The sequence below is a fragment of the Anas platyrhynchos genome, chromosome 34 (genome assembly GCF_047663525.1).
Source record: "Anas platyrhynchos isolate ZD024472 breed Pekin duck chromosome 34, IASCAAS_PekinDuck_T2T, whole genome shotgun sequence".
In the NCBI taxonomy this organism is placed as follows: Eukaryota; Metazoa; Chordata; class Aves; order Anseriformes; family Anatidae; genus Anas; species Anas platyrhynchos.
The window spans coordinates 1,206,737-1,328,529 of NC_092622.1; the positions used below are offsets into that span (position 1 = coordinate 1,206,737).

At 43.7% G+C, this 121,793-nt stretch overlaps 6 protein-coding genes across 14 annotated transcripts; 3 read left to right on the forward strand and 3 right to left on the reverse strand.

The window, feature by feature from the left end:
* The first annotated feature begins 2,003 nt into the window (after positions 1-2,003).
* LOC110353396 (thiol S-methyltransferase TMT1A) lies at positions 2,004-6,070 on the forward strand. 2 transcript variants are annotated; one of them, XM_021274961.4, is made up of 2 exons: positions 2,004-2,726; positions 2,857-3,177. In XM_021274961.4, the coding sequence occupies exons 1-2, from the start codon at positions 2,232-2,234 to the stop codon at positions 2,950-2,952; spliced, it is 591 nt and encodes a 196-aa protein (XP_021130636.3). In that variant the 5' UTR covers positions 2,004-2,231; the 3' UTR covers positions 2,953-3,177. The 2 variants fall into 2 exon arrangements, with proteins under 2 accessions (XP_021130636.3, XP_021130635.1); XM_021274960.4 differs by lacking the exon at positions 2,857-3,177 and adding an exon at positions 4,636-6,070 and having other exon boundaries at positions 2,037-2,726.
* On the forward strand, positions 3,798-8,928 carry TMT1A (thiol methyltransferase 1A). The gene is made up of 2 exons (XM_013103167.5): positions 3,798-7,633; positions 8,542-8,928. Exons 1-2 carry the CDS (start codon positions 7,130-7,132, stop codon positions 8,776-8,778), a joined length of 741 nt encoding a protein of 246 aa, XP_012958621.2. The 5' UTR covers positions 3,798-7,129; the 3' UTR covers positions 8,779-8,928.
* A 715-nt stretch (positions 8,929-9,643) lies between these two features.
* TMPRSS12 (transmembrane serine protease 12) lies at positions 9,644-14,001 on the forward strand. 4 transcript variants are annotated; one of them, XM_021274956.4, is made up of 5 exons: positions 9,644-9,782; positions 10,206-10,404; positions 11,030-11,301; positions 12,091-12,233; positions 13,252-14,001. In XM_021274956.4, the coding sequence occupies exons 1-5, from the start codon at positions 9,686-9,688 to the stop codon at positions 13,486-13,488; spliced, it is 948 nt and encodes a 315-aa protein (XP_021130631.4). In that variant the 5' UTR covers positions 9,644-9,685; the 3' UTR covers positions 13,489-14,001. The 4 variants fall into 4 exon arrangements, with proteins under 4 accessions (XP_021130631.4, XP_027301520.3, XP_071887954.1 ...); XM_027445719.3 differs by having other exon boundaries at positions 10,206-10,290; XM_072031853.1 differs by having other exon boundaries at positions 9,644-9,773.
* Positions 14,002-14,531: 530 nt separating this feature from the next.
* Positions 14,532-28,628, reverse strand: ATF1 (activating transcription factor 1). 2 transcript variants are annotated; one of them, XM_027445718.3, is made up of 8 exons: positions 28,455-28,628; positions 24,101-24,217; positions 22,169-22,297; positions 20,321-20,421; positions 19,156-19,286; positions 18,191-18,370; positions 17,929-18,088; positions 14,532-17,522 (listed from the first exon to the last, which is right to left on the reverse strand). In XM_027445718.3, exons 2-8 carry the CDS (start codon positions 24,209-24,211, stop codon positions 17,378-17,380), a joined length of 957 nt encoding a protein of 318 aa, XP_027301519.1. In that variant the 5' UTR covers positions 24,212-24,217; positions 28,455-28,628; the 3' UTR covers positions 14,532-17,377. The 2 variants fall into 2 exon arrangements, with proteins under 2 accessions (XP_027301519.1, XP_071887953.1); XM_072031852.1 differs by having other exon boundaries at positions 24,145-24,217; positions 28,455-28,627.
* A 2,062-nt stretch (positions 28,629-30,690) lies between these two features.
* DIP2B (disco interacting protein 2 homolog B) lies at positions 30,691-98,754 on the reverse strand. 4 transcript variants are annotated; one of them, XM_038172612.2, is made up of 39 exons: positions 98,449-98,754; positions 76,953-77,030; positions 69,729-69,800; positions 62,472-62,612; positions 60,934-61,059; positions 59,091-59,303; positions 57,012-57,155; positions 56,121-56,240; positions 55,313-55,510; positions 54,983-55,074; positions 54,393-54,485; positions 52,773-52,896; positions 52,147-52,256; positions 51,311-51,413; positions 50,723-50,787; positions 50,362-50,455; positions 49,716-49,835; positions 48,793-48,907; positions 48,021-48,160; positions 47,662-47,798; positions 47,362-47,442; positions 46,735-46,862; positions 45,832-45,946; positions 44,681-44,882; positions 43,944-44,053; positions 43,723-43,803; positions 43,042-43,165; positions 41,868-41,989; positions 41,156-41,267; positions 40,394-40,503; positions 39,621-39,751; positions 38,869-39,037; positions 37,651-37,821; positions 37,092-37,153; positions 36,906-36,963; positions 36,277-36,351; positions 35,494-35,671; positions 35,186-35,309; positions 30,691-34,666 (listed from the first exon to the last, which is right to left on the reverse strand). In XM_038172612.2, the coding sequence occupies exons 1-39, from the start codon at positions 98,534-98,536 to the stop codon at positions 34,414-34,416; spliced, it is 4,779 nt and encodes a 1,592-aa protein (XP_038028540.1). In that variant the 5' UTR covers positions 98,537-98,754; the 3' UTR covers positions 30,691-34,413. The 4 variants fall into 4 exon arrangements, with proteins under 4 accessions (XP_038028540.1, XP_038028539.1, XP_038028542.1 ...); XM_038172611.2 differs by having other exon boundaries at positions 54,375-54,485; XM_038172614.2 differs by lacking the exon at positions 59,091-59,303 and having other exon boundaries at positions 54,375-54,485.
* Positions 98,755-102,080: 3,326 nt separating this feature from the next.
* Positions 102,081-120,926, reverse strand: LARP4 (La ribonucleoprotein 4). The gene is given in 18 exon segments (XM_027445744.3): positions 102,081-103,962; positions 103,964-104,073; positions 104,076-104,304; positions 104,506-104,674; positions 104,982-105,103; positions 105,494-105,652; positions 105,847-105,895; positions 106,651-106,884; positions 109,715-109,818; positions 110,299-110,508; positions 111,154-111,207; positions 111,595-111,705; positions 112,737-112,840; positions 113,233-113,369; positions 113,849-113,924; positions 114,249-114,407; positions 115,108-115,252; positions 120,754-120,926. Coding segments are annotated over 18 exon segments (2,337 nt in total). The 5' UTR covers positions 120,772-120,926; the 3' UTR covers positions 102,081-103,815.
* Positions 120,927-121,793: the final 867 nt, after the last annotated feature.

The following is a 121,793-nucleotide window of genomic DNA, read 5'->3' on the forward strand; positions in this document are numbered from 1 at the left end:
AGGAGAACAGTGAATAAGAGAGTACTAATAATTAACACAAGTTACCCCTTATATGTAGATTTGATGCCTATAATTTAATGTTATAATTTATGGCTGGATTTTTAGGATCAATTTTTATTACGTTGCTCTTGTTCTCAGTAGGACTATGCCTGTGTTGCAAAAAGAACAACCTGAAACGCTGTATTAGGTTGCTGCTTTAGGAAAAAAAAAAAAAAAATCCACCTTGCAGAAATGTCCTCTTCGCAGAATTTTAAATCTTTGTCCTCTGAGCAGAGCTTTAGGAGTTGTGTGCCGTGTGCTGAGCAGACAAGCTAACAGGACACAGCACTGTGCTGGAGAACTCATTTATCTTGCTTTAGAAATGACACAGGAACTAAATTTGCCCTCACTTTACAACGCTGATTTTTATGGGACTACCCTAGTGTAACACAAGGGCAGACACAACCTAAAAACCGTAGATCTCCCAAGCCATAACTAATCAAAAGCAGTTATATATACATTAAATAAGCTGTTACAGAAAGCTACAGATCCTGCGAAAGTTTCAGTTCAAACCGGACCTTCTGTAGCGTGTTTCTCACTAAGACTTCAGTTTCCAAACAGAAGCAAAATAAGTGGAAATAAAACCACTGAAATTCAGGGGAAAAGTCTGCGTAGGTTACAGTGCCAGCAGCTTGAAGCGTGCAGCGCTGAGCCCAGGCAAAAGTGCTGGGACAGAAGCGAGCAGGCAGCGATGCAGCTCACCCACATCCAGTCGGAAAGGTGGGAGCTCACCTGGCATCCAAGTAGGGCACCCACGGAGCCGAGGGATGCCGGTGGGCACACGGGTCCCAGCGGGGCGGGCAGCGCACCAGAAATACTTCAAGGACATGCTGGGGCCCCAGGGGTGTTATTACGGTTTGTAAAGACATCTTCGAGCAAGTCGCTTAAAGAAATATATAGGTCAGCACCCTCAGAGGGTGTAGAGTGATCACACAACAAAACAAAAAGGTCTTAGCTGATACCAGCAGAGCCTACTAGAGTCTATCCCGGAGCTGAGTCCATTGGCCTGAACCAGATTAAAAGGGAATCCTCAGAAAATGAGCATCCTCAGAGTTTATTTCCAAAATCATGCAGCCTGGAAATGTGGATAAATATTGCAGCTCCAGCTAATGGTTGTGCTTGCCTGTAATCAGAAGAGTAAAACAAACAAAAAGCGTAAAACCTTCCCTTGGGTTGGAAGAGAAATGAAACCACGCGGACCTCAGGCAACAACACAGCTAGGATAATTCTGTAATTCTGGACAGTAACTGCCTGGATCTGCGTTGTCTCTTTAAGGTGCACAGTACAAAAATAAATAAATAAAAAATACACTGGATAAGGATACTGCCCTTTCCTTATTTCATCATTACATCCTTCACTTCTCCCTTCCCCTTTTGTGCAGTGATCTCAGAATTGCCCAGTCAGTTCCTAAGGTTTGTGGACAGGGATGTGTCCCATGCATGCCTCTGCAAAGCACCCGGTGTCTGTGCCTCTGTGACAATAACCAGGTGACTGCCTGTCTGTGCTCATAGCAAAAACAGGCAAGCAGAAGCTAAACAAAGTTTAGTCGCCAGAGTGACTATGTAATTTAAACAGGTTGTTATATTTGGATAGCCAAAATATTGCAATAGTCTGGAAGATTTCTACTGTATCATGACTGCAATTCTTTTGTTGCAAAAGCTCTGTCTCACCTACAAGACAAGCCAGGATCTAAAGCCTGCAAGTGTGGGAAGAGGTGGGAGTCACTATTAGAGTGCCCTGCACACCACATCACAGCCGGGAGATGGTCAGACGTACAATGAGACAGCAGTCCACAAACCTAAGAGGCAAAACACACATGAGGTTTCGGATCAGCCGCTTCTGCCAGACAGCAGGCTCGAAGCAGGCAGGATCTGAGCTTTCAGACTGAACACAGTTAAATGTTTAAGTAGGTCCTTAGCACACAAGCAATGCCTTCAGAGCTACTTGTCCAGTTACACGTACAGCCTCTCGCGTTTGCTAGGCGAAGCAGAAATGCTCAGACACCCCCCTCCCTTCTCAGATGTTTCCAGCAGTTTTGTAAGACAGCAGTGCTGCCGCTTTAAGCCAGATTTTGGAGTGTGGCCAGCCAGGCAGATATATCCGGTTCAGAGGTAGCTGTGACAGCAGGAAAAGCTTCAGGCAGAGCGTGCTGAGCTCCCTGCACGCCCGCTTGCACGCGCAGCTCCGCACAGATGGTGCTCGCCTCCCTTCTGCAGAGCTGCGTCTGGCTCCTCGTCCTGCCTGCGCACGTATTCACCTACCTGGGCTTGTGGGACTCCTTCTATAAGAAAGTTTTTCCGTATATCATGGCTAAGATGGCACCAGCCTACAACCATAAAGTCTGCAAGCAGAAGCAAGCCCTGTTCAGCAACCTGCGAACATTTGCAGGCCCTTCGGGCCAGCTCACCTTGCTGGAAATCGGCACGGGCACCGGCACCAATTTCCAGTTCTACCCACCAGGCTGCCGGCTCACCTGCACCGACCCCAATCCCAATTTCAGCAAGTTCCTCCTCAAGAGCCTCTCGGAGAACCAGCACCTCAAGCTCGAGCGGTCGGTGGTTGCCTCTGGTGAGGACCTGCATCAGATTCCAGACGGCAGCATGGACGTGGTGGTGAGCACCCTGGTGCTGTGCTCCGTCGGCAGCGTCCAGAAGGTCCTGGCCGAGGTTCTGCGGGTGCTCAGGCGGGTAAGCGAGGGAGAAAAGGGTGATTTGTGTCCTACACGTGGGCCCCCTGTGCTAGTCCACGTGTGGGATAAATGGAACGGCCTGCACGAGGGCCAGGATGAGTTTAAAAGCAGCCTTCACTTTTTTTCAGCCCCCGGGGAGATGGGCTTGGCCGCTCCTTCCCCCTCAGCAGGCAGTTTTGGTTAAATACACATGCAGTGACAACGCTGCAACCTCTGCTGACTGATGAAAGTTTACAGCCTAAAAAAACAAGTGCTCCCTCCAAAAATTCAAGCACTAATAAAACAACAAGCAATAATAAAAATAACAAAAGCCCTAAACACTGTAGTCATATTTAAATATTTATTTTAAATCCAAATTCACATTAATTTTGTATAAGCCACTTCATGATTCGTTAGAAAACTTCCAAACCTAAATGGAAGGAATGGCAATCTCATCCTTATCAAAAGGACCTTTGTTCCTAAATCTTTTCAAGTTATCGGGACTGAGAACCCAAATAAAGTCAGAAACTGAATGTTGGCACCTAGATCATTTTAATATTTTGGAAAATGTGTCGTTGGTTCATGTTGACTGTTTGTAAGACAAGCAATAAGCATTTCTTCTTTAGTCCAAAGATTTCAGACCACCCTGCATGCATAGGGCAAAAGATTGTCCTGGAACTGGCATTGCTCTGATCTGGTGTGCGAGCACCATTTCCCCAAAAATGAACAATCCCATTCCTATTCTGCAGGTTGCAGAGGAACCATGGTTAGAGTCCAACAGGTTGAACCCTTACCATCCCTCCCAATTCTAGGTCAATGAAAATTAAAAATAGGCCATCGCTTACAACCCATCATTGAGCAGATGCCACACAGAGCAGACTGGGCAGAAATGCAGCGTGCCCGGTTTCTGCATCCACCTGCCCTTTTGTCGTACGTGGCCCATTTAAAAGGGCACCAGCTCCAGGGCCCTCCCTAACTGCTGCTGTTGAAATGTCTGACAACAGTGCAGCTGAAATGGGAACAAAACCTGCCTCAACAACTGCTGGGAAGTGTCTAACTGGGGGGATCCTCGTGCATCTCAGCAGCATCGGAAGAGTCGTCTGCAGAAACATCCACCATGCACAGAGGGAGAAGCAGGCACAGCTCACAGGGAATGGATCTGTGGGCTGAGGAGGAAGTGCTCTCGTGTCTGATTTCCCTTCTGCCAAATCCTCTTTCTTTTTCTAGCCTGCAACTTGACACATGACAATGCCTACAAGTTTCTTTACATTACTGTGCTGGAAAGATCTCCAGACCTTTCTGGGATCACAAGAGAAGCTGCCCATCCCCTGTCCTGTAACATTCAGACACAACACAAGCAAAGTTGTGCTTCTGGCGTGCACAGCTCCTACTCCTAAATACTTTCTGGTAGTGTTGCTTCACCTGCAGATGAAAGAACTCGCTCAGCCTGCTTTACCTCTCCCTCCTCAGCATGGCTGATGTGCTGCCAGGCAGGCAGAAGGCTGGGAACACCTGCAGGCAGTGCTGATCGCCCCGGCAATTTTACAGATGAGAGAAACTGAAGCACAAGGATGTTAAAGTGGTTACTCCGAGATCATCCAAGGCAGTTGTGACAGAGATAATAACCCCGTGGCAGCAGTTCCTAGCCACCAGACCATACAGCTTCCTGCACAGCTCTAAGCTGCACCCATCAGTAAACTTGTAGTCAGTCCATCATAGCCACCACTTTCAATAAAAGCTGAATGGGAGGCAGTCTTACAGACCACACAGCCCAAAACGAATCCAAATCTTGCATGCATAACATCTAGGAAAGGGCTTGGTGTTCAGAGAGGTGATAAAAAGCAGTGTACTTATCAACATGGAAAAAAATAAATTCTACTTATGAAGGTGAAAAGCCCTAAGTCCTTTCTGATGGCACTGTTTTGCAGGGTGGAGCTTTCTACTTCTTGGAGCATGTGGCTGCAGATCATTCCAGCTGGACCTACTTTTGGCAAAAGGTCTTTGACCCACTCTGGAAGTGTTTTGGCGATGGGTGTTCCTTGAGCAGAGAGACACAGAAGGAGCTGGAGAAAACTAATTTCTCAGAACTGAATTTAAAGCGCATTTCTGTCACACCTCACTGGATCCCTTCTAGTCCTCATATCATTGGGTATGCAGTAAAATAAGGACTGTGAGCACTGCAGGGCACGGGACCTCTCTTCAGCACTCCTTCCTTGCTTTAAACGAGGTTTTTCACCAGATAGCACCCTTACAGCCAACCAGCAGCTAGAAAGAAGAAAAACACGGAAAACAGTGAGCATCCACAGCTCCTTCAAACCGGGAGTCGCTCTCCTTTTGTTAGGCAGGCTTTCTGGGTAAAGTTCTTAAATAGAGCTGTCACAGAAGGACTTGGCAAACTGGAAAGAAGAATAGACAACAAAATTCAGACCAATACAAAATAAAGAGTCAGCATCTTAGAGAGCTGAGAAAGGAGAGAGCGAAGAAAGGGAACAGAAAATACATGCAAGCAAGAACAGGCAGCTAACGCTTCCTAATGGTGGAGAATAATGCCCAACCGTTCACATTTCCGATACAGGACACATACATAATAGATACAGCATCAGTACAAGCGTTTTCATTTCAAGCTTCCTATTATGAACTACCTTTAGGAGCTTCATTCACCCATGCCGGTACAAGTCCTCCCTGACAGGAGTTGTGTTTATTCAGGGAAGTGCTCATTAGAGCACCACTTCGCCATACAGAGTTCTCACTGGCCATTAGATGCTAATGTTATCAGCGCGGATTTAACTCGAAACAGCAACCCAGGAAGCCAAAAACTGTTCTTACAGGATATCTTTTATCTTATGGGATAAAACAGGTTTTTTTTTTGTTAAATCTGGTGGCAGAAACCTCATCTCCACTGTAAAATGCTCTCTGTTACTAGGGCAGCTGTGTCCTCAGAGCCCGTTGGTCACACTCTGCTAATGTGTTTCACCTGTGCTTAAACTCCTCACTTTTTACTCTCCCCAGGAGCTAGATCACACCTGTAAGATGTCTTTTTAAAAGCCATGAGTTTTATTAGAAATGTTTTCCAGTTAAACTCCTCTAGGACACCAGGATAAGGTGCTGCCTTCTTGGCCACTGTTGAGTCTTTTCTACGATTTCCTACAGTATAGCAGCAAAGAATTAAAGCCCAGCACAGATTATATTTATAATGCACTTCTTGACTCTATTTTGTGCTTCACACGCTTCCAGGTGCTCTATGCAGAAAGCACATCTGAAGTAATCCCATTGTTCAGATTCATTTCTCTGATGTAATTACCACAAGGTAGAGGAATGAAGGTATGACAACAGAGTTCGTTAATAAAGCAGTCTAATAATGATGCCATTGTATACTGGACTTTATATTTGCTTTATTACCACTAGAGGGAGGAGGTAACTCGTCGAACAGGGCTACCTATCACTTCACAGAAAAACAACATTCTCCAGCACAGTTCACACCCGAACTGCCTGACTGAAGGACCTGAAGTTGAGAGGTACAAACAGTCCTCCTTTTCCATCGCTGGGCTCACCTGAAGCAGAGCAATTAAAAGCTAGGGGCTAATTACCCTGCTACTAAGTCCTGTGGAAAAAGTACTGGTGATTGCACAGTTGAAAAAGTTTTACAGAATGCATTTAGCATAAAACAGAACATGTGTTGTTGACTCAGGCTTACAAAGTTAATAAAACCAAGCTACATACTGCATGTAGTGATTACTGAATTAATTGCTTTCTATCAGAGCTCTGAAAGGTAACTAAGAAAAGCAAGATAATTTCCTGCAAAGGAGCCAAATTCACATGCTGAAGTATTTTGGTGCCCACGAAGTTGGAAGACTGAAAGAGCTCAGATCAGGTAGCCGACTAGTTGATCCAGCTTCTTTAGCTACCTACACTGGGGTGGTAAATAATTCAGAAATAAATGTATCTCTACTGAAATGTTAATCAAACACCCGACCAGACGCCTGTCTACAGCATATCCAGCATTCAAATTAACTTACTTCTTTTCCCCGAAGACAACATACGTTTGCTTTAAGAGATATGAACTGTAATCTGAAACTGAACACCACATTAGGGCATTTTATGACATTTTGCCAAGGGTTAGATACAAGGTTGTACTGCCCAATTTATCGAGGTTACTTAACAAACTGGCAGCTCTTTTTCTTGCCAGAGCTGGGACACTACCCTAACTGTTTGGTATGCAGTCCTGTTTTTCCCTCCCCTGCCTGTGAGCAGACTTTAAAATCAGCTCGAGAAACAAGTCTACCAGGTCAATCCAAGGAGCTGAATACGCTTCAAGAGGAACACAGCAAGTACATGAACGCAGCTCTGTCCGAGTTTCAAGGGCTCTAGCACACGGAAGAAACTAGCTTTGCTCCGTACGGATCCTCTGCCCTCACGACAGCAATGACAGAAGCCAGCATCCTCTTCTTCCGCACCTGCCTTGCGCTGCTTGCTATGCCCATCTACATCCTATCATTCCTGGGCATATGGGAGCCCTTCTGTAAGAAGATATTTTTTCCTTTCTTCTTAGAGAAGCTCACTACAATTCACAACAGGAAAACAAAGAAGCAGAAGCAGGAGCTATTTCGAAATCTCCCTGACTTTGCCGGCCCCTCAGGAGAGCTGAAGCTGCTGGAGATTGGAACTGGTTGTGGTGCTAACTTCCAGTTCTACCCACCAGGCTGCAGAGTCACATGCACCGACATAAACCCCAACTTCCAGCAAGGCCTTTCGAGAAGCATGAGCCAGAACCAGCACATCCACTATGAGCGCTTCCTCGTAGCAGCTGGAGAAGACCTGCACCAGGTGCCCAGCGGTTCCGTGGATGCCGTCGTCTGCACCTTAGTCCTCTGCTCAGTGCAGAGCGTGAACGGCACCTTGAAGGAAGTAATGCGAGTGCTCAAACCAGTGAGTATTTGAAGAAAAACTTTCATGTTATTACCTTTATGATCTATTCCAGAGGTGCTTCACCAAATGTATATATATATGTATTATTTTTTTTTAAGCTTGCAGACCAGACCCAGTTTATAAGTTAAATGAGATTTAAATGGAGCAAAGCAGTAGCAACAGACTAGTCAGTCTGTTCTATTCTCAAAAGTAAAACCCTAAAAGTTACAATCTACATACCTAAATCTGCTACAAAATTAATAATTGCAGCTGATATGCATTTAAAGCAGAACCTGCTGTTTTTGTTGTCCCTCCCCCAAACACTTGGTTTTCTTTTGGTGAAGAGCTTTCTGATCAAGACTGAAAGTCTGTTTTAAATAAATTGCCTTTGCCTCTTAGAAGAAGGGCTGATCTACCTGTATGACTAAACCAATCTGATTAAATGTCCTCATTCCTTGTAGGGTATCAGTCAAATTGAAAAACAAAAGAAAGAGAGCTGGGTTGTTCAGTTTTTTTGCAATAACATTTCAGTCTCTAAAATGGTATTTTCAAGCCCAATCCTCTGGGTTGTCAAAACCCAGTGAGTTCTAGTAGGATTTATACATTTCTCTCAGTCTTCTTTGGAAAAAAACAACAAAAAACATGCTAGCAACTGTAATTTGAACAAAATGGTAACTATTGCTGCAATAATAGAGGGACCAAATAAATGCATCCTGCATGCTTCTGGAATATGCATTTTGAATCTGTGCAAGTTTCCCACTTATATTAATTCCAACTGGCATCAGAAAAGCAAAAGGAGGGGAGGGGGAATACTGTGGGGCGAGCAAATGAAGCTTCACACGCACTGGTGGGTACTGAGCGATGGCAGGCCGCCTGGCTCTGCTGTGTGCACTCTTTCTACAGCGCTAAGACGACTTTGTTTTCCCCAGGGAGGCGTTTTCTATTTCTTAGAGCACGTGGCCGATGATCATTCCAGCTGGAGGTATTTTTGGCAGCAAGTCTGCTATCCAACTTGGAAACTCGTGTTTGATGGTTGCTGCCTAACAAGAGAGATATGGAAAAATCTCGAACAGGCCAACTTCTCAGAACTGAAATTACAACACATCAGTGTACCGCTGCCCGGGACGCCTATTAAGCCTCACATCATCGGATACGCTGTGAAGTAACACAGATCGCACCATAAAGCTTCTTCCCCTGGCCCCACAGAAACGCCTCAGCATAATCAAAGCGCACAAAACAGCATATGCTAATCCTGACATATGAATGTAGGTAACGTGGCTAAGGACTTTAATTAAACTTCTGATTCAGACATCAAATGAGAGAAGAGAGTCAGTTTTCTAAACATCTTTAAACTAAAACCACTGTGCTGGGTATACACGAAAGCTTCGCACGGTGCCTTACTGGCTGTGGGGCAGCCCTGGCAGCACACTGGGCACCTCCACATTGCTTCCAGACCTGCCTGGGGCCACTTCGAAACAAAGGTGGCAAAGGCAACAGAACACAAGAGTTTGGCAGACAAAATAAATATATTAACTCCTTACTTGAGGGAACTTCTGCCCGTACCTCTCTGGCAAGCATTTCCTTCAGGTATTCGCAAGCATATTTTGCCACGAGGACGGGGCAGGCGTAGAGCACCCCAAACCAGTGCAGGCCTCCATGCTGAGGGCACTCCTGGCACCCGCTCTCCTTTCCCTGGGCTGTTCACAGCTGTTTGTTCTCCAGCCTTACGAAACCAGCAGGCAGAGGCAACCTCTAACACATAAACTTTGCTCAGCTGCAAGTTATTTATTCACCAGGGGCAGAGTGCTAGGAGGGAGGAGGAGGCTGTCTCCCCATGTAACACACAAAGCCTCTCACTCACTTGGCTGCCCACCTGCCCCCGCACTTGGTTCTAACAACATTCACCAGCATTAAAAGAGTCATAATTAACGTTTTGTGCTTGGGAAGTTTCTTTACGGTGTCCCCGGTGCACCACAGCCCGGGTGGGAGGTGTTGCTGCCTCAGAGCCGGTGGTGGCCGTTGGCACTCTAACGCGCACGGGGCCCCGCCGCCATTTTGTGCCCTTGACTGAGAATGAGGCAGAAGTTGGCCACCGCCTCGCTGCTCCTGCTGCTGGTGGGCACTGTGCCCGCTGTGGTGGCCCCGCAGACCCTCTGGGACGGTACTGGTGGTATGCCTGGGTGCTGGGTCAGTGCGGTGGGTGTTGAGATGGCTGCGGTGAGTGGTTTAAGTACCTGAAAGGGCATGGAGGGGGGGGAGGCGGTAGTGCCCCATTACTGCGTGGCTTCTTCCCACAGCTTCCCACAGAAAAACTTTATAAAGGTGATGAATTCACAAAGCTGCAGCGACTGGAACCCACTTACATTGACGTGCACAAACACAAATGCAAGAAATATGCCTGTAACCAAATAAAATACCTTTCACAGGGCCTAAGGAAATATCCACATTTTCTCTCAAGAATCAGAGCTCTAGCAGGAAACATTAAAAGTCACAGCTAGTAACACTGTAGATACAAAAAACCACCCGTGGCTAGCTCACCAAAAGCTCTGTTTTTCTGTGTGAGCCTTATAACTAACTCTGTTCTGTTTTGTAGCGTGTGGGGAGCGGCCGCTCATAGATAAGACCTCAGGATCCCGGATTGTAGGTGGACACGACGCCGAGGTTGGAGCATGGCCGTGGTCAGTCAGCCTCCAGATTCACCACGTTGGTGCAAAATTTGCACATATATGCGGTGGAACTTTAGTTAGTGAGAATTCAGTGGTTACTGCTGGCCACTGCACTACAGGACGGAAGTAGGTATTCATGCCAATAGATGGTTTTATTAAGTATGAGGAAAGCATAGCATCACCTTTGGTATCTTCAAACAGAATGTAAATCAGTGGGACACAGGAATGCTGAGCTCCCCCAGTACAAAACCAGTACAGAGACTCTGAAATGCACTTCTGGCTTGGTCCAGAACAGCCTTTGTTTTTGCTAAAGGGCCAGTTGGTTTTGATCTAGGTGACATTTTCATTAGGGAACTTATTTTTTCTTTCCCCCCCCAGGAGTTTCCAATCTTTCTGCTTAATAGAGCATTTTAAACAAGTAAAGCTCACTGCAAAACAAACAAACAAACAAACAAACAAAAAAAAAAAACACAAAAAAAACCCTGCAATACTTAAATTAGAAACATTACAATTCATTAGTTTTGATACTGCTTCCATTTTTTTTTTGTTTAACAGAACCAACAAAATTGGCACTTTACGTTTCTTTGACAATGGGGTAATAAAACTCTTCAAAAGAGGCTTTTTAATTGTACTTACAGCAGTTCTGTATTGCAACTATTTGATCACTGTTTGCTTTTCTGTAGTCTTTAAAATAGTTGCAAAATCTGCACACTAGTTCCTGCAAGTTCATATTGATTGCGTTCTTTCTTAGGGACCCATATTTTTGGAGAGCTGTGTTGGGCACACATAACCTTTGGAAACATGGCAAACATGCAGCAAGAAGAAGTATTAGAAGCATAATTGTGCACCCAGAATTCGACAGAGAAACATTTGAAAATGATATTGCATTATTTCACCTTAATTCTGCTGTACGCTACAGTTACTACATTCAGCCTATCTGCTTACCTTCTGCACACCTTTACCTGTATATTGGCCAGGAAACAGAGTGCTTTATAAGTGGTTGGGGACGTATAGCAGAAAAAGGTAAAAGTTTGCTTGTTTTGTTGAACCAGTTATTAGCTGCATGACTCCCATTAGGTTTCAGTCCCTCCGATTCACTGAGAGAGAACTGAATCCATTCAGGTTGTAGTCTCATCACACAAAGTCATTAAATACTTCTGTAATTGACTATCTGCTTTCAGTGTTTTTTACGTTGAAAGCAGATTAGAACTACAGAGATGTCATCAAAGGCATAAATATTTAGCCTTTCTTTCATGGATAATATGAAAAAAGGAAAACAAACTATCCCAACTTTCAGACTCACAGTAGTTACTCAATGTTGTCTGCACGAATAACTATTTTTTATTGAAAATATTTATAGTGCATTATCAGCTTAGGAGTCCCAACACATTTTAGGTGTGGCTGCTCTCCCTCAAATTATCTTTAATCTCTATAAGCACAGACTTCATACAGTGTCAGTTGGCGGCGTGCATCTTGAATGGAAATTTCAAGGACAGCCGAGGATGATACAAGCTTATTTAGTAAGTCACCTCTGGCATTTTGAGCAAGGCTAATGAGCAGTACTGTTATCATCTATGCTTCTTCAGAATAAGAACTGCAAAAATTACATCAAATCCAAGTCAGCAAATGCTTAGCCCACTTAAGTTTAAATCCATTAGAAACAGGCACAATCTCTAGATTAGCACGTGTTGGAGCATGTACAGGAGCACGTTTAAGGTAAAAAAAAAAAAACAGGAAAAAGATGTCACAGTAAGAATGACTATGCACAACAGCATAAATGTTTGACTTTCTATATGCTGTCTTCCATTAAAGGTAAAACTCCATCTGTATTACAAGAAGCACAAGTGGAAATCATTCCTCATAGTGCATGTAACAATTCTGATGCATATGGAGGCATGATTAACAACAACATGATTTGTGCTGGCTCTCCATTGGGAGGCATTGATAGCTGTCAGGTAAGAATCAACACCATGCCCAATGTGCCACCACTAAGCCAGAGTCTCAGGGGTATCGCGATGCATTTGTAGCATAATTCATTAAAATGGCACAAATACTAAAGGAAAAATACATCAAATGGGAAAAGAAGCATCATAAATAGACAGAGAGGTGATTCAAAAAGGAACACCCATTGCTGAAAAATACACAGACTTCAGTGTTACTCAGCAAAAGAAAAGAACAAGTTAACAGAACTGAAAGGACAAAGAACACAAATGCAGTACGTATGTTATCGCTGTACACATGCAGTGTGTGTGAAGTACACATCTTGCTTGGTTTTCTGCTGTTGAAAGACAGCACTGATACTGAAAAGTGACATGGTTCAGTGGCAAGATTTTTATTTAAATGCTGAGCAATCAGCATCTCTTTCTCAGAAAAGACAATTCTCAGGTCAAAAGCCCCAGGATGCTAAAGTTGGGGCATCAGCTGTGATATGGAGACATTTATAATTAAATAAGTATATTCATAAGTGTATCATTAGTCTGATACACTTCCTGCTTTCCTCAGCACTTTTCCTCTAAGCAAGTAATTTGGCAAAAATTCAACGTTGTGTATTCATTACTATGTTTCTTGGTAATTGCAATACTACACTGTACAGAAAATACATTCTGGTAACAACGGACATGTAAGAAAGTTTATGGAGATAAGCCTTAGAATGAAAAAGGTACCAAAAAAAAAAAAGAATTAAGAAACAAATAACAACAAAGAACAAAAAAAAAAAATCCACAGAACTTTACTTAGACAGTGAAACTAATATAGACATGTTTTTTTAGTCAAGGTAGTGTCCCTCAGTATCACAGATCTTTATTTTAATTGGCCTGTGTACTACTATCCATATATTACTGTCTTTATTACTGTCTAGGTAACTTGGCAGATTTTTAAAATGTAATTTTAAAAAGTGGATACATCACTAACATTTCTACATTGGTTTCTGGAAGGGAATGTATGTCACTAGTCTTTTATATTATTTATTTATAGGGAGACAGCGGTGGACCTTTAGTATGCTATCACCCTGGTGACAACAAATTCTATCTACTAGGGGTTACTAGCTTTGGATATGGCTGTGGCCGACAAAATTACCCTGGGGTCTACGTCTGTGTACCTCACTACAGAAGGTGGATAAGCTCTCAACTTCTCCTGAATGGCAAGGCTGGGAATCCTGTGAGCATTACGCTTATGATTTTTCTGACTGTCAGATGTATAGTGTTCATGTAGACTTTCTAAAGTCTACAAACCACCGCATCATCATAGTACAGATTTGGTCTGCCTGTTAAAACTTGGCAAAGAGGAGCTAACTCATGTTTCGGAATAAATCTCTGAGCAAAAATACATATATATATTTTTTTTTTAAAGAAGGCATGTTTTTATCCAATCTGCATGGGTACAAAACCTTAAAAGCACACTTTGCAGGTGTATTATTTCTTGTAAATGTAGGAACTAAAGCAAAGCACATGCAATAGTTAACATATACGTTCATTAGGATTTTCTAGGAATGTAAGGTTTCAAACTGTGATATCCCCCATCGTTTTTGAGGTATGAAGCGTATTACATGTGTATTGTTGCTCTGAATTGCAAGATCTTAGCATTCTTACAATATGTGATCTCATCAAGTTTTTTTTTCTTGTTAAAAACTACTTTGATAGACATGTATGAAGACAAAGTAACATAATAGTTTTAGGCTATAAGCATGAAATCTAGCTAATTAAAAATGTTTACCAGTACTTCCAAGTATGTGTCCTAAAAGTTTGTAATTTTATCATCATCTTTTCTGTCTTCTGTCTTTAATACCCATGCTGACAAGTAGAGGGAATGATAGCAGCCTTGACCCTAATAATGGAAATGAATATTGAAATGTTACTTACTGAAAATATTTGTTCTTACCCTATTTCTAGCTTTCAGAAGCTCGTGTGTTACTTAATACTACTGCTACAATTTTGTAGATGGCAGAGATACTCCCTCTGCTGGGTGAATATTAGTAGAACACAATGCTCTTAACAGAGCCTTAACTTTAACAAGAAAAAAAAAAAAAGCAGAAACATAAAAGATATTCTCCATTACTTGTTTTTAGTGATGTAGTAGTTTGGCTGCTGGAAGGATACATCAGGGAGAAAAATCTCTCGATGCCGTTCCATAGACCAAATACTTTATTTTTGGTCACGGTAAAGAGCTGGTACTACACAACATAGGGATTTGGTCAGAACTACTGCAGTTGTATGTTAATTAAAAATAAATTGATCAATAAATAAGGAACATCAGCATTAGATTTTGGCGACTTTATTTACCAAGGTCAAAATCTGCAACCATCTAATTGTTTTGACAAATATTTACAATTCATATAAAGCATGTACTTTCGTTTGGAAATAATCAGCAGAACAGTACTTGGTACTACACCTCTTACTCTCAGGATATAGATTTTATTCTCTTACCATCTAGATTTTGAATTAAGTCCAAAATAAGCACTTCATGATAAGTGATGACTTAAAGAGCAAACCCATGTTACTGTTTAATATTTCCATGATGAAAAATAAGCTGCTCTTCCCAAACACTATTTTAAGAGGATAAAAATTTACTAACGTTATGTCTGGCAGCACTACATAGTTGTTTCACTTGCTGAATACAGAAAGAATTGGCCACCATATTTTATACAGTCTTAACACTTGATAGCTTTTTTTATTATTATTCTGTATTACAAAAGAAGGTAAAGGAACAACAGCACACAGTGAGGATCAAAATACCATACAGAGGAGTTATCAAATTAGTTTCAGTACTGTAGGTCAAACCCTCTTAAACATATGCCAAATAGCGTACACACACCTGATGGCAGACAGCAAAAAAGTCCAATTTTCTGAGGTGCTAAGCACATCCCATGGTGTTCATTTTTCCTGAAATTCCACTGACAGAGAGGAGGAGGCACCGAGCACCTCTTTCAGAGCAGTTTACTAATGGAAGGACTTTCTCAACCTTGCTCGTTATTTTTGATGTGAAACAAAAGCATTTTTTTGTTTTTTGACGTGATTGAGAACACAAATATATTCTCCAGTTTGGCCTAAAGGAAACGTATTGTGGATGATGTCCGTAACAATGTTATATTTATAAACTTTAGGAAAAAAAAATATAGCCTACTAACAACGTGATTGTGGAATGCAGTCTTTCTCATACCATTTGCAAAGAGCTCTGCTTGCTAAGAAGCCCATTAATTCAAAAATGAGTAAAATAAAAAATACTGACTGACCATATGATAAGCAGTACACATCTAGGGAGTGAGTACATCTTTTAATTTCATTCAGATCTGAGCTAGCACAACACACACACATAGCTCTAACACCTTTTTAATAGCATAGTCCATAGTGCAATTCCCGCTGACATAACTGGAAGCAGGATTCAATCCTAACTATGGAAATAGTGTATTTATTATTCATGCAATAAGCACTGCATACACATTTTTCTATTTCACAGAATCACAGGATCACAGAATGGCTGAGGTTGGAAGGGACCTCTGGAGGTCATCTGGTCCAACCCCCCCTGCTCAAGCAGGGTCACCTAGAGCCGGATGCCCAGGACCATGTCCCAGAGGGCTTTTGAACACCCCCACAAATGGAGGTTCCACACCCAAAAGAGTCCCGATCATGTCAAACATTTAACTTTCACCTGAAACAAATCAAAATGATAAAAACTAGAATCTCTGAGCAATCAGATCTAATATGCAGATATCATCAACCGGGGTGGGGGGAAGCCCTGATCTCTTTTTTTCCCAATACTTGTTAAGATTCATTTTTTGTAAGTTGCCTACAGACATACAAAATTAATTCAAATATCTCCTACACCAAAGAGGATCTCATTTGACTTTGTACTATCCATAAAAATATATGCTTGAAAATCTGGTTCACAAAATATTTCATTTGTTTACTAAAATGAAATATATAAACTGTCAAAATACGTATATAAACTCAATTTCAGAATTTGTAAAGATCACAATTTAGCTACAAAATATACCAACCATCTACCTGTTTTCAATAGAGTATTTTCTTACAAAGATACCATTACTTTGCAAAATATCGCTTACCTTACAAAATTAGTCTGGAAATTTTGCACTACTTTCAGCATACAAACCACATATTAGAACCCCATTAAACCCTTTGGTATATATCTTCAATTTTTTTCTTTTATCGTTCTTCTATTTGGTTTAAATGTTCCAAAGCACAGTAGAATCTCCAGACAGAATAAGCAGTGCATGTTTCATTGTATATATAATCAGCACACAATTTATTTTTCAATTATAGATGTTTATCATGCCCAGCAACTAAGAACGAACTACTGTAAAATCATTCTCCAGAAACTTTCGTTCACCATTACTCATTCTACAAAACTGTACTTTAAAATAATTGGATGTGTTGAATTCTCTTAAGTCAGCACCTTACTTAATGTGCCTCAGACATTTTCAGGACTAGGCCTCTCACTGCTTTCTGCAGATCCTTTCCAAATTTGATAAACACAGCAAACATTGGAAAAACAAAACAAAACAAAAAACTTTTAAACTGTCAGCTGAAAAAGAGTAAACATAATTTATACCTCTAGCAAAGTATTAGCTTTTTTATCATCTGCACCTGTAAATAACAACTTACAGGTTAAAATAAAAATATTTACATACAAGTAACTGAAAGGAAAAGTAAGGATTGAAAAAGAGTAAGAAATCAAAACATATACTGGTTATAAATGTTACTAATAATGTTAACTATGGCAAGGATTCCATTTCATCCACATTTTAATTGTTACCAAATATTGCCCCCATTACAAGAGGTATTTGCAGAAGTTTTCAAAGAAATTCTAATCACCTGCCTGGTAAAACATGAATGTCCTTTATTGTAGATGCAATCTCGACTTTATAAAGTTTCCAGTTGTGCCAGCAGGAATTTTGGTGAGGTTTTCTTGTTTCCTTTTTGTACTTTGTCACCAACTTGTTGTAAATAAAATCTATATAGTCTTTAAGTTGTGAAATCTAGGTAGAAAAGTTTCATTTTTGACCTTTCATCTAGTTTAAAAAATTCAGTATAAAAAAAAATTCTCCTCTGAAATTTACAGTCCACAAAAGTTTTACCTTCTTTTCTTACACACTTTTATGACAGTAAAGATCTTTCAAAGTTTTTAGCTCTTCAATTAGAGTCTTGTTCTGGTTTTCCAGGACCGCAACTCGATTTTCCAGACATTTAACATACTCTTTCTTCTTTCTACGGCATTCTCGAGCAGCTTCTCTGGAACAAACCAACAGAAAAAATTGTTTATTTTATATCAGAGATTTCTCTGTTTTACAATGTTACGGTACTGACCAATACAAGAGGAGAGAATTGGCACTGCAAGCAGGAACAAAAAGTGAAGTCTACACAAATTTAGGCGGAGAGCAGGAAATTTAGTAGTATTTGGTAGCAGGCATGGTAACCATTCTGCAGTGGAGAAAATAGCGTTCTCCAAATTGTGTAGGACAGAACATGCAGCATGTTTTGAACAAAAATTTCCGATGTTTTTAGTCACTGGATGCAGCATACCATACCAATGGCACAATCAGCAACACCAGCTTGCAAGACTGATAGTTTGTCCTTTGAAGATGTATTTCAGCACATGAAGCCAACAAGTCAAAGCAGCCCAAGTGCACTTACATACCTGTTCTTCATCAGCCTTATTTCTCGTTTCAACTGCGGATCGTCCGTCTTACTTGTCTGTGACGTGAGAGTGACAGGAGATGTCATAACCACAGTCTGAGGAAGGGACGTGGTTGTTGGTGTGGTGCGGATCTGGTACGTCTGCATGTCTCCTGATGCAGCTGTTGTGGTAACATTGTGAGACGTCAAAATGTAGCAGCATTAGAAAAATGCATTTGCGTTACAGATCAGTATTTCTAACCATTTCCAGAAGGCATACTCACTCTGCACTACCACCTGGTTGCTGGGTACAAGTATCTGTTGGCCATCTGATGTTTGTGCATACTGCAGTATTGTTGTCCCAGGCTGACTACCACCAGCATTTGTCATTGTTAACGTCTGCAGACCTTGCACACCATCTGTACCGGGGCTGGCCAGCTGTAATCCATTTGCAGCAATGGCAACTTAAAGAAAAAGGAACATGCATGAAAATATTTGTAGTTGTAAATCAAAAAATACAGATAAAGGTAAATCTGTAGGGTGTACATCTCTTTCAATTGGCAAATCTGTATCTCAACCTGCTGCTGAAAAATATTCCCAATTTTGAAAGGCTTTTTTCTTTGTTGCTGTCCTTACTAAACGTACGGGGTGTAAGTGGCAAGGTGTTGGTAGAGGGGGAGCTACAGGGACTGCCCCATGCCATCTCCATGATGGACAAACTGCTGGCCACAGCTGAGTCCAACAGCAGAGCTGGTGGCTCCTCTGGGGAATCTTATTTAAGAAAAGGCAAAAATGCCTTTGCAAAGGCAGAAGGGGAAAAGGAAAAAAGAAGTGAGGAACAGCAGTACAAACACCAAGGTCAGAGAACAAGGAGGAAGAGCAGGTGCTCCAGGTGCTGGAGCAGGCATTCACCTGCAGCCTGTGAAGAGTCTTTGGGTATATAAAACGGTATTTTTACTGACCTCACATTCGGACTAAATCTAACACTAGAAGACTGCTATGTGTTTCGTTACAACATCCTTTCTATGTCTTGTCTCAATATGCAAAAATTAAAACAATGAAGCACAAAGTTAATCTGGAGTCTTTAGACACCAGTCTGGTTACATGCAGTAAGAGTAATAACTTTAGAAGATAAATAACCAAACTTTTTGAGTTTCACCTTACTCTCAAATATATAACAAACAAACAAAAAGTCTGTATTTTGAGGCAAGTTTAGTAACAATATGACCCCATATTTTGTACAACTTACTGTACTGTCCAGTGCTCGTCTGGTAGATAGGTGTGGGAACAGACATAGACGTAACAGTAGAGACACCGGGACTTTCCTCATCTCCTTTTCTATCCCGTGTATCTTCAGAAGAAAGATCTTTCAAAATTTTTCTATTAAAATAATAAAAAAAAAAGAGTTTATCAGCTGCAGTAGTAAGCAAAAATTATGAATTACAGCAGTAACAATTTAAAACTACTATCCCTATTTTGTACTACACAAATGAACACCAGCATTTTGATATAAAACAGTTTTAGGAATTAACAAAATTCTGTATGAGGTTGCTGTCTAACTCTTTCTGTAATTACACTTCTGTAGTTTATAAACTCTAGGTTTTTATTTAACTATTTGAATCATTTTATCAGCTAAGAGCAGTTCAAGTCAGCTACTGTTTCATAATAACTTATATTTGTATGTGCAAGTTAGTGCAAATTCCAGATTTCCAATCATTATCCTCTAAAAAGTCTTAGATGTTTGGACTGGTAAACCTGTAATGAAAATCTGAACCAATTACAGTGGATTTCATCAATCTCCAGAAAAAATGTGTGCTAAAAACACTTCATACTGAAGTTTCTCTAGTACTGCCACTGCATCATTTCATTTCAGTAAAACCTGCATCAGAGTTTCCATCATAAACATTTTCCAGGGATTATAACTGGCCTATTAAGAGATTTTACTGATTCTCTCAGGAACAGGCTTTGTATATCCAATTAAATCCCATTTGCTCTGTCTAGAGCCAGAATAAACCAGAAAGGAGTAGCTTACTTCGGAAAAGTTTAAAAGTTAGACCTTTTGTTCTGTCACTGGTAATAGCATCAGGTAAATTCATGGACTGTCTAACACGTGTTACTTCAAATGCTAGAGTGTAGTATTTGACTGTACTCCTCATTTCAGCAAAATGACATAACTGAATAAAGCTGCTGCTGACAAATAATTTTCCCTATACCACATCATCTTGAAGTTGATCTCCAGTTGGTTACGTAGAAGCTTCCCTGGGGCAAATGATAGCTAACATGGCTAACAGATCCAATGCATGTTTCAAGAGAAGGAGAACAACTTAGAGCTTGATGGACTATGTGAAGCTGTCAAAAAAAGGTGCTATTTTGGTTTCAAATAACAGTACAAAATATATACATACTGCACTTACCGGTAAGATGGACGACGTGCTAAGATACCCCGAGCTTTCTGTGAAGAGCCTATGCTATCTGATGAGTCCTGAGAATCTTCACTCTCAGACAAAGAAGATACCTAAAAAACACTTTCCATGTGGTTATCCTGTACACTACAGGAAAATACCCAGAACAGATTACATGTTCTAATTTCATGCGAGCTAAAGCAGCATGAAAACAACATAAATGCAGCTAATTGCATACAGGAAAAAATAAAAGCACTGAATCTAGAATTCCATTTATCTAATATTTCTAGCAATTCCCAAATACAGCAGTAAGGTCATAATGAAACAGAACATACTCACTTCAGAAGCCAAAAGATGCAAACCTATTAACTCCCTATAAAAAGAAAACTCCAGAGATTCTCCTAAAATATATACTATAGCAAAAATTGAATCCTTTAGTATTTTCATAAAAATCTTATGAGCTGATGTGGTCTGAAAAGGTGAGCCACTCCCCCGTTTAAATTTGTCTAAGGAGGCTGTGGTAATGGCAGCAGGAACACCATTTATGTATGAAGACAGACATATAAAATGCTTCAAATGCTTTATGTAGACAGACAAGCAATGTATTTTATTGGTCAGAATAGGAGTCAAATGAAAATAATATTTAAGGCAGCAGCATATCAGGGAGTAGATACACAAAGTATTATCTACAATTTTCTCCTTATTCCACTGTGTTCTCATCCAGTTGGCAGGTGTTCATTTTTTCCCTGAAACTCCTCATTAAATACAAACTAACGAAACATTTATTTGTACTTATCTGTGCGCCAGCAACAGAAACTCAACAAGAATGCACACAGCTCTGGGAAAAGCATTTCTTATTTAACTGCTGCTACAGAGACAAAAAGAACAACCTATCATCAACGTTTTAAAAAGTTGCTCGTGGATTACTTTTTCCTCCCTCTGAGCAACAAGGCCACAACGTTCACAAATTGCTAAGAAAAATGCGAGAATATATTCTGTGGGGACCCTGCAACCAGAGCATGATAGGAAAGAGACTCGAGACAACCTAGTAAAGTAGATGCTGAACTGTTTTCAGCAAAGCAAAGTGTGTTTTCTTTTCCCTGATCTGATGTGATAGGAACAATGACAGCTGAAAATGCAGTCATTATAGGTTTGCTTTTTTATTATTAATTTAATGTCATATGAATAGATAAGCACAATACAAAGGATCGGTGACAAATTGATGTGTTTTAGCACAGTTCTTCCAGTCACTTGACAGTTATTTCACAATCTAACTTCAGTGTCATGCTGCCCAGAGTGCTCTCTGCAGCCAAGAACTGAATGAAGTAGCAGCAGCCTCGCCTGTAAACTCCCTGAGGCACCCCTCTGAAGTGGCTTGTGAAAAAATCATATGGCAAGTGAGTAAGAGACACAAGCAGAATGCTTAGGTACCACAGAAATGGAGCCACAGCATACATGAGGTGAACAACCAACAGCCCATCCACAACCACTCAGGCAAACCCTTTCCTTCACAGAGTTACTCTGTGCTCTCCTGTTTGGTTGTTAAAACTCACCGGGTGCAAGCCTGTTAGGAGCACCAGCTCAGGGGGAGTTGTTTTGTTTTTTATCACGGGAGGCAGCGTCATAAAGTTTCATTTCAACTCCAGTGGCAACTTTAGTGCTACAAATAATTTCTAGCCTAAATATTCATTAAGAATGACGTGTCCCCACAACACCTTCACTGAAGTGCTTACTGCCTCTTGCAGGAGGGCCAGAAAGGCTGCGCTGTGGCAGACCTGGCTGAGTCAGACAAGCCTTTACAAGTCTTTTCATGCACATAGAACAGGATTCTTGGTCGTTTAACAGGCATTCTGTAGTTACCTGCACTGTTTGCACCTGGGGTGAGTGGATTACAGAAGAGGACTGGGCTGTCTGAATGACTCCCTGGACCTGGACTTGCTCTCCAGGAAGCTGAACGACTGTCAGAGGAGCAGGACCTCTCAGAGACATCTACAAGAGATCAAAGGATCATGAACAAAAGCACACGTTCTACAGCGTTCAGAACATGTATCTACATGTAGGAAAACTAGTGGAGAACATGCATTAGCAGAAGCTGCTTTTAAGTCCAATTAAGTCACAGAAGTTATCCTTTAAAGATGCACATTTTTCAGATACGTATCTGCATATGAAAAGGCTGAAACAGTTACTTACTTGCCTGAGGTTAGGGAGAAAATCAAGCATATAGCATTATGTGCAAATGATTACAGTGCCGCAGCTTAAATACACGCAGCTCAAAATGAACCACAACGGAGCAGACTTCTTCAGAACCGCAACCCCGAGCCTAACTGAGCGTGACTGCTTCCATATAACTCCATCAACGCTTACTGATAAAGGCACACACTTGTGGCAGTTTATCTTTTTTAAGTTTAGATTCCATTTTAAGAGCGTCTTGGACTCAGAGGGTAGCAGCACGATTAACGTACGTAGTTGGTGTTCCTGGATTTTTTTTTAAGTAACCATTATGAAGCTATTGTTCAGCGACTTCAAAGAGAAGAAATCACAAGAGCTAAGGACAGCAAAAGCTGACCCATCTACTTAGCAAGTTCGAGGCATACGGGCTGTAGGAAAGATATCAGAGCAGAAAGAAAATAAAGGAGGCAAGGTATAGAAGCTCTGGCCAAGGAAGAAGAACAAAGAGCAGATTTTTCCACGCAAAAGTGATGACATCTCTTTAACATTTTACTCTCTCACGTTTTGCAACTATCAATTTAAATTAATGTTGTAGTGGAAATTTAGGCTTAATAGTTAGTACTGCAGCCCCTGTATAAAATTATGTAAAATAGAATTATATTCTAGCAGATTTGTGTTTTTATGTGGATTTTGCACAAGCCTTTGCACTTAAAATCAATTAAAGTTACACATGGAGATGCATAAGCAAATAACCAGTTTCCTCAACAAATTTCTTCACTAGCTTTATTACTCTGGAATACATGAAAAGACGAAGGGATCATTAAAACTCACACGGATAATTTTTTATTTAGTTCTATTTTTCTCGCATAATACTAAGTTCCAGTGGCAACCTTATGTAAAACCAGATCAGATAAACAGCCTGTAAACAGACAACAGGATGCCTGTCTTTACCTCATGTCGTTATCTACATTTTGCAGCAAAATCTAAAGCACCTCCATAGGGTAAGCAGTGGACAAGCTGCAAAATGTTTTGTAGGACTCCTGCGTGGCTACAGGAGCACATTTACCTAGAAAAAGATGCTCTTTCAGATACAGAAATTTGAATCATGAGGAATTCAGGTTAAAAGCTCTGAAAGTGATGTTACCTCCTGGAAACTATGTCAAATTTCCAACTTCATAGGCTTTATCACATTAAATATATTCAGGTTGGGCTAAAATCCAAGTGTTTCCATGGTGCTGAGCACCCAGAATTGCCATTGCTACAAAAAGAGCTGTAAATGCTTCTTCTGGAAAAAAAAAAAAAAGAACACCAGGCCCTCGATTCATTACTGAGCAGCTCCTCTAGGTCAGGCTGATGATGGTGTCAGGGGACACACAACCCAAGAGAAATGGGGGGGCTGCATTTTTGCATTTTACTAGCATTAATTCTGCAATTTTGAATACACGCCATTTTATTAACTGTGCCATCCATCAACACACTGCTTTTTTTCCTCAACCTCTGTTTGTTTTTTTTTTTTTCTTCTCCGCGTGTTTCTAAAATTCAGGGATGAGCATAGCTCGGAGTGCACAAAACCGTGGCTCTTAACTACCTCAAATGTTTGCTGAGATTTGGCCCAGGCTTTACCTGTTGAGCAATATGAGAGAGCTGAGCTGCCTGTAGTGTTGTACCTTGTACGGCTGCTGTTTGTGAAGGCGTCACGGAGCTGTTACTGCTGCTCTTGTGCACCTCTTCCATAATCAGCTGCGAGAAAAGCAACCAGTTAAATTCACTTCAGGACAAACGCGATCTGGAGACAGGTGCCCGGCTCCCACGGATGTTTCGTCGAGTCTCTGGGCCTCCTGCTTTGAGCCTTATTGGCACAGTTTTAATTAGCTTCGTTAGCATGCCACCTCCCCAGCCCTCTGGGTTCAGAGTGGTGCGACCCGTGGGGACACGAGTCCTCTGAGCCCGGCAGCGCCCGCGGCTTTGCCGACTGCTGGCCCTGGCCCAGAGCTACGCCGCACCGGAGTTTACTGTCGATAAATCTCCTGCATCTCCTGGGTTTCAGCAGAAACAAGCCACATCGCGAGATAGAGAACAAAAAACCCAAACGAAGCATTTTTATTAACGAATTCCCTGCCATAAGGGGAAATTATTTTATGTATTTCACCTGAGCTGCCACCGAACCTGTACTGAAACATCTGAGGGGACACAAAAAGAAATCGGGGATCCAAAACCAAAGCGTAAAGAACACGGATCTGAATTATAAACCCTGCAGAAGTAACTTCACCTCTTCACAATAAAGCTGCTAACACCTCTCTCCTCTCTAGGATTTTATATTTAACTGCTCAAGGCGACTTGACAGCAATCCCCCCCCCAATATTGGGGGATTTGGTGATGTAAAAATGCATGCTTTTAGGTGGGGTGAGTGGGTGGACCAGCCTAGAGCATTAGAAGATGATCGGTGAGTGTTAAACATTTTGTCACAGAAGGTTTAAAACTGTTGAAAGGACAGTTGCTATGAGACTGGAAATTACATTTCTTTCTGTGGAAATGTGACTCATTGATTTTTCCCTACTGAGATAAACCACAGCTCTTGCAGCTTGACGTATACTTAGAGGGTAAAAAGTCAGCGCGCACCAAGCCCAGGATCCTCTTCCTGCAACCCTTACTCATCTGAGGAGTCCCCGTGCAGAACTCCTCCAATTCGGTACTAAAACCGGGCTTTGTGGGGAGAAAAAAAAGCGAGGAGCCCCCGGTGCCACGCGACCTGCACGGCACAGCCACCCGCCACCGAGCCAGCTTCCCAGGGGGCTTCTTTCTGCCAACGTGAAGCCACTCGGCCGCCGTCTGAGCTGAGGCAGCAAAAGGACGGCTGCGTTTTGGGAACCCACGGGAGCTCCCAGCCCCCGGAAAGCTCCAGCTCCTCCGAATTATCCCAGCTGCCTCCGCAGGAGCAGGATGCGGGGCGTGGAGGAAGCCGGGCGGCCCCGACGCGCGCTTTTCAGCCGCCTGCAGCGCCCGCTGGAAGGCCTTGGAGGCTGTTTGGGCTTTTTTTTTTTTTTTTTTTTTTTTTTTTTTTTTAACAGAGAGAAAATGGAGATCCGGAGCAATTCAAACATCTCGAAGCGATAAGGAACAAACAGAATTGAACACATGGATGTGTTCAGAGGCACCTTTATAAACCCCCAAACCTGCTACTGCGGGTTTGGGGGTTTATAAAGGAAAACCTCTGCCTTATACCTATGCAAATGGGGCATGTATCAAATGTTACAAGTAAACAGGGCACTGTCAAACTGAAATCCAGTCAACAGCAAAAATTAAAATAAATTTCCAGTGCTACAGCAATACCCAATTCATTTCGGTAGTGCTAAACCACATTCTCTGCTTTCCCCTCCCTTTTACTGTTTTTCTCTGCCTTCTTGCCCCACGTCAGACTCACAACAGCAGCAAAATTGCCTGCAAGAAACAATGAAACTGATAGATCTAAAACCGCTCAAAACAAACAAAACGGGGTGAAAGCACAACGCTCTTTGCTGATCTGTCTCTCTCCGAGGTGTGAAGTCCTACTTACAGGAAAAAAGATCAAATATTTCCCATGATAAAGGCGTTTTTTCAACTTTACTTCCCCTCTGCTTGCTCTCTGCAGAATTTCACTCAACATCCATCCAGCAGTTGTCTTATACATCCAGCTCGCTTATTTGAGCAAAATAAGGACCATAAAAGGGGAATGTTATTATTGTGCCTTGCACCCAGAAGGAGCAAAACGCTATTTGGCCTGGCATGGCTGTCACCCAGCAAGTCGTACACACCCCTAGCCCATGAAAACAACCTCTCCTGCTGGAGAAAACGTGACATTTCTTTTGGAACAGCCACCTGTAAGCACCTAAAACAGAGATTACCATCTACCAGCCTTCAGAAAGGTCCCGTGACAAACCTCAGCCTGCAAGTCCTCAGCTTAGAGGTGAAGGACCCAAGGTGGTAGACAGATGAGGGTTTCACCTTTTTCCACCACAGCCAAAACTACTTCCAACAACAGCACGCACTGAAAGTAGCTGCATGGTTTTGGGCTGAAGGAAGAGTTCTGCCACGAGGAGCACCACTGTGAGGGAACTCAAAGAAACACCTGATGAGTTATCAGTCAGAAAACACCACTCTGATCTGAAGGACAGCCATTTTTTACAACAGGACAGGTAAAGCAGATGTTTTTCAGAACAAACACACCACCTCTGCACAGCTGCATCTCTGAAGTGTTTTAATTTAAATGGAAAATCATTCTGCAACAGCTGCACTATGAAGAGCGCGTTCGTTTCAAGACTTTTAAACTTCAGAGAATTGACTCGTGCAGCCAAACAAACTCACTGCACCTTAAATGTGAGTTTCACCCCAAACACATCTTCCCTTCAAACAGGAACGGGAACGTCACGTTTCATAGTGGCCACCTTTAAGTTCTCATGCACCCGCTTAGCAGCACGCTCCGCAGGTTGAGCCACCACTCAGGAACCGCTACAAATGCCAAACGTGGCTGCAAGGAGCATCCACCAAAAAAGAACAAATACGTAAACAAAAAAAAATCTATAACCTTCACTAATTCTGATGAAAAATACTCAAAAATGTTAGGGAAGGTCCACTTACAGACACGCCGCAGCCTGTGCAGTAACTATCCTCAGAAGATTTTAAGTCACTCCCTGTTTCAGTGTCCCGGTTGTAAGCACACTGACTTCTTACCCTTATTATTTGGGTTTTGTCTGTTTACAATACAATTATTGGAGAGGCGATTGTCTCTAGTTAAATGCTCATTACATGGCTACAATCAGATTGGGCTTCAAAGCACAGTCTAGGGGCAAAGAAGAAAATAATGGAAGACACAAGCTGTACGTTCAGGCAGAGACACGAGCTCTCGTGCGAGATCTCTGAAGAAAGAAACCAAATTCTGGTTTGCCCCTTTTAAATCCAACAGATGAGGGGCCCATTTTATATTTCAGTATTTAAATATTTTAAAAGGTGAGTATTTTTAAAGACTTTATAAATTCAGAGATCAAAGAAGAGTGGACACAGAAATTTGTTCTCAAATACTAAGTATCGAGAGTCAAATACTGATGTATCTCAATGTATCTCACAACAATTACAATGTTTTTTTTTTTTTTTTACTTTATTCTGCAACTGGGACACTCTGGGAAAGTTTTTTTCATCCAGAAGCCTGACAGAACTCCATTTTTTCCAGGACAGAAGCAAATGACAGCGCATCCCATGCCAGAAAGCCAGCGAGGAGACCTGAGTCAACGTCCCCACTTGGAGCTTTGGATCCCAGACTACCCACATGCAGAAAAATACTCCGTGAAACTTGCGGAGTACTTTCCATATGTGTTTTCTTCCACTCACCCTCCCTGCTCCTGCCTTCTACAGCGACACGAAGCTGAGCGAGCACTGACAGGGAGCTGAAGGAATAAAACCCCGCGGACTGAAACCGCAGAGGTGATGTTGGCGTGCGGGATCCTCGCGTTTCTGAGAGGCAAACAGCAGCGACACGCGGTTACGAAACGATTTTCACCCAGGACCAACGCGACACCACTGCCTGGAGGAGCGGGCTCAGCAAGGTGCAAACGAAAGGGGAAGAAATAATAAAAAAAATAAAAATATAAAAATAATTGGAAAAAAAATATATCTTGAGGTGACCAGAGAACGACCAAAATTTCTCTCAGCGAGCCCCGAGGAACCGCGACCACCGCCGCTCTTAGGGCGAAACGGAGCCGAACGGGGGCGAGCGGGGAGCAGGGCGAGAAGGGGCCGAGCAGGGACCGAGAAGGCGCCGAGCAGGGCGAGAAGGGGCCGAGGAAGAGCCGAGGAGGGCCCGAGCCCCCCCGGACGCCCCCTCAGGGGCCGAGCTCCCCCCGGCCGAGCCCTCCCGGGCGCCCCCTCAGCGCCCGCCGGGCCCGCTGAGGGGAGCGGCGCGGCCTGGCCTAGGCCCGGGGGCGGCCTCCCGCGGGCCCGTTCTTACCTCAGAGGCCCGCCAGGCCCCGCCGGTGGTGGCCGAGCGTGGGGAGAACCGGAGCGGCCGCCGCCGCCGCCGCCGCGCCCGTCTCCGCCTCAGGGAAGCGGCGCCGGCGGCATCGCAACCGCGGCGGGGCCGCGCGGGACGGGGCGGGTGGGCGGGCTGCGACCATAGAGTCCCCGCGGAGGCCTCCGCCTAGAAATCCCCACCATAGAGTTCTCCCAGCGGAGAGCCCCGGAGGCGGGGGCTAGAGCGGCCGCTCTAGGGCCCGCCTCCCCTTCCCGAGCACGGGGAACCATAGAGAGGAGGAGGTAGAGCGGCGCTGCCGGCCCAAGAGCGGGAAGGCGGTGGAGGTCCGAGCAGGCCGCGGCTCGGCGCTTCCTGGTCAGGGCCCGCCTCAGGAAAAGGCTCCTTCCCCCCCTCGTTTATTCGCCACAGAAATTCGTGTACAAATCCAAAATAAAGCGTGCACAAGCATAATAAGCACAGCATACAAAGACAGTGCATGGAAACTGAAACACAAATCCTATAATTCCTATTTTATTTTATTTTTTTTTTTTTTTGTAAAAACAAACTATTCCTGCAAAGGAATTCAGGAATTTCAGGCATGGCACGTTAATTGCTTTACACTAAACAAAGGTCAAGCAGAAAGGGTGCAGGGAGTGTTTTGGCTATACCCTTCCTGTACCCCCTCAGGGTGGGTTACGGTGACTTTTTCCTCAAGAATTGTAAAAGCAGCACTGAAGCCCATTGGGGAACAGACTCTTCTCACAAAGATCACTTTTTGCAGCACAGTAGGGAAATACAGCGATTTTTGTAAAGGAAATGTAAACTCGGTCATCACCACCAGTAGTCTTTCCCGTGATTTTAACATTTCATAACAGTTGTTCTAGCACAAGCTGTAAATATTTAAAAAAGGTTTTGATTAAAGCTTTACTGGAACATGAAGGCAGCTGTAAATAAGCTCATTATCAGACAGGGTTGCCAAGGACTGCAACATCTGGAAGTCTTACCCGATCATCTGAACCGAGTCAGTGGAGGCCATGGAAAAGCCTGGGGAATTCAGCTTCCAGGCTCAGGTCACCACGGCTGTGGGAGCAGTGATGTCCTTACCCCTCTCCTGAGTTGCAGGGGAAGGCCATCAAGCAAAACTTAACACCAGTTTCCCAATTATTCTAAGTTGCTTTGGTACAGTGCATCCTGATGCAACTGTGGAGTTTATCCCAGAGAAAATACCAGGCCAAAGAAAACAAGCCATGGTATATGAAGTTACCACAGAACGTGCCTGAGCCGGAGTTGTGACAATTGAAAAAGGAATCTTCAAACACCCAAGAAGTGTGGTCACTCAAATCTATGTGTATTTACAAAAAGGCAAGATTTATTGGCTTTTTCAACTTCCTTGATTAATATAACAATTCAAAGTATCCCCCCCCACCCCCTTTCCATTTATTTATTAAGAGGTTTTTCCAATATCAAGTAATTTTAAAATACAGATAAAATTTAATGAAAGTGAAATGTGCTCAGAAGAAACCATGGTAAAATTGCCACTCATCATTTGTAGTAAATAATGTGTTTATGTATATTCTTACTCAAAAACATATAGCCATTAATATACAGAGGCAGTAGCTGGTGTTAGATTATAATCTTGATTACATCCTCTCTGGTACTAAACTATATCTTAATATCTATGAGTATTTAAAATAAGTCTTCATAAAAACTCCACGGTTAGTTTTTGACATCAAACGTTAAAACTCAAATGCCACCAAAGTCTGTCCCATCAGATCAATACAAACCTCACATCTTGTTGGGATTTGCAGAGGTTTAAGAGACTATAAATCTCTCACTGAATCCAGTTCAAACTGATACATACCAAACCTGAATCTTAACCAGAAATTAAATAAGGAATATTTAATACTACAGTAAAATATTAAATATAGGCAGGCCATGCTCAAAATTGCATCTAGTTCCTCCTCAAAGAGTGATCTCAGTTATAACGCCAATTTCAAAACTGTAACAGCCTCCTACTGCAGATACAAAAAACTCCACGTCCTGCCATGGAAGTGAAGTGCAGGGAGCTCAGCTCTTCACGGGCTCAGGTCTCATACATTTCTATATACATCTGATGAAATGTACTTGCAAAAATACTTACAGGTTCTCCCTTTCACCATGATAAATACTAACCAATGTTTTGCTTTTTACAAAATCCTTCAGGGAAGCAGCAGATAAAGAACTAAGCAAACAATCAGGCATCAATATTTATTAACACAAGACAAAGGAAACACAATCAATGCGTTAATGGAACACTGTCCAGCCAGATGTTAAATTTAAAAATGTATATCTAATCTAATTTTAAATAAATAAAAACTTTATACATAATTACATAATGCTGTAGTCTGAATTTGACAATGGTAAATAGGTTGACAGAAATTAAAGAAAATTGCATTTAGGGCTAAAATTTATCGTTTTTACAACCTTTTAAAGACAGTTAGTACGACACATCTTAATTACATTTATTTAAATCAGAAATGCAGTGCAAATGTTAACAAAACAGGACTTGAAATTACCTGTACCCACATACTTTGCTTAGGGAATATTCATAAACAATAAGACATACAAAATATTTTAGTTCCAAGTGGTAAAAAAAAAAAATCCTAGATTAAGTTTCATTGCAGCTGTTAGCTTGGAATCTGATGGACAACGACACGAAATAATTTGTCCTCTGCAACTAGATAAGCTGCCAAGTCAAATGGGCATGGAGAATCTGCTTCTTGGGACTCAACACTTGTTTCAGCAGTTATGGAGAAGAGCCCAAGTCTGAACCTGAACATGCAACATCAGAACCTTCAGTCGCCCTGAAAATTTTGTGAAGTTAATATTTCATTTTGTTCTCATATGGAATGACACCAAGCAAGCACTTTGAAGTGAAATGGTCACATCTCTTGACAGCCCTCCAAGACAACCAAATAATCATTTATCAGTTTGGAAGAACAAACTGACCCTGACCTCAAAGAGGCTAGCAATGAAAAATACTTAGCACTTAGTGCTGTACAGTTAGTTACCTCACAGGGATGTTGTAAGGATTAGATAATATCCTCATCTACAGATGAAGAAACTGAAGGAGTGAAATGACCTGTTGAAGGCCTTGTGGCAAGTCATTAGCAGAGCTGGAGTTAGAAATCAGGGTTTCCAGATTCACAGCTCCATAGTACTACTTCTCCAATACACTGCTTTTCACTGCGCCAAACATAGACGAAAGCATTCAATGAAATCAGAACTGGCCAGCTTCTATATGTCACTTACTGGCAATCAAACATAGAATGTTGTCTCATTCTAAGGACAGGACTGTAAATTTAGTTCTCTAACAGAGAAATGTAATATACCAAAGCAAAGATTAACAGCATGAGTAAACTTGCTAAGCATAAGAAACTAGCAGATACCTAGCCGTATAAAAAATGGGAGGAAATCAAGTGTGCCATTTAAAAATTCCATTTCAGAGTCAGTCTGCCACATACTGGAAGTCTGATCAAATGAATATATCCACTTCTTATTTCTGAAAAAATGGTAACTAAAAATAAAATACAATCTTAGAATTAAAAAAAAAAAATCATTTTTGATGGACAAATGTGGTAATTGTTGAAAAATTTAGATAAAGCTTTAATTTCAGTAAGAAAAAGTCAAGGCCATCTTTTTTTTTTTTTTTTCCTGAAATGTGCAACAACAAAGTGAAGGCTGTACTGCAAGTCACTTTGCTGTGCAAGAAAAATTAAAAAGTGGTGCATAACAAAACAAGGAGATTCTCCCACTTTGGTGGCTGAAAACGAGTAACAACTTCAGTGCGTTCTGCACCCTAAATAAGTAGTTGCAGTACCAACTGTATTAATCACAGTTACACTTGTCACCTTCCTTACTTTGTGGCCAATTTGTTAAAACTAGATATACAAAAAACTTCATGTGCAGGTAGTTTAGGACACACATAATAAGAAACTAGACACCAATAACAGAAAACCTGTCACATCTATGCTGCAGCACAATACCACGACAATTTCACCTGTGATGTTGTCTTAATCACAGTGGCAGATCAGGAAAAAGAAGTCATTCAAAAATATGCACCTGTAAAGTGAAGCCTTTGCAAAGAACTCAAATTGAGACTTGCCATAACAACTTGCAGTTTCTAAATCTATTTCCCCACCACATATTTTTCAAAAATATTCAGAACTTCCCATCTAAATTTTAACACTCCTGACCTCAGTCAGAGCTAACAGAATGCATCAGGAGTTTTTCAAGTACAAAACTGGGATTTGCTTACAGATACACTGTGTTCTGCTCTGACAACTGCCACAGGATCTTCAGAGTTCATACTACAAACCTTTTAAAAACTGCCTACAAATTTTGAATGAGGTAATGTGGAGCATTTTAATAACAAGTTTATTTACACTGTATACCATATTTGACTCAAAAAAAAAACCCTGCTGCGCTATCTGGTATCTCATTGCTTCCAAAGTCATATTTTCTTAACATCCATAGGAATTTAAAAGATTAATAAGGATTACAAGAAAGAAAGGTAATTATGAGTCAAAACTTAAACACTGTCTCTCCATTAGCCCAGAGTGCAATCCCTTACTAACAGCAAGAGCCTGTTCCCACTACTCTAGGGCTTCTGCTTCTTTACAGTTACTAATGTGAAAACCAAGTATTTTGGAGTTTGGAATATTCATTTTCATGAAGTTATTTAACAATCATTTACCAGAATTACTCCATTTCATTTTTGTGCCTCCTCCTGTAAAAGAAAAATTGCATTCAGCCCCAAACCCAGAAATTCCTAATTGTTTCTAGGGAATGTTTTGAAGAACTCTGGGTTGTTGTCTCCCATTTTACAGTAAAGTCTATCTACAATGCTTCTTGCTATACCTACAGGGAATTGAATGGAATAATGACTGAATTGCACAAACAGTGAATTTAACTGTGTGTTGACCTATAGGATTTTTTTTTTCCTTTAAACACGAGGTTTCAGAGGGTGGAGGCAGAGGCTGTAACTTTGCATCATTTCAGTTAAGCATTTTGGACTTAGCACTGCGATTTCTGCCAGATTGCATGTTACTGTTTAAATATTTCAGCCTCATTTATAGAGATGTGCCTTCAAATCATAGATTTCTACATGCTATGACACACTTCTGGCCAGCAATAAAAGACTACGTACTAAAATAAGAAAACTGGTGTAAGATTTGTGTATCTCACATTATTTGTCTAACCAAATGTAATTATGCTAAGGACCACAAAAGTTACTTGTCCTTAAAAATGTCTACCTTCAGCTGTCATCATTATCCAAGTTAATTTTCTATCTAAGTGAATTATGTATAATAATATTTACATATTTAAAATATAGGCTTTTTTTTTTTTTAATTCAAGAAATATCTATATGAATAAGTAACTCTTAGATTCCGTAAGTTATTGATTTGGTCATGGCACAATTTTAAATAAGTTGTGTGATCCCATGGAATGAATAGCTACAGTACAGATGCAAAGTACATTTTATATAGTAGGGAATTGCTGAACTCTGATGACCCTCCTCGTAATAGTTTATTATCTTAACTAAATAAACCCTCCCCTTAGAGAATCCTAAAACAGTATTAGATAAAAATACAAATATGTACAACGGATGAAAAAAGTAACACTACAGTAAAGGCCTTAGGAATTTTGCAGTTCACACGCTTGTCAACTTTGCATTTTCTAATAAAGCTAATATTTCAGTAAACTGTTACAAATGTTTTCCATTGTCTACCACATTTCCTTTTGTCCACTGGTAGTTAATGTGATCTTAATACCACAGGATGAGATGAAGGGAATATGGCAGCAATCTCAAACTTTATATCAAGTATTAGTAATTTTCACCAGCTTCATTTCTATAGCCACCCTTTGTCGTTCGGTGGTCCTGCAAAGTTTCTGAGCATCACTTCCCCCATACATGTTACATGTTATAAGCTACATATATGGGGTCTAACTGATCCGCTAGAAAACTGTCACGGAGATGCATTCGTTGTTTCTCTCCTCTGGAATTGATAGGAATAACTCCAGGATCAACTACCACCACCACTCCCACAATTAGATAATGTTCTTCCAGGACCACATTTGTAACTAGAGGGACTAAATCCAGGGCTTCTTGTTCACAGCCACACAGCTCCACAACAACCACAAGCAAGTTGGTCCATGTGAACACAGCACTGTAGTTAAAAAGAAAAAAAAAAGAACAAAACCAGAAAATCCAGTTATTTTCACAAAGATCCAAAGTTTTATATATTTTTTTTATCCCAAGACAAAGTTTACCACCTGGCTTTATGTTGTATTTCCAAACAACCTAACTCCAAGACCCAGTCCCAACGTATGAAAGATTAGTTCAAGCACATCTCAGTACTACCAGGTTTGACAAACGAACTAAATGCTGCCTTTCACTAGCTCACGTATGAATGGTTCTTTAAACCACAAAGCAGGAAATAGTAATTTCTATTTCAAATTAAGGCTTGTGAGAAGAGATTCACAGACTCAGCCCAGTATTATTCTGATCTATGGAAGGGAAAAGAGATGGATATGAAGATAACGCAACTTGCTGATGGTAACACAAAGTAAGGGTCTGTCTTTGCCTTCTGGCCACCGCACTCCACCCATTAAATCCTGCATCTTTGGATAAAAATTGCTACATTCCATCTAGGTTAGGCTAAAATCATTTTTCACTGCTGTTTTACCATTCAGCAATGCTTCTGTGCGTTCGAGATACTGAAGTCTCAATATCAATTGGATGGTAACGCAATCCCCTCAGTTCCAGAGTTTCATCCAGTGCTCCAACAACATACAGTGCATCATGGCGCTCTGGGGAGGAGAAAAGGGAAATGAAATGTATGCATACTATGAAAACAGAAAACGGCAGCCAATAAATGGATTTTGGTTACAACCAAGGGTCTCCTGTACCCCAACACATGGATCAGGACTCATTTGTTACACCCTGTGAAAGAAAACTCTCCACGTGAAAGACAAAGACTAATTTCTGCCGTACCTCCACTGGCAGCTGTAAGCTCTGTCCGACGAACAAAACCAAGGTATCCAGTCCGAGCCCAAAGGGTCTGAGCAGCATCACCAAAGCTCAGACGAGTGTTGAAATGATCGGCTTGAAGGGTTTCATTGTCATAGATGGTATAGTAGCCACTGGCTGTGTGTGGACTATTTACCCAAATCTGTATTAGAAGTGGAAAAACTGTCAGATCTACACCCTACAACAGTGCATGTTTTGAGTATTTAAATAAAGCAGATAATAAACTGTAATGAGGAGGTTATAGTTAGGTAGAAAGATATACAAGATTTTCCAGGTCCAAAAATATTTTGCATTTAGCTCAAACCCCCAAATATCCTATAGGATATCAAAAATGCATCTTGCAGATCCTCTCTCCTAATAACTGTAAACTGAGGTCTGAGTAATTTTTATAAATTCCTGGATTTTTATAACATGTGAGTCCAACAATTGATGGCAATCTGTCAACACAGATTAAATATACTGGTGTGTGATTCAGATAAGGAGAGCAAAATGTAACTTCGATCTATTTGGAAGCCAGTCATGTAAGATTTAGAATTGAAGAAGCCTTCATTTCTGGCAGGTTTTCTTTTTCTTTAAACTTAACACTAAAATAACATCCCCTAAATCTGAATGCTCCAGCAATAATTCAACAAAAAAAGGCCTACAAGTATTGCTACTCACCAGCAACTTACGTAATTAAAAAGAGAGAATATAGATCAAGAAACAGACAACAGGAGAAGCTATCCGAAAAGTAAAATCTGTGCTTACCTCTCCAAGATGAGAATCTCCAAGAGGTCCTTTTGTCTCAGGATTAACAATGACTACTTTGACTCCAGGTAAAATCTAAAGGTCACAAAAAGGAATATGCAATCAGTATTAGAATCCCCTTCACACATAACCACAATACAAAGGCTGTTCAGTTACCTCCACAAAGGCATGAATTCACCCATGGAAATTACAAACATGTAAAAACACGCTAGGGCATGTACACTCCAGGTACTACAACAGTATGGAAGTATTTCACATCTGCAGAGCCACGCAGGAAAGGCATTATAGGCCTGCAGATTTTGCTAAACCTTGATTTTGAAGACTTCAGTGTTAAAAATTATTGCAAACATCTTCTGCTAATTCATTTCAAGAAGGCAGTAAGAGCTACAGTAAATCCCAAATGGAACCTGATTTCAAGGATACAGTGGACAACACTTTTGATATGATTCATTTGCTGTAAAATAGTAATATCCAAATAGTTTCATGCTCATTATAAACCAAAATAACCGTCTGGAAGAGCCACAAGACCACCTTTCCTAGCTACACATCAACATCATGAAGGGCATAAAGAGTGCTGCATGGTCATCAGGTGCTGTGTGCCATGCCACTAGGTAAAAACATGAAGTTACCTTCCCAGATTCTGAAAGCAGCAGGCTTTGAGGAGCTCCCCTTTCCACTAGACGTACTCTGAAATCAGAGAAAACATTGTCAGGAAAAGAAAAGAGCTGAAATCTACTGAGAGGCGTGATAGCTAAGTACCATTACAACATTTTATATAGATGAGTTATTGGTAAGTTTACTTAAACTTACTGTACCTGTCATGTCTCAAGGATTTCAGATCTACATACACCGTGGTGGGATCAGGCCCAGAGGTTCCCTGAAGAGTAAATATTAAAAAAATATAAATATTTTATGCAAGCTCTGCCTGAGTTCAAACATTCCAGGAACTTCATACTCACAGCAGAATTCATATCTGCTTTTTCCTACCTTTGCAGTTGCACTCAAAGAAACATGTCAGTAAATACAGCCTATTTCTCTCTATACTAAGCATAACAACAGTGTGAGATGCATCTTGAGGGGGAAAACAGCCCAAGCACTTTCAGCTCTCAGCTCTGGGGCAACTAGAGTTACTGTTTACATGGAACTAAACAGTCCTCTAATGCCATGTTTCAGTAGTTTTGAGTATTTCTGATGCAGCTGAAAACAAAAGCTGCTTAAATCTTGCGCTTGCTGTTCTCTACAAAGCAGACATGGGGCTATGCTAAGACAGCACAGGAGCGTGTGCAGATGAGGAAGTTTACCATTTCAGAATACAATGGAATCTGGAAATCTGATGCCAGTGACAATATATGCACTAGAAAGTGCTTGCATTACCTGTAAACAGATAGCAACATTGACTCTTGATCCAAAGGTGGTGCTTACAGCACGAGATGACAGGCCAATGTCTTTGAAGAGTTTTGAGAAGGAATGAGTGAGAGAAACTCGTGGTCGTTCTTCTGCAACTACCACGCACGTCCGGACACAGGACAGATTAATTCCTCGTGACTGGAAAAGAGTGCAGACACAAATGAGTGCACAGGACCGTATGTGTTAATTACCTCTGCCACACTGCTCCAGAACCTAAAAAGTGGTATTTGCTTTTTATCCTTTAGATCCCAAAGAAATCACTCTATAAATGCAAGAAAAACTCTGCTCTTGTGTTCATTTCCTCTCTTCAGCTCCTATGTGTAGTTATAAAATGTGTCTGACTAGAGCCTAGAAATACTGCTAAAACAAAATCATCAACACTGCTCCTTCTTTTGAGAGATAGTGTAGCATCATGTGCTTCTGCAGTGCCTTTCAGATAAGATTACATCTGTCATTCCTTATTTATATACATGGAAACCAAACCAAGTGAGGCTGCAAAGTCATTTACTGAGGCTGCACCAAGTCTTCAACAAAACTTAGACCAGAATCCCTTATTCCTTCTAGACATGATCATGAGGGCACTGAACTGCACTAGTCAGCTGTTCAAACCTGTGCATTATTCTGTGTGCCTGGTGACATTCGACAAGGTAAGCACCTTCAGGACTCTATGCAACCAACAGGACAAGACCAATCCTTAACCTTGTAAATGGAGTACACAAATTATTTCAGTAAACCCATGCAAAAAGCTACCTCAAGCCTTTTACATAGCTTTTTTTTTTTTTTCCCTCTCAACTCTCAAGAGAAAACACCTTTATTTAGCCAAGCATTTAACGTGTGTGCTTTACATCATGTGCTGGTCTGAGCCTTCACTGCAGACTGTTATATAACCAATTCCTCTGCATAGCATTTTGCTGCTGGCATCCTCTCCTTAGGGTTTGCCCAGCAGTCTCTGACACTCGCTGGCAATGTGCTACCTACACTGCAACACATCCACCTTACTCTATTTCAATCCTTTTAATTTCCTGAGGCTCCAAACATTTCTTTTGCTGTTTTTGCTTTTTGAGCAAGCTGTAGACTGGGGACTTGTGCATCACGGTACTGTTGTGTTTAACAATGGTATCGCTTTGCTTTACAACAACAGTTTAATTACTTTATGTAACATAACATTTAGCAAGCATTTCTTACCTTTAACATTTCAACTTGGTTTCCAAGTCCCTTTGTGCACAGTTCCATGACTGAATAGGAACAGAAAGTGTCCCTTATTTTATACTGGCTGACAGTAGATAACCAGAGAAAAAGGTTGGATTCCAGCTCCATAGGAGGAATTAAAATTGACTGGTGTCCAGAATACACACTGTGAAGAACATCAAAGAAGAGAATATTGTTCTGCAGCAAGTAGTTATCCTTAAATTAATATTTACTGTATTTTCATCTCACATTCCTGCTAGGTCCCACAGCCTGCTTTTGGTCCCTGATCAGAAGCAAATTGATAATAGCTACAATGCCCACATTCGGTAGCAACACTGAATTATAAATACAACTTAGTTTACAAGAATAACAATTTATACACACACAAGCGTGCACACACACTGTCAGAGTGAAGGAAGAGAACTGGCTCAACCACACAGTTTACAGAAAGAAAATTCCCTTACTGCAACATATAATCAAGGAAGAAAGGCAAGAGAAACATTCTGGAGCCAGTAATATTCAGCAGCACAAATATGCATAATCAAGATAGGATAACAACTTGCTAATCTGCAGGAAAAGGGAACATATCATTGTCAGCTCACAGAGAAATTCTCCTCTTACTGTAAATTAGTCATTCTGGTAATGTCAACATATCTGTCTGTAATTACACCAGCTAGAGACGGGGACTGTCATTTCCCACTTAAAACCAGCTGAGTTAATCTTCACCCTTTTCCACTCAAAGGTCATACCTGCAAAGGCACCAGAGCACAAAACCTAATCCACAATAGGGGTCGAGACAAATTGCAATCTGCCGCGACGAGTAGAGCTCGCACTGAAGCTTGATTGCCCTGCAAAGGCCACTCACTGCTGCGTGGGACATCTGCAACAGCAAAGACAGAGAAACTGTGCTGAAATTCCAGAACATCAAAAGAGGACTTCATCAAGACAGATAATGAGAGGTTTGCCTTGACAGCACTTCTCAATAACTGTATTTCTTCTTACCTCCCATAGCAGATGAAGAGCACTGCAAAACACTCTGAGCCACGGTAAACCAGAAACTACGATACCAATAGCTACTGCTTAAAAGCTTTAGGTATCTCAGACCCCAGCTGATCATTAATGCCAGTCTAAGGCTTTCTTTTTGTTTTCGTTTCATCATATCTTCTCAATCAACTGCATTCTTATCCTGCTTTTGGTGCAGCAGCGGAAAGCCAAAGTTCACTGCTCTGCTACTCACATCCCTCACCGCTCTCCTAACAGGCTACTCTCCAGCGGGAGGCAGTAGCAGAATTCCTGATACTCCCTGTAGAGACCTGTCTTCCAGCACAGCAGAACTAATTCTTCAGCCTGCAGTCATACTGCATTCTGTGCAGCAAAACCATAGCTTTATTGGAAGAAAAGTGAGGTCTTTATTTAATCTACAAAAGCCAGTTTTGGTGGAGGTATGCAGGAGAGGTGGTTCAGATTATCAGGCAGAGGCAAGACTCCAAAAAACCCATCTTCTAAAACCATTTTACTGTACCTTTACTCCTGTAAGCATGCCGGTTGTGGAAACACTAAAATCTAGATATGCTAACATTTCAGACGTAGGTGGTTTATAGATCTGAGACAGCCGCTTCCTGGGCAAGTCATCTGTGCAAGAAAGGAACAAACAGATTTGATTTTTTAAATACTCAACTGGTATTTGAAAGGAGAACTTTCAAATAGGCTGAGGTGGACCACAAAGCTTTCAATTAATTCTCTTTCCAAAACAGACAGACTAGTACATGAGAAGCCTTTTGCCAAAGTTCTCATGTAGCAAGTTATTCATTCTCAGAAAAAGGGAGAAGAGACCAACCAACTCTTCTGTGTGTTTAAAACATTAAATACATGCTTTTACTTTTATTTTCTTAACCTCCAAGGCCAAAGGATGGAACATGACTACATAATAAGAGACACATTTAATGCAAAAACATAGCCTGCTTATTATGTTATCTGAGTTGCTCACTCTCTAGTGCTAGACAAGGAGACAAGGTAAGCTGACCATGACATGAGAAGCTGTCATAAGGGAATTACTGTTGTCTGCAACATGATTTTTCAATAAAATTATGTTCCATTTATATCTCAAAAAATGCAGAAGAGAGATGAGCAAACAAGGTCAGATATCTTATATCTTGGACGGTTTCTAAGTATTCAAACAAAATTGTATGAGCCATCTGGTTAACATCTACAGTGAGGGGCAGTGTTTCCCTTTGATAATCCCTACACAGAACTTGAAAAAGTCTTCTAAGTCCATGGACCACACCTGTGTCGATGATGGTTGGCCAGGTTTTCACATCTACAGCAGCAGCTGCCTCTCTGGATTTCAGTAGTCTCATTAAGGTCTGGGTTGTGAGAATACAGGCAGCTTTACTGACCTAAAAAGATAGACATTTGCTTAAAAAAAAGAAAAAGACAAAAAGCACATCCCGCAGACACTGTCATTGCAAGACTTGGTATTCAGAGAATATATTTTACCATCTGTAGCCAGTTTCCCCAAGCAGACTTGCATTAATTTTCAACACTTCCTTCACTAAAACCCCAAATGCAGATTAAAATGCAAATAAGCATGGCAGGACCTTTAGCCCAGGTAAAACATTACAAAGCCTAAATCTAGCTTCCTCCCCATGGCTATAATGCAGAGACATCCTTTTCAGGTTACCAAACTTGTAAAGTAACTAATAGCAGGATTTGCACCAGTAAGGAGCATCGATATGAAATTTGAGGTAACATCACATGTTCGTTTCCCTCAGAAACCAACTGTTTCAAGGCAATTTGTGTTGCCACATAAAAAGGAGAGGCGGTTCTCACTTGCATCTTATGAATTAAATCACTGTCCTTCAGGTGTAAGATGTGCTTCAGTCACTGCTGTCATTTAAACAGCCCGGGAGTTTGGACAGCTATGTTACCCGTTCAAATCTGAGAGGCTAAAAGAAGAGTGCTCGAGCCCCGCTCTCAGCGACGGCCCCATTACTCACTTCCACGATCATTCGCACAGTGGGCAGAGTAGCAGTGAGGCTCTGAGCATGAGGTGGTCTCACGGTCACGGGGATGCAGCCAGCATACAAACAGCCATAGAACGCGGTGATGAGCTCAATGCCTGCAAGGACACGACAGGCTGTAGCATGCGGCGCTGGTGGATGGACACCCTGGTGACACCAGCCTTTCCTGGTGACGCCAGCCTTTCCCCGAGTACTTGTTCTCTGAGCATCAGTTAAAATTTTCATTAGAAAAAGGAACACAGGCTAGTCACTCCCACGGCACAGATGTGTGACATAAGCAGTCCAAACACTGAGGCCAGCGTGACAAGGAAGCTAAGAAGCTTGGGATAAGGGGCTGGGAAAGCAGAGAAGACTGCAAAAAATATTTATCTTTCAAGAAAAGAACGTCCCAGCTGTTAAATGACTCCAAAGTCACGACAAAACACAGTTCTCTGGCAGTGAAAGTACAAACACCAAAGAGCACCTCTTGGTAGCAGTGAGCATCTTACACACGCCGAGTGATAAAGCCGTGTGCTGCTGGCCACAGCAGACTGCGCTGCCCCCTGCCCCCAGCCTCCTGCTGTAGAAGAGGCACCTAACAGTCTTGGAGGAAGTGTCCTTTTTCCACATGGCTGAAGGTGGTGGCACCACTCTGTACCAGAAGCAAACTACATGCTTTCCCTGAAGGAAGAGCTGCTGACTGGCGTGACTTCAGGCAAACGAGACCTGAACAGTCCAGGAGCTGAGGAGCCTCTGGTAGGGAGACTAATTAATCAATTTCTCCAGCACATGCAGTGTGGTCACACGTTTCTAATAACCTTGAAGTGAGCAGATCATACCAGAGGTTCTTTGATAACCACAGAAGTTTTTAAAGCTTTTGTTCTTAGAACAAAAGGAGACAGCAAGAGCTCACAGCATCTCTCCAGGAGTGAGAAGGTACAAATCAGCTCTTCCAAAACTCTAGAGAATCGAAGTTTGAGTCCTGATCCTGCAACTGAAAGACATTAGGACAGCTCTCTGTGGAGTCAAAACTAGATCAGCAAGTTATGTAGTCCCTAAGGTACTGCTGCTTCAACGATCTCTCCTATATTTCCAGATCTCAGTGAGATTTCAAAGAAACACCACGTAGCATTTCCACAGTGGGACGCAGCTCTTATTAAAACTTGCTTACCAGGAGGATAAAGAAGCACCACATTGTCTCCTGCATTGAGATGTCCTTTGTCACACAGAACTGATGCAATTCTCTCAGCCTTTTTGTGCAACTGAAGGCAGGTGGCTGTGCACACAGTGGTTCCCTTGAAAGGAGACAAAAATGTTTTAAACAAGGGCTGGCACAATGTGGCAGTAAACCAGTTGTTGGAACCAAAGACAGAAAACAAACAAAACCAAAAGAACAACCCGAAAACCTTGCTTACTACCCTCAGTCTATAGCTACTAGTTATTGATACCTATGCACTGCTGCCATTCATTGAGCTCTTTATCCACTACAATATCAAGAAGATAGAAACAGAGTTAGATCTGCTCTAGAAAATTCTACCTTCCAGGGAGTCAGTTCAGGTCTTCTTGCACCAGAACCTTGCCAGAATATACTCAACAGGGATACACCATTAAATCATACAGGAACCAGTGAGACCTACAAACACGTTCAGTTTTAAAATGAAGCATTGAACCATTATGGTCATTAAGATGACAATGGCCTACAGGTTCAGAGGTGCAAATTTTAAGTTAGAAATCCTAGGGCAATATCTGACACAGAGGCTAAGTAGAGGACACTACAGTGAGCAAAGATCTTAAACAGTCTCAAATTTGGGCTGAACAGCATGCTGTGGACCTTCAGAAAAACTGACTGTACCTTGGCATTTAATAGAAGGAAGAGCGGGTGGTCAGGAGTTGCTTGAGCTCTCCACTGTAATACCTCTGTCAGGAACTGGTGCTGAAACAAAGAGGTGGTAATTAAACACTAGTGCTTCTATTTCACAGGCAATACTTAAGTCTGCTTCACATTGCTGCTCTGCAGTCAGCTGTAGGGCAAACTCTTTTCCCATCCTTTAGTTGCAACAAATACCGATTTACCTTTTTAACTAAATCGTTGTCTTCTAATTGACCAAGATCTCTCCCAGAGGCTTGAGCAATACGCTTCCCAGCGACCAGGTTCCCCACCATCACAGAGGCAGGGCCAACACCTGTTGGCAAAGAACAGCCACAGAAGAATCAGAACACAGGAACACACCCACATGCTATCAACGGTGCCTTTCCAAATTATCTGCAGCAGGGTAATGTTTAAAACAAGCAAAAGCTGACAGGATGGGAGGCCTCACAGTGACTCATGTATGACCAAAAGGTAAGTCACTCTGTTACGAGGCAGACTGAGTTTCTTCTACCCCAAAAAAGGAATTAACACAAAAGAAAAAGTGCTGCTTTGTAGAGGAGGCTCTAGGTCTGGGATGCACTGCCAGAATCAGGACTTCTAATGCATATGATAAGGAGCTGGCCTAGAACTGTGAACAGTTGAAGAGCAAAAGGTGCAAAGATTCTCTGTAGAATCTTTGGTGTTCAAAGATTCTCACTGCTCCTTGGCACAGATGAGAAGAGAGGTAATGAAATCTCACTTATACAGTTCAGAAGGCATTGCTATTCTCCTCCTCATCAGCAGAGACAATCCCAATGTTCCCAGAGGCAGGAATCAAAATTCCTGATCGACACTAAGAGAAGCATCAAGTCTGCCCTAGCCATAGGTTGTAACACAAAAAAACAGCTTCCTAGGTCTGAGGTGGTAAACTTCAGTTTACTAATGTTAAACAAAACGTTACCTGGTTGTTTCTGCCTGGGTTTTGGCAAATTCGTCACACACGTGTGCGGGCACATGAGGATGTTGCACGGATGCAGAGAGCCCTCCAGAAAGTGCTGTTTAGTTTGCGAGATATGGATCCCTCCCAATGGAGTTTTTGGCAATGTATTAGCTGGCACAAGAGCAAGGCAATATACACCCACTTGGTGAATGCTGTCAATTGCCTAGAGAAAGGAAAGATGGTTGTCGCTTGAATCGTTGGTATTACTGGAAACAGTCTAGTGTTACTGGCTTCACTGACATACCACAAGACAAATCCCTACATTGTACAGTACTAAATGGAGTGAGAAAGTCACTGTCATTCCATCTGCCCTGTGTAACATTAGCAAGCCCTATGGTAAGAGTTAAGTGCTTGTTAGCATCTCTTCCTTTATAGTCCATTCTGTATACATGAAATCCATTTTTAAATCTTTCATGACTAAACTCTCAAAATATACACAGTTGCTTGATGAATCATATGATTTTCATCTTAGGATTTCATCCATCTGTCTCCTCTGTGCCATCACTGTTCCTTTTTGTCCGCCTCGCCTCAGCATTCAGGCAACTAATACATTATTCACATCACCAGGTACTTCCCTGACTTCTCTCCCCAGTTTGCATACTTCACAGCATGCGTGCATGCAGCTCTCAAAGCAAGCGTTTGCAACTCATTTTACTTTCCTAGGACTATGCTTGTTCAGCTGTTTTAACCATTCTCTGTTCACTGTCTCCCTGCTGAAAACACATCTCAAAGAAAAGGGCAACTTTAAAGCCTAACTTTGAACACCAGCACAATGTAATCCTTAAAGCAGAATTGCTACGTTTGAGCACTGGATCTCATTTGCAGCGTCGAGAGGCAATTGTGTCTCTCTGCACAGTCTCCTTGCTAGCATAATGCCAATCACTTTGTCAGAGCTTACGCTATTCTGTGTTGCGGACGCTTTCCCAGGACCTTCAGGATATAACAGAACAGCTTGTACACAGCAGATGTACCCAGCTTGCAACCTTGTAAAAATACCTTGTGCCAAGAGGGATCATGAGCCTATGCTCTCTCCATCTGTAGCACGCTGGTGGCCTCTGATCTGCCCACACGCTGCACAAACTCACCTCATCCACCTGTATAACTGGGCTTACCTGCAGCACTCGACTCATCCACTGAAAACTGTCCTCTTCAGATGCATCTGGCCTCTGCTCTGCAACCACCACAATCCTCTCATCATAGAAGACGGATACTGAGAATACAGCAATCCTAGGGACAATGGGAGAGAAGTATTGGCAGGAATGTTAAATTTGCTCCTTGGTGTAGGCAACCAGAGAAACAGATTAAAGACAAAGCTCGTAAAAAACAAATGACCAACAACAAAACGACACCACAACCATGGGGCAAATACACAGAAAAAAACATTAGACAGTTAAACTGAGTCATAAAGGAAATACTTTGTGGAATAAAGGATTAATTCCACCTTCTGATGAAATTCCTACATAGCAAAGGCCCCTGAACTCTCATCCTGCTATCACAGTCCTGTGGTAAATCACCAATGCAAAAAAAACCTTTAACATTTTCTATGTGATGGAGGCTTAAATCCTTCTGTCAAGTCTTAGAGATATGAGCTCTAAATCTTCTCGATGATCTAGAAAGTTAGATCCACAACTGGTAAATAAAATTAAGGACCTTTGAAAATTAATGACACTCATCCTTGCTGCAGAGCATCACCCAGTAGCCAGCTACTACAGAGACTTAAAACTAAATTCTACAGAGACAGAGAAATAAACTTTGCAGTGTCTCTGTGGCTGACTTATTTTGTTACTCAATTCCTTCCCCTAAATTACACAGGCTTGAAGAAAAGCCAGACAGAATAAATGACCTGTGTTAGGCAGGATCAGGCCAACTTTTGTCTAAACCAAAAACATATGAATTCAACTGACTTAACCAAACAAACCAGTTACTGAAGAGAAACTGGAGATCACAGTAAAAATCACATTTCATTATATTACATGCAGAAGTTTATGGGAAGAGGCAAGGTTTATTTTGCTAACCTTCCTCTGTAAACTGTTTTTATCGACTCTACGGCCAATCCAGTTGCGACGATGTCATCAGCGTTGTGTCTGCGCCCGCTAACTGTCAGCAATCCATCCATTTTTCCAACCACAAACACCAAGCTGCCCTGCAAGATAAAAGGGTATCAGTCAGTAACGTATATAAAGCAGGTATTCAAATGCCTTTGATGATTTGCATATTTTATAACTATTACTTGGATCTGGCTATTGAAATTACAGGCAACAGAATTTATATAAAATATTTTCTCCTTCAATTACACCATTTATAACTAAACCAGGAGAAGCATTCAAGCAACTCGCTGAGACAAGACACTCCAGCACGTGAAGCAGAGCCACTATACAAAAGATCCTTACATTTGGTTTTAAAAGAAAAGAACTACTGACCTAAAAACGTAAGAAGCAATACAATAAGGCAGTGTAATGACAACGTGCCCAGAAAGGAAGGGTTCTTACTGGCTCAAACACATTCTCTCTCAACTGCCTTGTCATCCACAGCTAGCAACTATGTACACATACTTTTGTACCCAAATTATTTTCTTTTAACAGTTCTAGACTATTAGCACAAATAAAACACAGCAGGGCAAGCTCAAAAGCTGTGTTACGTACCGGTCCAACAAAGCCCAGCAAGCCAGAACGGACAAATGGCACATCACCCACTGGAGAGCCAGCCGAGTTCACAGGGATAACCTGCAACAGAAGGGAGGACATTGGAGGCAAAGTGGATTTGCCTGAGGGTAGAAAGACATTCCCCTCAACGATTCTGCACTGAAAACGTCTAACTGCAACAGGGTTTTCAGGGTCTGTCTTTAAAAAACATTAACGGTTCAGTTACAAAAACAAGAGATCATACAAGACTCAGTTCTACACTGAAAAACAGGAAAGAAACACGCATTTGACTATACATACCTCAAATGTATTCTTTGTTAGCCCTGCCAGCCCGTAATACATCATTCCTCCTGCTCTGGAGCTAACACAGATTTCACCAATCTCATCTGTTTTACACAGCTGAGGGGGTCCATCAGGTTTCACTATACACATCATTCCTAGGATAAATTATAAATTGTTTAGAAAAAAAGGCCCCAAGGTTTTATGGCTTATGTAGGAATTAACATATTTAACCACAACAAATACAACATGTTCTGGGGACTCCTGCAGCACTGAGGCTGAATATGGGAGAGAATATCAACTGCATCGTTTTCTAAAATCTTCCAGTGCTCTAGAGCATTAGCAAAAAGATCTTACAGGGGACTCCTGCGTATTCTTACCTCCTGGCATCACGTGGCCAACATCCTGAACAGTGAGAGCAGAGTTTTTATCTTCAGTGTTGACACGAATCACACCAAAGCTCAGCCCATTCATGGACAGTATGGCTCTTCCAGGCAAAGGTGCTCCAGGGACCCCAGGCCTTTGAAGGACACGCAAATCAAAATGCCAAATCAGACATACAAGCTATTATCAGGCTCTGATGAAGATATCCAAGTACAGAAGAATGCCTACGTCAGTGTCTTTTCTCTACGTAACAGATTTAAAACTGTAAGATGGCAGCAGAGATTTCCCCCAAAAGAGCCACCACAGTAAGAAATCTTACTCTTGTGCATGTGAATCACAACTCTTCTGCCAGGTCTTTAGCTTAACCTGCGTTAAACACCAGCTCCCAGGCCAGATGATTTTAGTGCTATATATTTACAGGAGGCAGCAATAGACAGAAAAACTGTGAAAAATACTGTCTGAAGTGACATTAAATTCAATCTCTGATTCAAAAATACCACACTGGCTGTGTAAACCAAGAGCAGAAAAAAACAGTGCACACTTCTTAAAAGCGCTGTTGAGCTATCGTCCATCTTAGAGGGAAAAAAGCACTTACATGCTAGGAGAAATGTTTAACGACTTAGCTACTTGAACACCCCGAGCGCACACAGTAAATGTCAGTGGAGCTTATTACATGCTGAAGTCAACTACGACCAACAGATGTGTGCACAAACCTTAGCCAGGATCACTTAATCTAACAAACAGACTGCAATGCTCTATGCCCATTACCTCCGTATTGCAATAGTCATCGCTTCTGGAGATGTGGCACACGGACAAATTGCCTCTGGTTTAAGCCCATGGCTCTGAAACAAGCTCAGGAAGGCATCACATGAAGAAACAGACCCTGGAAAGAAAGAAAATATGCAACTACGACTTTACATAGTTACATTTTAAAAACTGTCTCTAAAATAACCTAAAATAAGTCCAGTGTATTTGCAGAGTATATATATACACTGTATCCCTTCTAAAAACTCCACGTAGCATCTCCCAAAATATCAGCCACAAAGGAGTGCCTACTGAACGCGACTTGGGAAAAGGCATGCTCTCCTTGAACAAGTCTGCTTTCCTCCCCCAGCTTGCTCTGGAGTTGGTAGAGTTGTTACACACTCATGGTACAACAAAATTAAAATATTTTCCAAACCTGCAATGATTAGCAGACATGTAGGGTCTGTTTCCACACAGTGGGCATAATCAAAACAGGTCTAATGGTATTCCAAGCATCCCTTCCAGTTGGTACCTCTAGATGAACATTTTTTTAGCCACTTCGCTAGCAGCATTCCTTACAGATCTTTCAGGGTATTTTTTCCCCTTCAATTTTCTTCTCAAAAGCCTTTACCTTATCCCCAGTGAGCAATTTAAAACCAATCTCACTGTGCCTAGCAGAATTCTGTTTTACGCATAAGAGCTCTTCCCATTCAACTCTCCTGCTTCTGCCTTTGCAGTACCTTTCACAACTTGTACTCAGAGGATGAAAGCACAGAAAACCCATTGCCCTGGCATTCAAGTACCACAAGCCACAGTTCTGTGTTACTAGGCAGCTGCCCTAACTTTGATCTTCTTGGAATTAACTACAAGAAGAGTTCAATTTGAGCATATGGTAACAACTCTCTGAGAAACCTCTCTTGTGGTAACAGCAGAATGTGCATACTCACAGGGATTTGCACCATCAGTTACAATCAGCATCCGCAGAGAGCTCAAACTGACATCTCTTTGGTCTCGATGGGCCATCATGGCCCAGTGCAAGTCTCGACACTTGACTAAAGCAACTTTTGCTGCAATCCGACACAAAAATAGGTATCAGAACAAATAAAAGCTTTCCATGAGTCGTTTTTACATGAATATACACTCAAACACTCTATAAGAATACTCTAAAGCAAGCAAGCTGTATTTGAGCCTGCAGTAACAGCAAACCCAACTAGACAACAGCATTGTATGCAGGACATTTCCCCCACCAACTCAGCCAGGGTCTACAACTATTGTAGCCTCTCCTCCAAGACACATGAATCGTGACCATCATCTGAATGTCCTTGCTAAGGACTTGGGATCTTTCTGTGCTCAGCTATTTTTTTGATCTCATGAGATTTCATGAACACAGGCTGTGAGGTCTCCAAGTTCTCTGCAGTTTGCTGATGTCCATGTGGCACTAGGACTTTGTGCATATTTAGAAATAAATTAGTGTTTTGGCCCATTTGCCACTGAATAGCATGAAGATAGGCTCTAAAGCATTTTAGATTTTAATGCCCTTCGCTTGTTTATTCTGAAATATTCAAGCTGAAGTTGTGGAACGTGCACAGTTACCTTTGTGGGTATGAACCCTCTGCACCCATGACAGTGGACAGGTTTTCATCACAGAGTAGGGCACACTGATAGTATGCAATTTGTTCATTACATTCTGAAAAACAGGAAAAGGATTTTTAGCAAAGGGCTAATAAAACATATTAAGAAGCAGAAGCAGGAGTCACCCTTGGCCCCCATAAAGCCCTCCCCCCCACCTTAAATCCACATACATTTACTGAGGATGCTTCTACGCTTCCCACCAGATCTACAGTTTTCTGGTATGGCTGACTTAGTAGGTAATGGTCCTTAAACCATCTCCTCACATGCTGCAATTACGAAGAGTTACGAAATGCTTCAGAAAGCCTTCACAGGCTCAACTCACCGTTAGAATGCCATGCCACAACCCTGCATCCTTCTTAAAATCCAAAACATTCACTATTGTTTCACCTGGAAAAATAAAATTGCAGTTTTGAAGCAAAATGTCCTTGGACAATTGCAACCATTATTTATGGTCAAATCTGTATACATTCGTATCTGTCATTTTATTGTCAGATCTGCTCCAAGAGGTACACAAGTAGCAAGCAAGTACAGAGCCTTGTTTGTCTGATTATACATTTTACTAGTCAGAGTTCCTTGTTATGCAAAATAAGGCAACCAAACAGCAGTTGAAGAGAAGGAACACATCCCAGGAAGCTGCAGGAAATTTACATTCCAGCGTGTAATGTACATCAGTAGAATAGAAAGGGTCTTAACCTCATTATGCACGAGCAGTAGCAAGGGAAGAGAGTAGAGAACATCATTGAAGCACTGACTCCCAGAAGCAGGGGAAATCAAAGTGATGGCTTTCAAAAGACATACTCTGCATTTTAAAGTACTATGACATACAGCTCTAAAAATAAAGTTGAACTCAATAGATATACAGATTAGCTTTCTTTTTCTTCATTCCTTTATTGCTTGTGACATCACCTACCTTCAGAATAGTTGCAAGCCTGAGACAAAGCTTGACAGTGAGATAGCATTGCGATCCGAGACACTGTAACACCCATAACACTGCCCTCTTTGCTGGTCTTGTACTGCAGAAGAAAAAAGGTCATGGTGTGAATCTGGATCCCAAATATGAAGAAAATTAAAACACAGAGTCCATCTTAAATAAAATTTTGTTCCTCTAAAGCTCTGAGAGAGACTCAAAAAAGTCCTTGCTTGTAGAAAAGTATCAGCAAGGTTCACTATGGAAAAGATAGTCGTTCAGGTATCAAATCTGTTCAGAGTAATCCCAGAGATGAAGATAGTAATTTAACGTATTTGTGCTTATTTTGTTATTACTACTTCTCAGAACATCTTCTTCTCTTCCTGTAAGTAAATTGGAAAGCCAATTGGTAATTTTAGAATAGCCTAATTACTGTTACTACTTAAACCACTGCAATTCTTAGAAGCTGCCTTATTGGGATGTACAAATGAAAATAAACTCTGCTACGAAGGACAGAAAATTCCAAGTGCTGTTGATTTAAGTAGGTACAGAAATCTGTGTAATCAAGTACACCATCTCAGCTAGTCCAGTTGTCTCCACTACTAGCTCTCTGGAACAAGAGCAGTGTTCTCCCATTCTTTTTAAGCAGTGCTCAAAGGCCACAAAAATACTGACAACTAAAATAAGCTTCACAGCACGCTGTACACAGTGAAGGACTTGCTTCAGTGGCTAAAAACTGAGAAGTTTAAGGTACTGAGGTGATGGTATTCGCTCTCTGATGATTAGAACATTACATTCAGCTCACAGGAACTACTTCCTATTCCCCATTCACCACTTACCTCAATATAAGCTGGCTCAGTTCCTGCAGCTGAGATGTTGGGCTGCCAGTCCTTAGGAGATTTGGAGAGGTATTTTGAATCTGTCACAACCCATTTGAGTCTAGGCCAACCTAGAGCCAAAATTAAAGTGGAACATTAATACCAGTTTATTTAGTGACGGATTTATATTCTGCAAGAATACTCAAAAGCCCCCCATCGTTTATCCAACTTCAGTTATGCAAGCACAATAGCAATCCAACCCAAGCTGCTAGCCAGAAGGCATTTCTCATCAGGGAGTTCAGTGGGCAACAAGGCACTTCCTCTACTCAGGAAAGATCCCTGCAGTATTTCTAAATATAGCTTGCTGTAGCATTAATAAAACTGCTTCTGAACCTGCCAAATGCCACTGAAGGGATCTGAGGACAACCCTGGCTGCTGAGGTGGATTCATCACGAATTCCAGAACAACAGGGTAGCTCTGCCAGATACATGAATCAATCTATACCATATGCATAAAGCCCACAACAGTAAGCGATGCTGTTGGAACAGTTGTTCACTTTGCCTCTCCAAAATGCATTCAGGCTTTTGACAACTACTTTCAGACAGTTCAGTTAGTACAATCAAAAGTGAGCCTATAAGCAAACTAACCTTTAAACTGCACAATTTCTCCATTTTGGGTTTTTGGAAGCCCTTTCAGACAAACTTCGGTGGTGAGGGCCAAAGCGATCCCACAGCTTCCCAGTAGAAAACCAATCTGCTGACCACCAGCATCCTGAGGAAAGAGGCATGGAGAAGAGGGGGAAGAGTCATTCCTGTTTAAGGATGCCATAAGTCAACTTTTCCCTTACCAAACTTCAAGGCTTGGTAATGCTCTGGTAACTGGATGGTAACATTATGGATCACACTGAGAGGAGACAAAAGAAGAAAGCACTATTTCTTTTGGTTTGTCTTTTTCCTCCTACATCCAATGTCTGGCAATGGTTTGAAGCTCTGAAAACCACTGTCTGGCAGGGAGGAATGCAACCACTTCCACGTTTATGTAATAGCACATTTTGGAAGATGAAATATCCAGCACAAAGTCATGCTGGGTGAAAACAGAGACATACCTATAAGCCAGAAAAAGTCCACAGGAAAATAGTAAGTCATTGCAGAAACGCAGAAGGGCTACTTAATCTTCTGCTTACCCAGTCTGCTCTTTTCAGTTTGTTTTGAAGTTCAGAAACAAAAAGATTACGTAACTGGGGATAGATTGCACAAAAGATACCCAAAGCAAATTTTGCTTTGGCAAAACGAAGATGCATTGCATAGGAAATCCACAGAAAAGGAGTGCTCATGCCCAGAGTATAGGCACTGAGTGTACACCATTTATTTTCATTAATGGAAGTCCAGATGCTTCAAAGAAGAATCATGAGGCCAAAAAAAAAAATCAAAATGTATAATTACACTGAAATAACAAGGCTTCTGTTTCCCCAGTAACTAATTTCTATTGCACAATGATAAAAACACTGAAATGAAGTAGCTCACTAAGAAACCTGATTGGACAAATGCTAAGTAAAGCTTTAATTTTATATTTGGTTGCTATAGCAATTGTCGTGTTGAAGACAAATGAAAGCAAAGCTCTGTGATTCCCATAGTATTACCAAACTAGCTTACCATTTCATTACCACCTCTCTTGCCATATGCTTGCCATTATCCTGTTGCTTTTGTTAACTCTTATGAAATTCTTTAGTTTAGAAAAACTTTAGACTTTAAAAAAAACTTTAGACAGTTTTTGACATAGCAATAATATGGCAGGCAGTACTGCAAAAATTCTGGTAATGGTAAAGAAAATGCTGTGTTGAGAATTTACAAAAGGTGCCAGGAAGTCTTCGGAAATATTTAATACCTCCAGCTTCCAGAAAAATCAGACACTAAGCATGGTTGGAAATGAGCCCCCTTCAAATGAATCAGTAGGCAGATTTACAGCATTATCTGTACCATGCAAATTATTTGCAATAATAATCGTCAATACTACTGTAGTCAGAACTACAGCATTTAGGCAAATGGACCATTTGCAGCTGCTCAGCACAGTCAATACGTTTTTCCATTTTTAAACTCCCATTCCAGGTTCACAAAGGTCTTGCACGTTGCGTTGATACAGAACTGCTCAGGCAGCAGCTGGATGCTGTGAAATGCTTTCAGAGGTTGATGGCCTGACTTGGGTTTCATCCCACATCAGCCTACCACTCCTCTAAGTTCCATCAACGTTACCTTTCTGGTAAGAGGTACCTCTATAGGCACTGGTATGACTTCTGCTAGGAGACAGCCGTAAAATGCCACCATAAACATGACTGGGTCATTGTTGGGATAAACAAGGGCTACCTACAATTCACAAAAATGTTTTGTTAGTTGAAATACAAGGAAAAATTTAAAAAGTTCAAAACAATAGTGACTAGAAATCAGAAAACTGTTATTTCACATTCTAACAGAGCATTTTTCACAGGGCTTCTTCAAGCACTCTTCCACAGAATGCATTATGTGCGCTCATTCCTCATGCAGTAACAGCAGCATTCCCTGCACACACATACACACAGATTTGCACATACAGCCAAAATTGATCTAAAATTCTGTATTTCTCTCAGGTGCAATGTTCTTCCTTAAGATGTGCTTCAAGGTCCAGAGCCAAGAAGTTGCTTAGAGAGGAGCCAAGAGGACTGAAAAGTCACAAAAGTATCATTCCCAAATAGCCTGTTCCTGGGATAAGAGCCTTGTTATTAGAAGAACAAGGTTTTAGTGTCTGTGGTAAATTACAGCCCCCCCCCCCCAAAAAAAACCCTCTTTGTTTCAGAGGGAGAACCAGACAGTCCCAAACTCATTACCCTATCTCCAGGTTTTAACACGGGTTCATTTTTGGTCCCCAGTTTATTAAGCAGTGTGTAGGCCAGCTTGAGACTTCTGCTCCACAATTTGCCTAGAACACAAAGAAGAGAGACTTGCACAACTCTAAATCAACCCAGCAGACGAGAGAATATTTCAATTCCTGACTGCTTTAACCGTCTACAGTCACCTCTGTTTCAGTTATGCTTTGTCTACAAAGCTCTCACAAGCCAGGAAGGTGTTTGCAACCCCACCAAGACCAACAAACCCATGTCCTATCTGCTACTGCTCTTCCAGAAGAGTTTAGCAGCAGAAGCCAGGGCCCAGCTCACCGTATGTGAGGGTATAAACTGGTTTTCCTGTAACATCCAGTGCTGTCAGACAGGGGCACTTAGCCTGTGTGGTTCCCCAGCGCTGCAGGGCTGCTTCCAAGGCAGGAGGCCAGTTACAAACAACTCCCAGTGGTTCTCCCTTCACAGGTGTCATCTGGCGTCCCTCCGGCTTGGGCTGATTCGGGTCAGGCTGTGGAACTGAAGAAAATTCAACAATGTTCCCAGCTCATCTTGGACCGTGTGTTCCCAGGCAGTTAAGCTGCCAAGGCACACTGAAAACAAACACTTTTCCTTATAGCCTTTAGGTTTAACAGCTCCTATGACATTTCGGTTTCTAGGAAGCTCTGCACAAAACATCTTTACGAGCATCATCCTAGTCTTTTCCTAAGGTCCTATGAAAAGGTATTCAAATGCAATAGTGAGGAACTGGATAAAAGAAAAACAAACAATCTTACAAAATCAGGCTGTAATAAAATTATCAGTAAAGACTTTCATTTTGGAAATCTAATTGAAGAGGCCTAAGCAAATGAAGGGTTTTTAAAAATGTGTTTAAATACTTCTGTTAATAAATTTTAGTAATTGTAAGAAGTTAACGTTGAGGAGGCCACACAAAGCTCGGCAGTATAGTATTCAAACACTGTTGTGTTTTTTTTTTTTAAATCAGACTATTAATTAATGCTACTGATAGCATCAAACAGCAAACCAAACTGAGTCAACTTCAAAAACAATGGCATAAATAAACACAGAACTATGCACGTCCATTTTCTTATGACAAATAACTAGCAAAAACATGGTTTGGTGCTATTACCTTCCACAATTTCTTCAAAATCATCCACAAAAAATTCTTTCAGAGGTGGCCTTTTAGGTCTTTTCAAGGTGTTAAGCAACTGCTGAATTTTCGTGGATACTCTACTACTCACAGGAACACCTGGAGGGAAAGATTTTGTCTAATAAAAGCATTCATCATCTCTATTAACATTTATGACTTACCTCCTTCTACTGGAGGGTACTTCTCTTGGCGTGCTTCCTTTATTAAAGGTTGTGCCAAGCAGCATGACATTAGTATTATATCAGTTCTTTATTAACTTAATGGTCAGAAAATGCTAGTAATAGAAATCATTTTTAAGGCATTTACTCCATTCTATGGGCTGAATTCCGTCTGTCTCTGACACACTGCGCTTGCTGTAAAAAACAACCTAGACACCTGCACCTGCCTGCAAGATCGATCAATTGTAGTGGAAGAACTGCCAGCAGAGGGAGGACACAACAAGACCAGAAGCATTAATTCTGCCCCTCTGCACAAAGGTTTATGGCAACCAGCTTGCAGTGAATATTATCAGCTTCATGGGATCTTAATTACAGGTAAAAGTTACACGCTTTCAGTCATCTTACCTTTCCTTTTGAGGATTCCAGGACAAAAGCTTTTAAAAACAATTAGCCTACCTATGCCTTTGTATTTTTCTTTGCTTTAAAAAAAAATGGCAAGAAGAAGAGGAGAAAGCCAATCTCTGCCATGGTTATCTCTTGTTCAGTACAAAGTAGGTGATTGCTGTGGCATGGGATTGTGCTAAGTGACAAAACTATCTCAAACTTATGAAGTGCTTCCATAGGATAAATTTAAGTCACAGGATTTGTTCTCCCAAATCAAGCCCTTCCTTAACATGGTTCTAATTTCTGTGTACTCTGAAAGGTTCCATACCATCAGCAGTATCCATGAGACTAGACCGATTAGATCCCTTGTGCATGCCTTTCACGATCCCTGAAGGAGGAAGGTCAATTGCTGCCGGGCGTGCTGAGGAAGAGGAGGTAGTTGCTGTGACATCTGGGGGAACTGAGAAATTTTCTAAAAGAAGGGAGACAATTGAGATGACAATTAACATATACCTTCCATTATCAGATGGAACAAGCAAAGCGTTTGTTACCTGTTAATAACGAACTCAAAAAGAATTTAAGGTGTGAAATTTATGGGGGCTCTTACTAATGCTGAACACACCGCTTAAGTAGCTCTGGGAAGCCTGTATTATCTATTCTAGAAAACTGTAAACAAAGGCACAAGATGACTGGCTTTATCCATGTCAGGAAAGCAGTTTGGTAAAATACTCAAAAAGTTCCAATTTTTGGTCTCTAGCCTTTAAAAGTAAGTTAAATCTCTTGGCATTCAGTACCGTTTAAAAAGTTTGTGATCCAAATGATTTCTGAAATACTCAAAATCCCCAAATAAAAACCTCCCTCACCTATTCGGTAATCTCTGTTGCTAGAATTATACTATTTAATTTTTTTTATTTTTTTTTGCCAGTAAAGCCTTCTAAAATAAAACAAGCAGGAGACTATTGACTAAAGCACATCAGCAAAAAAAAAAAACAACACATTGAGTTTAAATTTTTTCCAGCTCGGTGGCTAAACAGCATGAGCCTGTCCAGCAGTCAAACAACAAATTCAAAATCTAACGAAGAGAGTGAGCTGGGTCTGCCTCTTGCTTTAAGTTGCAAGAGGCTGATCAGCTCTTCAGATGAGTTTGTAAGATTCAAAACTGCAAGGAACTGCATACTTCTGCAGCTGTCATTAACTTCCTCTTCAGTATGTATTTTTTGTTTATTTGGGATTTCTTTATACAACATAGTAGGGTTGATCATCTGAAGGTTTCGTACAACCTTTTAGCTATATCAGATAGCAGTTATTCTGTAGGTAAAAACCTAGATTACCTTAATTCATTAGAAAAGGTAATGTGGCTTTCTGTATACTCCAACTAAGAAGAGCCTCTGTGCTTCACAGAGGCATTAATTACACTGACTACATTTTATGGGCAATTCCCCCAGTTTTCCATTTCAGAAAACAGCTTGCATGGCAGCAAAGAAAGAAACAAAAATAACAGAGGGAAAAAAAAAAAAAAAAGAAGTGAAACAATTAAAAATACCAGCACTTCTTTGCACTGCTTGCCCCAAACCAGTTAAGCAAAAGCACAGAGCACACAAAATACAGACATCTCCAAGATGCAGTAATATCCTTAACAGCAGATAAAAAAGACAAACATACACAGAGCAAAAACAAACTTTGCCATTTCATACAGAAGCATCAGCAGCAAGGAGCACCTCAGAGCCTCAAAAAACTGAGCCTGGGGTATCCAGATCTGTAGGTTTTTGCTCCGCCTTCTCAGTACCTGGATGCTCTGGTTATTTCTCAGACTACTCACAAAAGACCTGTGCTAAATCTTTATTTCGCTGTGGCCATTTTTTGGAATGACCTGCTCAGCTGTTCTCATATTTTGGTTGGTTTGGCTTGATTTGTTTTTCTTTTGGTGTAACACAAACAATAAACCATTAGGGCTTATAGCAGGAAGTGAACGTTCAAACACAACATTTCCCCCCTCGATAGGCAAAAACACCCCGATGGTCTTCATCAGGGCACAGATGACAAATCTGACCTGCATGTGGTAGCTTTGTGCACAGAGTAGCTTCAGCTCGCTGTGACAGAAGCAATGCAGTATGCAGAAAGAAAGCTGTGCCCACTGGACCTGTCAATGCTCCCATCACACCACGGAATCTTTTCTACTCCAATAAGCTCCGGCTCACCACCTCCCCTTTTTTCAACCAACCCAATGGTCCGAAACTCTTATAGGGGGAAAAACAAATCGTGATGGTACAACTCTAACCGACCCTAACAAGTTCCACCCACACTAACTAAGCTCTTGTTCCAAATTTCCCTTGCGAAGTGGACAACTCCAGCTTTATTAATGCAATCTGAACTTGAAGCGATTTTTCTGTTCATACCCATCTCCTACCTATTCGAGTATTGGCAAATACATCAGCTAGTGACCCACTGGTCCCTTTGCCTTCTCCATGGGAAAGTGTAGAAGATGCTGATGAAGATGTGGATGACCCCTGAATAGATCGGTTGATCCAAGACTCAGCATTCTGTAAGCTCTGATGCAATGCAGCAGAAAGAGCAGCTTGACGCCTTAGCGACCCCTCATCCTCGGATGCGGAAGACGTGTCTGTGTGGAAGCAGAAAAGAAAATCTAGCTGCTTAGGGAAAAGCACATTGCACTGAACATGCTCTCCTTGCAATTCACATATCAACGGCACAGGCTTGTAATATGAAGATCTTTTTTCCCAGGCTGTGTCAAACAAGGTTATGTAGGCCAAAACAGAAGTTAAAGCAGCAGACATATCCAATCCGACCATGTGTACTCCTGGTGTTTTGCCCTTGTTTAAAGCACACAAAAGATACAACACATCAGACAAGTATCCTTCTCCTGGGTTCTCCACGTTTATTCTCTCTCATTACTTTTCCATTCGTATTCTGCTATCAGATGCTGTTTTGCCTAACTTTGGTAAGTCTGAAATGGAAAGTGAGGAGTCAGTTTCATTCCCCAAAGTGAAAATTCACAGCAACAAAAGCAGAATGCAGGCACTGGGAAACAAATGTGCCAAGGCCACATGCAGAAAATGCTTTTGTCTGGTATTCTAAATGGTTCCCTTTCAATGGCAGAAAACAAAAAGGGATGGGGGGGGGGGGGAACGGATGCACACAACCACAAAAAAGGAACAACATCCTGCATTTCCACAAGAATTGATATCCAGAAAGCTGTGAAATATTTATCATGAAGAAAGCACCCATCACTTAATACCTTAAGCTGTTCAGCACTACATATAAACGTTCAGTTAGGCTTTCATCTAACACTTACCTGTTCTTCAGTGATCACCTGCTGGAGGAAAAGCCTGATTCCAGATGATTGTGAGTGAATGCTAACCTTTATCTGTGTAGTGCCCACAGCTCAGAATGTGCTGGACAAGTTAGTACAAAGCTGAGACCTGAACAGACACCATAAACAGGCACTAGCAACCAGCAGAAAGGGAAACATAAAAGGAAGTATGAAAAAAAAGGAGGTGAAAGAATAGTTATAAGTGGCCTAACAACGTAGTTTAATAGAGATGTGAATTTCTAATTAGGAGGGTTTTTCTCTCTTTTTTCATCTCTCATCCTCAATCCAAATGACCTTGGTGCTTCTGCACAGTAAGAACCAACATAAAAGACACTGCTAAAAATTACAAATATCCCTTTTTAAGCCTGGGTACATAGCTACTTGAAAATGGAGATGTTTATTAATATCTGCTGCACAAGCATCATAACAGACACCTCATTATCTGAGGTGTTTTGCTGCTGAGGCAAAATGGCCATTGCATGGGAGGGATTAGGAAAGAAAAGTCCTACATGTCATGGAATCCCACAGGACACCCTCCCAAGTCCTTGTCCAGAAACACACCTTGATGCAAATCCTCCTGTATGTTGAGTAGTGTAACCTTACCAAAACATGAATTCTGTAACTGAAATACGTGTGAAGGAAGCAAAAGATGCAGCATCAGTCCAGAAAGCCCGCTCAGTTCTTCCCAATTGATTCTTTAAAAGCTCCCAAAAGAGGACTCGTTTTCACAGCCGTTAACAGCAGCTCCACGAAAACAAGCAGCTGCTCAAATGTAGCAAGAGAGCTACAGGAGTAACACGCTACCTACAAATGTGCAGAAGATCTTGAATATTTTGACAACTGCAGCCTCTTGATTTGGAAACTGTTACTAATGCATACCTTAACATCCACCCAGACAAGCACACTGTAAGAACCTAACCTGGGGGAGTGCAGGCATCAGCTGGAGACTGAACAAAGGTAGATCGTCTTTTTGTTGGCATAGGCAGAGCCATCTTCTGTTCTTTGTGTTTTGCCAGTGCTGCCTGAACTGCTTCCGTGTGGATATCTGCAAAATGGAAGTTAATGTACTCAGTTTTGCAACAGTAGAGGAGAAAAAAAACACACAAGGCTTACCAGTGCAACTGCTGCTAGCCTTCTGTATTTATGCAACGCTCCCATGTTACTCTACCTTCCCAAACAACAACATTTTGCAATCCTGTACGTAACCTTTCCTTTTTAAAAAACAAAAAAGCAAGCAAAACAAAACAACAAAAAGAAACACAAAAACCAAGCAAACCAAAAAAAGGAAACCGATGCTTCTAAAGTTAGCAAGCTCATAGCAAGGCCAGGATTTTAGGTTGGAATCTTCTGGCTTAGTCATCATATTCTTGTGTCTATGGCAAATTTCATACAAAGTCCCAGCCCCACCAGACTGTTCCTCTTGCCCAAAGATTATCCTAAAATATGCTTGTGCATAATTCAAAATATGCACACATGCTAGCAGAGTATACAGCCCCAGGTGCAACTCTGTCTATAAACTTAAGATTTCTGAGCCAGTTGTCTAATTTAGGAAAAGCCTGATGTTCTCAAAAAAATATAATAGATATAGATTTCATGTAAATCTTGGAAGTTATTAACTGCAGCTGTAAATCCATGTTGATCATTAACTGAAACAGGCTAGGACAGGAGGCCACCATCCTCCTGCAAACATGCAGAACTCTTTAGAAGAAGACACATCACTGATGACGAGAAGACAACATATTAAACTACTACAACAAGTAAAAGAGCTCATCTACATCAATTTCACAAATTAAGGTATTTTAATGATGCTCTTCCAAAAAGGAGAGAGAACTAGGCTCTTCTAATGCTTCTTTAAATGGTGAGTTACTGCAAAAGGTATATTTAATGTAATTCATTTGCCCCTGTTGTGAGGAAAACTTGAATCCCATTGATGTGAAGTGAAAAACTAAGCCAGGTTGAGACAAAAAATAGGTGCCAGCTTCCATTCCTTTCCTTTCGTGGAGAAGGAAATCAGCAGGGCATTAGTCAGCCAATGCTGCTGCTCTTTGGAAGTGCTTTAAGCATTGATAGAGAAAGACAGCTCTCACTTTCCAGTATCCTAGAGCAGATCTGCACAGCAGTCATCAATTCCACGAGCAAATTATTACCTGACATCTCACTGAATCTGGTTACTTACAGACCCGGTTAAAATAGGCTTTCTGTTCTGTGAACAACTGGCATTGAAGAGCTGCATTCAGGCCAGAAAATCAAGAAGGCAAAGAGTTACTTGGGATTTTTTTCTGCTTAGCACTCTTTCTGCTTCAGCAGCTACAGCCCAACAAGTCTGATGTTTCCTCATACAGAACCAAGGTGGGACTTTCGATCAGTGGACAAACAGTGAGCTTGACTCCTTGAAAATACATGGTAAATTCCTCCTCACTGACAAAAATCCCAGGTGAATTCTTGCCCTCCCCTTACCAGATCGATAGCGTTCATCTCGGGCTCCCCCTGAGCGGGCTCGGTGAAATTTGGATGAGGATGATGACGATGCTGAGGCTGGAGCTGCAGCTGGAGCGGGTGTCTGAGTTCTGGATTCCTTCTGTAAAGCTGGATCAACCCCTGGAAAACAACCCATAATTTTTTGAGAGCAGAAAAGAAATGCAGCCTTTTTTGAGTATCCTTTTCTGTTTTAACATACAATTATAGGATTTTCCTTTTATTTCCTGTAGCAAAGAAGACCTAATTAGTATGTTAATACATCTGTTCAATTACAACCTTATCAGTTAAAACATACCTGTTCCTTCTTTGACCTTACTTTTAAGAGTTTTTTGCTACTTTTTCATTTTTAAAGGGTTGTTAGGCACATCAAGTAAAAGACAACTTACAGAAAGTCTGGAGCAGGTGACATAAGACGCAGTTTCATGTAATTTAAGTAACCTACTAGTGACAATGGGAGCTGAAGCCACCTTTCAAGAATTCATTACAAAATACAAAAGAAAAGGTGGTGAGATTCAGATAAATCTGGATGGGTGAAGTCAGTAGATCAGTCAGGCAAGTCCTGCACTTCCAAGCACTTGACAGGGACATGTGCAATGAAAAGCATGCTTTGTGATTTCATACCTGTGTGATTTTCCCCCTTCTTTGCCACGTTTCCAATGGCAAACTCTCGTTATTTCATTAAGATAAATTAGCAGGTTAACTTGTGCTGAAGTACCATATATAAGTTGCTTTTAGAGACTGCATTCATTTACACCAGAGCCCTCTTAGACACCACTGTTACGGGAACAGGGAGAAAATGCCTTTGGCTGATGCAACAATTTATAGTCTCAAGCCTGAGCTGTGAAAAAGATCAAACCTGTAGAAAACATGTTCAGAAGCTGGGTTCAGTACTCGTCATCGCACTGACCAGCGTGCCTTGTTGACAGGAAAACCAATAATATCCCAGCGGCAAGAGCCTTTGCTGTTCGTGTTAATTACAAAACCGAGCAGACCTCTCTCTGGCTCTCCACGTTCTGTCTGCTTCCAGCATGTCAAGAAGTGAGTGGCTTTATCATCCTGGAAATGTCTGTTTTTTCCCCATGGATACAGGGAATTAAATAGAGAACCTAAGACCTGGTGGTTTTGTGTAGTTCACCAGGGCATGCTAGAAATGGCTGCTACTGGAAATTCGCTTTTCAAATGAATCCTGCTTCAGTGGGAACCCTTAAAAACCAGAGGTCACGCAGCTGCAATTAGCCTGAGGTTGTCACCTGAAGTCATGCAGAAAAAAAGAGCAATTGTGTCATCTAAATATGCACCGCTGATGAATTCTCACAAACTCCCAAAGGATTAGAGAAACGAAGAAGAAACCACAAGTCCTGGGTTCCAGTTCCACCGCTTGCTCGGTGTGTGGTTCTGGGTAAACAACTGAAGGCAAGAACCTTGAGTTAAGAGACCTTCTAATAACAGCCCATCACACTGAACTTGTTGCAGACATCTTTGGCCATCCTACTCCTTCCAGCACCCTAACGAGCAGAATATTACTTGAATTTTTACAGGCTAAATGGGTAGTTAGTTCATTCGCTAACATTTTTTACCAGTATTATGCAATTCAGAGAAAATTCAGTAACACGGGGACAATGCGCTCCTGGAAGTTCTATCTCAACCACTAACGCTATCATTTGGGAATCTTTTCACAACTTCCCACCTCTTGCTCAGCTTTGGAGGAGTCCTGTTTGTGATCTCAGCGTTCAGCAGAGGCAAGCTACTGAGCTTCTTATTAACCCTTCCTCAAACAGCCATGCCAAAGAATCAAAATCTTCATTTCCAGTTAAAATAACAGATCCAACTAGCCAGAAATCCTCAAGCCAAAATAAAGGATCAAACAATTACTCTCAATTTTCTTTTCTTTTTTTTTTCTTTTTTCTTTTTAATATCATAACACACAGCACAGCTTTGCGTTTGCGTATCAAAACCTAACTATTGCCTGCAACAAGATGCCAGCAGCACGAGAAGTAGGGTGGGGTAAAGGAAGAGCTGCTGTGGTTTAGGTGCAGGACGTGGCAATCAGAAGACCTGCACTTCAGAGCAAGACTCGCTACTCCACAGCTCAGCTTAAGCACATCCAAAAGAACCAGTATTTGTGCCCCCTTGCCGTGATTCTGCAGCAGACCTGATATTTATAAGCACTGGAATTTAATGTCTTTGTAGCGTCATTCATCCAAACTTTGAAACAAGATAATTAAACAGGAGCTTAAAACTTGACAACTCTAACTCTGGTGTTTAACGCAGTCTGATCCTACCTCATAATTCCTTAGACTCAGTCTCTTCATGCTCGCACGCACAGCGCCGAACACACCAAATTTACATAAGCACAGGCTGTACGTGATCCAAATGAAGTCAAGTGTCTTCCCTGAATAGCAAAGTGAGCTTCCCTAGGAGCCAAGCAGCAGAGCAGAGAGCTGCGGTATGCCCCCAGACGGGGCCATGTTTGGACTCATCATAAATGAATTTTATTTCGATCCAGAGGAAAGACAACTTCACAGACTAAGAAGAAAAGCCTAAATCTTTCTGATCGTTTGAGCATCTACAGAGTCAAGTACCCACTAGATGTCAGCAGCAGATTTAACACTACTTTAAATAATTTATTTAATTCATATTCAGTTACTTCTTATAACTCTTGCAGGAGCATCTCATCTGCTCTACAGGGCATCACAAGGCAAATATGACGTTCCATTTGCAAAGGGATCCGATGTGTCTGTAAGCAACATGACACACCAAGAGCAAGCCCTTTGATTAAATATTTTGCTATGACACAATAACATGTTACAGTAGCCTAACAAAGCATCCAGGCTCAGATCAAGAAAATTGTGTGTAGCTGCAGTAAATCACAAGTGGTTAAACAACAAAGCAACGTAAGTGAGCTAAGCCTGGCAGGTGATAGGTGACTTTATTTAGCATTCCCTTTCGCATAATCCTGCTACAGCTGCAGTTTCCACTGGCAGGATTGGAATCTAAAGAGGCATGAAAAAGAAAAAAAAAGATGCAGATTTGCTTTTGAATGATGCTACGGATTTTTTAATTAGCAATATTTTTTTCCAAGACAATTGACTGGTTTGTGGTCTCTGCAGTTTACTGAAAGCAGAGAGGCTCAATGATTTGGAGATTTACAGATTTATTTTTTTTAATTAGAACATTTTTAGACTAAAGGAATCAGTAAAACCATCACATATGATCAGCAAGGATAAATGTTTACGTTAATAACAAGGACAGTCAGTGCTAGATTCATCTGACAGAAGAATAACAGGTTTGCCTGCTGCTTTTCTGCTGTTTTGCATACAGCATTGCACAGAAGCGCTAGGATTGGGCTAATCCTTCAAACAACATCATCTTCAGAATAAAAACTGTGTAAATAATAAACTCAAATACCTAGGGTTTGCAAACCAGCCTGAACAGCACTCCCAGAAGGATTACTGCTCTCTCCCAGTGCTGAGAACCCATCAGATTTACAAGGTTTCAGGCTTTTGCAGGAGTAATTAGCCAGATGGATCTTAATTCTGCCCTGAATGAGATGTGATGGGAGAATTCAGGTGCTCCACTTAGTCCTGGAACTGATTTCAAAGATGGAGAAATTGCTTTCCTAAAGTCAAGCGATAAGCTTCATTTGCAATGGTGATACCCCTCAGACTTCACAAAGAAAGAAAATAATTCCCCATTTGTGGTAGCTGCAAGTCGGATCTTGTAAACGGGTGAAACTCTCTAAACAACGCTAAGCTGGAGCGCGTGTGCATGATTTACAGGTTTAGACAAAGCTGGTTTATCGCCGGCTACCATTTCACATTAGCTCCCGTTTGAAATAACACAATGCCGAAAGACAGAAAAAAGAAACTAGAGAAACTTTGGAGTAGAGCTCTGCCGGTTTATCAGCCTCGCAGCACGCAGCACGGCAGGAAGGACTCTGCCGAGACAGGAAACAGAGACAGCCCGCTCGGGAAGTGGAGAACTGCTTCATTTCCAAAGTGCCACGATTTGAAAAGAAATTTTGCACTAAAACGACAAAATCTGTAACGCTCCTACCTCGTGCTACCCAGTAAGGGCACGAAGCAGATAAAACCAAAGCACACATTGCCAACAACAATTCACAGATCAATTAAATTAGTTGCAAACGTTCTCAGTTCCCACAGGTTTACAAGCCCATCACTCGCACCTTCCAACACCTTTCCCTGGTGCACTGAAACACAAAATACACCGGGTCACGTTCACCTTACCTTTTCAGAAAGAAGTGCTCCTATGTTCTTTTCACAAATGCGGTTAAAATAGATAATATATATTTATTTATTTAAGAGAGCCCTGGGAATAGAGAACAGGAGCAAGAGCACAGAACTCCAGCAGCTACATGGGAAGGTCTGACAGTGAACCAGGGCGTAATGAATATCATTTCCTTTACACATTAGCAGAGGAACAGAATGCATTATCTTAAATAGCAAGCAAACATACCCTGCCAAAAGCCTGTGTGCAAGGGCTGCTAATTTTGGCACAAGGTATTCCTGCAGCGGCATTGTTTAAGCTGAAATGCTGTAAACGCTTTTCCAGATTTGCAGCAACCGAAGTGGAGAGGTTTTCCTCAAGGCAGGAGTTTGCCTGGTGCCTGCAGCAGACCAGTTTCAAGAGGCAGTGGGTTTCTGCACTACCTGCTAGTGCCAGGACAGTTTGTCTGCCTGTCCGAAAAACACTTTGCGAAACAGTGAAAGTGTATTAATTCTTTTAAAATGGGCCCAAACAGCTTTACTCCAACAAAACATCAACTCACAGCAGCGAGACCCTCTCTGACCATGCCAAAACGACGCCTGCGGTTTAAGCTCGTTAGCATAAAGCGAAATTAGCATCCGTCCTCCCTGCTTCGGTCCAAGGCAAGAGTGAAACCTGCAGCATTACTTACTGTGTGGAACCTGGGGAGCTGCCCAGAACGCTTTCTTCAAAGCCTTTTTGTGCCGCAGCCAGCGCAGAGCGGAGGAGCAGCAAGCCTGGCACGGCGGCTGCAGCACCTCAGCGCGGTCCATTTACAAAAATGGATGTTGCACCGGGAAAACATGTATCTTTAGGTAATTAACATTGTTGCCTTAACTCAAAAATAATGAGGCGAGCTCCCAGAGGCAATGTGAATGGAGCCCAGCTTAAGCAATAAGAATCTCCCGAATTACAATGCCGACGTGCCCTGACCTGTCATCATGCCTTCGTTTGTCTCGTTTCACATCTGTGAAATGGAGACAATGCATTAGCTAACATCAGGCTGGGGCCTTGAGAAACCTAGGGCACTAAATGACAGGAGTAAACATTTTCTTGTTGTGAGCTAAGTCAGGTTTCTGCTCGTTAAAAAGGTGACCCGATTCTGCACCCCTCACGCGTGGCTTCAACGGGATTTTTACAGCTGGATATGGGGGCAGCTGGATATAGGATATATAAAAAAAACAAACTAGAGGGCCGAGCCAGAAGAACAGTCAAAATACTATTTTAATTGGTGACCTCCTATCAACCTGTGTCTCTTCCTGAACTTCGGTTCATTCTGCAGACTTGAAAAGCAGGACAATTAGAATAGCAGGGCCGCAGACAGTCTTGCCATTTTCTTCCCCGCTTAATTAAACAACATTTGCTGAAACAAACCAAGCAGGCGTGCAAAGCGACAGGCGTGAGGGGCGCATCACGCTGGCAGATGAAAAGCAACTTGGAGAGCTTCAGCCTCCACGATGAAAGCAAACGTGCCAGGAAGGCACCCGAACATACGGGACGAGCCCACGCTTCCTCCTAAGGCTCAAGATCTCCCCTGGTGTACACGTCGGACTCAAAGACCTGCTGAGCAAATACCGACCTCCAAAGCCTGTAAAGAGGGATTACTCATGTGTATTAGTTTGGGGTTTCTGTAAATAACAAGCAGATTTGATACAAGGGCAACAACCAAGCCTCCAGAGCTTCCCATCCCATCTGTGGCTCAGGGAGGAACTTGTCAGTACGCAGAGTGCTGCTTGTAACAAAACCTTGTTGAAGGCTGAGAAACAATTTTTGCTACCTTCAGGATGTTTCCTCCGGCAGAATGCCCCGTTCTTTTGTATACAAAGCACCCGCTATGGCACGAGTCTCACGCAAGAAAGCAGGCATCAGCTTTTGTGGAATACACGAAGAGAAAGTGGAGAAAAAGCTGGGCTGGAGGAGACCAGGAACGCAAACATCGATGTTTTGGAGTGGCACAGTCTAGATGCTACCGCGTGACAGCAGCAGAACTGTTTTGTGTTGCTCAAACCTTGCCTGAACCACTGCAATTTCAGCAGAAAACCCGCACAAGCTTCCCCCAGTGGAAGCAGTGCTAACGGTCAATAAATGCACTTTTAGCCTTCCTTTTTTTGTTTTGTTTTTTGGCAGTAGTTCAGTCTCCGTGAATTACAGTAAGTCCAGTCACTGCTGCCTATCAGACCCATTCACTCCCTGAACTGCTAAGAGCCAGACACATTAGTTTTGAATGGTTAAGCATCTCAGCATATCAGCCGTGCAATTATTTTGGGCAAGCATCCCCATAATTATTGGACATTCAGCCTTGTCCTTCAGTTTAGAACTATATATAATTATCCTGTGGCCACTCAGCTCTACAGCCAGGGATCTCTGAACCAAAAGAAATAGATGTAAACAAAGAACGTGAATTCAGCTCTCTAGTAAAAAAAATAATATGAAAAATAAAGAATATTCTCTAATCAATATAGAAATTCTCTAATATTCTAATAAATAAAGAAATTCTCTAATATAGAATTAAGATGCCTGAAAGCAGGGCTGTGTAAAGCCAGTTTTAAGATTTCAGGAGCCATTCCTGAGGACCTCACACTTCATGATCAATTCAAAGCCCTGGACTTTGCAGCTGACAAAGGAATAGGAAGTGATTTATGCAGGGGTGAGATAAAGACGGGGCAGGGAAGGCACTGAGGCACACACAGTGCTCTACGAAGCCCCAACAAACAGCCCAGCCAGCAGGAATCCCTGGAGGCCAGTACAAACCAGTAAGCTAGAGACAAAATGCTGCCTGTGGCTTCCTGGCTCCCGTGCAAACTCCACAAGTGTCATTATTAGACAGCTATGGAAACACACACCAAGACACAATTTTTGCCAGGCTCAGAGCTGGTAAACTAAATGTCAGCGCTGCGCTCCACAGTCATTTCGGATCCCTTTAATGCCAAGGGCATGCACACTCGTTACCCAACCGAAACAAGCACCCACCTTGTGTTTGTGGAACATACGGAGCCAGAAGCTTTGCTCTCTTCTTCTCATACCCCTTTTGTGTGATGTCCCCTGAAACCAAGAAAAGAAAACTTATTTAACCAGTGTTTTTGTTTTGGGTTTCATTTACTTTTCAGTGACACAGTTTCACCTGAACATGTCAATGCAAACGCTGAAGACAACCTGAAACCAAATAGAAGTGGGTGCATTATGATTTCAAAGCCTCCATATTACAGTTTCTGTAGTTTCCCTTGGGATCATAGATATACACTATTTAAATGCAGTAATTTAAATCAGAACCGCTATCTAAATGGAATATCAAAGCCATGAAAACGTAAAAAGGGAAACTCGGAGCACATGAAAATATTCTGTAACCACAAAGCCAACTCGACTAACTAATAGAATAATTCCCAAACAACAGGGCAAAGGGAAAGTGCAAATTCAGAGCCTGAGCTTAAACTAATCAAAGGGAGAACAGCTTCCAGCAAACAAAAGTGGGCCCAGTGCAGGAGGGAACACTGCTTAGAGCTCCTCAGAAAATGGAAGGATGAACAGAGGCACCTCTGAGGCTACTGCCCAGCAAGCACGCGCCGTGATTCAGAAAACCAGACTTGCAATATTCAGTTTGATATTCAGTGAAAGGAAGCTTCTTTATTTATTTTTAGAACTTGTTGATAGCCCTAATTCCATCTCTTGCCTGCTAGTAGAGCCATGCAGAAGAGAGATGCTTGAGCTCCACAGAAGCAAAACTCCAGAAGAGAATGCGTATTAGTGAACGTTTCCCTTTTTTAAAAAAACTAATCTGTCTGATCCTGGAGATGTACCATCTGGCTGCTGTCTTTTGTTTTAATTTCTCACATTACATCAGAACCACAAGAAAGCCTGAAACCTTGAAGGGATTAAAACAAAAAGCCCCGCAGCATTTCAAGCCTTTTTGTAGCCTGACCTGCACTCATAACCTCATCTCTCTTGGGGCTGAAGGATTGGAAGTGATCAAATACACAGCAAGAGGAAAACAGAATTATTTGGTATTCCTTACTCGGGCTAAAATGAAGCCAACGCTTGTGTTATAACAAGAAACTAGAGATCACAAACAACATGCTTGCTTTGCCCTGAGCCTGATTATCGTAAGGCTGCAGAGCATTAGACACCGAGCAGCACAGGCCCCAGCTTTTCCTGGCTCCTTGCAGCATCTTTCGGCCAGACACTTCCAGCCGGATCTGGACGGGCACATCAGAAAGGTGATTACAGGGTTTAGGCTCTAAGCCGCCCTACACCACTGGCATCCCCGATGAAACATTCCAGCCAAGTGGCCATTGGGGTTCGAAAGGTGATTTTGCAGCACTGCGATGCTGAGCAAGGGTATGGGATTAGCTCCTTTTGCTGGACAGTCGAATCTTCGTGTCGTTTAGTACCTAGCCTAAAAGTTTTGAGGCTGCAGCGGATAAATACGCTGCCTAGCGGAGGGCGTGCATTTGCACACACAACTTTATCTCACTTCTCTTTTGCCACGTTTGAGTCAGGCCCTGACAAGTCCGAACAAATCCAGCACCAGCACATTAGAATGGCCATGAAGCACCGAAATGCCAACCAAAGCATTAATTTTAATGCTTGATTGCAATACACGGCTCAGTGAAATGAATCCAGCTCACGAGAAAGGTATGCTGCCAGCGTACGAAAACTACACCTTCAAGAAAAGCCATACAAAGAGCGGGGTAATGTTTTCATTGACTGCGTGAGCTACAGAACCTACAAGCTTTTGAGATTTGCCTCTCCATCTTCAGGGGCAGCTTGAATTCCCCCACATTTGGGTAGCAAATGGAGCGGGGTGACTGCCACTTCAGGAAAAACAAACCTGTGCAGGCAGGGGGAGGGATTTTCCCTTAGAAGCCAACCCGCAGATTTGTTTGGAGCTTGTTAGTTTGTGATTAACTTCTCCGCAAGATTTAATTGGGCTCCTGACATCGGTGGTTACGCACTATATATAATGCAACATCTGCCACAGAAATTTGTTGGCATTACTGAGGAATACTAGTGCATTACCAGCAAATACCAGCACTCTCAACGGTCAAAACATTTGCAACCTTCCCTACCACGTGATCCGAGGCATTTATCTTATCGCTTGAAAAAAAAAAAAAAAAGGATTCTCCGAGCATGAGATAATAAGAAAAAGTCGGCTGCTATTTGGCAGCAGCAGGGAAGTTACAGCCAGTAAAACACAGGCAGGAGAAATGAGGGTGAGAAATTCCTGGGGCTTCCCTGCAGCTCTGTGCCCTCCCACTGCTGGGTTTCCAAATAGTGCTTGTAACAACAACAGCAAAACCAACCCAAAAAAATAGGAAAAAAAAAAAAAAAGGAAAACCAAAACAAACCCATTCCAGCAGTATTTTGACAGACTGATAGGCTCAAGCACCTGTCTTACGGGACAAGAAGCCATCACATTTAACTTCTTAGGCTAGCCCCATAGAAGGGGAACTGGCCAGTAGGGAACAAAAAGGTTAAAAGAAATTGATAAAAAAGAAACCGATAAATAAACTGAGTTCTTTCTTTAAGGACAGCCACCCGTGCAAGCTAGAAACAGACCACAATTAACTGAAATGGGATCTCCAGCAAGACATGGGGACTAAGGCTAGGAAAAAAAGTCTGCGTGCAGGTATAGGTAACAGGTGTAAAATCACCTTAATAAAACCATGATCCAATTACTGCAGCCACAGGAGTTACGCCTAAAGCGACATCATGAGTCGTGCAAACAAATGTCTTTTTAACGTGGTGCATGAATGGGAGGCATTTATGGCACAGCATCTCCTTCCTCTGTTCCCACATACCCCAAATTCGGGATCGATCCACTGAGAAATCAGAGACTCACCAGGAGGGAAATTTTCTTTCCCGCTATCCCTTTTCTGCTGATCTACAGGAAATGGAACTGGCTCGATCTGAACATAAATGCGGATTTCCTCGCAGAAAGTCATAAATTACAGCAACAGGAAGAGAGCCAAGACAATGGGGCTGCAATCTCAAGAACCATTCACTCCTACTACATAAACCTGGTAACTCCTCATCAAGCCTGCTCCCATAAATTCAAGGCTTGGTGACGTTTGCTGTGCTGAATTCTTCTGGACAGCTAAAAACCAACCCAAGAACTCCAACCCCTCTCTAGGCAGACGTAGTGTTATGAACCATTAGCGAGGCAAACGAGGGCTGACAATTTTGCTTTACCATGGTGCTAGTGTTTGTTCACTCCTCGGAAAGAAATTCCAAACAAAAACACTTACTGCTGAGGCATTCTTTTGGCCCTCTCCCAGCTACAACTGTTTCAGTTCACTTGGAGGCTATATTTATCTGTAGCTGTGCTTGTGCCTCCATGCGCTGAGGAGGCCCTGCTGAGGAAAAGGGGATTCTTGGGAAAAGAAAGCAAAAATTCAGTTCGGTTTCCATCAAGAACCATTCACCATCACCAGCCGATGTTCTCACGTCGTGACCTTGCCTACTGTCTCCAAAGCATCCCCTCCCCACGCTGCCCCTACCCCAAATTCAGCAGAGCATCCTCACCTACATGGCCTCAAGGGCAGCGGTCCCAGCCCCGGGCCACCTCTCACGGCACGGCAGAGGAGTTTTAGCAGGACTTGCTACAAGCTATGTCATTACCAGTTCTGCTCTCATGTTATGGTCAGAGATCTTCTCTTTATTTACATTTAAGGGTTGTGTGAGCGAGCTAGGCCTCCGGTCACTGACGCGACGAAGGAACAGGCTCGCCTTCCTCCTGGCACCAGTAGCCACCAGCTTGGGTGCAGCAATGTCTTCAGGCAACCAGGACGGTGGAAGAGGCTGAAGGGTAAATGCAGCCCTGCTCCATCACCACGATCCATCCCAGCAGCTCCACGCACCACCATTTTCCTCCCTCTGCCACCCAAACTCCCAGGTTTTTCCATCCCAAAAACACCTCCACGACTCACAAAGGTGAACCCATCCCAACACATGAGAGATTTGCTCCGGCCCAGCCACCAGCTCAGTTTTCCTGCTCATTTGCACAGCGTTTGGTGGACCAGCTCCAGGCAGCTCCACAGAACAGGTTCTGTGGCAGGAGGGTATGGAGGTGCTTCAGGAACTCCTCACCTTGCTGGGTATTGCAGTACAGATCCCTCTTCCAACGCTGCCCCCTCCAGCCCGTTTCATCTTTCCTCTCTTCTGACAGATTTAAAAGAATTTAAAAACATTCTACTTTTCAAGACACTGCAGGTCTTACAAATACATAAGAGATGGATGTCGTTCCCTGGAGTCAGAAATAACTCAGCATTTATGGTTTGCAGAGACGGAGTCGAGTCCGGGAGCAACCCTCCGCCCTCGCCGAGGACGCCTGGACAAGGTCCTGACCACAGGAGCTTTGTTTGTTTGTGATTAAACCAATTGCAGCTGAGAAAGAGAATTCCCTGGAAAACACAATGTTCCCTTCTAGTGTGATTCTCCTCCCTTAGAAATCAGAATTCGTCCTCATCACACGCATCCCCCTGGCATTTTCTGCCTGCCGAGAGTTCACGCCAACAGAGGAACCGCGCGGGCTTACCCAGGGCAGAAGGAAGCCCAGGGAACTGCCACCGATCAGCCTTGATGTTACACCTATATTCAAATCATGCAACAGAGGAGCCTCAAACTTCAGGAGCCTCACCGCCCTGTGACGCCAGGCTGCTTTTTAGCAATTAGGGTTGATGATCTCTTCTAACCAGCGGTGCTCAATCAGTGCAAGGTGGTAACACCAGCTAATCCTGCTACGCTCAGACAATACTCCTCTTTCAACATCCTTGCTCCCCTTCCCCCCATGGAATGAGAACACTGAATCATTTACTGTCTAACAAAACCATAATTACTACAGTGGAGAAATTAAGGAAAATGATCACGTAGCGCACAGCATCTCTCCAACAAAGCCTCCAAACACTTGACTGCATCAAGCAAAAGAGTCGAATCTCAAATGAGTTTGTATGCATTTGGAAAAATGTTTGGATGCTTTTAAAACGTCAACAAAAAAACAATTTTGATATTTCTAGCAGCTTATGCTGACAGAGAATCCTGGAAATGCTTCTGGTCCATTCATTAGTCCCCCAACATGGATACCTGCTCTGTTTACTTAACAGCAAACACTCTAACAAGGTTATAATAGGAAAATAAGGAAATAAATTATATTATCACCATTGCATCTGCTTTTCAGGTCTCACCCATGTTAAGTGACCTTGATGACTTTGCCTTTCTTCCCTGCTCCCCTTCTCGATCCCTAGGCACGTGTACCAGGCCACGTCTCCCTGCAGTTTTACCACCTCTAACTCTGACAGGACACGATACCAAGCCTGGCTATGCAGAACTTGATTTTGGATTTCCTGTCCTTGACCAGAAGTAGCCACCAGCTGGAGATGTTGAAAGCCAGAAGTGCAGAGCTGGAAGTCCAAAATGTTCTTGTGCTGCATGCCACATCCAGATAAGGCCTTTCAAGTGTGCTTGGACGTGTTAGGTGGCATGTCTGAGAAATCCCAAACTAGAAAGGCATGCACGGTAACACTTCAGACCGTCTCAGCTACAGCCTAGGCAGAAAACAGCTATCACACCAACCAGTTTGGCACCTCAGGAACCGACATTATTGCCACTCACGTAATTAATTAGCTATTTCAGAGTTAGAGCTCACCTTTCTTCCACCGCCTGGAGGACTGGCACCTTCCAGACACCCCCTGCCATGGTTTTACCAAGGCCAAAAGCTAAGATGTCCTCAGTGCCAGGCTTCAGCAAACCAAAGAATAACATTTAAACCTCTTTTCACGTGCCCAAACAGAGCATACCTGTTAAAAGGTCTTGCACTCCCAACACTCTTTGGCTATAAATTCAGCACCAGAACTACGTTACAAGTTTAGACAATTCCCTCGTTCTGTTTGAGGCCAGGTGATGATGCAGCTTCAAAGATTCCCTCCTCCTTCCTTCTGGTGAAGCCGTATATCAGGTTTCCTCCTTGAAGACAATACCAAGGTCTGTAAACTACAGTCTCACAGAAAAAAAAGTCACAGATTTCTTAAAAAAAATATAAATAAAGCCTCGCTCAGTCCTTATATCACAAAAAGCAGTATGGATGACCAAAAAGAACAGGTTTGCGCGTTGCAGTTCTCCTTTAACAGCACCATTCTGTTCCCATTAAGAACATGAATAGGCTACTGAAAAAGCAGCAAGACTTACAAAGCTGTGTTTGTTAAGCACCAGCATTATACTGCTACAGTTGCAGCACTAGAAGTTTCACAGACAGATCAGCTCCAGATTAATTTATATACACTACAAGTCTACTTGGCTGCAGCACTGTGGGGACTCTGTTCCACACTTTAAGAAGAAATCTTTTCTAAAGGCTGATGAATGCTGTTTTATCAAACTAAAACTATTTTAATCTCAACATTTATTACTTTGAAAGAATGCAGTTGGATTTTCGTGGCGTGGTCTGCTCCATGTGCAGAGGTCTGGGGCTGTGTCATTCAAGGTCACAAGGTGCACTTCCCCCCAAGTCACTTTGTGTGCACCTTAAGCACTTTTAATATTTTTTTTATTGCTGTTGTTTCACCTTTAAACAACAAATCCATCTCCTGAAGAATGTCTCTCTCGTACAGCAGCATTTCGGAGTTGCAGCTGACCCAGTGTCCTCGCTTCACCCGTCTCGGCGCGTGTATTATGGGCAGTAATCTTGGATGCCATATGTGATGTATCACCAACCTGGGTGAGCTCAGGACAGAGTTCAGTTTTCTTTGTGTGCACGGGCAGGGGGTGACCGACAAAAAGGAGGTGGCATCAGATCAGTTTCAGCTGAAGACCCTCCCTTCCCCGCAGAAAAAGACCCGTGTGGCATCTTACTGCTGCTGCAAACGGCACCGTCCTGGGTTAGCAAAGGAGTTCTTGAAGGCTTAGCAAGACCGGGACACCGAAAAATACTTGGAATCTTACCACTGTAAATAAAAGAGCCCCTGATATGAACTACAACTCTGTTGATTCTTCTCTTTGGAGCAGACACGAGAACATTCCTGCACGTTGTGCGTGCACGGTTTTTGCAGCATCAGCATGACCCCGGCATGCTCCGGGGTTGGCTTCTTCAAAGGATTTCCCCAGCTAAGTTGCTCAAACGAGGACGCAGCCAAATTTTAAGCCATACTTCTAACTCATTCCTGTGTCCAGACAGGAAGGCTGGAGATGCTTTGCCTTTCAGACCCTTACCTGTGACAAGAGGGTGTGTGATGAGCTCCTGCACCAGCAACTCAGACCTTGCTATCAATGCCAGGCTGACATCTACCTCTGCAACAGGCAAAATGTTTAAAATAATAAAACTCTTGGAGAAAACCACTCAAAACCTTTAAATACATCACCAAATTCTGTTAACTCTGATAACCCTACTAAATAAACACTCTGCTCACAGCCTCTAACAAACACCTGCAAAGTACAATCACTGAAGGGAATTTTTATCTAAGCCATTGTTTTTCAAAGTGCAGCCCTATGAATTTCACATGGAATCAGCCAGGTTGGAAAAGACCTCTGAGATCATCCAGTCCAACCTTTAACCTAGTAGTAGTAATAACATGTTACCCACAAAGGCAGCATATGCACAGAAATAGCTTAATCCCATGCACAAATAATAAATCCCGCCTCTAACCCCACCCTGGAGAGAAAAAAAATAATATACAACTTTTAAATAGCTGCACCTTGCATGGGGAAAAATAAGTTTTCCCTTCTGAATATTATACAGGGCACAAAAGCAAAGCTTTGTCACAAATAGGGCTTTTACAAAATCTGTTCAAGAGAAACGTTTTCACCTATTTTTAACAAGTAGTCCCTGAGCAGAACTTGGGTTTCGGTGTAGGAGCCCTTCACAGGGTTTGTAACACCAACGCAGCATCAAAACAACGCATTTAGATGATGAAAAACAGCAAGAGCCACATAACCGTGTGCAAGACCTGGCTATATGCACAGTCGAAGCTGAGTAAAAATGTCAAACAAGACGACTCACAATGAATTTTAAAGCCCAAGTGAAGCAAGTCTGCAAAAATTCTCTTTTCTGACTAACCTCCGGCAGAAACTCATTTATTTCACCCCCAGCACAAACGCGCAGACCTAGCCCTCTACCACCAGACTGAAAACAAAAGTTTCCCAGGAAATGACTAAACTCCATGCAAGAGCACCAACCCCGTGACTCAGCACCTATTCAGGAGGTGCATCATTGTCCTCCTTCAGGGAGAAACCGAGCCCTCAGAACCCTGCGTGTTGATAACCTTCTCCCAGGAGTCGTCCTTCCAGCCCAACTAGCAGGGATTACACACAAATTCTCCGCCTGTTCCAACTTTCTCCACCAGATAGGCTGCTGTGGACAGACGAATTTCCAAACCAAGCCTGTTTTCAACACAGCCTTAATACCGAAAACTTGTAGGCTCCCAAAGAGAACTCATCCTGCTTCAAAATGAAATATTTCAACCCATGTAGAAAGCCACCCGTCACTAGAAAGCCAAGCATCTCCCCTTAGTTTTTCCACAACCAGCATCCAAAGGCTGTCAGGGGCTCCAAAGCAAGGCGATGGGTTGAGGAGGAACGTGTAAAGCTTTTACCACACCGCAGCCATCGGTGGCACTGGCTGGCAGTACAAGGCACACAACAAGACCTTCTTCCCAAGGGCTTTCCTCTTGCCCCCATGAACAGAAACATCAGAATATGGCTGCAGTGGATCCACCTGGGATGAGACTGAAGCAGGAGTTTGTACGGATTTTATCCTGCGTGTAACTCCTGCCACTCACCCTTCCAAGGCCTGCAGACAGCAATGATTAAGAACGCTCTTGAGGAAGGCTTTGATTTTCCTACCGTAGGCCAACTGCCACGGGTATTCCTTGCTGGTAGCCCTCCTCCACACCTGACACGGTGCAACGCCTTGCCAAGCCGTCCAGAAGCATGCTTTGGATATGCAACTTGTTTCAGTCCGACTGTGCCTGAAGTTGCCTTTTGTAATTAAATTCCAGATCCCTGAACACGATGTAAGAATGGGAAAAGAAAGAAGTGAAGAGCAATTACTCCCCTATCTACTGATCAAACAGTGCTTCTTATCACAAAGCATTCAGGTATGGAAATGCAACTCCCATCCTCCTTTAAATACAGCCCTAACCTAGTTGGCATGCTGTACTGCACCATAGCACGATAATTATGGAGCTCCAGATGGGCAAATGCTATTCCAAATAACTGGCTGAGCTCGATGATTATGCATGTTGAAACAAAGAAATATCGCCGCGAACGCATTAGCACTTAAAAGACCGATCGCCCCCCAAACAAAAAAGCCATCAAAAGAATGAATTTATCGAACTAAAGAGGTGAGACATCTATCACGACGTGTTTTCCCGCATGCCTCCTATCCCGATCCTCCCAAGGAGGCAGTGCCAAGCCTGTATTCACCAGGATGTCACTCCTTGTTCTCAGAAAAGGGCAGCAAGGAAACGATGGCTGCTCGAGAGAGCAAAACACGTTGTTTGTCCCAAAGCACTCAGATCTGCAACACAAACCGCAGCCACGCTACAGCATTAGCGAGCGCTCACTCTAGGATAGTTACTATTACACAGCATTAGTCACCCCAGTAGGATCCCACTACTTAATGCTAAAGCAATACAATTATTAATTTTTTACCCAGCCTCAAATTAGTGTGCAACACCAGTAATTCGCCTTGCAGGAACTCCCACCCAATTCCAGAAGCGTGCTCGACGAAAACACAGGCGGCAGAGCGGGTGAGCAGCTCCCAATCTGCTCCTGGCTCCCCTGTTTCATTCCTTCTGAGCCTGACTAGTGGGAACCAAAGCGGAGATAGCCATCGAGAGCCATTTGCACTGTGTTAAATGCCCTTAAACCTGCTCTGCACGTGGTCATTCAAAACAACCCCGTGCCCAGCACAAATCCTACAAAAGCCGAGCTGCATTCGGGCTCATGGCAAGCTGCTCGGCGCCGCGCACAAGCCCCGAGTGTGTGCGGGCTCCTCCACGCCGAGGCGAGGCCGTCTCTTTGGGACTGAAGAGCACTCCCTGTTCAAGTTGGCTCCAGGCTTGGGAAAGCCGACTGAAACAGAAAGAACAGAAGAAAAAGGCACTGTGCAGCAGGGCAGAGGAAGCAGATTTCAGGCCCCACGCTTCAGTACAGGCTGTGTTAAGCTTCCAGCTATGTTTACATCAGCAACCGTGGCTTCTTGAGGAATTTCACTGCTAAGGAAACCACGCTGGCATGTCCCCAGCAAGCCTAAGAAAACCCATTATTGTGTCAGCTGCAGTGCTCTTTACAAGAAAGCTGATGCGAGGAACGACTTCTGTTCGGGGCACGCCGGAGAGTCAAAGCGTCGGCTCCAGCAGCACTTTGTTCAGACAACGGGTAGCAGGACGTGGTGAGATCCTGCCAACGTGAAAGCCTTTCAGCTGGATGGATGAGCAAAACTGTGGCAAAACATCCTACTGCAGACATGGCACAGCTCAGCAATCCAGTTCACAGTCAGCCCAAGGGCTGGGAAGCCCACCCGAGGTCCCCCCCAAAGCTGCTGAGCACAAACACTTCCAGAGAAATTGGCTCCTCACAGCCAATTTTCCCACCCTGGCCTCTCTAAGGGGGCACCATCTCCTTTTTCAATAAACTGAATTCTCAAGTGTCTTACTTGTAGAGGGAAGGAAGTGTGGAGAAATCAGTAGGATTATTTAAGAGCACACAGTCAGCAACCTGGCAAAAAGAAAAGGAAGGCAAAGCAAATGAGCAAGAGAGCTTACAAAAAAAAAAAAAAAAGAGAGTTTTCCTGCAGTTAAAGATGCGGTTTAGTTCGAAGAATTGGTCTTTGAAAGCAAATAGGGGAATTATTTACAATAAAACAACCTTCCCAAATGCAATGCATTCGTTATGAAAGCTGTCGCCGCAACCTTGCTGAGCGCTGTTCCTGAGATCACATTTTCCAGCCAAACGTTCACGTGAGCAAAATTCACAGGAGGAAATTTCTACCTTGTTGACTTCTCATTAGTGAAAAATAAAGCAGAAGATAGCAACGGAGGAATCACAACAAATGACCCCAGAGCACCTCGCCAGGATCCGCGGCGAGCAGGGACCAGAGGCACTGGGTAAAACAACAAGCGGAGCGACACAAAGCTTTGGACAATCGCTGCTTTGTTCGTGCCATAATTAAAATCTCCCCAGCAGCCTAGAGAGCGAGGCTGAGCGAAACATCTCATCCCAACTCCTCCCTGGCCTAGCTATGGCACGATTTTGGGAAAGCCGCTTTCGTATTGCGAGTGACTGAGAAAATCTGCTGATGCTTCCCCCCCTCTCGGGGTCAGCTCTTCCCCGTGCACGGCGCGAGGAGGGCAGAGAGCTCCCCAAGCGGGGGGACCTCCCTTCTGGGAAAGCAAAGCTCAGCTTAAAAGCTAATAAACCTCGCTGGAGAGACAACTGGGCAGCTTCCAACACCGCCAGCTCCACGCTGGAGGCCTGCAAACCAGGGACTGGCCCTCGCACAGCACGGCCAACGCTGGTAATTAATGAGGCAGCCCCTAACGACACGCAGGAGCTGAATAGCAATGAAAGAGGGAGCGGGTTGCACATCTGGCACCTGGCAGAGCTGCTTTGCTGGCTAAGCAAACACCCCAACACCCTGCGAACTGCTCCGTGGGACGCCGAGGCTGCTGCACCCTCTTCCCACGAAGGCCAGGGACGTTCGATGCAGTAGAAATAAACTCAGGGTGATTTATTTATGATAGCAAGGGAAGGAAAACAAACACGCTCGCCTAGGAATGAGACAGCTTTCTGCAGGTAAATTGAAAACTCCTGTTGGTAAATTCGGTATGAAAGGACCAAAAGGCAGCATTAGCTATAAACAAATTATTTTAAACAACAGATCGACTGATCCAGCAAACAGCAGCCAACTGGAAAGAAACATGAGCTGGTAAACAAAAAGGGGCTCTGCCAGAAGCCAGAATGCTGACTGCATTTCCCCTTTTTTGTTTGCATCTTGAATCACGAACGCCACATTTCGGGAGGCTGAACGTGGGACTCAGTCATGGCTCTGAGGGCCGTCAGCTGAAAAGCACAAACTCCTCTGCAGGCCTCATCCAGAACTGCCTGAGCACGACGCAAACCCACCAGGAGCTTGTGTACCACAGGCAGCTGCACGGTCCGAGTGGAAAAAAAGGAACTCAGCCTCTAAACTGGTTCCAAATGTTCCTCAGGATGAGTTATCTGCTGTGCTGAAAGGCAGCCTACCTGAACCAGATCTGCTCTCACGTCCTGTGCTCTTCACTTCCCACAATTTCTTGAAGTTGAAGGAGACAGAGCTTTATTTCTAGTAACTGGTTGAAATGTCACGGCATGTATGTGCTACGGGTAACGTATTGTGCTTGCAAGCTGCAAGCTCTCCAAAATCAAATATACCGTGAAAACACTTGTTAAAAAAAACAAAACACAATGAAAAGCCAGGATACAAACTTCCAAAAGATGTACCAGCCGTGTCAATAAGCACGCTGCAGCCCTAACCGAGAGGAAGCCGAGCACCTCCTTGACACCGAAGCACCCACGCTTTTTTCCGCAGGGTGACACCTCCAGCGGTCCCCATGGCACGGACGGGTATCGATCGCGTGGAGGTGATGAGCGTTTGCTTGGTGGGACTCTAGCTGGAGAAAAGGAAAAACTGCTGGATCTGTTTTATAGTTGTTTATGGCAAAGCTACTTACAGAACAGGACGAGCGGCTTAGGAGGTTTTTTTTCAATCATAAATCAAAATAAATAAAACTGCATTCCATACTGCGAGTTAATCAGAACGCTCTCTCAAGTTGTCCTCACGTATACCACCACAGGGAAGAAAGCCTGACAAATCTGCTAAAAGCTTTAAAAAGCCTAAATTAAATATTAATATTCTGAAAATGATGAAGCCAGCACAAAAACACAAGTCTCCTTACCACTCCAGTTCTGCATAGCCCAGAGCTGGAGATGAAAGATTCCTTGCAAACAGGGATGCTTTTTTTTTTTTTTTAATTATTATTTTATTTAAAACACGCTAGATGGTATTATGAATAAAAGAGGAAAAAAACAAAAGCTGTAGCTGTACAGGTTGGGAACTGCAAGCTGTCTGAAAAAGCAACAAACAGCAAAATGTATTCAGAGTAAACCAGTAACAACAGTTAATTGTTGTAATGCCAGCTAATGAAAAGCAGAGCCAACGGGCTATCAATACTGGATTACAGTTACAGTTAGCGTGACGAGAACAACTCGTGTCAAAGCTAAAGTCAGAATCCTCCCCTTCACAGTTCTGCTTCTGATGATCATTCACGTTCAGGGCATTCACAAGCCAGTACCTCGAGACAAGCACGTTAAGAGGAACTTATTCAGCTTCATTTCCAAATTTTGCTGACTTCACCTTACTAACCTCAAGACAGAAATCTCTGCAGAGAAGAAATCTTTTGGTAGCCCCACCGTAGAGTGGTTTGGGGTTGCTGGGTTTGGTGGTTTTGCAGACAGGTACTTTGTTGAGATGCTCCTTCGTATCTGTCAGTTGCTTATCAGAGAAACATCTCCCATCCCCTCCAATTTAAGGATGCTTCATTGGTCAGGTCTTAATAGCAACCTGGAATGACTTGCCAAAAGCTCCCGAAAGAATCTTCTAATTGAGAGATGACATCAATTACTTAATTTTAATGAGAGTGAGATCACATTTGAGTTTTTCATTCTGCAATAAATTTAATGCAAAGGTGACTGTGCAGTTTTCTCTTTGCAGTGGCCAATCTGCCTCAAAGGTGCAAGAAGCATTAGATTAGTTTAAATAACGACCTAAACTCTCCCTCTTTATTTACCACTGGCATTTAATTCTAACAGTATTGGCCTGTTTTTATTACCACGCAATAAATGTGCAAGCCCTCCAAATTACTCATCTAAAACAGAAACCCAAAAGTGTGAACTCTCCAGTTCTCACAGAAATGGTGAAGTGTGAGCCACTTTCCTTCTAGGAACAGACAGAGAGAAAATGAGAACAGGCAACCCAAAAGTGTCCAGGAAACTCTTTGTTTAACAGCAAACTCTGAGTTTAACCAAAGCATCACCTGAAAAAGCAAGTTAAGAATTTCCGAGGGTGTTACGTTCGATTCATCTTACAGCTATCAGCGTTCACATTGTGCCTGCTGAAAAAAAAACTGATGGAAGCTCCAACCGCGCGCAGGTGCACAGGGCAACTGCAGATGTTCGGCAAAGCTGTTGCTTCATCTCCACAGGATGACCTTGGCGAAGTTATCTGATGTCCATGGCCTAATTCCATGTCTCTTTTGGCTGGTGAAGAAGGCAGGGACTTTCCAGGCCTCTCCCTCTAACTGAGTAGCCGCAGGAGTCTTACCTCTTCTAAAACCTGGACGTTTTACAGAAAACTGTGGTCTGCCCATCTGCGGATCATCCTCCCTGTGGCCTCGCTATCCATTCCAGTACCCACGCTCGCCCGTCTTGCTCCAGCATGATTCATTATCCCTCTCCGGCCTATTTTGCATCACTCTGAACAGCAGTTTACTTTCTCCTCGATCTGATGACCTGACACTGATAGGAGATCCTCCGGCGCACCACGTTAATTCCACGTTCTCTTTCATTTTAGTATTTCTGCTATCGATGACAACAGAAGAAGTACTCGTATATTAACCATCTGTTACTACGCCTAATGGAGCCGTAATCACTAGATATCAGCCATTTCAAAGAGCACTGTTTATAAAAGCAGTGTGTAAATGTAGTAATATTAATAGGAAGATGGTTGTATCACGTTGATCAAGTATTATATTCATGGCAGGCTTTGCTTTCAACTGCAAAACATAATGGCCTTTTTAATAGCAATCTGAGGCACCACAGCCTGTGCTCCACAATTTGGGGGAGCGGGGGGAGCAGGAAGAGCTAAGGACGTGCTGACAGCAATAATTTAAGACAGGACATTCTGCCAAGAAGGAGAAACTACAGTCCAAACAGAAAGCTTGCAATTAAGCAAAAACTCTGAAAAAGGAGAAACGGAGACAACAGGCATGGGTTTGGATTGCTGCCCTCCAATTTGTTCGCTAAGACTCGTCTGCTGACTCCATATGTTTCATATAAGTAAAACTTGTGCCATGGTACGTAATAGTCTCTTAAGAGAAATTATGGTCTTTGGGAAGCGAAGCAATCACTCCTCCTCGATATCCCTTGCGCAAGAGGATTGTTTCTTCTTAAGCATTTGGCACTGTAGAAGCACAAAGCAGTGCCGTACAAACCCCATAAACAAAATAAATTCCTTGGGGTCATCCAGCTCAGATCTCCTTCCGAACACGATGCTGAGCTGCCCTTTCAGCCAACCTGGAGCGTCCACAAAAACACCTCGGAGTTGGATGTAGCTCAGACACTATTTGGGGAACTCTGGATGGATTTTCTGCCTGACCCTACTTCTGCTGGAGGACAACACAACAACGCTTCTCCTGAAACCTGAAAGTCACGCTCAGGTCGCTAACACAGACACCACAAAGGCAGGATGTGCTCACCACCAGATGCGATCATCGCAGCTCTCTGAAGCGTGATACCTGTATCAACTCTCCTGTGCACGGATACGATTGAATATTTCATGTTAAAAGCTTGAAGAGGAAGAAAAACCCAGCCCAGAAACGCAATGCAGAAGCCAAATTCTCATCTACAGCAGAGTACCAACGTGGTTGATGTGATGTGACTGGCGTAACAGCTACGAACTGCTCCAAAACCTTCTTTTCATGCAGAAAACGGCAGAGCAGTGCAGATTTGAGAGTGGAAGTGTGTACATTTCTAATTCGGTTAGCTTCACCGGCTTAAAATTGAAGTTTATTTTGGGACCTGAGTTTTTCTCTTTTTTTTTTTTCCCTCCCAGCTCACAGCAAACCAAGAACGAGGACTCTGCCAAAGACAAAGCAGCCATCAGAGGCAGACCCACTTCCCAGAGCCATGGAGACATCTCCTTCCTTGCGACCAGCACAAAGTCACACGAAGGCTCCGTGCAGCTCGACTAGAGACGGGTTTTGTGAGCGTCCTCCTGCAGAAGATGCTGTCCTCATGGTTTACTTTCACCAGATGGGTTAAGTGCGGCACTGCCAGACCCACAGGATGAAAACTCGGAGAATTAAGCACAAGATCTTAGTGTTCAAACAACAGCCAGGGTCTGAAGAGCTAATGTAGACTGACATGCAAAAGTGTGCAATCATTTCCATGCGGCTGCCTTCATCTTCTTTACATATGAGGCCAAGAAAGCCCCTGGGGCTGTACTAGTGCCTAAATGGGCGCAGGTTTCCTTTAGTCTCTAACAAAGGCTTTAAGCAATTGGCAAGCTGCCCTCGCCTAGCTGCCTTCTTCCTTTTCATATGTGCCTCCATCCCCAGATAACGCAGGGCGGCTCTGAATTTGCACCCTGCACAATCAGAGGTAAAGGATATCACAGGAAACCCAAGTCAGCTTTTCCCCTCCATGAGGTAACTCCCTGGAACAACCAGCAGAGCCCTTTTCATTTACGTATCTAACCGTATGTAACGCTTGAAGAGCAGACAATATGTTCAAAGCTCAACCATCAACTGGTTTAGTGAGTTAAGGAGATGCTGTCTGCAATTGCTTGGGGCAGAATGTGCTGAAGGAGCAGAAATCTACCTTTCAACTGGGAATCCATGAAGCAGCTTCAAACAGAACCTTCAAAACAGGGAAACAATCCCGACAACTGCTGCCTTACTTCGGCGTGCCAATAACTTGGGGAGACTTTTTGTCACTTTTCGCCCACGGAAAATTTAAGCTGTTCCTAAAGAGCAATTCTCGATAGCAGAATTACAGAAAAAAGGGGATTAACTTGGCCCAACTCTCTCTGTTTCATTGGTTCCTTTCATTCTTCCTTTCTTGGACTGTTCTGTAGGCTCTCCTCTCTCGATGTCAGATATTCAACAGCAATGCTGTTAATTTTTGAAGCCTGGCAGCTCTTCCATCCAGCTTTCAGGACAGACCCAGGGCAGCTGGACCAGCACAACCGGGAGACCGTCACTTTGCACGGCAAAGCACCAGCAAGCAGCAAACTCTCTGAGCTGTGCTGCTGCCAGCCCGCTCGTAACCTGCAGCCAAACTGCGTTCTGACAGAAGACTTATTTACTCCTTCCCCACTTCTCCACGCCAAGTCTTCCCTTTCATCCTCCTGCCCAAACACTTCTGTCTCTGCTGGAGGACGAGGGTGCCTGCAGTGCCGTACAGCGCGTCCGTGTCCCTTTCGCACCGGTTTATTGCTCACGGGAAGGTATTCTGGGATTTGAAACAAGAGAACATAAGCAGCAATAACTTTCCTAAGAGGAAAGGCCAAGTTAGGGCACCTCGCATGGCATGGAGAACATAGCTGCCATCATCTACCTCCTTTGTTGCTTTGCTGCGCCCATTTCCATCTCTAGAACATGAAAAATAAAGCGTCACCTTTGCTGCTCCATAAATAACCCCCCGAAGAGCTGTCAGGACACGAAGCTCTCTTTCTATTTGGCTTTCTCCATCAGGTTTACCACTAGAAATTACCTTTTCACTCCAGGGAAACGCACGGGCTGAATATCATGAGCTGTCACGCTGCAGCACTGATAAACTGAGAAAGATTACTGCAGGTACGCGTGCCTAAGACAAATCTCTGCAATTCCTTGGAGTCAGAGGATCACATTTCATAGGCCACATGCACAGCCCAAAGGACAGCAGGCAGCACAAAAGAACAATGCGAAGCAAATGGTACGTGTTTGGACAAGAACCAACAAACAAACCCTAACCTCTCCTAAAAAAAATGGAATTAAGGACAGCCACACTTACCAGACAAGCCTTTGTGCCCCCTTGAGGGGAGCTACAGGAGAATTAGGGTATGGGGTGGGAGGGAAGGGTCTTTTGTCTTTTGTATTATTTTTTTTTTAAGCCTCTTCACTCAGATTTCTTAAAATTAGCTTATCCACAACGCAGGAGGGAAGGAGACGAGCTATTAGCTAATTACCCAGTAAGACACATGGCAGCAATCACGATACATCAAATACAGTTCTGCTAGATCAAAACGCCTTCCCTTACACCTTCCACGCTACGACCAGACACACCAGGAGCGTTTCACTGAAGCTCTATACAATGAATAACCTTTTGCTGCACAAAAGCCAAAGGGGAATTACATCTTCCTGTTTGCTCTTCTAGCCAGGCTTTTTTTTTTAAAGGCCTACTGCAGAAAAAGAATTGCCCTGAAAGCCTTCCAAAGCAACACCGGCCCCAGGATTGTGTATTTTCCTAATTTTGGGGAACTCCGAGAGCAAATTAACTACGTTCTAGCACAGGCATCTCCGTCTCTGGTCAAAATTCCTAAACCAACATTCTTAAGTACTGAACACTGCTGGTGAGTAGCCCTAGATGATTTTTACATGCTGCAATTTGAAAACAGGACTTAACAAGTAAAGTGTATCAAACGGAGGAATAACTAAACAGAACAGCAGTGTTTGTTCAGGGTTTCTAGGTGTGGCAGCAGCCAAGATATAATAGGATTATTTATATCTGACTCATTTGCTTTGTCTTCATCCACGATTCTCCCTACTTGGGACTCGATAATTGACTTTTTTCTACACCGTAGGACTTCTTAAATTCATCACATTTTCACGAGGGACTCGAGAATTTAAAGCAGAAGGGGAAATTCGACAAATGCAGCCAGTTTCTATCCACGTGCTCAACCACAAGCTACCGTCGCTGCCCTGGTACATGCAGCCGAGCATGAAAACTCTCAGCATCCTGCACAGGCACCTGCTTAGGGGTCACCAGGCTGCGTATTTCAAGCCTCCTCCTCTGCCAGGGTTCAGGGTTCAGGCTGCTGTAGGAGCTGAGGGCCAGGGGATCTCAGGTGTGCCTGGCCCAGGGATGTGGCCCTGAAGCAGAGCAAGGCGCTCACCTCTGCGCATCTCAGCTTCCCAGCTACAAACTGGAAACACTTCCCCCTCTTCACTGGAGCAGCTTCCAATCTCGAATTGTGTAAGCATGGAGGTTTTCATTCCAGCTACAATAAGAATTGTTCGCTTTTTTTTTTTTTTAATCCACAAGGGAACACTTCAAGTCTCTGCCCTAAGAATAAACACAGGTCTCGGTCTCAAAAAAAAATAATTAAATAAATCTCACAAACACTTTGTGAGCTCTACTTTTAGCTAACACAATACTTCAGTCTGGTGGCCAGCATTTCCTTCAGGACAGCCTTAAAAGCTTAAGAAAAACTGTAAAAAAAAAAAAAAAAGTAAATTTGGTTAACTACAAATGCTTGACTGCAAACAGGATGAAGTAAATAGTTCAATACTTTTTTTAAAAAACGGAACTTGCATTCTTAAAAGCTGAATCAACTGCCCTGAGCTCACCACAGTTCACAGCTTTAAACCGAGGTGCCCATGGTCTGCACGGTGCAGAGTAAGGTGCTAAGAGGTGTGAGCATCCTGAGCCCCTACTGCTGCCAAAAGCTGTGTTGTGAGACCAGGGCTGCAAGGTGAGGACACCCCAAGACCACACGAGCTCTTCTCTGGCTTGCAGACCCAGTAAAGAGTCTTCTGAAGCAAACCTCTCAGCATCTCCCCCCTCCTTTTGCACACACAACCGAGCTGGAGCCTTACAAGAAGCCCTGTGTCCAGCCACCCAAACGCCAGCATTTGCTAGAACCACTCCTGCGGGACAAATAACAATCTTTCCTAAATGCCAGCAATGGAAGACCTTTAATAGGCACTTTCCATTTCTGTTCAATTAAGGAAAGAAATGGGCAGCACGGTTTAACGAGCTGCAGATCTGTTTCTCTTCTCCAGCAGCACCACCGAGGATCAAGGACCTTTTATCTCCGTTGGGATCGCCTGACTCGGCTCTCCACCGCTCGGTGAGTAAGCACAGGCTGGAATTTGCCATGTCACTTCCAGCTCCTCGGTGTAATTCTCCTTCTCCTCACCACAGTGACAGCGCAGGAATGTCAGCTGCTGCATTCGAGGCAAAACCGTGCTCGCCACACGCCTCGCTTTCTTGACAGGAAGGCACCGAGTGACCTTTTCCAACCTTCTGGTGACTTTGCTCATGCCTCTTTCTAGAAATAAACCAGAAAACTTCAAAACCTCAGGTTTTCTTCTCCTCCTCAGGTTTCTTTTGGCCGGTCGGCTTATCTGCGTGATCGTTGTCACCAGGAGCACACGCAGCTTCCAGTGGGTAATTACAGTGAAAGGCGATGATGAGGACGTGACGAGTAGGCAAAGAAAACAGCCTTATCAGGACGTCCCTACTGACATACGTGCGCTCATCGCTGCTCTCGGCGAGGCAGTTGGAGTACTTCTAGCAAAGGTTTTTCCTATTGAGATGGTTCTTCATTTCAAAGACTGAGCAGCACTCTAAATGAAAAGCTGAGGCGTGAAGGTAGAGGTGACAGCAGGGGACACGTCCTCACCTGGCACTGCCCTTGCCAGAACGGTGGCTGCAGAGCTATGTAATGAAGCCACATGTAGGGACAGGACCCAAAACCCAACCTGCCAACTCTGAATCTCGTGCTTGATCAACCTTGAGATCCCACCCTTCCAATTTATGGCCAAGCACAACTCACCTTGTCTGCCTGTTCCCGTCCTCCTGGGCATCCTGACTGCCCCCAGCTCAACGCCCTCCGCTCAGCCGCTGGCCACCCCGGGGCCAACCACAAAAATCGATCACACACGAGATTATTGGGAGAAAAATACTTAATTCTTGCCTTCCCTTAATGACATTCAGCAGCTACGAAGGAGGAGCTGAAGTACCACATGATCGATCAATTCCCAGCAGAACTGGGCTTTGTCTGCGCTGGTGGCTGCGGTGACACCGGTGCCTCCCCGCTGCGCCGGGAGCTGTCAGGAGAGGCAGGCAGAAAGCACAACCAACACCTCGATTTGGCCTCCCTCCTGCGAGTTACCTACACTGCTCTCAGAGAAATTTATTATAAACCTGCATTAGAGGAACACAAGAGGTCCTAAACGACAGTTTCTTAATGCAGAAGGAGTGCACATATTTCTAGGTCGCAGCTAAATCCTCCTCTTTGCAATTTACGCTTTATTTCCAACAACAGGACAGTTCTGTTCCCCAAATCCTTTAGGACCAAGGTACAGGAACATCCCTGTTAACACCACGAGCCAGGCCAAACATCCCAAACAATCCTTTTCCACTGCTGCACTTTAGACCTGCTGTTCGACATTAGTCCTGCTCCCAGAGGCAAAATGGGAGTGCTTTAGCCACTAAGTCGAGCAGCTCCCACGGCTATAGCCATCCGAGATGGAATGCATTATTCCTGCATTAAAACATATGTTTGTGAAGGCAGCTAGCCATCCGGCTGTTCCGCGAGAGATTACAGAAGACCTAATTTTATCAGGCTGGGATACAATTCTCTTGGTTATTTTTGCTCCCTAGGGACAGGGAGCTGGTGAAAGCAGGTTGCCTGACTGCTGGGGAACAATTCCGAGAGGCTCAGTTGCTGATCACCGAGGCACTGAACTCACATCCCGGGTTCCCAAAATATATCTCTGTGCATGCCCTGCAGGTTCTGCGGGCTCCCACCCCCATGGAATTCAAAGTCCAGACAGACCCAGTTGCTATCAGCAATTCTTAAGGCAATAAGGGATAGAAAAAGTTTACACTGGGAGAGAAGTTCTACAACTTTAAGCTTTTTTTTTTTTTTTTTAATCCTACTCAGCTGAAGTTACAGGAAACAAAACAAGGTGTTTGCTCACTAGAGCAGAAAGGAGGAGTTCAGTCACTAAAACATCGACAATCTTTGGTATAAATACAACCTCTGCTGCCTGCCTGTACTCCAAGGAGTGCTTCAGACCCTCTCCAATTTGAAGCTGGAAAAAAAAAAAAAAGCAAGCAGATAGAAATAGGCATCTTACTCAGAAAAATACCCAGGCAAGAGTGAAAACACAGCGCTGGCAAACATTACTCAGAATGAGAAATACAGGTGTGAGGCTTTTCCCAAGACTTGTCATCGAAATGTAATGGGAAAATTTGTGCAGCAGATGGAATGCTGCTGCCTGCAGAGCATCCGTTAGCTATAAATCACTGTTTCCCTCACACATGGTGCAAATTTAAGGATCTTCCATTCTAATTAATAGAACGAGACATCCTGGCCTGGTGACTCTTCCCTGATTTCATAAGCTCCACGAAAAATTTGGGATTGAATCAACCTCCACAGGAGAATGCTTCAGCTCCTCAACCCGACCCGCTCCAAAACGCGGTGGAACAGCTCGCTGCGATTCAGGAAATGCTTTTTATAACTTTGAGGCACGCAGTTTAAAGAAATCCATTTTAAGAAATTATCTGAACGTTAGATTTGAAACAAATCAAAACAGGAAACTATTCGGCTTCTGCTTGCACCTCTGGGACGTCTCACCATTAGTTCACTCTTTGGCTTCTGAAACGTGCCACTGAATAAACACGATAAACCCGATGAATAGAAAGCTTCATGACAAAAACTAATCAGAGGGGACCAGGAAGGAACCCATCCCCCTTTCTGACACGTCACCCATGAGCCAGAAGCACGAGGGGTGCTCTGCATGCCTGCTTTTCCACGGAGCTCCGAGTACTTTGTAGCTGGATGCACGTTTGGAAGAGCAGCCCTCCGGCTCCGCGCCGCTCTGCTACCACCCAGCCCGTTTCCCACTTAATATTTCATGCCCCGGACTTTAAAATAGAAAACTGGAGATGGGTTATCTAGGACAGCACAATAGGAACGCCAGAGGAGGCTTTTCTGCAGGCACGGCAGGCCAAGGGGCCTGACTGATGTGTCCTGAGCACCCAGCTCAAAGTGCAGATGCCACCCCAAGGAGGAATCATCGCCACCAGACGTGCCCTGAGCCCCACTGAGGGGAACTGGTTCCAACTCCAGCAGGGCTTCGGAGAAGCAGTCGGGGAGGAGGTGGAGGACTGCCTTTAAAGCCTCTAATTTCCTCCTCTCCCCAAGGCAAAGGGTCAGGGCTGCAGCTTTTAAAAATAGCCCCGAACTCGCTCCTTGTTTCCTAAGGACTGGAGGGAGAGCACAAAACACCCGCACATTCTTTGCCTCTCCTGGCTATTCTTTGCTATCCCAACCTGGCTGCTCCAAAAAAGCTTCCTTGTACAGTAAAACCTACTCCCAGGCACAGCCTAGGCAAAATATTTCTCCCAATTTTTGCGTTTAACTCTCCCCGAATCATCCACCATTTTTCACACTCTTTAAATTTGCGATGCTCCCGTGGACCTCCCGCTGGAGGCACCGGGGACAGATTTGTTACTCTGCTCCTCTGCCGCCTGTGACTCGAGCTGCATTTCCTTTTCCTGCGAGACAGCCATTGCAAGGAACCCACGTGCTACCACGCTCGCACCACTTCTTCCTGCGTTGTAAAGCTTAAAAAAATACACCACCATTAAAAGCGAAGGCTCTTAGCAGGATCTTCAGAAAGCCAAGCGGGGCAGGGACGATCGCCTCCGAATTTGCGTGAGCAACTCTCTGTGACGTGCTCCAAAACGATTTTTCTGCATTTCAAAGCACTGCCTCGGAACTGCACCTTTGTTGGCTGCGCACAGAAAGGCTCCGTCAAAGCCCTGCACAGATTTCTCAGCAGATTTGGTACCCATCAGCTGTCAGTCCTGCAGGTGAATTAAGGAAGCAACATAAAAGCTTTCCCATTCCTAGTTTTGCCTAATGCAAGACTTGTGGGTGCAATGCTGCATAAATGCACAAAAACCACCTGTAGGTCCTGCTAGCTGCAAGAAAGCAGATCCGACTCGCTCACGAGCTCTGCAACCTCTTCCCTGCTGCAGAAGTTTCCCCCTGAACAGGAGGGAGGAAAGAGAAGTGAAACCTTTCTGCCCACTCAGCAAACTCCACATAAGCAGACCTTACTCGCATAGTTGCTTCTTTTGACTCTTCTCTAAACCTATTTAAGTGCTGGATTTCGGCTGCTGAGCGTGCGAGAAGAGATCCTCTCCTGCTTTGGTAGGTGCCTGGCAGTCAAAGAATGAAAACCAACAAGCGCAATTTTGGGGAGAACAGAAAAAACACCACGATTCCGTAGGAATTTTTCCAGCCAAACAAAATAAAGCCTCTACCCACTTGCTTGAGTCAACATGTTTTCTTCCAGTAAGGTTCTCTCCTATTTGGCTGGCCTTCAGACCTGGGTTTCAACTGTTTTGCTGATACTACTTTTTCCACGCACGCCACCATCCTTGCACTTTCTTCTGAAAACCCTTACGCGAAGCTTTCCTCCGCAGCCAGCCTCGATTCTTCGGTAAGAGACAATCAGCTCGAAAAGGAACAAACACAGGTGCACGAAGCCATTCACAGAAACACCCACACAAGATCACAAACCAGACAGCCAAATGGATGTTTAACCAGAAAAGTAAACAGAAACCAGCTCCTTCTGTACATGAGGTAAGAGCAGCGCTATGATAACGCTGTCACACAACCCAGAACGGACAAATCGTGTTCCGAGCCCGAGCTGCTATCAGAGGAATTCCTCGTTATTACTAGGTGGAGTTCCCCCCTCCCCTTACCTCATCCTCTCATAGGTGGCACAAGCTGAAGTTCACGCCGCTCACATCCCTTTACTAGGTAAAAACCAGGGCAGGAACCACAGTCAAAAGGAAACCCAGCAGCCAAGTAAGCTCTTTATGCGAGGACTTAACCCGCTCAGAGACAAACTGGGCTGGGAGACAGCTCCCCGAGCAGAACAGCAAACCCCAGCCCCGTTGTGCCAGGACCTGAGTCCCAAAATGTGCAAATCTACTGAACACGCTTAATTAAAGCCATCTGAACCTGGCCATGCCAGGGTTTCTTAGCTTGAGGAACTGAAGTGTGATGAGGTTAACGGGAGGGGAGCTGCTGGAGAGTTCCCCCAAAGCATCAGAGCGCCTGGGCACCCAGGAAGGGTGCTGGGGTGCTTTGTGCTGGCCTTTTAGCCTGGCCACGGGAGGAATTGAGACCTTTTCCATGCCCTGCGAGTGTACCAGCAGGCACTGGGAGCCTTGTAGGAAACAGCACCGTGTAGAGGATACAAAGTCACCTTCACACACAGCTGCAGCACCACCCCAAAGGTGTAAAGCTGAGCTCCTGAGCTCACAGAACCATGAGACCTCTCATTTTTCTGACCCCCAGCCGACCGTGGGGGTAAAGCCTTTAAAGTTCGCATCCCCGGCACCTTTACTCATTAGGCAGCAGCAGATGCAAATACAAAGCCAGCCCTTCCCATCATTACCCATGCAGGACGTGGGCGTTACTGACAGATGAAAAAAGCACTCGAAAGAAAAAAAAAAATAACCCTAAAGTGAGAAAAGAAGGAAAACATGAGTAATCAGTAGGTTCCAGGTTCCACACAGCTCCATGACTTAATTCTTCGCTTGTGTACGGTTATTGTTATTCAGCCTAATTAGAGGCAACGACACCGGTCCCTTCTGCAAAGGAGAGAGATGTGTCTGTAAAACACGCTGCTTCAGGTTTGGATCTGATGCACTTGGCATTAATGGGAGACAACCGAACCCTTATCTAAGCTCTTCGAGTAATAAAGGAGACTCAAATCAATCGCCGAGGCCAAATAAAGGCTCACAATGAAAGACCCAAAATAAAAAGACAATTTCTCCTGCTGAAACAAGAAGGACTGCTCCCTGAAGCTTTTTTGCTGTTTTCCTGAGACGTTTTGAGTGTGTTCAGGGATGAGGCTCCTGTTACTTCCACGCTGACCACAGGGCTCCGCAAGGAGCAGCCCTGGGATGGGGCAGAGGTGTAATTAGCCCTGTTGTCCTCTCCGCGTAGATTGCTCCTGAAGAAAGTCTCACGGCTCATCACTGCAAACTATGATTTCTATTTTAAGCATACATTAAACTAATCCTTCTGTTCCACTTTGCATCCTGCTTGCTGACACAGCACCTCGAACGAGCGCAGTGCCAGATAAGATTTTAATACAGTCTTTCCCCCATATTGTTATAAATCCTGTAAACTGGGAAAGTTCAGGGGAACGCACAGGCAACTTGCTCATGCTCCCAGCCCACATCCGAAGCCACAGCACCTCCACCAGTCTGCCCAGTGCTCCCCACCGTGGGATCCCACCGAAGGCAGAGCACTCTCCCACCTCCCCGTCCGTGTTGTCAGGAGTCCCAGCCTACTTCGTGAGCCCACTGCAGGCACAAGTTCTGCCCCAAAAGGAGGTGTTCGTCCTCAGAAAGCCCCCAGAAATGTTTACACACCGAACGAGAGGCAAGCCTGGGGACAAAAAGGCAGCAAGGCAGGGGGAGAAGGACGAAGCATCTTTATCTGAGCAGGAACAAATCAGTCAAACACAAAGCACGACTGCCACTCGAATAAAATGCTTCTATTCAATATTGTTTACCATCAACAGATCCATAGTTATACTCGGCTGAACAATGCACGCATACACCTTAAAATCTTTAAGCTTAACTCTCAAAGTAGGGCGTATTTTCAAGAAGCACACAATGACATTACCTCACTGACTCACCCCGCTCCTTACAGGGCAGACCTCAGCTATCTCAGCAGCCAGATACCAGGAAGAATGTTTCCAAGCAGCTTGGGGCCACAGTCACACAAAATTCTTTGTACTCGAAGCTTTTTGATAAAAAAAAAAAAAGAGAGCTGCGCCAACAAATCCGTAATATGCATATTAAAGAATCGGGGTCCTAAATCCATAAAGTGGTAGTGGATTTAATATCCACAGAGTTACTTACATAACATAGGAAACTTCACTGTAAAAGCAGGGAAGTTTAAGCTGTTAGAAGCTTTTTAAAGATTAGCATGATGTCATAGCCAGCCATTCTAGCAAAAGGGTTGAAAAAAAAAAAAGTTTGCAGGACTGCATATAGCAGGGTCAGGCCACAATGGTCTCTCAGTATCACATGAAACAGAAAATACAAGCAAAAGCTTAAGAACATTCATCAAACTCTCCTTCTTCACGAAAGCATTGCTTCGTATTGTATTTTGAGTGACCTAAGAGGATGTTCTTCAATCCTTTGCTATCACGGAGCACCCGAAACCAAACAGCAGATAGAGTTATCACTTTAGTTAAATGTTTACAGAAAGCATATCTGAGAAACATTTGACAAAAAAGCCACCACCAAGCAGCGAGCGTTGGATGTTTAACTACAAACAACTCGCGCTGAGCTCTACCACCGCCTCTTCTAAAGGCTGAGCACTGGACACCACGGCGGGCAGCTCAGGGAGCAAATTCCCAACCTTCCAAACTTCAGGGCTCCTTTAGGCGCTTCACGTTCTGGGACAAAGTGACAGAGTAAAGGTGTCACCTCAGCCTGATTTTTCATGAATTTCCATGCTAAGGGCGATGACTGCGACCACACCGCTCAGGGCCCTGCTGGATTTGAAGGTGGGCGACACGGAGCTACCTGCTCGGCAGCCTCCAGCCTCGTCCCCCGGCTCCGCGGGGGGAATTTACAACAAAGCTGCACGGCGAGCGGTGGGTTAGGCACCAGGAAACAAAGACGGATCCGTGCAAAACGGGAAACAAATTCGCTGGGTTTTGTTCTCGGCAAACAAGCGTTGAGCTCTCGTCCTGACTGCGGCCAGGCAAAACAACTCGGGGAGCGACGAAGCAGCCGGTTGTGCCTCCCTCGGTCACCCTCAGCTCCTCCGAGCCCCCACCTCAGCACCCCAGGCCCATCAACCCGCAGGGGCGATGCCAGGACACGGGTGGGGGGAGGCTGGGTTGGGTCGGGTGGTCCCCAAATGATGCCCAAAGGCAGGGCCCCTCCTTGCCCTGCTCCCCACAGTGGGCACGGGGCCCCCCAGCACAACCTGGGCCTCCCTCGGCAGCCTCCGCTCCGCACACGGGCACAATCCCGGCCTCCGCAGTCCCAGGGCCTCCGGCACACAACCACGCGCCCAGCTCCTCCATAAGGAGATTTCCCCCCCCTCAGAGGCTGCCCCCTCATAGGGATCCTCCCCAAAAAGCCTCCTTGACACCGAGAACCCCCCCTACGTCCCCAAAATACACACCCAGATCCCCCCCATCACACCGAGGACCCCCCCACGCACACACACCAAGCACCCCCTCGCAGCAAGAGCCTCCCCAAAACACACCCAGAACGCCCCTCATGGTACCAAGACCCCCCCCAAACAGCCCCAAAACACACGCAGGGACCCCCCCACCACGCCGAAGACCCCCTCAAAACACGCACAGGAACCCCCTCGTCACACTGAGAACCCCCCTAAAACACACACAGAGATCCCCCCATCACACTGACCCCCCCCAAAAAAACAAAGAGACCCCCCCATCACACGGAGGACCCCATAACCCACACAGGGATCCCCCCATCACACCAAAAACCCACTCGCGGCCCCAAAACACGCACAGACCCCCCCCCCCTTCACACCGAGACCCCCCCTCTTCACACAGAAAACCCCTCTAAAACACACAGCGAGACCCTCCAACCGCACCAAGGACTCCCCCACACACCCCCAAAACACCCCCGGCGGCTCCTCCCCCACACGGAGGACACCCCCCAAAACACAAAGACCCCCCCCTTCACACCGCGGACCCCCCAAAACACCCCCAGAGACCCCCCCCTCACACCAAGAACCCCTCAAACCACACACAGGGACCTCACTTCACACCGAGGACCCCCCCCCCAGGGACCCCCCCACACCCCGTTCCGTGCCCCTAACCCCACAGAAGCCCCCCCCCCAGACCCCCTCCCCACACCCCACAGGCACCTTCCGACAGCTCCAGCTCCAGCTCCGCCAGCTGCTCGCGGACCTCGCGGGGCAGCGAGGAGACGCCCGCGGCCGCCGGTTCGGCCATGGCGAAAAGAAGGGGACGGGGAAGGAAAAAAGGGAAAAGGGAAGGGGAGGGGAAAGGGGAAAAAGGGAAAAGGGACCCCCCCCGCCCCCGGCAGACCCGGCCGCCGAGCTCGGTGCGGCTCCGGCTCAGCGCCGGGGGCTCCGGGTCGCGGGCGCGGCGGGAGCGGCCGCCACCTCCGCCATGCTGAGCCCCAGCGCCGCCTTCGCGTCACGGGGCGGGACGGGGCGGGAAGGAAGGGCCCGAGCGGCCGCTAAACCTCGCTGCCGCCGCGCCCCCCGGCGGCACGGCACAGCCCGGTTCCCTCCCGGTCCCCTCAGCCCCCTCCGGGTCCTCTCGGTGCAGGTTTCGAGCTGGAAAACAGCCGCAAAACAACACCCCCCCCCCCCCCCCCGTTCCCCGCCCGCCCGCCGCCGCCCTCCAGCTCCTGAGGGACGCGGGAAGATGGAGCGGGCGCTGTCAGCCCCACTCGGAGCTATAGGGGGGTTAGGAGGAAAATTTACCTCAGAAAGATGGGGTTTGGGGTACAGAAAGGGGAAAGGGGGTCAAAGGGAGGGAAAACGCGGCTCAGGGTGAGGGGAAGCCTGGCCCAGGGCCCGACCTTCGTCCCTTATGGGGGGCAAGGGTGGAGGGGGCATGAAGTAAAGGTGAGGGTGAGGAGCAGGGTTTTGAGGAATATTTGAGGAACCTAAGTAAAAGAACCCGTTCAGCATCACAACATCACACAGGCCAGCAAGAGCTTGGGGTTTTGGTGTTTTTGTTTTGTGTTTTTTTTTTGGGTGTGTTTTTTTTTTTTTTTTTTTTTTAAATCAGCTTTATTTTTCTAACTGTTATTTCAATTTCCCATAGCACCTTGGCAATGTCAAAAACAAATACAAATACATGTATTATCATTTTAACATTTAAAGCATGAACCTACTTTACACAAATTTCGTTTTGGACAGGTTTGACAACAGGAATATATACCAGAACAGACAAAGTATAGAAGCCAGATAGGTTGCTTTTTTCTCCTTTCACTGAAGCCCTACCACTTTGAAGAGAGATAATAAATGCCAAGGGGAAGCTGGATTCATCGGGGAGGAACAAGATATCTGTAGTAACGTGAGCTCAATATATTATCTGAATATTTTGTATTCTATAAAAATTAGAACAAAAACCATTTATGCACAGTCTGTTTATATTTGAAGTTGCATTTCTGGAAACTGTATCCATAACTGAAGCTCCATAAAAATAAACCTCTGGTTCTTAAATATAAAATTTTAAAGTTGTTACAGGTTAGTTTGCAGATGGATTTTTTTTTTCAGAAATAAGTTGCTTTAACTCCATTTCAAGTCCTCCCAACTGTACATTAAAAACAGACTCAATAAGCCTCTTGAAGTGCCTATGCTAAAGGCACTTAAGAGAAGAGCCAACTAAAATACTACACCAAACCAAAATTATGTACCATCCTAAAGGAAGCTCAGACTATATGTAATATATACACACAAAGAAGAGCATGATAAATCATTCAGATTAATGGCAACAATCTTATGTTTCAGAAGGAAATATCAAAATTAGAAACAAAAATTCTATTGCATATCTGTAGTAATCAAGGATTTACAAAAAAACTTATCAGAAGCAATTTCCCCCCGAAGTGCATTTCTGTTGCATTGTCTGTAATACGGCGCATTTTACAAATTTAAAATATCATCTGTACATACCAGATATTTTACCCCAGGTGACCATTCACTTGGGTAACAGTAAAAATATCGGACATTTTCAAGACAATTAAGCTGATATTGACAAAGTAGTAAGGCCATAGCTATTTAACTACAGTAAAGCATTGATTAAGTCACTTATTTGCTACTGATCTGCCACAGTATCATCTTTCTCTTCTGGTTAATAGAGTGGGTTACATTTTTTTTTTTTTTTAAACCTACTGCTAAAACTGCACCATCATACTGTGCCAAGCTAACTTTTTTTTTTTTTAAAAAAAAAAACAAAGCAGGAATGTAAGATACTATAAAACTAACTTAATTTTAGAAATTAAAAGAAATTTTGCACTTTTAATTTTACTATCACATGCAGATAATTACTCCTCTTTTCACTCCCCAGCAGAAATACAAGAGAGTGGCCCAATCTTCTCCATGCACAATAATTTGGAAAAGAACTTAACTGGGGAAGTATACTTCTGTAGCTAACAAAAAGTCAACGATTCTGAAAACAAGTCACAACAGTTCATGAAATTGAAACTTACATGTGATTTGCACCTTCTGGTATTTAATATCAGCAGAGTAGGAAAATGTGTGTTTACATCATGTAGTAAGCTACCAAGAAGGAACCGCTGAGAACTGTTATTTATCATTTCAAGTGCGCTCTGAACGCTGTTGTTGAACAAGGGGCAGTTTCAACTCTGCTGCTGATGTGATACAACCCAAGTGAAACCAACGAGCTGCCCCCAGCAGTCAATCTGGCTCCCAAGTGATCCTTTTCTCCCTGTTTTCCCCAGTCAGAACAGGCAAACTTCATGGGGAGAGACACAACAGCTTGCCCCAGTACGTTACAGGGATGAGAATTTAGCAGCTAGCCCAAGTTAAATGTTTGCCATGCAATACGAGTACTGCAGGAGAACTTGCACACAGAACTATGGTTTTCACAGCCTTCATATTTACTTGGTTATTCCCCCCGACACACAAAGAATTACAAATTAAAAAAACAGTAAGTTGCAAGGGGGGGGGGGAAGGAGGGGAATGCTAATGTTAAATCCTTGCACACAGGTATTAAATAAATAATTATGAGTGCCCTAATTTGATAAAAGTTTGAATATGCTGGAAAAAGCCAACAGGTTTACAGACTTATTTGCATACACTGTACAAAAGCCATATTCTGCTGCTGGAAAATGCACACCCAGGTCATACAAAGCATCCTTTCCACGGTCAAGTTTTTCCAATTACCGTTCAAGAAAGACTGAACTGCAGTTAATCCTTTTCCACATGTAGGAAAACGAAACAAGTTACATTTCACAATTGTTAAAAAAAATAATTCTATCTTTCAGCACTACAAGGTTATCATATGCACTGCACTGAAAGCGGACGCCTACACGGGTCACAGTTAGCATGCCACCTTTTCCACGGAGGCCAGAGATCAACATCTGCAAAAGCCTCTTCCCAAGGAACTTCCTCGCAAACAGCAACCAGCTGAAGGCAGCTGTTAGCATCCCAAAACATATTCGACTTCGCAACGACAGTGCACATCTATCTAAACATCTGTGACTATCATAGTTTTTTTTTTTCCAGTTTGACTGCAGTAATTGTTTATAGCCTTTAAACTGATTAAAAATTAACTCTGAAATTCACTGCATTTCAGAACTTTAACATCTCAAAACACTTAAAACTTCTCTATCATTCCAACAAATGTAGCATTATTGAAATAAACGGAGAAGGGTTCTGTAAGCATCCCTAAACTGTAGATGTGATCAACTTTTTTTTTAAATTTTTTATTTTTACTAAATTAAAAAAAAACCTTCCAAACCTAGTACAGGTAGTCTAAAAGTGAGTAATGATTTTGGTTGTTTTTTGCTTTTTTTTTTAATATATGTATATATATATATAACATGCCTAGAAATGAACAGTTAACTGCATAAATACATTATATTGTGTTATGAATCAAATCAAAGCAATTGCCAAGCTGAATAATAAGTTAGAGAAATGACAACTCTGGCTTTATATATATATTTATAAAAATAGATATGAGTGTTCTCAAAGCAGTTGATAGAGAATGCCTACTGAGTAAGAAGTCGCCAAGGGTTATCTGGCTAAGAAATCAGAAAATGAAAATTTTCACAGTTATTTTAACTGCCACTTACATTCATTCTAATGGCAACACTAGCATATATTACTAAGATGTTTACGGTATATATCACAATTGAGTTTTCCAGTGTTCACAACTTACGACTTTAAATTTGTACACTTGCTATTCACTAAAAAAAAAACAGAAAAGAAAAGGAAAAAAAAGGTGTGATTCTTACTGCTGGAAGCTACTTTTCCCTAACACTTTATACAGAACTTTGAACCCTGGCATGCTGATTTTGGCAGATTAATGCACTGAATTTTCCTATTTCAGTCATTATGGTAATCACCTTTAAACTTAACCACTTACTACACAATAGTGTTGCAAATTTAGTCAGCATAAAGCTAGGCAAGATGCTACCTTTCAAGTAGCTTCTCTGACCACGAGGGTTTTTGTTTAACTCTTTGCCTTTAGTTCCATTTTGAACAGTTAAAAGGAAGTCAGTTGTTACTGTATCAGCTGTAAACAATGAGCTCCCAGTACACAAACCCTGATTTCTAACATACAGCATCCAATACCCTACTCCAGAACACAAAGATAGGTCAGGAATAACTATTCAAAACCAGACCTCAGTTTAAGCCTGGTGGGGCGCACAGGGCTCTGTGCCCAGAGCCCCCATCCCCACAAGAGAATTCCATGTCTGCAGCTGGAATCCCAGGCTCTTCACCTGTCAAGCTAACATCGTGTACTGTGTAGCTGTCCATCAATCCTACACTGGGCCTGCCTCTGGAAAACATACCAAGATACCACAAAAGCCTGTGTTAGAGATTAGAGAAAGTAACAAGCAAGAAAACAAACGAACAAACAAAAACCCTATAAAGTTGCCCTCAAAAGGAGGCGAGGAAAATGGCAAATGAATAACTCTGACATGCTCCCTTCTGCCTCCTTCCAAGTGCGGATACAAGACAAGTTTTGCTGTCCATGTGCTCTGATCTACAATCCAGTCTCCTGTAAAAAATATAGTTTAAAAAGCTTGCTGAATGAATTACTAGTAAGGTCAAGAGACTATACTCCAAGCTGGAAACACAAAGTTTACTACAGTAGTACATTCAGTTTTTTATCATCAGTGACTAAGTGATGACAACAGTATCTGGCTGCACTCATTCAACTCACACGCTGACCAAGCACCTCAGCTGCAGATGTGCTCTGCAATGCAAGGCCATTATGGCAGACGCATCATCCTACAAGCCAAGTGTTAAATAGGTTAAAAAAAACTTCTAATTTTACAGAAACGCTCATTTTTCAAAAATAATAATCTCTTATCCTTTTCCTCCTACACCGAGGGACATGTTAATTTGTCAATTCATATTCTCTCACTTTGTCAAAATGCTAGTTTCACAACCCCAAAACTGATTTCAAGCAGGAAACCCTCTGCAAATTAAAAACAAAAATACAAAAATTATAATCTCTATATTTATATTGATTGGAATCCTCCAGCATTTGTGAAATCACTTTCAGAGATGAATTTTGGGACCCTCCACAACTTCTCCATACAAGCCACACTCCAGTTCAGTATTCCCCTTCACAAATACTTCTTTCTCACAGTCTCCTTTGCTGCTTATTAGTCCACAGCTCAAATTAAATAGAGAGAAATTGGCTGGACAGCGTTACTTTGGTGACCGAGGTGGCACATACTGCTCCTTGCCGATACGTCGCGGTGCTCCCTGAGGCGATGATCTGCGTCCAAATTGGCGCCTCTGTTCCCTGATTTTCCCAGCAGCTCCCCGGGGAGGCCCGTTGCCTCGGAACCCCGAATAATCCTTCATTCGACCTTCGACCTTGTCGTGAGGCTTCTCCAAAGCCTTCTCAGGTGTACCATTTTCTTCATTTTTGGCAGGGGGAACTATGTTGGTGCGAAGTTCCCTAAGAGGCTGGACAGGAACTGGAGGAGGTTCCTTTGGGGGCTTCTGGCAGACTTCAGCATAACTTAGCTTGCGTGGCTCCTTTGGGACCAAGGGAGAAAAGCAAGGTTTACATACCAGAATACCCACACTGAGTTCTTCCACACTATTCCAAGACCACATACAGGGAGTGATTAAGCCCCAGCTGCGGCCAACTGCACAAAAGAGCTCCCAGGTGCTACATCTGCACACCTGAGTGAAAGCTCCCCAGGTTGTCCACTCAGTCCCTGCTCTGGACCTTACCTGCATCGACACAGGAGGAGCTGCACTTGCATTAGTAGAAGGTGAAGTGGTATTTGTCCTTGGTGGCTTTGGAGCACTGACAGGACAGACAGACACGGATGGAGAAGTGTGGCTCGTAACATCTTTCTGAACAGACACTTCTTCCGGTTTGCTGTCTGGCTGAACTGTGCTGTTAAATCAAGAACAAGTTAACGTTTAAGACTATTAACACAAAAATCAATGTTTGAGGAGATCTCTTCCATCTCTGAAACCACAACTGCAGTTTTTGCAGAACAGAAAGGTTCAGCTTCTATTGCCACGATCTGTTATTTTTATCTAGTGGCATCTAGAGAAGCTACCTACCACAAAGAAGGAAGGACAGACATCACTACCACCTTGCAGGACTCCAGCTACAATCTTAAGTCAGAACACTCAAGTTTTAATACTCAGTTTAAAAATACATTTTAATATTTAATACAGTTAAATAAACAGCATACCTTAACACCACAGCTTCACTCTGACCTGATGAACTCGCACTTGTCACGGGCTGTTGGACAGTGCTGTGCGTCTGTTCTTCCTGAGCAGGAGTCGGACAGCTGGACAACAACTCTTTGCTTTCCTGTACAGAAAGAATAAGTTGCAAAATATGGAAAAAAAATAGCAGACACTTAGATTGCTCCTCATGACAGTACAAGAAAAGTGGGGTATTTCCAGAGGCCCTCAATTATAGGAATTCTACTTCTGGAGCACCAGCTCTAAACTTCAACAGCCAACAGTCTTCATTTGCCTGCTTCATGCCAAAACAGTGCTGAGTTTACAGCAGTTAAGCAGAGATGCTTCAGGAAGCCAAGGAAATCCAAGAACAGAAAGGCAGAAAATGCACTTAATATGATGTACAGACTTAAAGCTGCACATCGGAATGTTTTAACCCCAACAATTCTTTCAGCAGGGGAGAAGGAAGACACAGCATATCCATATTTCTGTTTGCATGCCAGAGACAAGCAGGTACCTTTTCTTTGCAGATTCCTTTAACAATGTCAGACATCCTGCTCTCCAGCACAGGCTCTCCTGGTATTTTTGCTGTGCTGCCAGGCAAAGGTGGGAAATTTGATGCTAGCAAGTCAAACTTTGGTGTTGGAGTCTTTGTTTCTACTGAAGGCTGAGGTCTCTAGAGAAAGAAAATGTTAACAAAGACATGATGTAGCACTGATAGTACTGAAAGCAAGTGTTGTTGAGTTTTCTAGAAACACTGAATGCCCACAACACCATCAAAAATTTAAGGACTATGCCACTCCTTCAATAAATGCAAAGCCAATGCACTGCACTTCACAAAACTCCTTGCAATAAGGAAGTGGAACTTACCGAGATCCGGTCATCTTCCCGTCTTCTTCGACCTCTGAAAATGTTCCTCCTGTAAAGGCAAAACCAAGTCATTAAGAGCATTCATCTAGCTCAAGCACACAGCTGCACAAAAGGGACCCTGTGGCAGCGGGATTCGCAGCAGCCTACTGATGTTTCTCAAGACACAGCGCCGGGCTGTTCTCCATCTTCAGGAGGTCAAAGCTCTTATACAGCTGGAACACAGCCAACACGAGAAACAATTGCTCTTTTCTCTCCCCATGGAGGAGGTACCCTAAGCATTGTATCTCAACGAGCACAGTGACAATTAAACTGCAATGTTATAGAATAATATTCTGTAACTCATTTCTCACTTCCCTACCTTGGTCTCTTAGTTTTTAAGCGTCTTAAATCTGAATTAAGAGACAAAAGATTAAAAACAGTTGATCTTAGAGCGTTTAGGAGCATCAAACTCCTAAACTGAGGATTTGATTATTATTTACACCAAGAAAAATCCTGACTTTAATTCATCAACTGTTTTTATACAGGAGACTAATCAGTTCTTCTGAAATAATGACACCTTACTATCTTCTTTAAGGTATTTGTCAGAACTAACAGGCATGCAGCCAAGCAGGAAACATTCATGCTCACAGTTCAGTATTTATCATGCTCCGTGTATTTAGATGTCACTTTTCCCCGGTGACTGTTTACAGCAATATATACTGTGCTAATGGTTGATGATCTTTGGTTCAAAGTCATTTCGGCCTCCACCACCGTGTCCCAACCGCATTGTTGTGTCACAGCGGATAAGCAAACAGAGATCTTTACCTGCCCCTGCCAATGCCATAATCTCCATTCTGCTCTATCTGCGCGGTAGGAGAATCCTTCTGGGAATAGCCTTGGTCTTGGTGCCCAGTTAACGTGCTGTTATGGCGCTCCATAACAAAATTCCTGGAGTTGGTTCTGTTCAGTGGTCCGTCCCCCATTGACACGGTACTGGCAGCAGCTGGACCCTCCACGACATGTTCGGAGCTGTTTGATGATCGGAAGTGAGGCTTCACACTGCAGGACACATGGACAAGAGGCTCTGCAGTCCAGAGTTTGAAGAACAAGAGGCAAAACTACCACCAACTACAGTTTGTAGCTGACAAGAAAGGAGAGGTTAGCACATACTGGAACTTCACCAGACAAGTCTTGGTTCCTGAACCTTCCTAACACTTAAGGAAGAACAGAATCTGTTCTTCCTTACCTTTATCTACTCCTTTCATTCTAGTTCTCTCGCAACTTCCCTTCCTGTCAAGCACTGCCAGTACAAGAAAACACAGAGACCACTGCCTGATCACAGAGACCAAGGGAAAACAAAGGCCACAAAACGAGGGGAGGCACAAGAGCCAGAATAACCCAAACCTGGACCTGCAGCATGGGCACAGGGCTTTGGAAAGTGAGCTGGAGAACTAAGCCAAGCCTGAGGAACAAAACTTACTTCACCACGAGCAAAAAAAATGAACTGAAACAAGAAGCTGGGAGCAGTCAATGACTGAACAGGGTGAAGAAGACAGGGCAGATAAGGGTAGCTTCAAGCCCACATCCCCAAGGGCTTGAAAGGATTTTAGCCCCACTGCCTTGTTACCAAACACCCACAGGACCGATTCTGCAGTTTAGGCTACCTCAAACCTTTTACCCAGTTATTGATTATTCAGCATCAAAGCTGTATTCCCTTTGAACTGTGCATGCTCAGTGTTACTACTTGTTAAAGCTCACAGTCCTATGCAGAGAATTACCCAGAAAAACTCCGATCTACCAGAAAGCAGAACAAAACCCATCTTCTAATATCCCAATTCTGAGTGTTCAAATTCATCTCCTTTGCCAAAGACAATTTAAATTAGCTTTTAGATGGCTGGACATAAAATTATCAACAGTAGCACTGTAGGCTTTGTCGCAAAACCCAGCCTTCCTTTCCCACAAGGATGTTGCAACAAATCAGGGCAAAATAAATATAACCAGCTTAAACAAATGTTTTGCTACAGACAAAAATCCAATATTTAACTAGTGACTGTCTGTATGACAAAACAAATGAAGCTTAATGAACCAGGGCAGAAACCGAAAAGCAGCAGCTGAACGAGCGTCTCTGAATGAACTCTTCTGCAGTTCCAGAGATGACACACTGAACAAAGATTAATTTATACTTGGCACCTTTAAACAGCAGTACGAACCAGTTTCTACGCCCCAATAAGGGCAAGTTTTCTACCAGCAACAAGCACAGGAAAGAGGAGGTAACCCAACTAAATTCTCCCATTTTGTTCAGCTCACTCTTTAAATGGAAAGGGTTCTCAGGTCTTTGTTCAGCCCTCAGATCTCATAATCTTACCCATCACTGAGAAGGCCACAATCTTATCTGGGCAGAAGAGCAAAGCAGAAAAGACAAGGAAAGGTAAGAAGGAAAAAAAAGAGCAGAGAGAAAGAGAGAGATGATGTCAAAGAGCAAAAAGAAGGAAAAGCATGAAGTGCAGGCTGCCCAGACAACCGACTGTTGGACCTGTTCTCTCTTAGCGCGATACTTGATCATCACTGGGCCAGACCTTCAGGGCTGTGCATCGCTGTTACTTTGGCAGTGCCCTGCCTGCAGAGGAGTCCTGCTGAAGCATAATCCCTGTCTGCTTCTAGAACATGAAGGTTTATTACTGCAAAAGCAGAGCTTTGGATGAGCACAACAGTTGAGCAAGATTAATAGGGAAGATAAGACAACCAAGACAGACCAGCAGAACCTGTACGTGCTTGACACGGAAGCCATAACTTCCCAATAACTGAAGTTTTACAAATGAAAGTCTTAAAAAATAAAGTCTTAAAAATAACCCGATGAGTTTTAAAAGCTTTAAACAGAGGTGATCTACAGGAAGGTAGTGAATGCGTGGGCATGTCAAGACGTTAATCTTCAGGCACGTACAACTTTTGTACATATTCAGGATCCACACACGTGAAGAGTTCTACAAGTTTTAAGTTTGGACACAGTTTAAGTAAAAAAAAGCAACTTCAAGAATATTTTAGTTGGGAGCTGCACAGATGTAACAGAATCAGATGCCTCTTCTCCTAAGTAGTCATGCTACCAGCCTCAGAGCCTGTATTAAGACACCGCTGAGTCACCACAGACCAAGTTTCCAAGTTCATCTTCTGCCAGCTGCCACAAACCTTAACTGCATCACAAAAGCATTTATGGAACTGGCAGTTGTCAACCCATTTCTCAAACAGTACACAAAACAATTCCTGTGCTACCAGCCCTTATGCTGAATACAGTAAAAGAGCTTGCAAATAAAAACAATTTCCACCCACACAAACAGATTACTACCCTATTGTATTTACAGAGTACTGTTCCAGAAAATACAAAGCTGTTTCCTCCACCCCAATGTTTATATCTGAGCTGAGTCCTTACAGTTATCAGGAAAGATGGGGATAAAGCAAATAAATTACAAGTAACAGACTCAGCAGCAAGCAGTTTTAGCGTAAGCAGTCAGGGCATGCAACTCTCAGCTGCATAAAATGAATGGCTCTCTGCACGACTAATCACACAACAGGAAAAGCTTATGTTTGTGCTGCAGGAGTTTATAATCTGCGTATAACAAACATAATTAGAAGTATTACCTTAAGAGGAAGTTATTTATTTGTCTGCAGAAATTCCTCCGAGACTTTTGCAGGAATTACCTCTGCTCTCACCAGCACGTATGTCTGGTATTTTAGGATCTTAAGCTGCCACCTTTATTTTTATTTTATTGTATAAATCAAGTTGAACGTCACACATATTTAATAAAATATTTAACCATATCATTATGAGGCACTGTACACGTGCAAAGAACACTTCAGGATCTCAGAGACCACACAACTGACACAGCTAGCTTACCGATTTCTATGGAATGGGCGACCTATACTCAGAGAAGCAGCATTTGTTTTATATGATCCTGGTGTATTAAAGCCATTCACAAATCCACCGTTAGGAAAGGGGGCCTGCAACAGACAGAACAGTTTCAATGGCTGAATTTAAAAGAAAAACGTTTGTGAATACACAAGATCAGTTTTGGCAGTTATTCAGCTAGTCTGTGTGTACTTTTATGCTGGGCTACTTTACCTAGTATGTTTTAATCTTACTACTAAAGAGAAAACGCCACCAGATAAACAGCCTGCAGATCTACTTCAGTGCCAGTCCTCTGGTTCCTGACAGAGCTACAAAGCTCCTCCGGTAACACCAGCCACTGGCTAATGGAATTGCACAACAAACTTTGACAACAGTAGCCAGACAGAGAGACCCACAGCCTATTTGACAGGTTTTATCAGGTCCCTGACATAATTTATCATAAAACTGAGGAATCTGACTAGAAAACCTGTCCACTCCGCAGCTGAGAAGCCCACACTGATTTGTTATCCCATTTATTACTGGTGCTTTGGGCTAGCTCCCCTTGTTTTCAGCAAGTAGCAGCTGTTACTTACCAGTGGTGTTTCAAAGTAAGGTGCAGGACTTGGAGACCATGTTTGAGGCACAATGCTGTAAATAGAGTACTGCTGAGGACTATATACAGGCTGCATAAACAGTGGTGAGGCAAACTGTGCTTGTGTTTGAACTGGCTGAGTATAAACACTGGAATCTACTACCCGGTAACCATTCTTAGCAAAAAACGTGTTGATGGCTTTTATCCTTGCCTGTAAGATATCAATTCACATCACAGGCATTAGAAGGGAGAAAAGAAGAAGCAGAACATGAAATCTTTACTGCCTACTGAAACTGTAACAGAAGGGATGTAAGGGGAAGTAGGTTGGTTACTGCTTACAAATAAGAACTGGTAAAAATCAATGCAGATTACATTCTTAGAATGTGCTAAAAGGAAGGATACATATGCTACTTTAGCTAGAGAATCTCTGAAGTTTAAAATAACACAGCTTTCCATGGCAGTAATTGTCCAGACTCCAACTTTGACAATTGCTCTCGCAGTACAACCAGCTGGCTTCACCCTTATTTGTAGAGCAGCTAACAAACCAGAGACTCAGGATGGCAAGAGTCCCTCTCCTGAGCTCTGCAGACCCAGATTCTTGGGCAAGCAGAGAAGGGAAGATGAAACAAGAATATATTTCACACCTCCTGGGAAGCAGCACTGCGAATAACCAGCAGTCACTGAATGGTAATTTTTCAAAGCTACTCTTGACCTCATTCCAGTTAATAGCCTACAGAGCAAGTGTTACGAACTATCTAAGCCACAGTTAATTCTTTACCTCCCCACTCCCATAAACACACACTATCACTTCAACAAACAGTATGTTATTCTGAAATCTCATGTGAAACAGCCTTACCATTATTGGCTTGCCCTGAAAGGTTTTCACTTCTTCCCTTAAGTATTTAAATGCCTGCACAAAAAAAAAAAAAAGATTAACATTAGAATAACTTGATACAACTGTACTGCTTAAAGGACTTCATATGATTTAACATGAACTACTAGCAACATGCTTCCCTGTTAAATTAACTAACACTTCAAATTCAGGATACTAGATAGTAGTTATGGCTGGTGAGTATAGAGGCAAGAAGAAGATGAGAGTTATAACCCTAATTTCTCAGCTTTTTTCTTATTAACTAGAATTTGCCAATAGCCTCTTAAAATAACAAAGGGGGTGGTGAAGAAATCAGTAAATAAACAAACAAGCCTTTTAGCTACAGGCAGCACGCATGCTTCTCTTGAGCAAGGCAAGTACCAATAACAAAATAGAGATGTCATTAAGAGCCGAAGGCTGCCGTACCTGTTGGGCATCTGTATCCGACTGGAATGTAACGTACCAGTTGTTGTTGTGAGCAAACTCACAGCTTATTACTTTGGGGCAGTTTTCGTTTTTAAACAGAGCCTTAACCTCCTAGGGAAGAGAAAAAGGTAGGCAGTTAAGGGGATGTAGCTCAAGCTCTAAGCTGTAAAATGAACAATAAGCCAACAAAACTTTGAACTCCAGCTCCTCAGCAGCAAGTTTCTCTTGACCAGGAATGCTCTTTGATTCCCTTCAACAGGTCTGCAGAACAGCAAGATGTCCTCTACCAGAATGTAAACTAAGTAATACAAACCCTGCCTGCTGAGCTCCCCAAATAAAATGTAGCAGGCACAGCTGGTTAAAAGAATAGAACTGGTGATACTTCTATACCAAAGAAGTAACAAAAAAAAAAAATCATATAATCAAGACAGACTTCTAGACAATGATTCTAAGGAGTATTTCTAAACCAAGGCAACTTGACAGCTTTGCAACAATCAACCAGATTTTACATACAGGGCAAATCAGCTGTTCAGCATTTGCATTAAAAGAACTAATTAAAAATGCTAGTAGACAAATACCCTGTGTTACAACTTTAAAAAACAAAGAACAAAAATCATTCCGTTAGCCAAATATCAGTAGGAATTTTATTATCCTCCCTTCTCCGAACATAATGAGCTCAGCTCATATTGGTCCACAATGAATGAGAAATGTGTGTGTTTAATAACATATCTTGCTGCCAAAACAACCATCTGACTTCAAGTAAAGTTATCGCTGTGACAAAAATTCAGCCTGAATTTCAAACTATGCCCTGGACTGATTTTTGGATCTAAAAAGAGACCAGTGCAAATTTCATTCCAGAAAAGCCCAGCTAGCTCAATTTTCAATTGAGGTTTTCTTAAAAGCATTTTTATGTATTAGAAAATAATAGGGAGGGGCAGCAGCAACTATTTTTTGTTATTGTTTGGCTTTTTCAACAGTGCATCCAGGCAGAGAAAAATACTTATGTGGTTTAAAAGAAAAGTATCAGAGTTTAATTAAATACCAGTTGACCTTCTAAGCAACACTTTCTGTTGAGGTTTGAAGCACTGCTGAAGATCCCTTCCAAAAACATCAACAGGCTTTTGTTTCTTTATAATTCTTACCTCTATAGGTGTCGTTTCAGGGATCTCACGGAGGATGATGATACATCGTTTGTGGTTTGGTCTTACTTTTTCCCCTGTCTCATCCACTTGTACCATAGGAGAAGCTAAAATCAAAATATAAAAATTGGCTTACTATTGAACACTGTACATAGCAAAGTAAAATCTCAGCAATACTAGACTTAATTACTTACAGTAATTAGTAAGTTTCACAGTGAACAGAAAAACAGGCTTACTCCCCCCCAAAAGAACACTTTAATTGCTAACAGTATCCTAGAGTGGTCTCTAACTGGAACAGACTCAGGAAGTTTAGTATAAAGCATAACTACAATTCAGGAGCCTGGAACAGCCACTTCTATACGAACATTCTTTGCTAGGTTCTCTTCACTACCTACCCGAAAAATATGCCATAACCAGCTAACAGAATAGCCCATTTTTTATTTAAAGTAAAGATGGATTCTTTGTTTTACTAGTACAGACACCAAACAACCAAACTTACATCTCAAGACTTCAAGAATAAGGTCCATATCAGTTGTCAGCTTCTTAATACCTTCCATGTTAGCAATTGTCCATATTGGAACAAACTGATCACTGTCCATTTGAGACATCAAGTAGAGGTCCTTTGAAAGATTCTCACTAAAAAGACATACATTATCTGCTTCACAAAAATTCCAAACTTTACTTACAGAAGCCTAAAAACAACAGGATAACCACAGGCTTAAATATTCACTAATGCTATTCACAGCCACTCTAGCCAAAACATACTCAGATTTTCGCTCCTGGAAGAATTTCACACAGATGAACAGAAAACATAATTAAAAAAAAAAAGAAAATTATAGTGTTCTGCGTGTCACTTTGTCTTAAAATCCTTTCTGCAGACATCTCTTCTGGTAACACAGTCAGGCTAGATTCTCATTAGATGACAGGGACGCGTGGACAGTACTAAAACATGCCACAGGGCTTCTGAAGGATTTCAGCAAATCTTGTTTCATATCGTGAGCAACTCCTTTCACTCACAGTTAACATTTTTATGATAACATGTATCAAGCCAAAAAAAGGAAATAATTACTAAGCGTTTTAATAAAGGGTTCATACAAAGGGGTCATCAACTGTACCGTGAGAAGCAGAATTCAAGTTGTTTTCTCAAGCATTCTCTAATGTCTTCTGTGGACACAGCAGAGCTGCCTTCACCTGAAATTTTATCACACTCACCATCAGATCTTAGTTTCACATTAAGAATACAATGAAAGAATGCATTTCATTGTACAACAGAAGTATGAATTCTTCTGGATAATAAGGAGAGGAAAAGGTCATCTGAGACTTGCCTAAAGACAGCTATACTACACATTCCACACTGTATCATTCCTGTCAAAATGATTTGGATCCCATGGGTTTCACCTGCGTGGCCAAGTGTGATAGCTGGCTTGGATTTCCTCGAAAATGTCTAAGCTTCTATTCCAAATTTCTAAGTGCAGCAGACATCACAAGATTACAGATTCTTACTTGAATACTCACCGGACACTTCATAGATTTGGTATCCAAGATCTTCAGTTGCTAAGACAATCCCATTTGCAGCCGCTTCATCAACTCCTGTGCCATTTCTTGTAGCTTCACAAGGCGTGGAATACATCACTTCATATTGCTTGCAGCTATCCTCCGAAATCTCTATGTTACCTGGTAAAAGAACATATCATCACCATCATCAGACCTACTATAAGGTTGTGCCTACTTCTATTTGAAAGTGCCAACAATCAAACAAATACTCAATGCTGTACCCGAAAGGCCTAGATCTTCAATGTCCACTTTGTAGAGGATAGCACCTCCTACCTCTCCATTTGAGAAAGATCTGGTTTGCACTTGGGTCTCTGGGCTAAGTAAATAACAGGATCGTGAAACTGCAAGATCCCCAAAAGTGGGGATGATTTAAAATACAGGCTTTCTGCCTCGAGTTTAATATATTGAAAGTTCTTAAAAACTTTGAAAAACTGCTTTGCACTACTGCACACCAGTTTCCAGCAAACCTTAGTGATCTAGCAGGTCTGTGAGTGGCCCTCAGAACTTACTTTCGCGTTCACTGGGTCAAGGTTCCCTCTTAGCGCGTTACATAGTCATCACCGGGCCCCTTAAACACTGGTACCCCTGCCGAAGCATTCTGTCCAAGCAGAGCTCTGGATTCCTTCTTGAACTCCTAAACAAAACCTGAGTGGCCCAGCCTCTGATCTGTAAACAATTATTTTTCCTCTCTACTGCTTTGTCACATTTGTTTCATGATTGTTGCTACATCAGCACTAAGACCCTTGAGGACAAGAGCATTTTTCCTCCCTGAACTCCTCCACTCAGCACTAACAGCAGAGGACGAATCGTGACAGCTCACCCTCGGGATGAGTCCCCTGAGCAGCTGCTGTGTCTTGCCACGAGTGCTCCGCGCCATTTGTTGGCGGCACAGCCTCACCGCTCCCTTGGGGTACTTCTTGCCACACTTTTGCGTTCGGGTTTAGGCCAGCACCTTTCGATGTTACCTGCTGAAGAGAGCAGAATGCTTCTGTTAGGAAAAAACAACCCAAAGATGCTCTGGGAGGCAAGCCAGATGACACGGGTGAACTTAGTGATTTCCGATACAGATCCACATCTCAAGTCCCTGACTGGCTATTAAGCACCTCTGTAATTTTTCATTAACCAAAGTGGGGAACTCCTTCATATTTTCCACGTATTTTATTTCTGCCCCATTAGAAGTGTCGCCTCCAACCTGCAACATCTGACACCATCAGCAGAGGAAGAGGCTCACTGGGAAGGACTCTGGTAACTCATGAGCTTTTGAGACTTGACCCTCATAATCCACCACTCCCCCTTTCACTAGGGAGTGAAATTTCCCCTCCTCCAGACCCCTTCCTACACAGGAACCTTAAAAACGAACCAACAACAAAACCCACTACGTTCCAAGGCGAAGAAACCAATGAGTTACTAAATTTAATGAGCGACAACTACCCAAACCAAGCATCGCCCACGCTACTGCAGGCGCCCTTGTGAGATTACACAAGGGTTCCCTGATTTCCCCATGACTTCACCCACACCTCGCACACAGGAGCCATGGAATGGTTTCGGTTGGAAGGATCCTTAAAGACCACCCAAACCCCCTGCCATGGGCAGGGATGCCCCCAGCAGACCAGATTGCTCACAGCCCCATCCAACCTTGCCTTGAGCAACTCCAGGGATGGGGAAAAGTGTGCTACCAACTTTCTGAAGCTTGTAGTCAAGGAGATAAACGCTTTCAAAGTGCCAAGGTAAACACAGGCACCATCACAGCCTGCTGGGGGGGAACAGGACTGTCTGACTGGGCAACAAGGACCACAACTAAGAGGGTAAACAGTAAGAGAAACACACAAGAAAGCACTGGACTCGTCTGTCAGCAAGCCCAGCTGAACGCTTATCTCTACAGCAAAAGATTTCGCCCTCCCAAGCCCCTTTCTGAGAGCTGCTCAGGAGCTCATTTGGGGAAGGAGTCAATAATCCAGCATCAGAACAGAAAATAAGCGCTGTAATGGCTTTCACTCTGCTGTGACAAAACAAATTCCTGTCCCCCAGAGAAGAAAACGAAGCTTTTGCAAGAATTCTCCTTCCACCAACTCCTGACTCCCTCTCCAAGCAGCTAACGCCATCTCTTCTCAGCAGCTTCCTTCAGACCCCTGCGGACAGCCCACTCCATTCACATTTGCTTGAATTCACGAGGCAGGAGCCACTAATTCCAGCTCCTATCTCAAAATTCACAAATAAGGAAGTTTGGTATTTCAGAGTCCAGCCTGCTGGAGGCTGAAATCAAGGAGTGGCGGGCTGGCAGGCCTCAAGCCTAAAGCAGAAGGATAAGGAAGCAGTTGCAACAGCTTTATAGATAATTTCTCTGCCAAGGTCACACCTAGCTCCAAAGCTATTTGCTACAAGGACAAGCCCAAATCCAGCAACAAAAAGCCTCCAAACAGCAGAGAAGTTCAAGACAGTCATGACAGAGGGCAAAACACGGATGACACCATTTGCATGGCCTTTTTTAGCACTCAAAATCTCCCAGGCACAATGAATTTCAACCACACCGTGATGGAGTTTTCACCCTCTTTCATGAATGCTAGCAGAAGAATACAGCTGGAAACAGAAAGAAGAACCAGCAGCAGTTCAGTGTGAAAGGACACGTGTGTTTCCCTTCTGATTTCTCACTGCAGTTCCCCTCCAACCAAAAGTTAGCAGAAAAGCCCAGTTACGTGTTGTACCCACAAACTATCACTGGTTGCTCCTGCTCACACGAGTGCTGCATCGCACGGGTACCTGCTTGAGAAAGCCACCAGATCCCATCTCCTGGGATTTACTTTTCATCACAGGAAAAGGAAGAGAAGACAAATCCAGCAGGTGAGTCTTAGTTCATAAAAATCAGCCTTGCCTCGCTGTCTTGTGTCTTACAGGTTGGTACTGAGCTCGAGATGGAATTGGAAGGGTTAAGTACAATGAAGTGAAACTGAAACATTCTGGGGAGATTACTACACTCCCAAAACGAATCAGAATTAAAAACCAAGCTTCTGAGAAGAGAGGATGACGTTACTCACTTGAGCAAGGACTGAAAGTCGCACATGTTAACGTGGAATTTCAGAGATCGCAGGTTCAAGTGACGAGCTGCAAGAAGCGGAAGACTCGGGCTGATAAAGAACTGCAAGGACCTATTAATACAGCGCCTGAAATGCACACCTGAAACACAGCGTGGGCTACTTCCTCTTTGTTCTAGAAACATTTAATCATGCTTAATGCAATTCTGCAGGGCCCGGCCCTGATGTCATGCAGCTTAACAGCAAGTCACCGTGGGCTCCGAGGAGATAAAAAGTCCCTGATTTACATAAGCTTTTTGGAAATCCACCGTGCTCCGCTCCAGGAGCGGCGCCACTCTGCTCTGCCAAGGGGCTCTTCTGCAGAGAAGGCCAAAACCCCAATTCTTGCGTATTTGACTGAGGTTAGCAAACGCCGAGGCCGTTTGATTGGCTGCAGAACGATCCTCCCAGCTGCTATCGGGAACTTTCACGGCGAGGTTAAAGCTTTACAGGGATACAAAGGTTAGGAACACTCGCTGGTATCCACGAGCTGACCAAGCTGTCCTCCCCGGCTGAGCCTCGCTCCGGTTTAGGTTACTTTCAGCCAACGCGGATCAAAGATTCTCCTCCAGAAATTCCTCCAAATTGACTATCAAAGCTTCTGCCTCATCTTGACAAGGTGGCAAAGATGATTTTCCCGGTTGTAACTGCCTGAGTTACGTGTCACAGATTCAAACAAGCCAACCAAAGTGAAAATACTCCCTTTCTTTTACAGCTTTGCATTAATGTGAACTCAAATCATCCTGCAACCAAAATCTGAAAGTTTGAGACAAACTTCCCAGAGCAAACTGACTCTCCAAAAGGGGATCTAAGTGAAAAAAAAAAACAAACAAAAAGGATTTAATAAAATGGGTGGTATGGGAATCTAAACATTTGCCAGAAGGGGAAAATAAGCGGAGGAAACAAAAATAAGTCAGTGAGTCCACGGGAGGCTGGCGGAGAGGAGCCTCGTGCTGGCCAGGGGACACGACAGGTAGGGAAACCCACACCTGCAGCGGACGCAGACACGTGCTGCTACTGCTACTGCCACCTTCCCAAAGCTCACCCAGGCTGTGAAGTGAGCCAAGAGGAGAGCTTGACGGTGTCAAAGCAAAAGCAACGCGCCAAACTCCTTCTGGTCTGGCTGCGGGGTATCCCGTAACAGTCCAGCACTCCGAGTGTCCCAGGTAACTCCCAAAACACAAACGGTCACAAGAAGAATTCCTTTCGCTGAACGCAGCGTGGTTTCTCATCAGCCAGTACGAGTACCCCAAAACTAGGAGGATCCCTGGAGAAAGGGGTCTGTATGAAGACAGAGCCACGCTCACCTGGGTCGCTCACTCCTGGGTGAACCGTGCCAGCAAGGCTCGCTGCTCCTCCCAGCCCTGCCTTCCCCACCAAAACACATCGCTGGCAACAGCTCGGGCAGCGTTTAGCCCGGCCCAAACACACAGACTTCAGTTTTTCCCCAATAAATTACTGATATGACCCTACTGAATTGGGAACGTGCACCGAATCGACCCAAACCCCAGCTGGCACTGCCAGCCACCACCAGTAATATTTTTCACTAAAACTCCTACCGCAGCTTGGTTATCAAATGCTAACAGTCCCCTTGCCCTGGCTGCAAGCAAAAACCAGCACCTACCCTAGATATTAACGCACAAAAACAAAAAAAAACAGCACCATTACCTCCCCTCAGCAAGTTTTCTGAGCCACGAGACTCTCAGGGCAGACGGAATTCCACCCTTCATGCTGTGAAGAAATCAATTCCCGGTCAGCACGTGCATACAGCAGTTAAGCCCCAAATATAACACTGAGGGCTCAAGTCAGTCACAGCTAATCCCTCCCAAAAGCTCGGGGCCTTCTAGATCACTCCTGTTCTGTAGGGTATTTTTCAGGCAGCCCCAAAGAAGCGGAGATAAATGCTGGTGTTTCGCGCCTTTGACTACAGCATTTCCCAACACCTGGCGAAGAGCTCAAGTTCCCTGTCCTGGCAGGGAAAAGGCACCTTCAAGAAGTCACGATCGTTCCCAGAAGCTCAAAATTAAACAGTATTGACGTTCCCTGAGTGAAGATCACAGAAGTTAACTCCCGATGCTATTGCCAGAGAAGGGAGGAGAGCAAACAAAGCGACTCAAACAAGCCATGTTTGTGTTTTTCACAGGATTCACCAAAACCCAAACACACTGCCTGGCTCCGCATGCCCCTGGCTCGCTTCAGCTTCCTTTGAGCTGCCCAAGCCCCCTCCACGACTGCTCCACGGCACTGAGCTGAGTTCAGAAGCTGCTCCCAGGCCTGCTGCTCAGAGCCTCAGCTCCTCTCCACCAAACTCGGCTTCAGCCTGGCTGCTCACAGCTCCTGGCTGCCGGCACCGGGCTGCAGCTTGGATTAGCTCGAGAAGCTCCTCTTCCATTTAAATACTGGAAAACCAAATTCTTAATGCTCGGCATTCTGTGCTCAGGCCACCTCTGCACAACTCCAGTTGCAGAACTAAGGCAATGAGCTTAAAAAGCGCTCCAAAACCTTTTTATTTAAACATTTCTTAGCGCAGAACACGTTTGTATGAAGACCCCCATGGCAGGCCTGAGCACGCCGTCCACAATCGCTCAGCTCCCCTCGGTTATTTCCCCAGCACCGCAGCAGCTGTTTGCTTCGCACGCTTTTCGGACGAGACTTACTGCAAAACTTTCAAGCAGCAGCGGCCGCCGTTGGGCCGGAAAACACCGAGGCTGCTCCTCCAGACTCCGGGGCCGATTTTTTGCTTTCCCAGATCGCCGGGAAGGCGACGGCGAAGCGCCGGGAGCAGCGGCTGCCAAACCAGGCCCGGTGCTCGCCTCGCGGCCGCAGCGCCCCAGGTGACCTCCGCGCCCGGGGACGGAGCGGCCGAGCCGGGAACCGAGCCTGGAACCGAGCCCCGCAACACTCGGGGCCCCTCCGCCTCCCCCAGCCCTCCCCCGGCCGCCCTCAGTCGCTCTCCGAGGGCCGGAAAGGGAATTAACGGATTTAACGGGGGGCCGCGGCCGCGATTCAAGGCCTCGGAAGGGGAAAGAGCGAGGAGGGAGCCCCGGGAGGGCCGTGAGGGGAGCGGAGCCGTGAGGGGGCCGTGAGGGAACCGCGAGGGAGGCCGGGCCCAGCCCCGCCGCGCTCCCCGCAGGCCCCGCTCCCCGCCGCCGCTTCACCTTCAGGGCAGGCCGCGGGGCCGGGGCTCCCCGAAGGTCACCGCAGCGCCTCGGCGGCCCCGAAGGAACCTTCCAGAGCCCCGAGCCCCCGTTATTTCCCCCCTCCCCCCCTCCCCGGATTTGCTGTGTCAGCCCCGTCCCCTCCCCCCCTCCCCTTCCAGCCCCCCTCCCTCCCCCCCCCCCCCTCAGCAACGTGCGCGGCCCTTCCCCGCCACATGGCCCGGCCGGGCCCGGCCTCACCTCGACGAAGAGCAGCATCGTGCCTCCCCCGCTGCCCCGGCAGCCCCTGGACCCCAGCTCCCCGCTGCCCGGCGGCGGCCGCACCAGCGGGACGGGGACACCCGGGCTCCGCCTCCGCCCGCTGCTGCCGCCGCCAGGCCCGGCCCCCTCCCGCCGCCCTCCGCCCTGCCGCCCGGCCGCCGCCTCTTCCGGGTTCAGCCGAACGCTTCCGGGCCCGCCGCTTCCGGGCCAGCCCATTCCTCTCCCCGGGGAAGGGGGGGGGAGAGGGAGGAGGAACCAAGCGCGCCGCTAGGGGGAGCCAACCCCGCTGCCTCCCTCACCCCCACCCCCCCCGCGCGGGGTGGAGTGGGATGCGCCGGGGCGCTGGGCGGGAGAGGGACAAGATGGGGGCGCTGTGACGGGGGGGTGGGGGGGTTGAAATGGAAGAAACGGCCCTAAATTCTTGTCCCGGCTGGGTTGGGGTCTCGGCGCTCTGATTCTCGGCCCCCTCGCCCCCCGGTTTGGCCCCCTTTTTCCTGCCTTCGCCTCCCCCCGGCAGGTGGCGGTGTTGGTCAGCACCAAGGCGGCGAGGCTGCCCCTGCGCGCCTCAGGCGGAGCCGTTGGGGTTCCTGAGGGAGCCGTGAGGGGAATTCACCCGGTGCCACTGTCCCCAAGCACCACAGAAACGTCCCCAAGCACCACCAAACCGTGTCCCCAAGCACCACTGAACCACGTCCAACCTCTCCTTGAACACCCCCAGGGATGCCAACTCCACCACCTCCCTGCACAGCCCGTCCCAACGCCTCTCTGAGAAGAAATTTCTCCTAATTTCCAACCTATTCTCGCCCTGGCACAGCTTGGGGCCATGCCTTCTTGCCCTGTCGTTAATTATCTGCGAGAAGAGGCCACCCCGCAGCTGCCCACAAGGTCCTCTCATGGACTTGGAGAAAAAAATCACAGAATCTAGGTTGGAAGAGCCCTCCTAGATCACCCAGTCCAACCTCTGACCTAACACTAACCAGTCCTCCACTAAACCATATCACTGAGCTCTACATATAAAC

Coding starts and splice junctions, on each gene's coding strand:
- ATF1 (XM_027445718.3), bottom strand. CDS start 24,211: ATGGAAGAGGTGCACAAGAGCAGCAGTAACAGCTCCGTGACGCCTTCA. Junction 22,298..24,100: donor TCTCTCATATTGCTCAACAG/GTAAAGCCTGGG, acceptor GATCTCTTGTAG/ATGTCTCTGAGAGGTCCTGC. Junction 19,287..20,320: donor GCACGTCGTCCATCTTACCG/GTAAGTGCAGTA, acceptor TTATTTTAATAG/AAAAATTTTGAAAGATCTTT.
- TMPRSS12 (XM_021274956.4), top strand. CDS start 9,686: ATGAGGCAGAAGTTGGCCACCGCCTCGCTGCTCCTGCTGCTGGTGGGC. Junction 11,302..12,090: donor GGGACGTATAGCAGAAAAAG/GTAAAAGTTTGC, acceptor CTTCCATTAAAG/GTAAAACTCCATCTGTATTA. Junction 12,234..13,251: donor GAGGCATTGATAGCTGTCAG/GTAAGAATCAAC, acceptor ATTTATTTATAG/GGAGACAGCGGTGGACCTTT.
- TMT1A (XM_013103167.5), top strand. CDS start 7,130: ATGACAGAAGCCAGCATCCTCTTCTTCCGCACCTGCCTTGCGCTGCTT. Junction 7,634..8,541: donor TAATGCGAGTGCTCAAACCA/GTGAGTATTTGA, acceptor TGTTTTCCCCAG/GGAGGCGTTTTCTATTTCTT.
- LOC110353396 (XM_021274960.4), top strand. CDS start 2,232: ATGGTGCTCGCCTCCCTTCTGCAGAGCTGCGTCTGGCTCCTCGTCCTG. Junction 2,727..4,635: donor TTCTGCGGGTGCTCAGGCGG/GTAAGCGAGGGA, acceptor ACTGTTTTGCAG/GGTGGAGCTTTCTACTTCTT.
- DIP2B (XM_038172611.2), bottom strand. CDS start 98,536: ATGGCCGAACCGGCGGCCGCGGGCGTCTCCTCGCTGCCCCGCGAGGTC. Junction 77,031..98,448: donor GGAGCTGGAGCTGTCGGAAG/GTGCCTGTGGGG, acceptor TGCCTGTTGCAG/AGGTAGATGTCAGCCTGGCA. Junction 62,613..69,728: donor GTATGTTCCACAAACACAAG/GTGGGTGCTTGT, acceptor GTTGTTTTCCAG/GGGTTGATCCAGCTTTACAG.